This window comes from Phytophthora cinnamomi, assembly GCF_018691715.1.
Source record: "Phytophthora cinnamomi strain GKB4 chromosome Unknown Contig1, whole genome shotgun sequence".
NCBI lineage: Eukaryota > Oomycota > Peronosporomycetes > Peronosporales > Peronosporaceae > Phytophthora > Phytophthora cinnamomi.
This window is the reverse complement of record NW_027150934.1, coordinates 1,259,462-1,374,782: the sequence shown is the minus strand read 5'-3', so window position 1 is coordinate 1,374,782 and position 115,321 is coordinate 1,259,462. Positions and strand designations below refer to the sequence as shown.

At 56.7% G+C, this 115,321-nt stretch overlaps 32 protein-coding genes across 33 annotated transcripts; 17 read left to right on the top strand and 15 right to left on the bottom strand.

The window, feature by feature from the left end:
- Window positions 1-28,475: 28,475 nt before the first annotated feature.
- On the bottom strand, window positions 28,476-29,456 carry IUM83_06466 (E3 ubiquitin ligase; the record flags this gene model as incomplete). Its single annotated transcript, XM_067930677.1, has 1 exon — window positions 28,476-29,456. The coding sequence occupies one exon, from the start codon at window positions 29,454-29,456 to the stop codon at window positions 28,476-28,478; it is 981 nt and encodes a 326-aa protein (XP_067800493.1).
- A 286-nt stretch (window positions 29,457-29,742) lies between these two features.
- IUM83_06465 (calcium-translocating P-type ATPase, PMCA-type) lies at window positions 29,743-33,180 on the bottom strand (the record flags this gene model as incomplete). The annotated part of the gene is made up of 1 exon (XM_067930676.1): window positions 29,743-33,180. The coding sequence occupies one exon, from the start codon at window positions 33,178-33,180 to the stop codon at window positions 29,743-29,745; it is 3,438 nt and encodes a 1,145-aa protein (XP_067800310.1).
- Window positions 33,181-35,661: 2,481 nt separating this feature from the next.
- On the top strand, window positions 35,662-36,711 carry IUM83_06464 (dimethyladenosine transferase; the record flags this gene model as incomplete). The annotated part of the gene is made up of 1 exon (XM_067930675.1): window positions 35,662-36,711. One exon carries the CDS (start codon window positions 35,662-35,664, stop codon window positions 36,709-36,711), a length of 1,050 nt encoding a protein of 349 aa, XP_067800494.1.
- A 300-nt stretch (window positions 36,712-37,011) lies between these two features.
- IUM83_06463 (uncharacterized protein) lies at window positions 37,012-38,283 on the bottom strand (the record flags this gene model as incomplete). Its single annotated transcript, XM_067930674.1, has 1 exon — window positions 37,012-38,283. The coding sequence occupies one exon, from the start codon at window positions 38,281-38,283 to the stop codon at window positions 37,012-37,014; it is 1,272 nt and encodes a 423-aa protein (XP_067800312.1).
- A 319-nt stretch (window positions 38,284-38,602) lies between these two features.
- Window positions 38,603-39,185, top strand: IUM83_06462 (calcium-dependent protein 4; the record flags this gene model as incomplete). The annotated part of the gene is made up of 2 exons (XM_067930673.1): window positions 38,603-38,875; window positions 38,958-39,185. The coding sequence occupies 2 exons, from the start codon at window positions 38,603-38,605 to the stop codon at window positions 39,183-39,185; spliced, it is 501 nt and encodes a 166-aa protein (XP_067800311.1).
- A 98-nt stretch (window positions 39,186-39,283) lies between these two features.
- IUM83_06461 (WD repeat protein pop3) lies at window positions 39,284-40,461 on the bottom strand (the record flags this gene model as incomplete). The annotated part of the gene is made up of 2 exons (XM_067930672.1): window positions 39,284-40,243; window positions 40,360-40,461. 2 exons carry the CDS (start codon window positions 40,459-40,461, stop codon window positions 39,284-39,286), a joined length of 1,062 nt encoding a protein of 353 aa, XP_067800512.1.
- Window positions 40,462-40,599: 138 nt separating this feature from the next.
- IUM83_06460 (putative secreted RxLR effector protein) lies at window positions 40,600-41,296 on the top strand (the record flags this gene model as incomplete). Its single annotated transcript, XM_067930671.1, has 2 exons — window positions 40,600-41,055; window positions 41,147-41,296. The coding sequence occupies 2 exons, from the start codon at window positions 40,600-40,602 to the stop codon at window positions 41,294-41,296; spliced, it is 606 nt and encodes a 201-aa protein (XP_067800379.1).
- Window positions 41,297-41,451: 155 nt separating this feature from the next.
- IUM83_06459 (uncharacterized protein) lies at window positions 41,452-42,096 on the bottom strand (the record flags this gene model as incomplete). Its single annotated transcript, XM_067930670.1, has 1 exon — window positions 41,452-42,096. One exon carries the CDS (start codon window positions 42,094-42,096, stop codon window positions 41,452-41,454), a length of 645 nt encoding a protein of 214 aa, XP_067800477.1.
- A 217-nt stretch (window positions 42,097-42,313) lies between these two features.
- Window positions 42,314-43,297, top strand: IUM83_06458 (uncharacterized protein; the record flags this gene model as incomplete). The annotated part of the gene is made up of 5 exons (XM_067930669.1): window positions 42,314-42,527; window positions 42,596-42,636; window positions 42,716-42,788; window positions 42,867-42,961; window positions 43,022-43,297. The coding sequence occupies 5 exons, from the start codon at window positions 42,314-42,316 to the stop codon at window positions 43,295-43,297; spliced, it is 699 nt and encodes a 232-aa protein (XP_067800500.1).
- A 187-nt stretch (window positions 43,298-43,484) lies between these two features.
- On the top strand, window positions 43,485-44,753 carry IUM83_06457 (sorting nexin; the record flags this gene model as incomplete). The annotated part of the gene is made up of 3 exons (XM_067930668.1): window positions 43,485-43,664; window positions 43,778-44,637; window positions 44,711-44,753. 3 exons carry the CDS (start codon window positions 43,485-43,487, stop codon window positions 44,751-44,753), a joined length of 1,083 nt encoding a protein of 360 aa, XP_067800410.1.
- Window positions 44,754-45,289: 536 nt separating this feature from the next.
- Window positions 45,290-45,820, top strand: IUM83_06456 (sorting nexin; the record flags this gene model as incomplete). Its single annotated transcript, XM_067930667.1, has 1 exon — window positions 45,290-45,820. One exon carries the CDS (start codon window positions 45,290-45,292, stop codon window positions 45,818-45,820), a length of 531 nt encoding a protein of 176 aa, XP_067800395.1.
- An 82-nt stretch (window positions 45,821-45,902) lies between these two features.
- Window positions 45,903-46,619, bottom strand: IUM83_06455 (uncharacterized protein; the record flags this gene model as incomplete). Its single annotated transcript, XM_067930666.1, has 1 exon — window positions 45,903-46,619. One exon carries the CDS (start codon window positions 46,617-46,619, stop codon window positions 45,903-45,905), a length of 717 nt encoding a protein of 238 aa, XP_067800479.1.
- Window positions 46,620-47,743: 1,124 nt separating this feature from the next.
- On the top strand, window positions 47,744-51,301 carry IUM83_06454 (ATP-dependent RNA helicase; the record flags this gene model as incomplete). Its single annotated transcript, XM_067930665.1, has 3 exons — window positions 47,744-47,907; window positions 48,039-48,063; window positions 48,191-51,301. 3 exons carry the CDS (start codon window positions 47,744-47,746, stop codon window positions 51,299-51,301), a joined length of 3,300 nt encoding a protein of 1,099 aa, XP_067800480.1.
- A 362-nt stretch (window positions 51,302-51,663) lies between these two features.
- Window positions 51,664-54,636, bottom strand: IUM83_06453 (histone-fold-containing protein; the record flags this gene model as incomplete). 2 transcript variants are annotated; one of them, XM_067930663.1, is made up of 1 exon in its annotated part: window positions 51,664-54,636. In XM_067930663.1, one exon carries the CDS (start codon window positions 54,634-54,636, stop codon window positions 51,664-51,666), a length of 2,973 nt encoding a protein of 990 aa, XP_067800502.1. The 2 variants fall into 2 exon arrangements, with proteins under 2 accessions (XP_067800502.1, XP_067800503.1); XM_067930664.1 differs by having other exon boundaries at window positions 51,664-52,836.
- Window positions 54,637-54,780: 144 nt separating this feature from the next.
- IUM83_06452 (Zn-finger protein) lies at window positions 54,781-56,142 on the bottom strand (the record flags this gene model as incomplete). The annotated part of the gene is made up of 1 exon (XM_067930662.1): window positions 54,781-56,142. One exon carries the CDS (start codon window positions 56,140-56,142, stop codon window positions 54,781-54,783), a length of 1,362 nt encoding a protein of 453 aa, XP_067800404.1.
- Window positions 56,143-56,675: 533 nt separating this feature from the next.
- IUM83_06451 (Cytochrome P450) lies at window positions 56,676-58,334 on the top strand (the record flags this gene model as incomplete). The annotated part of the gene is made up of 1 exon (XM_067930661.1): window positions 56,676-58,334. The coding sequence occupies one exon, from the start codon at window positions 56,676-56,678 to the stop codon at window positions 58,332-58,334; it is 1,659 nt and encodes a 552-aa protein (XP_067800397.1).
- Window positions 58,335-58,994: 660 nt separating this feature from the next.
- Window positions 58,995-62,096, top strand: IUM83_06450 (uncharacterized protein; the record flags this gene model as incomplete). The annotated part of the gene is made up of 1 exon (XM_067930660.1): window positions 58,995-62,096. The coding sequence occupies one exon, from the start codon at window positions 58,995-58,997 to the stop codon at window positions 62,094-62,096; it is 3,102 nt and encodes a 1,033-aa protein (XP_067800481.1).
- A 216-nt stretch (window positions 62,097-62,312) lies between these two features.
- On the top strand, window positions 62,313-63,383 carry IUM83_06449 (uncharacterized protein; the record flags this gene model as incomplete). The annotated part of the gene is made up of 1 exon (XM_067930659.1): window positions 62,313-63,383. The coding sequence occupies one exon, from the start codon at window positions 62,313-62,315 to the stop codon at window positions 63,381-63,383; it is 1,071 nt and encodes a 356-aa protein (XP_067800360.1).
- A 244-nt stretch (window positions 63,384-63,627) lies between these two features.
- IUM83_06448 (Cytochrome P450) lies at window positions 63,628-64,686 on the top strand (the record flags this gene model as incomplete). The annotated part of the gene is made up of 1 exon (XM_067930658.1): window positions 63,628-64,686. The coding sequence occupies one exon, from the start codon at window positions 63,628-63,630 to the stop codon at window positions 64,684-64,686; it is 1,059 nt and encodes a 352-aa protein (XP_067800359.1).
- Window positions 64,687-66,181: 1,495 nt separating this feature from the next.
- IUM83_06447 (Hepatocyte growth factor-regulated tyrosine kinase substrate) lies at window positions 66,182-68,718 on the bottom strand (the record flags this gene model as incomplete). The annotated part of the gene is made up of 2 exons (XM_067930657.1): window positions 66,182-66,279; window positions 66,381-68,718. 2 exons carry the CDS (start codon window positions 68,716-68,718, stop codon window positions 66,182-66,184), a joined length of 2,436 nt encoding a protein of 811 aa, XP_067800362.1.
- Window positions 68,719-70,295: 1,577 nt separating this feature from the next.
- IUM83_06446 (choline transporter-like protein) lies at window positions 70,296-72,629 on the bottom strand (the record flags this gene model as incomplete). The annotated part of the gene is made up of 7 exons (XM_067930656.1): window positions 70,296-70,445; window positions 70,524-70,595; window positions 70,672-70,806; window positions 70,885-70,983; window positions 71,061-71,494; window positions 71,612-71,903; window positions 71,994-72,629. 7 exons carry the CDS (start codon window positions 72,627-72,629, stop codon window positions 70,296-70,298), a joined length of 1,818 nt encoding a protein of 605 aa, XP_067800424.1.
- Window positions 72,630-83,482: 10,853 nt separating this feature from the next.
- Window positions 83,483-84,594, top strand: IUM83_06445 (Cystathionine gamma-lyase; the record flags this gene model as incomplete). Its single annotated transcript, XM_067930655.1, has 2 exons — window positions 83,483-84,178; window positions 84,253-84,594. The coding sequence occupies 2 exons, from the start codon at window positions 83,483-83,485 to the stop codon at window positions 84,592-84,594; spliced, it is 1,038 nt and encodes a 345-aa protein (XP_067800361.1).
- Window positions 84,595-84,667: 73 nt separating this feature from the next.
- On the bottom strand, window positions 84,668-85,685 carry IUM83_06444 (Extracellular protein SEL-1; the record flags this gene model as incomplete). Its single annotated transcript, XM_067930654.1, has 2 exons — window positions 84,668-85,214; window positions 85,282-85,685. The coding sequence occupies 2 exons, from the start codon at window positions 85,683-85,685 to the stop codon at window positions 84,668-84,670; spliced, it is 951 nt and encodes a 316-aa protein (XP_067800538.1).
- A 76-nt stretch (window positions 85,686-85,761) lies between these two features.
- IUM83_06443 (uncharacterized protein) lies at window positions 85,762-87,177 on the top strand (the record flags this gene model as incomplete). Its single annotated transcript, XM_067930653.1, has 7 exons — window positions 85,762-85,841; window positions 85,912-85,984; window positions 86,066-86,179; window positions 86,250-86,432; window positions 86,649-86,888; window positions 86,954-87,086; window positions 87,164-87,177. The coding sequence occupies 7 exons, from the start codon at window positions 85,762-85,764 to the stop codon at window positions 87,175-87,177; spliced, it is 837 nt and encodes a 278-aa protein (XP_067800546.1).
- Window positions 87,178-87,596: 419 nt separating this feature from the next.
- On the top strand, window positions 87,597-88,081 carry IUM83_06442 (uncharacterized protein; the record flags this gene model as incomplete). Its single annotated transcript, XM_067930652.1, has 4 exons — window positions 87,597-87,659; window positions 87,719-87,749; window positions 87,819-87,859; window positions 87,935-88,081. 4 exons carry the CDS (start codon window positions 87,597-87,599, stop codon window positions 88,079-88,081), a joined length of 282 nt encoding a protein of 93 aa, XP_067800545.1.
- A 166-nt stretch (window positions 88,082-88,247) lies between these two features.
- On the bottom strand, window positions 88,248-89,282 carry IUM83_06441 (uncharacterized protein; the record flags this gene model as incomplete). Its single annotated transcript, XM_067930651.1, has 1 exon — window positions 88,248-89,282. One exon carries the CDS (start codon window positions 89,280-89,282, stop codon window positions 88,248-88,250), a length of 1,035 nt encoding a protein of 344 aa, XP_067800426.1.
- Window positions 89,283-89,758: 476 nt separating this feature from the next.
- IUM83_06440 (putative exonuclease) lies at window positions 89,759-92,491 on the top strand (the record flags this gene model as incomplete). Its single annotated transcript, XM_067930650.1, has 1 exon — window positions 89,759-92,491. One exon carries the CDS (start codon window positions 89,759-89,761, stop codon window positions 92,489-92,491), a length of 2,733 nt encoding a protein of 910 aa, XP_067800425.1.
- A 2,437-nt stretch (window positions 92,492-94,928) lies between these two features.
- Window positions 94,929-96,233, bottom strand: IUM83_06439 (Leo1p like protein; the record flags this gene model as incomplete). Its single annotated transcript, XM_067930649.1, has 3 exons — window positions 94,929-95,911; window positions 95,971-96,047; window positions 96,121-96,233. 3 exons carry the CDS (start codon window positions 96,231-96,233, stop codon window positions 94,929-94,931), a joined length of 1,173 nt encoding a protein of 390 aa, XP_067800396.1.
- Window positions 96,234-96,577: 344 nt separating this feature from the next.
- IUM83_06438 (dihydrolipoamide acetyltransferase) lies at window positions 96,578-97,172 on the top strand (the record flags this gene model as incomplete). The annotated part of the gene is made up of 4 exons (XM_067930648.1): window positions 96,578-96,651; window positions 96,778-96,824; window positions 96,900-96,946; window positions 97,017-97,172. 4 exons carry the CDS (start codon window positions 96,578-96,580, stop codon window positions 97,170-97,172), a joined length of 324 nt encoding a protein of 107 aa, XP_067800343.1.
- Window positions 97,173-97,396: 224 nt separating this feature from the next.
- Window positions 97,397-99,798, bottom strand: IUM83_06437 (Epidermal growth factor-like domain; the record flags this gene model as incomplete). The annotated part of the gene is made up of 2 exons (XM_067930647.1): window positions 97,397-97,882; window positions 98,152-99,798. 2 exons carry the CDS (start codon window positions 99,796-99,798, stop codon window positions 97,397-97,399), a joined length of 2,133 nt encoding a protein of 710 aa, XP_067800488.1.
- A 391-nt stretch (window positions 99,799-100,189) lies between these two features.
- On the top strand, window positions 100,190-104,067 carry IUM83_06436 (Cell division control protein 6; the record flags this gene model as incomplete). Its single annotated transcript, XM_067930646.1, has 3 exons — window positions 100,190-102,901; window positions 102,970-103,160; window positions 103,230-104,067. 3 exons carry the CDS (start codon window positions 100,190-100,192, stop codon window positions 104,065-104,067), a joined length of 3,741 nt encoding a protein of 1,246 aa, XP_067800344.1.
- A 555-nt stretch (window positions 104,068-104,622) lies between these two features.
- On the bottom strand, window positions 104,623-106,578 carry IUM83_06435 (ankyrin-like protein; the record flags this gene model as incomplete). Its single annotated transcript, XM_067930645.1, has 1 exon — window positions 104,623-106,578. The coding sequence occupies one exon, from the start codon at window positions 106,576-106,578 to the stop codon at window positions 104,623-104,625; it is 1,956 nt and encodes a 651-aa protein (XP_067800487.1).
- Between the last annotated feature and the right edge of the window lie 8,743 nt (window positions 106,579-115,321).

The window sequence follows — 115,321 nt, the reverse complement described above, 5'->3', positions numbered from 1 at the left end:
CCACGTTGTCCAGCAACGCTCTCGTCTTGGTTCACGTCCCTGAAGTTGGACCGGTTGCTACAGGAAGCCCCAATCGACGTGAAGGCAAAACTTGGTTGTAGGCACGAATGCGGCGCCGAAACTCGGCATCCGTGTACAACTGGTGCAGTCGCGGAGGCGCAGCTCGTAGTGAAGGTAGCTGCACCGCTCCCTCCAAACAACAGCCTTTTTTGGACTCTGCAGGCCATTTCCACGCGTTGCAATGAGGGCAGATCGTAGTTGGAGGCAGTCTGTGGCGCCCATTAACGATGTTGTCGCCGCTGAGCATGGAGACTCTGAAATCCTCCTGGTTTGCGAGTGCATGACCTCTGCGAAGAGTGCTGCGCCGTATACGCTCCTGTTGTCGTCGTTCCTCTCTCACCTCCTCCTCTTGAGCGTCTCGAACCGTGGCTTGATACTCCCGAAGAGCCACTCGCTCTGCTTCCGCTTCTTCTTGCGTCAGATTAGCCCGACGTTCTTCCTGGCGAACGCGTTCGCGTTCCTGGCGTTCTTCACGTTCATCTGGCGTTTCTTGCTGGCGTTGTTGGGCGTGTTGTAGACGATCGGTCTCCTGCATGATCTCCCGTTGTTGCTCGGTTTGGTTAGCTCTTCTAGCGGCCTGTAGTAAACGGCTTTGCTCGCGCGCTGTGCTTCGTTCGGCCTCTGTTAATAGAGCCCTACGTGTCCTTTGGCGTTCTGCATCTCTACGTCTTTGACGCTCGCGTTGGGATCCCGTCATGTTCGCCCTTCTAATTCGGGCTCTCTCTGTCTCGCGCGCGGCGTCGTTCTGTTTGAGACGCCGTCATTGCAGCGCGCCTCCTACGCGCTGCCTCCGCCGGGGTCGAGCCAGGAACTTGCTCCGTTGTGCTGACATCAGTTGCTACAACTGTAGAATCAACAGGCGCCGCTGCCTGGACCGGAGGTTCTTCTCTGCGGATTGGTGGAGGCCCAACAGACGTGTTTCCGGCCGCAACATGACTCTCGACAGCCGTGACAGTAGCGGCCGTGTCTGTCACGATAAGCGATTGAAATTCCTTGTTTAAGTTGTATCGTTTAGCCCTCCGACGCGCTTGGCGGCGCCTTTTAGCGGCAGGCTCCTCTGGAGCAGCCGGGGTTGCGTTGATACGCTCGTTGTCCCGCAAGGCCTGCTCGATCTCCTCGCGCGTCCATTTCCTTTTCGTTCGAGCCATTCTGGGCTGCGTACACGCAACAGAGTCACATGACGCGTTAGACATAAAGTCTAAGAACACCGTCGCCATTTCCAGGGTCCTATACACGCGCCCCGCCGCGGACACAGAAGCGCAAATAGGTGCGTCCACCTAAAGCGCCGGTCCCATACACGACCACTGGCCCGGAGATGAGGTAGGTCACCCGGCTTCGCCGAGATCTGCCCCATTTACCCCGGATTGGTATGAGATTTCCCACGCCGCTGGCGGGCGGACGTGGGCACCTCAGGGTCGCGGCTCCCAAGAGCGGTCGCTGCGGCAAGGGCACGCGCAATCCTACGTCGGCGGCGGGTGCCAGCTGCAGTCTTTCTTATCATCTTAAAATGGGTATTGCTACCCACTTTAGAGAAAGTAACGGTCAGTATAGTGGAGAGCTGCAGTACCCAAATGCCATTCTCCAAGGTAATTAAACCCGGGATGCAAGCAAGAGAGCAATGTTGCAGATTCGGGACGGCCTGCCTGGCATCTGTGCGCCAACGGGGGAGTCTCGACTACATGGCCGTGTCGTGGAACCCACTGCAACTCCCCGTGGCCCCACCGGAGTAGGCACCAGGCCGCCCTTAATCCCACACTATAATACCTCGACTGCCCTGAAGGTACCAGTTATCCCAACAGGCGGAACTCCCGAAACCGACACTTCTATTACAGTTAGGAAACTATGTAGCTAAGCGTACCTTAGTCCCTGTGCGGCGCTCGCGTCCTGTGGGGCTCGCTGCAGCGCCCGACGTCCGAGCGCTTCCTCGCTCCGCCGCGCGCGGAATTCAAAAAAGGAAATGTGAGCGCTGAGGCAAAATCGGCCAATCACAGCGCGTTATAATTATCACGCATGGCTATGTTGTAATATCGGGCAAACATAAGCCAGTCCGGAAGATGGTGAGATGCCATAGGGCAGGTTACTAATGCGCTAATGCAGGGCGGTAGGACAATGCGCTACGGCAGGCTGATGCCCCAAGGGCGGAACACGACGAACTTACAGACAAACTTACAGGATACTCGGTTAGTTGTGGTAGACTAGTTGAGCGCCGCGCTTCGCGGCGGTGGGTGTGGGTTTGGCCACAGTATGTTGCCTCCGCTTCGCCCGGCGGGCTGGTTGGTTTGCTTATACAACGCTTGACGTTGGGTATGCCTCCGCTTCGCTCCGGCGGGCGATGGTTTCGTCAAAGGGATGCATTGCTAATGTGAAACGCACTTCCAAAAAAGACATGTATTTATGTAATTATGAAGTGTGTACTGCTGAATGCCTACTCCGCCTAAGCATCTTCGAATATCTGCCTGTACACAATGTTGTCAGTGTATGCACCGTCGTCTTCCTCCAGCTCCGGATACTCGATCAAAGCCTTGAACTTGGACCTGGATGTAACTCTCGACAGCGCCACGTAGAGCTGTCCGTGGAGAAGCAGGGTGTCGCCAGATACAAACCTAGGTTCTGGACGGTTTGGCCTTGGGCTTTGTTGATGGTCATGGCGAAAGCTGGTACAACTGGAAACTGCTTGCGTCGCAAGCGGAAGGGGAACTCGCGCGCGTCCCCATCGCTGACGAAGACGATCCTTGGAATTAGAACGTTTTGGCCTATGCGCTCGCCAGTCATGATGGTAGCATGAATAACGTGGGGCTTGAGCTGGACAACCCGTAGTCGCGTTCCGTTGCAGAGGCCCAAGTCGGGGTTCAGGTTTCTCATCATCATAATTGGGGCGCCTTCCTTCAATGTAAGTTTGTGTGGAGGAATACCGTTGATAGTCACCGAATGCAACACCTCCGGCTCGAAGAAGTTTCCTTCGTTGTCGTCATCCACTGAATCCACCGATAGATACTCGCGGGCCTCCCGGAGAGTCGTTCAGAGACAGCTTGGTTGATGCGGTGCACCACGGCGTTGGTAGTCGTCAAGATGGTCCTGTTGGCGAAGTACTCGTCCGTAGCAACCTCGGGATCGTTGATGTCGGCGTACATCTTATCAATAATGTTCTTCAAACCCCGTGGAACAGCTCCAGGTGTGATTTCTTCGTCTTCAATGTCGTCTCCTTCTTCGTAGATGTTGTCGATCAGCATATCGCGCGGAATCTTCACAAAGTCCCTGCCCAGGGACCTGTTGACCTCGTGTCTACCCTCTCCCACTTGTAGGAGAAACTCCGAGAAAGCTGCGAGCTCTGCGGCGGTGCTTTCGTTACTTGCCGATTGTACACGCATGTTTTCCGTGAGATGCAGCTGCTTGAAGTGTCGCCATAGCGTAGATGACTTCAGACACGCGCCGATGGTCTCCGCTGGTGTGCCGCGCACTACCACCGGCAAAATCTGGCGGAAGTCACCGGAAAGTACAAATACTTTCCTCCAAAAGGCTCCTGGTCGTTACCCATGATGTCACGCAAAGACCTGTCCACCGCTTCGAAGGCGTGCCTGTGAGTCATTGGAGCTTCGTCCCAGATAACCAAACTGGCTCGCTCGATCAACATCTTGAGGCGCGATTGTTTGTAAATCGCACACGTCGACTTGTCGTTCAGCTTGAGAGGTATCTTGAACGTCGAATGCGCTGTGCGCCCACCCATGAGCAACAGCGAAGCAATTCCACTCGAAGCCACAGCAATCGCGATCTTCCCGGACAGTCGCACCTTCGCCAGGATATGCCGCAGCAGAGTTGACTTTCCTGTACCTCCCGGGCCGTCAATAAAGAACAGCTTGTTGCCTTGAACTGGTGCTTCGGCCGCCTGGATGATTTCGTCGTAAATAGCTCGTTGGCCGTCGTTCAGCTGGCTTTCTTGGTCCACAATGGCTTGAAGGGTAGAGTGCTGGTACCCCTCCAGTTCGCGTCGAATGAGGTTGTTCCGCAGCAGCGAATCCAGCACCAGCCGCGGGTAGTCATCCAGCTGAGGGAGGTCAAAGTCCGCCACTACGTAGCCATTGATTTGGAGCAGGTCGTTAAGGTCCTTGAGTGTGTGGAACCTGATCATGTCTTCCTTCTCCTGTCCTTCCAAGCCCCGGTATGTGTGCGCGAAGTCTTCAGAAAGAACGTCGTAGAATCGATTCCACAGAACGCGAACCTCCGAAACTTGAGAATAAACAATGATCGTCGCGAAGAGCTGGCGGAGTTGGTACGGCATCTTGAAGGCAGCGGCTTCTTCCATACACGCAATCCATTCTGCGTCGTCTTCAAGGTAGCCCAGTTTGAGTGCGGCTTGGCGGTACGACGCATACGTAACACCATCCACTGTCCGAAGCTTGGCAAAGGACTGAGGTCCCTCCGGTGACACAGCAGTACACGCATGTAGAACCGCTCCATGTCCCGAGGGGTCACATGAACCATCCGCCCAAGCGCCGCTTGGTATTGTTTGCGACGAACCCATTTCTTTGCCTTGTCATCCCATCGGAATAGCTTCGGGATGTCTTGGTACACCATGGTCTTTGCAACTTGGTTCTCCGGAGCCTCGCTCGCACACAATTCGAAGAAGCGGGTCAACATCGAGTGGCGACCGCGAGTGAGAACTCGATCCGGGTTGTCGCTCGAACGGAAGGTCACGAATTGCTCGTTCTCCAGGTGGATCGTCAGCTGTACGATGGAATGCGTCTTGCCTTGAACGGAGAAGTCGAGAAGCCGCATACATGCCTCTATCGGAGATATATACCTTGCGTTCAGGTACCGAAGAATCTCGTTGGGATCCATCCTTGCACCGTTCGACTCCCCGCCCACCGTTTCCACAGTGATTACAGCCTTGTCGGACCCCTTGTAGACGTACTTGTACAGATATTTGACCGCCGTGAGGGCCGTACAAACCTCCACGTTGATATGGCAGTTGTACTTCTGCGAAAGGTAGGGATTGTACGGGACCACCCATTGGTTAATGGTGGCGTTGTCGTACTCCCTTCCCTTGAACTTGAGTACTCCCGGTGGCCGGCGGCGACGTCTGCAGACAGGAAACCCGTTCACGTTTCCTTGGGTAACCTCTACCAACGGCTTCGGGTATCCCTTCGTGCACTTTCCGTCCTTCATGCAGGGGCTGGAGGGGTTCGCCGCGCCACATGGACCATGCATCATGCAAGTGAGGATGGTCTCGTACAGCTGGGGTTGATCTCGGCGTCCGGGAGCTCCGAAGAGCACAACTTGTCGATGATTTGTCTTGTACGCGGCTTGTCTTCGTCTGCGAGAATAATCAGAATGTGTGCGTGTGGGAGGCCCTCTTCTGGAACTCCACCACGTAGATCCTCGCCAGAACACGTCCCAGTACGCCTTCATCCAAGTCTTTCAGCATCGCCGCCAATTTCTGCTGCCAAACGCGGGCTACAATGTCCGGGCGGTCTTGTGCGCTTTGGTTTGGCTCCGGTATCTTTCCTGGATCTCGTCCCACGTAGGGTTGCACGTCATAGTAACGAAGACGTCCGGTTTCCCGTACTCCCGCACGATAGCCATGGAATCTTGGTAAGACTTGTACATGGCCCGCGGACTCCCCGAATGCGTAGCTGGTAGAACGATGCGCTTGCCGATTTGGTCCAGGAAGTGTCCCGAGCGACGCTGCGGTTCATCGGGGTGCTGGAGCGCCCCAGTTTCGCGGTTGTACTCCGTCAATAGGGCTTCGCCCTCGCGCAGAACCGCCGTGTTTTCACTTAGAAGCGCGTCTCGAACCCCGCTGTACTGATCGGCGCGAAGTTCAGCTTGATGGGATGCCACCCAACGCAGTTGCTCTTGCTCGCACTTGGCTCGTTGATCTACGCAGTACTGCTGGAATAATCGCCCACCTTGGTGCAGTACCGACTCGTCACCGACTTTCTGGAATAACCGGTAGGCTACATGCTCTCGGAGGGACATTTCACGCTTCTTTCTGCGCACCACGTTGTTCGCATACACGTCTGTGTAGGTCCAACCCAGTTCTCCATGCGGAAGAAGTAGTGGGTACTGCAACGGGTCATACACAGAGTGCGTCTCGAAGAGCCGAAGCAGCGAGTGATCTTTAGTACGCAGAAGGATGTCGCGCGGGCTGTCCAAGTTGCCATCCTCGATAAGAGTCGCCCCAACTTCCGAGACCGTTGGTAGGTTGTGGGTTCGTGGGTTTGACCTCTTCTCGTGCAGCCGGAACACCATATCAACCACCTCCTTTCCCGCCGCCTGGTCGGCGCGCAGCTTCTCCGCGAAGTTGAGATATTGTTGCGCGAACGGATTGCACTCCTCCATCATCTGCTCCATCTCCAGCAGCGTCCCGGCGTGGAGGTCAGCGAAAATACCTCGGCGACGCTCCGCTCGCTGTTGCATGTCTGGATCGACGATGTAGATCTGGGCAAACTTGGGGGGCATGGGCTCGTTTGTGAACGTATCGATACGCGGAAGTAGAGAGCCCAAGTAGTGCCCCATGGCTCCTTGAATACGATACGTGTATACACCACGTTGTCCAGCAACGCTCTCGTCTTGGTTCACGTCCCTGAAGTTGGACCGGTTGCTACAGGAAGCCCCAATCGACGTGAAGGCAAAACTTGGTTGTAGGCACGAATGCGGCGCCGAAACTCGGCATCCGTGTACAACTGGTGCAGTCGCGGAGGCGCAGCTCGTAGTGAAGGTAGCTGCACCGCTCCCTCCAAACAACAGCCTTTTTGGACTCTGCAGGCCATTTCCACGCGTTGCAATGAGGGCAGATCGTAGTTGGAGGCAGTCTGTGGCGCCCATTAACGATGTTGTCGCCGCTGAGCATGGAGACTCTGAAATCCTCCTGGTTTGCGAGTGCATGACCTCTGCGAAGAGTGCTGCGCCGTATACGCTCCTGTTGTCGTCGTTCCTCTCTCACCTCCTCCTCTTGAGCGTCTCGAACCGTGGCTTGATACTCCCGAAGAGCCACTCGCTCTGCTTCCGCTTCTTCTTGCGTCAGATTAGCCCGACGTTCTTCCTGGCGAACGCGTTCGCGTTCCTGGCGTTCTTCACGTTCATCTGGCGTTTCTTGCTGGCGTTGTTGGGCGTGTTGTAGACGATCGGTCTCCTGCATGATCTCCCGTTGTTGCTCGGTTTGGTTAGCTCTTCTAGCGGCCTGTAGTAAACGGCTTTGCTCGCGCGCTGTGCTTCGTTCGGCCTCTGTTAATAGAGCCCTACGTGTCCTTTGGCGTTCTGCATCTCTACGTCTTTGACGCTCGCGTTGGGATCCCGTCATGTTCGCCCTTCTAATTCGGGCTCTCTCTGTCTCGCGCGCGGCGTCGTTCTGTTTGAGACGCCGTCATTGCAGCGCGCCTCCTACGCGCTGCCTCCGCCGGGGTCGAGCCAGGAACTTGCTCCGTTGTGCTGACATCAGTTGCTACAACTGTAGAATCAACAGGCGCCGCTGCCTGGACCGGAGGTTCTTCTCTGCGGATTGGTGGAGGCCCAACAGACGTGTTTCCGGCCGCAACATGACTCTCGACAGCCGTGACAGTAGCGGCCGTGTCTGTCACGATAAGCGATTGAAATTCCTTGTTTAAGTTGTATCGTTTAGCCCTCCGACGCGCTTGGCGGCGCCTTTTAGCGGCAGGCTCCTCTGGAGCAGCCGGGGTTGCGTTGATACGCTCGTTGTCCCGCAAGGCCTGCTCGATCTCCTCGCGCGTCCATTTCCTTTTCGTTCGAGCCATTCTGGGCTGCGTACACGCAACAGAGTCACATGACGCGTTAGACATAAAGTCTAAGAACACCGTCGCCATTTCCAGGGTCCTATACACGCGCCCCGCCGCGGACACAGAAGCGCAAATAGGTGCGTCCACCTAAAGCGCCGGTCCCATACACGACCACTGGCCCGGAGATGGGGCAGGTCACCCCGGCTTCGCCGAGATCTGCCCCATTTACCCCGGATTGGTATGAGATTTCCACGCCGCTGGCGGGCGGACGTGGGCACCTCAGGGTCGCGGCTCCCAAGAGCGGTCGCTGCGGCAAGGGCACGCGCAATCCTACGTCGGCGGCGGGTGCCAGCTGCAGTCTTTCTTATCATCTTAAAATGGGTATTGCTACCCACTTTAGAGAAAGTAACGGTCAGTATAGTGGAGAGCTGCAGTACCCAAATGCCATTCTCCAAGGTAATTAAACCCGGGATGCAAGCAAGAGAGCAATGTTGCAGATTCGGGACGGCCTGCCTGGCATCTGTGCGCCAACGGGGAGTCTCGACTACATGGCCGTGTCGTGGAACCCACTGCAACTCCCCGTGGCCCCACCGGAGTAGGCACCAGGCCGCCCTTAATCCCACACTATAATACCTCGACTGCCCTGAAGGTACCAGTTATCCCAACAGGCGGAACTCCCGAAACCGACACTTCTATTACAGTTAGGAAACTATGTAGCTAAGCGTACCTTAGTCCCTGTGCGGCGCTCGCGTCCTGTGGGGCTCGCTGCAGCGCCCGACGTCCGAGCGCTTCCTCGCTCCGCCGCGCGCGGGAATTCAAAAAAGGAAATGTGAGCGCTGAGGCAAAATCGGCCAATCACAGCGCGTTATAATTATCACGCATGGCTATGTTGTAATATCGGGCAAACATAAGCCAGTCCGGAAGATGGTGAGATGCCATAGGGCAGGTTACTAATGCGCTAATGCAGGGCGGTAGGACAATGCGCTACGGCAGGCTGATGCCCCAAGGGCGGAACACGACGAACTTACAGACAAACTTACAGGATACTCGGTTAGTTGTGGTAGACTAGCCGAGCGCCGCCGCTTCGCGGCGGTGGGTGTGGGTTTGGCCACAGTATGCTCCGCTTCGCTCCGGCGGGCTGGTTGGTTTGCTTATACAACGCTTGACGTTGGGGTATGGGTATGCCGCCTCCGCTTCGCTCCGGCGGGCGATGGTTTCGTCAAAGGGATGCATTGCTAATGTGAAACGCACTTCCAAAAAAAGACATGTATTTATGTAATTATGAAGTGTGTACTGCTGAATGCCTACTCCGCCTAAGCATCTTCGAATATCTGCCTGTACACAATGTTGTCAGTGTATGCACCGTCGTCTTCCTCCAGCTCCGGATACTCGATCAAAGCCTTGAACTTGGACCTGGATGTAACTCTCGACAGCGCCACGTAGAGCTGTCCGTGGGAGAAGCAGGGTGTCGCCAGATACAAACCTAGGTTCTGGACGGTTTGGCCTTGGGCTTTGTTGATGGTCATGGCGAAAGCTGGTACAACTGGAAACTGCTTGCGTCGCAAGCGGAAGGGGAACTCGCGCGCGTCCCCATCGCTGACGAAGACGATCCTTGGAATTAGAACGTTTTGGCCTATGCGCTCGCCAGTCATGATGGTAGCATGAATAACGTGGGGCTTGAGCTGGACAACCCGTAGTCGCGTTCCGTTGCAGAGGCCCAAGTCGGGGTTCAGGTTTCTCATCATCATAATTGGGGCGCCTTCCTTCAATGTAAGTTTGTGTGGAGGAATACCGTTGATAGTCACCGAATGCAACACCTCCGGCTCGAAGAAGTTTCCTTCGTTGTCGTCATCCACTGAATCCACCGATAGATACTCGCGGGCCTCCCGGAGAGTCGTTCAGAGACAGCTTGGTTGATGCGGTGCACCACGGCGTTGGTAGTCGTCAAGATGGTCCTGTTGGCGAAGTACTCGTCCGTAGCAACCTCGGGATCGTTGATGTCGGCGTACATCTTATCAATAATGTTCTTCAAACCCCGTGGAACAGCTCCAGGTGTGATTTCTTCGTCTTCAATGTCGTCTCCTTCTTCGTAGATGTTGTCGATCAGCATATCGCGCGGAATCTTCACAAAGTCCCTGCCCAGGGACCTGTTGACCTCGTGTCTACCCTCTCCCACTTGTAGGAGAAACTCCGAGAAAGCTGCGAGCTCTGCGGCGGTGCTTTCGTTACTTGCCGATTGTACACGCATGTTTTCCGTGAGATGCAGCTGCTTGAAGTGTCGCCATAGCGTAGATGACTTCAGACACGCGCCGATGGTCTCCGCTGGTGTGCCGCGCACTACCACCGGCAAAATCTGGCGGAAGTCACCGGAAAGTACAAATACTTTCCTCCAAAAGGCTCCTGGTCGTTACCCATGATGTCACGCAAAGACCTGTCCACCGCTTCGAAGGCGTGCCTGTGAGTCATTGGAGCTTCGTCCCAGATAACCAAACTGGCTCGCTCGATCAACATCTTGAGGCGCGATTGTTTGTAAATCGCACACGTCGACTTGTCGTTCAGCTTGAGAGGTATCTTGAACGTCGAATGCGCTGTGCGCCCACCCATGAGCAACAGCGAAGCAATTCCACTCGAAGCCACAGCAATCGCGATCTTCCCGGACAGTCGCACCTTCGCCAGGATATGCCGCAGCAGAGTTGACTTTCCTGTACCTCCCGGGCCGTCAATAAAGAACAGCTTGTTGCCTTGAACTGGTGCTTCGGCCGCCTGGATGATTTCGTCGTAAATAGCTCGTTGGCCGTCGTTCAGCTGGCTTTCTTGGTCCACAATGGCTTGAAGGGTAGAGTGCTGGTACCCCTCCAGTTCGCGTCGAATGAGGTTGTTCCGCAGCAGCGAATCCAGCACCAGCCGCGGGTAGTCATCCAGCTGAGGGAGGTCAAAGTCCGCCACTACGTAGCCATTGATTTGGAGCAGGTCGTTAAGGTCCTTGAGTGTGTGGAACCTGATCATGTCTTCCTTCTCCTGTCCTTCCAAGCCCCGGTATGTGTGCGCGAAGTCTTCAGAAAGAACGTCGTAGAATCGATTCCACAGAACGCGAACCTCCGAAACTTGAGAATAAACAATGATCGTCGCGAAGAGCTGGCGGAGTTGGTACGGCATCTTGAAGGCAGCGGCTTCTTCCATACACGCAATCCATTCTGCGTCGTCTTCAAGGTAGCCCAGTTTGAGTGCGGCTTGGCGGTACGACGCATACGTAACACCATCCACTGTCCGAAGCTTGGCAAAGGACTGAGGTCCCTTCCGGTGACACAGCAGTACACGCATGTAGAACCGCTCCATGTCCCGAGGGGTCACATGAACCATCCGCCCAAGCGCCGCTTGGTATTGTTTGCGACGAACCCATTTCTTTGCCTTGTCATCCCATCGGAATAGCTTCGGGATGTCTTGGTACACCATGGTCTTTGCAACTTGGTTCTCCGGAGCCTCGCTCGCACACAATTCGAAGAAGCGGGTCAACATCGAGTGGCGACCGCGAGTGAGAACTCGATCCGGGTTGTCGCTCGAACGGAAGGTCACGAATTGCTCGTTCTCCAGGTGGATCGTCAGCTGTACGATGGAATGCGTCTTGCCTTGAACGGAGAAGTCGAGAAGCCGCATACATGCCTCTATCGGAGATATATACCTTGCGTTCAGGTACCGAAGAATCTCGTTGGGATCCATCCTTGCACCGTTCGACTCCCCGCCCACCGTTTCCACAGTGATTACAGCCTTGTCGGACCCCTTGTAGACGTACTTGTACAGATATTTGACCGCCGTGAGGGCCGTACAAACCTCCACGTTGATATGGCAGTTGTACTTCTGCGAAAGGTAGGGATTGTACGGGACCACCCATTGGTTAATGGTGGCGTTGTCGTACTCCCTTCCCTTGAACTTGAGTACTCCCGGTGGCCGGCGGCGACGTCTGCAGACAGGAAACCCGTTCACGTTTCCTTGGGTAACCTCTACCAACGGCTTCGGGTATCCCTTCGTGCACTTTCCGTCCTTCATGCAGGGGCTGGAGGGGTTCGCCGCGCCACATGGACCATGCATCATGCAAGTGAGGATGGTCTCGTACAGCTGGGGTTGATCTCGGCGTCCGGGAGCTCCGAAGAGCACAACTTGTCGATGATTTGTCTTGTACGCGGCTTGTCTTCGTCTGCGAGAATAATCAGAATGTGTGCGTGTGGGAGGCCCTCTTCTGGAACTCCACCACGTAGATCCTCGCCAGAACACGTCCCAGTACGCCTTCATCCAAGTCTTTCAGCATCGCCGCCAATTTCTGCTGCCAAACGCGGGCTACAATGTCCGGGCGGTCTTGTGCGCTTTGGTTTGGCTCCGGTATCTTTCCTGGATCTCGTCCCACGTAGGGTTGCACGTCATAGTAACGAAGACGTCCGGTTTCCCGTACTCCCGCACGATAGCCATGGAATCTTGGTAAGACTTGTACATGGCCCGCGGACTCCCCGAATGCGTAGCTGGTAGAACGATGCGCTTGCCGATTTGGTCCAGGAAGTGTCCCGAGCGACGCTGCGGTTCATCGGGGTGCTGGAGCGCCCCAGTTTCGCGGTTGTACTCCGTCAATAGGGCTTCGCCCTCGCGCAGAACCGCCGTGTTTTCACTTAGAAGCGCGTCTCGAACCCCGCTGTACTGATCGGCGCGAAGTTCAGCTTGATGGGATGCCACCCAACGCAGTTGCTCTTGCTCGCACTTGGCTCGTTGATCTACGCAGTACTGCTGGAATAATCGCCCACCTTGGTGCAGTACCGACTCGTCACCGACTTTCTGGAATAACCGGTAGGCTACATGCTCTCGGAGGGACATTTCACGCTTCTTTCTGCGCACCACGTTGTTCGCATACACGTCTGTGTAGGTCCAACCCAGTTCTCCATGCGGAAGAAGTAGTGGGTACTGCAACGGGTCATACACAGAGTGCGTCTCGAAGAGCCGAAGCAGCGAGTGATCTTTAGTACGCAGAAGGATGTCGCGCGGGCTGTCCAAGTTGCCATCCTCGATAAGAGTCGCCCCAACTTCCGAGACCGTTGGTAGGTTGTGGGTTCGTGGGTTTGACCTCTTCTCGTGCAGCCGGAACACCATATCAACCACCTCCTTTCCCGCCGCCTGGTCGGCGCGCAGCTTCTCCGCGAAGTTGAGATATTGTTGCGCGAACGGATTGCACTCCTCCATCATCTGCTCCATCTCCAGCAGCGTCCCGGCGTGGAGGTCAGCGAAAATACCTCGGCGACGCTCCGCTCGCTGTTGCATGTCTGGATCGACGATGTAGATCTGGGCAAACTTGGGGGCATGGGCTCGTTTGTGAACGTATCGATACGCGGAAGTAGAGAGCCCAAGTAGTGCCCCATGGCTCCTTGAATACGATACGTGTATACACCACGTTGTCCAGCAACGCTCTCGTCTTGGTTCACGTCCCTGAAGTTGGACCGGTTGCTACAGGAAGCCCCAATCGACGTGAAGGCAAAACTTGGTTGTAGGCACGAATGCGGCGCCGAAACTCGGCATCCGTGTACAACTGGTGCAGTCGCGGAGGCGCAGCTCGTAGTGAAGGTAGCTGCACCGCTCCCTCCAAACAACAGCCTTTTTGGACTCTGCAGGCCATTTCCACGCGTTGCAATGAGGGCAGATCGTAGTTGGAGGCAGTCTGTGGCGCCCATTAACGATGTTGTCGCCGCTGAGCATGGAGACTCTGAAATCCTCCTGGTTTGCGAGTGCATGACCTCTGCGAAGAGTGCTGCGCCGTATACGCTCCTGTTGTCGTCGTTCCTCTCTCACCTCCTCCTCTTGAGCGTCTCGAACCGTGGCTTGATACTCCCGAAGAGCCACTCGCTCTGCTTCCGCTTCTTCTTGCGTCAGATTAGCCCGACGTTCTTCCTGGCGAACGCGTTCGCGTTCCTGGCGTTCTTCACGTTCATCTGGCGTTTCTTGCTGGCGTTGTTGGGCGTGTTGTAGACGATCGGTCTCCTGCATGATCTCCCGTTGTTGCTCGGTTTGGTTAGCTCTTCTAGCGGCCTGTAGTAAACGGCTTTGCTCGCGCGCTGTGCTTCGTTCGGCCTCTGTTAATAGAGCCCTACGTGTCCTTTGGCGTTCTGCATCTCTACGTCTTTGACGCTCGCGTTGGGATCCCGTCATGTTCGCCCTTCTAATTCGGGCTCTCTCTGTCTCGCGCGCGGCGTCGTTCTGTTTGAGACGCCGTCATTGCAGCGCGCCTCCTACGCGCTGCCTCCGCCGGGGTCGAGCCAGGAACTTGCTCCGTTGTGCTGACATCAGTTGCTACAACTGTAGAATCAACAGGCGCCGCTGCCTGGACCGGAGGTTCTTCTCTGCGGATTGGTGGAGGCCCAACAGACGTGTTTCCGGCCGCAACATGACTCTCGACAGCCGTGACAGTAGCGGCCGTGTCTGTCACGATAAGCGATTGAAATTCCTTGTTTAAGTTGTATCGTTTAGCCCTCCGACGCGCTTGGCGGCGCCTTTTAGCGGCAGGCTCCTCTGGAGCAGCCGGGGTTGCGTTGATACGCTCGTTGTCCCGCAAGGCCTGCTCGATCTCCTCGCGCGTCCATTTCCTTTTCGTTCGAGCCATTCTGGGCTGCGTACACGCAACAGAGTCACATGACGCGTTAGACATAAAGTCTAAGAACACCGTCGCCATTTCCAGGGTCCTATACACGCGCCCCGCCGCGGACACAGAAGCGCAAATAGGTGCGTCCACCTAAAGCGCCGGTCCCATACACGACCACTGGCCCGGAGATGAGGCAGGTCACCGGCTTCGCCGAGATCTGCCCCATTTACCCCGGATTGGTATGAGATTTCCCACGCCGCTGGCGGGCGGACGTGGGCACCTCAGGGTCGCGGCTCCCAAGAGCGGTCGCTGCGGCAAGGGCACGCGCAATCCTACGTCGGCGGCGGGTGCCAGCTGCAGTCTTTCTTATCATCTTAAAATGGGTATTGCTACCCACTTTAGAGAAAGTAACGGTCAGTATAGTGGAGAGCTGCAGTACCCAAATGCCATTCTCCAAGGTAATTAAACCCGGGATGCAAGCAAGAGAGCAATGTTGCAGATTCGGGACGGCCTGCCTGGCATCTGTGCGCCAACGGGGGAGTCTCGACTACATGGCCGTGTCGTGGAACCCACTGCAACTCCCCGTGGCCCCACCGGAGTAGGCACCAGGCCGCCCTTAATCCCACACTATAATACCTCGACTGCCCTGAAGGTACCAGTTATCCCAACAGGCGGAACTCCCGAAACCGACACTTCTATTACAGTTAGGAAACTATGTAGCTAAGCGTACCTTAGTCCCTGTGCGGCGCTCGCGTCCTGTGGGGCTCGCTGCAGCGCCCGACGTCCGAGCGCTTCCTCGCTCCGCCGCGCGCGGAATTCAAAAAAGGAAATGTGAGCGCTGAGGCAAAATCGGCCAATCACAGCGCGTTATAATTATCACGCATGGCTATGTTGTAATATCGGGCAAACATAAGCCAGTCCGGAAGATGGTGAGATGCCATAGGGCAGGTTACTAATGCGCTAATGCAGGGCGGTAGGACAATGCGCTACGGCAGGCTGATGCCCCAAGGGCGGAACACGACGAACTTACAGACAAACTTACAGGATACTCGGTTAGTTGTGGTAGACTAGCCGAGCGCCGCCGCTTCGCGGCGGTGGGTGTGGGTTTGGCCACAGTAGTGTGGGCCGCCCGCCTCCGCTTCGCTCCGGCGGGCTGGTTGGTTTGCTTATACAACGCTTGACGTTGGGGTATGGGTATGCCCGCCTCCGCTTCGCTCCGGCGGGTGAACAGTTCGTCTTAACCCGTTACGCTCGCTGTGCCAGCTCGCTCCACTACTTGCCATACCGTTGCTCACAACCCGTTCCGCTCGCTGTTCCAGCTCTCGTCACTACTTGGCCTACTGTTCGTCTCAACCCGTCACGCTCGCTGTGCCAGCTCGCTCCACTACTTGCCATACCGTTCATCCCAACCCGTTACGCTCGCTGTGCCAGCTCACTCCACTACTTGACTTCCTGTTGGTCACAATCCGTTACGCTCGCTGTTACAGCTCCCTTCACTACTGTATATACCGTTTGTCCCAATCCGTTACGCTCGCCGTTACAGATCGCTCCACAACTTGTTGTACAGTTCGTCTCAACCCGTTACGCTACTGAACTTACCGTTCGTCTCGACCCGTTACGTTCGCTGTGTCAGCTCGCTTCACGACTTGGTCTACAGTTCGTCTCAACCCGTTACGCTCGCTGTGCCAGCTCGCTCCACTACTGGACTTCCTGTTGGTCGCAACCCGTTGCGCTCGCTGTGCCAGCTCGCTCCACTACTTGGCCTACTGGTCGTCTCAACCCGTTACACTCGCTGTTCCAGCTCGCTCCACTACTTGACTTCCTGTTGATCGCAACCCGTTAAGCTCGCTGTTACAGATTGCTCCACTACTGAACACACCATTCGTCCCAACCTGTTACGCTCGCTGTGCCAGCTCGCTCCACTACTTCACTTCCTGTTGGTCACAACCCGTTACGCTCGCTGTTCCAGCTCGTTCCACTACTTGGAATACCGTTCGTCGTAATCCGTTACGCTCGCTGTGCCAGCTCGCTCCACTACTCGCCATACCGTTCGTCGCAGCCCGTTACGCTCGCTGTGCCAGCTCGCTCCACTACTGAATATACCGTTCGTCGCAACCCGTTACGCTCGCTGTGCCAGCTCGCTCCACTACTGCGCGATCGCGCACGGTGCTTGAAGGTCCGCCGTGCGTGAAGGTCCGCCGTGTATGAAGGTCCACCGTGCTTGAATGTCCTGTGGGAGGTGCTTAAAGGTCCGGGTTCACCCCTGTCCAGCGCACGTCTTGTATTTCGCGTGCTGTATCGCGAAATGTGTGTGGCACCCCGAATAGCAATATATTCTAACGTAGAGGGTTTCGGCCAATCACAGAGCAGTAATAATATATTATGTATTTTGCTCACGCCCAGAAGGTCGTCCTCTATTCACTTTATAGCGCTATCGCGCACATGTACAGGTTGCTATGTCGCGCACGCAGCTCACCGTTGTCGCTGTGCGGCGCTCGCGTCCTGTGGGGCTCGCAGCGGCGCCCGACGTCCGAGCGCTTCCTCGCTCCGCCGCGCGCGGAATTCAAAAAAGGAAATGTGAGCGCTGAGGCAAAATCGGCCAATCACAGGACGAATAAAAATAACGCATGGCTATGCGTTGTAATTTCGAGCAAAGATAAGGCAGTCCGGAAGATGGTGAGATGCCATAGGGCAGGTTACTAATGCGCTAATGCAGGGCGGTAGGATGATGCTCTACGGCAGGCTGATGCCCCAAGGGCGGAATACGACGGACACCAGACAAACAGACTGGAGACTCGGTTAGTTGTAGGGGACTAGCCGATCGCCGCCGCTTCGCGGCGGTGTGTGTGTGGTTAGTCATAGGCGGTTACGCTCGCGGTTCCAGCTCGCTCCACTATTTGTCATAGCCCCCTCCGCATCGCTCCGGTGGGTTTACAGTTCGGCGCAACCCGTTACGCTACTTGGCAATCCTTTCGTCTCAACCCGTTACGCTCGCTGTGCCAGCTCGCTCCACTACTGAACATACCGTTGCTCGCAACCCGTTCCGCTCGCTGTGCCAGCTTGCTCCACTACTGAATATACCGTTCGTCCCAACCCGCTCCACTACTGAATATACCGTTCGTCACAACCCGTTACGCTCGCTGTGCCAGCTCGCGCCACTACAACGGATAGCGCTCGGTACTTGTAGGTCCTGCGGCCTTGCAGGTCCGAAGTGCTTGAAGGTCCGGCGTACTTCATCGACAATTTATCGCAACCCGTTACACTCGCTGTGCCAGTTCGCTAGGCCACTACTTACCATACCGTTCATTGCAACCCGTTGCGCTCGCTGTCCCAGCTCGCTCCACTACTTACCATACTGTTCGTCCCAACCCGTTACGCTCGCTGTGCCAGGTCGGTGCTTGAAGGTCCCGCAGGTCGCGCTTGAAGGACCATTCATCGTAACCCGTTACGCTCGCTGTGCCAGCTCGCTTCACTACTGGATATACCGTTTGTCCCAACCCGTTACGCTCGCTGTTCCAGCTCGCTCTACTACTACGCGATCGCGTTCGGTGCACGAATGTCCAACATGCTTGAAGATCCTGCGTGCTTGAAGGTCCTGTGGAAGGTGCTTGAAGGTCCGGGATCACCCCTGTCCAGCGCACGTCTTGTATTTCGCGCGCTGTATCGCGAAATGTGTGTGGCACCCCGAATAGCAATATATTCTAACAGAGAGGATTTCGGCCAATCACAGAGCAGTAATAATATATTATGTATTTAGCTCACGCCCAGAAGGTCGTCGTCTATTAACTTTATCGACTTTAGGGCGCATATACGGGTTGCTATATCGCGCACGCAGCGCACCGTCGTCGCTGTGCGGCGCTCGCGTCCTGTGGGGCTCGCAGCGGCGCCCGCCGTCCGCGCCCTGCGTCGCTCCGCCGCGCCCGAATTCGAATTCAAAACGGAAATTTTAGCGGGGTGGCAATTTCAGCCTATCACAGCACGAATAAATATAACGCAAGGCTATTTTTTAATATCGGGCATAGATTAGCCAGTCAAAAGGATGGTGGGATGCCATAGGGTAGGCTACTAATACACTGTCGCCAGGCGGGAAGGGCGCTCCCCCGACGATGCTCTACGGCAGGCTAAGCCCCCAAGATAGAGAACGGACGGACTTACAGACAAACATACAGGATACTCTGTTAGTTGTAGTAGACTAGCCGATCGCCGCCGCTTCGCGGCGGTGTGTGTGGTTAGTCATAGGCGGTTACGCTCGCGGTTCCAGCTCGCTCCACTATTTGTCATAGCCCCCTCCGCATCGCTCCGGTGGGTTTACAGTTCGGCGCAACCCGTTACGCTACTTGGCAATCCTTTCGTCTCAACCCGTTACGCTCGCTGTGCCAGCTCGCTCCACTACTGAACATACCGTTGCTCGCAACCCGTTCCGCTCGCTGTGCCAGCTTGCTCCACTACTGAATATACCGTTCGTCCCAACCCGCTCCACTACTGAATATACCGTTCGTCACAACCCGTTACGCTCGCTGTGCCAGCTCGCGCCACTACAACGGATAGCGCTCGGTACTTGTAGGTCCTGCGGCCTTGCAGGTCCGAAGTGCTTGAAGGTCCGGCGTACTTCATCGACAATTTATCGCAACCCGTTACACTCGCTGTGCCAGTTCGCTAGGCCACTACTTACCATACCGTTCATTGCAGCCCGTTGCGCTCGCTGTCCCAGCTCGCTCCACTACTTACCATACTGTTCGTCCCAACCCGTTACGCTCGCTGTGCCAGGTCGGTGCTTGAAGGTCCCGCAGGTCGCGCTTGAAGGACCATTCATCGTAACCCGTTACGCTCGCTGTGCCAGCTCGCTTCACTACTGGATATACCGTTTGTCCCAACCCGTTACGCTCGCTGTTCCAGCTCGCTCTACTACTACGCGATCGCGTTCGGTGCACGAATGTCCAACATGCTTGAAGATCCTGCGTGCTTGAAGGTCCTGTGGAAGGTGCTTGAAGGTCCGGGATCACCCCTGTCCAGCGCACGTCTTGTATTTCGCGCGCTGTATCGCGAAATGTGTGTGGCACCCCGAATAGCAATATATTCTAACAGAGAGGATTTCGGCCAATCACAGAGCAGTAATAATATATTATGTATTTAGCTCACGCCCAGAAGGTCGTCGTCTATTAACTTTATCGACTTTAGGGCGCATATACGGGTTGCTATATCGCGCACGCAGCGCACCGTCGTCGCTGTGCGGCGCTCGCGTCCTGTGGGGCTCGCAGCGGCGCCCGCCGTCCGCGCCCTGCGTCGCTCCGCCGCGCCCGAATTCGAATTCAAAAACGGAAATTTTAGCGGGGTGGCAATTTCAGCCTATCACAGCACGAATAAATATAACGCAAGGCTATTTTTGTAATATCGGGCATAGATTAGCCAGTCAAAAGGATGGTGGGATGCCATAGGGTAGGCTACTAATACACTGTCGCCAGGCGGGAAGGGCGCTCCCCCGACGATGCTCTACGGCAGGCTAAGCCCCCAAGATAGAGAACGGACGGACTTACAGACAAACATACAGGATACTCTGTTAGTTGTAGTAGATTCCCCCCAGAATCGCCGCACCTATCATATAGAATAGATTTGATGGTTTTTGTGAGTGCATCTCAGTGTTGCTTCACGCCACCAGCAGCAAGGACGTTGCAAGTCCGTCATTTCGGCTAAGCCAAGCCCGTAGAAGACGTATTATGCAACGATCTCAACCTTATTCTCCGCAGCCGTCTGCAAGAAGGCCCTTACAAGCGATATTAATTCCTGAGGACAGACAACTCGCTCAAGATTGCCCCAGTCCACGGATTCAATAGGAAGCCCAGCTACCGACGGGATTTCCCCAGCATCACCCACCCAGCGACCACCTTCCAGTTCTCGATCATCGCCAAGTCCTGAGCGAACACCACACAGGCGGCGGTCACATCAGATAGCTCAGGGTAGTGGCGCTACACCAGTTGCGACTTCGTCGTCACGAATCGCACCAATTTCCGACGGTGCACTGCCTATTCGCCTGTTGGTACCACAACGAGCCAGTGACAATGGCAGCTTACCATCAAGCCAAGGCGGGCCACCAGCCGATTGTTAGTTATACAGGCTCATTGCAACATCGATAATGATAGGAGTGCAGAACAGTATTGGGGTGTGCATGCTGTGTTGTTACCACAGCTTCTATCACGCGTTGACCCGATCGCGACATACACAAGCGTCAACTGTCGGCAGAAAAATGCCCAGCTGGAGGAGCAAGCGGACAATGAAGATCGCGATTGCTGTGGTGGCAGGTCGATTGAAGGATCGATCGATTCGCCCAAGGTCGCAAACCGGCCGACTTTTGGAAACTTTGCCGAAATCCACAATACTTCAGCACATCATAAAATCGATCTCATCATCGAACTGTACCCTACAATTCTGTAACTTATACAGAGGTTATATTACAGTATGATAATATTGTCCGTTTCCTTCATTTTGTCCGTCTAATACATGTAGGTGGCCTTAAGCTGAGTGTATGTAGGGGCTAGGGTTAAATTATTCAACGCACAAAGCTCAGTTAATCAAGGCACTCAAGTCACTCAATTCACCTTAGTAAATACAATTTATCACTCAATACCCGCCACTTAGGTCCCCACAGACACTATTCTTTAGCTGGTTGACGGTATCCTGAGTAATGCGAACGCACATGCGACGGATGTCAATTGAAGGGGGATGCACTTAGAGGGACTGTCGCCCGAATGGGTTAATGTCACGTGGCCACTTGCTGCTACGTTCCCGTCGATTTGGTTTCTAACAGCGTAACCCAGTCTTCTCGAACTTAGTAATCCAGCGCCGGACGCTGCGTTCATGACTTTCAAATATTGTCCCCGCCATTTCAGCATCCGTATCATGTATGTAGACTAAGACAACCGCCCTCTGTCGCAGATCGTCAGTGCAGGTCATCTTAAAGACAATATTCTCCGAATGGCCAGGAAAATCACCGCAAACTGAGGCGGTCGGCTTGTTCCGGAAGACTATCACCGCATCAGAACCTTTTCATTGGTCCAGTTAATCCCATGTTGCCTTAATTGCCTCTAGATTTCTCTTAATACGAGTCAGTTTACCTATCCCGGTGGCCTGTTGGTTTGTTACTCGGAGTATAAGAGTCCGATTTGGACAATCTGACTGAAAGGCACAATAGCACATACGGTATCATTGATACCGTAATAGCACGGTTCTGTTGAAAGTGTGTCGAACAGGTGCCGAACACTTCTGTATTACTACCACCGATTCAGCGTACCGTAAACCCTTACAACAACACGGGCCTTGGGGGGGGGGGGGGGCTGGTGGCACTATCTCGAAGAATCGTCATTCTGCAATTTGCTTGCTGGCCCCTAGCAAGTCCAAGCTCCAGCAAGTCCGTGCCACCGATGGGATTCAACTGTATTGCAGTCTTGCTTTCCTGACATGCGCTAATAGTGCCTCGACGTCTACAGTCTCCAAGACTATCGCGAACGGCTTTCAAGCTACCATCTTGTCGAATGCTGACAACGACAAAGATATCCCTGGTGTCAAGAGGATGCTGAGGGAAGTACCAGGCGAGGAAAATGAGGAGAGAGGAGTGCTCTCCGATCGGATATTGAATGTGAAGTTGAATCGTTGGCTTGGCAAGGGCAAATTTCCGAGTGCCGTCTTGGTGAAACTCGGGCTCAACGGGGGAGTGGGCGAGGCTCTTGTTAATAAACACTGGGACACTCTGGTCAGGTATGTGGACATGTTCAGCGCGAAGTACCCAGAGACCCAAGCGTCATTGGTCAGGACGCTCGCGGCGCACTACGGAGAAGATGTGGTGGCGAAAGCTCTCGTAACGGCGAGGGAGTCAGGTAACACGGCGCACATGGCGACGTCGTTGCAGAGGCAACAATTTGAAGGTTGGCTGAACAACAGAAAATCCGGCGACGACGTTTTTGAGCTTCTGAAAATCCGTGACATGGGGATCGGATCTATGGACAGCCGAGCGTTGGTGACGCTGAACGAGTATCTCGAGCGATTCAACGTCCAATTTCCTCGAGCGGCAAAGGACTCGTTCACGGTATTAAGGGACGGTTTCGGCGAGGCGGCTTTTGCTCGTGTGCTTGCGGACGCCAAGTTACATCCCGTGTCACGAACTATGCTCGAAAACGCCAGAAAGTACCAGAAGAAGTTGTTCACGAACTGGTTGGACAAAGCGAAGAACCGCTGCAGATACTCAGCAATTTGTTTGGTGTGAACCGCTTTGCCGATGCTAACCCTGAGGTTCAACTGGTTATCAATAACTACAACGCGTTCTACAAGCAACGCATGGCAGGACAATAGCCTTCGTGATACCTACCTATCAGGTAGTCGCTCTTGGTTCGACCAGTCGATACACTTCTGTGAATCAATACAGTAGCAATTCGCGTTGCATTCGTCTTGCAACAAATACTGGCAATATCAGTATTCCGGAATCGTCTCCGTCATGGACTGCATAGGTAGTAGCACCTTTTTACGGAAGGATTTTTAAAAGGCGTCGCCTCCAACAGAGACCATTTTTCCTATGTGGTCCAGTCGATTTGGTTTGGAAGTTTTCTAAACGGAAACAAGTTTGTGGTCCGTCGAATGACAAAATTTTCTGTCTGGTGTTTGATTTTGTATGCTTTTGATGTTTACTTGTCAGATCAACTTCCAGTTGGGGCTGCTGGGATGTCTATTACCATATATTGGGTATATATTTGATATATTTGGTACGGTGTTGAGCCTTGCTCAAGTTGCGGACGGTCGATATTAATATCAATACTTTTTTCTTTTTCACAAAGCTCTTTCTCCATGGGTCTAGATTCATCTGGCAACAACAACGCCAAACAGTAGTGCATTTGCCGTTTGACTGTACCATCCCCCTCCACAATTCGAGGGTAGTCCGGATGAAATTTGATATAATTTGATATAAACGACGATTCTACTCCAGCGCGAACTACAGTATACAGTACTTGCATCATTTTCTGCGATCCATCAATAAAACAGTTCCTAGTTCCGTCTACATGTAATAGGTACACCTTGGTGTGGATGCAGCAAACGAGATCAATGTAGTGTTCTTCCCCCGACCGAGTGTCTCTACGGACGACCTCCGACAAGGCCACAGTTGTCGTTAGCCAATGAAGATAAGTGACATCAATGCACCTCAATGCGAATTCGCATTGCGAAACGAAAGAACGAGGGTGTCCACTGTTGACAATTACCGGAGACAGGTATAATCTATCTGGTGAATGGGTACGATAACGAGCAACACGATACGGAATACAGTGAGACACAGTTCTTTGTCTATGTGGGTTGATCTGGCCACGAATAAACGTATCATCTAGAGGCTGCTTTTCGAGTTCTACTCCGCCGTACGCCGCATTATGAAGCGCCAACCAACAATTGATGCCGAGCAACGGACACGACTCGGGATTAGTATTCCACGTGAAAGATCGCTACGTCAGTTGGATGTGCCGATAGCCAGCTATTCGTCAAGAATCGGGCGACTTTAATGTCGTGCCAAAGATGATACCGGAGATCGGGAGTAGGAACACTCGGAACAGGCTGAGAAAATAAAGCAAATGCTACAAGAAGCGGGTTACTACCAGGCCATGCTTGATAAGGCGAGAAAGGAATTCAAGTAAGAACTGGATGATCGCCAGCATTTCACTGATGTTTCATCGGCAGCATGCACGGATCCGGGGTTATTCACTCAATACACAATGCGGCAATGTATTTCACGCGTTCGAGTTAGACCGACAGCACTGCTTGCTAACGCTGTCCTAGAACTGAGCTACTCGTGCGATAATAAGCAAAACAACTTGGCTCCTCATTTCTGGTACACCAACGAAATCATTTACTGTTAATGGCCCAGCAAAGTTTGTGGATCGAAGACACCTAATTTCTCTCTAGTTGGTCGTTGATATACATATATACATGTATCAAGGTAAGTGTATTTTTATAGGCTTCTTAGCGACTTCGTTCAACTCAGCCCGGCTGCCTCAACTTGCCGTTGTTGCAAAATATGTACCCCCTTTTCTACCTCGTCAATTAGCCCGCATCTCTTCTTACCACTGGTAAGTTACCAGGTTTTTAATGATAAATTACTGCAGGCAACACTGCAATAAAACCATTCTTCGCCCGGAACAGCTCTAGATTTTGCGGTGAGCGTGCGAAAAGAAGTATATGATACAGCCTAGCGCTAATACTAGATCGCTGTCACTTAAACCGGGAGGGCTGTTCGTTTGAGCTATGAATCCGATGGTTGTTAATAGAGTTGGGTGAGATGTATAATACGCAAGAGCGCTATGGTCCCCAAGCCGAAGCCCCAGGCAATCAAAGCTGTGCTTGCACGATAACATAGGGTGCAAGGAAGAGTGAGAAACCGGACACGCGTGCGTATATTGTTATCATTGAGCTCGTCATCATCGTTGGTGCTCTTTCGCGAGTAAAACGGATGTACTTTATAAGCCATTTTTGAGTCGGCGATAGATATATAACTAGGTCGTCTGCGATTTGGCTGGGAACACCTGTGTTGTGAAGTGCAGCTTGCCGTGACATGGTCGATCTCGAGTCATAAGCATTGTGGTGAATTTTGTAAACCCCTCACTTTATTCATCCCCATGCGCATGGGCACGTCATCGAAATAATATTTCGATCAAGGAGAACGACATTACTTGTCGTTGAGGCCAACTTGCTGCATTTCTCGTCAAGTAGTGAGTTGCGCTGATGGAGAAGATTAATTTATATGTATTAATATTATTAAGAAAATATAAGCTATGTGAAAGCCTACCCCAGAGGTGGCAATCTAATTCCAGCGAAAGGCAAACCTTCTCGTTCATTGTTCTGATTGCTGCATTCGGCTATTATACGCGATAGGTGGAATATCGTACTTGGCAGGGTTCCAGTCTGTTAAGTAGTTGCCGATACCTACGGGACGCCGCGCCCCTCCTCAAAGATGACTTCGCGAGGAAGCCCATGAAGTCCGTGTCGAAGTCGGCGGAATTGACGACGCAGTTGGCAGAGTTAGAACGATAGCGCGCGCTCGAACCAGAGAAGTGGGAGGCAGGTCTCGAACGGAATCGATTGCACAAGACGCTGGTGGATCGGTTCTACCTCAACGTGCGTTTGCGAGTTCTCAAGCGAATTGAAAGATCCCAAGAAAATTTTTGGAGGAGACGCCAGTTCCAGACCTGTTGTGGCTCCCTTCACACAGATTTTCGAATCCGTCACGCTTTTCAACTGAACGCTGCTTGGGTGTTCGAAGCGTTCTACTTGATTCAGAACGTCATGGCCGCCCACGAAAATCATGCGTGCCACACCTCGCTGTCTGGACGCTATACGTTCTCCCCTCCTGAAGAGGGTACCTTCAACACTAGCCTGGATAGTGTGGCACGAAGGTTGATCCAGGTTACGCGTCACGCAGTTACGATCACGCAATTAATCCGTTGGGACTGCTCCCCCCATTCTTCGGGTGTTCCCAGTATAATAATCTTTAATGGACGGAGGCGATCCGACGAGGACTGCATGTTGCCTGAACGCGGAAAAAATCCGCGAATGTCGCTCGAGTGATCAGATAAATTACTTGTCACAGGAATTATACTCGAGTACAAGTTATTTGAAATAGTAGGCTTTTTAACTTAATAAAAACTGGATGGGTCAACACACCAGCATAATTTGATACGAGCACAGGTAATTCAACATTACAGTTCCGTCAAGCGCCTATTTAACTGAACCGAACGAATCATATTCAGCAGGTATTTCGATTGGAGAATAATGGCACCTGAGTGGCATCCGCCTAAGGACTCTGGATAAAATCTAGAGAACTGCAGGCAACACTGTTTTTCGTACGATGGAGGTGTATGTGACCTTGATCCGTTGTCCGTGTGCAGGATTGCTGTCTGCAACAACGCGGGATTGTGATAGGATACCTCTGATAAGAGTATGGTTTTAGCCAAGTGACGCTAACTGAAATACCTGAGATAAATCACTGAAAGACAAGTGAGACAAGATAGACCACGACGACAGCGCACGACTTGGTACTGATAAAAGTTTAGAATGCGCCAAGTCACTACCCAACAACCGTTGAGGACATTCGAAGCTGCCAGCGTGAACCCAGAGAAGATCTCCAGGCTCACGCAAGAGCTGCCGCCCTTGCCGGTTGCTCGCGACTATAGAGTGGCGAGTTTTCTACGTGCGCGAGTGCTACGACAAATACTACGAGCTTGTGAAAGCGATGCTAGCCAACGAAAATAAGTGCGTCAGGTGGGCAAGTAATACGAGTAAATAACTACCGACTATCCTATATATAATCATATGTAGCAAGAGTTTGTGTGACAATCTTCTGATCGCACTTAATCGAGTGGTGTGCGACTTCTGGAGCTAAAGCCCTGGAAGTCCAAGGGCTCCAAGTTGGACACCATGCCTGCGCGCTGATTCGCATGCTGAAGGCCTTAGCCAGGTGCAGACAGCCAAATACGGCGTCATAGGCCAGAGGAATGTGGAGATGTATAGGTATATCGTCGGTGCTTACATAATTGAAGTAGTTGAAGCTGCCGAATTCATTTACTCCAGCAACCAGAACGCAACGAGCATGATAGATGTCATGGTCATCCCACCAGCGGACACCACGACGGATTTCACCTTGCGAATTAATATATATATTTTACAAACGCACGTTTTTTATCATAACCTCTAGCTTACGGTGTTCAAGCATGTAGCACTGGTGCCGTGGCGTGAATTAGTCCGCATTGCTTCTTGCGAATAGCAAGTTGCGATCACAGGACCTTTCCACCAGTAGGAAGTGAAAGATACTATCTAAATACCGTTGTAAGATGATGAGATACAAGATAAAACTCATAGAAGCAACCGCTGTGTCCAGCAGGCGTGCAAGATGCGTCAAAATATGGGGACAAGGCTTCCTATCAGCAACGCCACGCCAAAACCATGGAAAATAATTATTATCTGTTGTTCTCCCCCTGCTCGTCTGTTGGGCCTCCACATTCACTGCTCGCCTGTTGCAAGCACTATTTATCTGTTGCATATCGACAGAGAATCAGCACTGCATATCTGTTGACCTGAAAACCTGTTATCAAAAAGCATACCATGAGCACAATGTAGTAGATATGCAGTATATCTTATGTATATTGTCACCGTGTTCGGATGAAGTATATCATATACTTCATCCGAACATGGCAGCTAATACATTTAAGCAGTGGTCAGTGAGGACGAGGGTGGCCGTGACTAGCACATGTACGAGAATAAATATCAGGGCGTGCACAGCTCGCAAAAAGCATAGGCGCACACGCCAATACATGTTGGTAGGACGAAACTTAACAGGCTAGCCGACTCCGCACTCCCACATTTACCAGCCAACAAGCAGTGTTTCCTGGAGTCCATCTACGACTTGGTCTAGGTAAACAACGAAATAACATATGAAATTTACCAGGTAACAGGAAAGCATACCCGTTGTGCCGATGGTAACAGCTGAACAATACTAATGGCATGTGAGTAGGGGCCACAGCTACTGAACAGGCGGATAGTGGTAGAGTAACAGATAATAATTAGCAGCCAGCAGAGCCACATTCGTCATCGCTGCATAGTTCAAAAGCGCAAAGTCGAGTTGATTGACCATGTTGCCTTAATCCACTATGTTGGGTTGTTGGTCGGTTGGCGCTGTTGAGGTGTTTGGTAACTTGGAAAGTGAGCTTTGGATCGCATGTGCGGTGCAGCAACAGAGCCTTAATCGAAAATCATGGTAGCATCAGCAATGGATTAGCACCATTCAATATCGTCATTGGATTTTTATACAGAATTTCAGCAACGTCAGTGGTACTGAAGTGCACCATTGAACAAGACATCGGACTCAGAGGGCTCTCGCGGGCCCACACAAAGGTTGTGCAAATTGGAGTGACAAAAAGCTCGCCGTTCGAATCCGGCTTTGATAGGGAATGGCAATGAAATTATATGCAAACAGAAAAAATATCAGTGCAGATAACGACCAATTGCTGTGCTGTAACAGAGCCTGGTAAGTATGTGCAGTGCTTGAGCTGGCTTCATTTCTCTGTGATCTCAACAGCATGCGAGAAGTCCTCCGCGAAGTCACTCAACCACCATTGCGCAGTGTAGTTTCGCGGGCAACAGTAATTCGTGAATGCGTTGGGAGACAAGCTGGTTCTGCACACGGGGCAGTGGAACTCGAACAGCAGCCACTGGAAAATGCACTTGCGGTGGAACACGTGCTTGCACGGGAGCACAGTTCGTGTGGTGTCCTCGCCACTGCCCTCCTGAAAGCCGTACGAGTCGCTTGGACCACTAACCCCCGAGTCGCTGCTGTCCGTACCACTGTCCTCCGAATCTCGTTGCAGGTTGTCGCGACCTGAGTCCACGTCGGACAAGCAGATCATGCACTCCGGAGCCGCGTCACCACCTGAAGTACCTTGGTTATCCTCGATCTCTTCACTTTCGGCAACCTGGTAGTCATCAACGAAGACCTGAAGAACGGAGCGTCTGTCAGCGCATTCGTCCACACCCAAAACCTCAAACAGGTTGTCCAGTAGATGCTGTCGAGCATGGAGGCATTTCATCACACTGCCAGGAAGCAGAACGCTGCGAAGCAGGTGAGTTAGTACGTGCTCGAACTTTCTTCTGCGACTTGACGTCATGAGCTGAGTCGATGACATGGCCGGAAGACATTTCTTGGGGAACAACGCCGACACGATGTCGCGCAGGGTTTGGCAGGACCCGGAGCAGTTGATAGTGTGGCACGTCCACTGGTGGTCGAGTTTTGTCTTGAAGTCGAGGAATTCCGAGTACCGATAGGACACGCTCCACGATTTCTTGGACGCCGCGCTTGACGTGGTGAAGTTGTAAATAACGGCGTCCGCTTCCGCGGAGCTCGACGATGTGTTGACGAGCAGTGGCAGCTCGTGTTGTACGTGATAGCGCAGATTGTCGGTGGAAAACCACCGAATGTGGCGCTCCGAGGCGCCTGGAGTTCTTCGCGGGACTGGAAACAAATCTTCGCTAATGGGCATTGTCGCGCCAATGACACAGAATTGGCCTCGTTGGCTGCGCGGTAACTTGGGAAGTGAGCCTTCTGCCCGCTGGAACGGCAGCACCAGAATCTCTGCGAGAGCTTTCCGTACTGGGTACATGCGAAACTTCAACTAAATCCATATCATATCGGTGCCGTTGCGCTAGTCGCTGAAAACGTGCGGCTGTGAGCGCACAGCGTGACACGATGAACACTTGTAAGATTTACCTTTGTTGTGGTGTTAAATGGCCTACGAAGCTCGGCCTGGTATCCGTGTACTAGGTGGTTTAGAACTCCTCATGCCTAAGGAGCAGATTGGCGGCGCGCTCTTCGATCGATGATGCACGCAGTGCCCAGCCGATTGGCAGGGCCAGCGCTCCCATGCCGATGCAGGCGCCCCACTGTGCAGTGGTGAGTGCCGCACAATGAAAGAGCTCGCCTCCGAGCTGCACGATGGCGACTTGCAGCCCGCACTGAATGCAGAGCGCGGCGAAGCTCAGTTTGTTGTTCCAGATCTCCGTGAGGCGGAGCATCGGTGCGTCCGTCATGCCCTGACGGCAGTTGAGCTGGTTGAAGAGCTGCAGCCACACGAACGTGTTGAAGACGATTGTCAAGTGCTGCGTGGCCTTGGAGTCGTCGTCGTCACTCACGGACGCGCGGCCCGACGGCACGTTGAACCACTTGTCGCCGAGGAAGGTGAGCAGCAGCAACAGGGTGAGCTGGAGAAGTGTTTGTCCTGCAATGTGTTTGGCCATACGTGGGGACACGAGCGATCTGCTGCGGGCGTACGGCTGGCGCGCGAGCAGCTCCGAGGCCTTGGGCTCGTCCGTCGTGAGCACCAGCGATGCAAACACGTCCATGAAGAGGTTCACCCAGAGGATTTGCACCGCTGCGATAGGCGATTGACGCAGGGTGATGGCACCAATGCTGGCCACACTCAGCGCTACGGAAATGACCGTGAGCTGGAATTGCAAGAACTGCGAGATGCCGTCGAAGATGCCGCGTCCAGATACTACAGCGTTTACGACTCCGGCCAGGTCGTCGTCCATGAGAACAATGTCGGCTGCTTCCTTGGCGACGGACGTGCCGCTCTTCCCCATTGCAAAACCCACGTGAGCTGCTCGAAGCGCTGGTGCATCGTTTGTGCCATCTCCCGTCACAGCCACAAGCTGCTGAGGTAGAAGCTTCGAGGCGCGAAGCCCAGTAACCAACTTGTGCTTGTCTTGCGGTGAGCTGCGAGCTAGTACTCGCAGCGAAGGCCACACTTGATCGAAGATGTCCTGCCGCAGTTCTCCACGCGAATCCAGCACCAAAGCGCGAAAGTCCGGCCCCTCCATAACCGTGTACATATCGTCGTCTTCCTCTGAAGCCGACAAGATGCCGCATTCACGCGCGATGGAGCGCGCTGTTAGTGCACTGTCGCCGGTCACCATGCGAACCACAATTCCCGCTTTTTGGCAAGATGCCACTGCGTCACGTGTCCCGGGGCGTAGCGGGTCTGCAATGGCAACGAGGGCGAGGCACACGAGCCGCTTCTCCAGAGTCTCGGGCGATGCGGAATCCACGGTGTCACCACTCGACTTGCTGTCCCGGTAGGCAAGACACAGCGTACGATACCCACGCTTCGCGTAAGCAGCAAGCACGTTCTTCTGCAGCCATTCACGCCGGTCATTAGTAAGTGGCAGCTTCCCGCCCGAGCGAGTCTGCAAGTGCGTGCAACGTGCTAGCACAAGCTCTGGCGCGCCCTTCGTGTAAGTGCGCCACTGATCGTCTTCACCAACGATCACGGACATGCGCTTGCGATCGCTGCTGAAAGGCAGAACACGGCGAATGCTGGCGTTCTTGCGCATTTCAACGTAGTCGAACTTGCCATCGCTACAAGCCGTAGCGAAAGACAAGAGAGCACCTTCCGTCTGACTACCCAATGCCTTTCGTGGAGTATCCGCACCTTCGCCATCCTCAAGCGGGAGTAGCTCTGCGGTCGAGTTGAGCGCCACACCTTCACAAAGCGTGTGGATCATGGTATCGTTCATTGCAGCCTTAGCTGCACTTGCAGAATTGAAGTCAACTTGAGCGCTGATAGCTCCTGATGCATTGTCGAGGAGGCTCACAAAGTCGGATTCACGCTCAGGTGCAAGCCATAAGCGCGCCACACTCATCTGGTTAGCCGTGAGAGTTCCTGTCTTGTCCGCACACAGTGTTGTCGCGTTACCGACGGTCTCGCAAGCTGCTAGGTGGCGAACAAGACTGCGTCCTTGAAGCATGCGTCGCACCGCGAGGGCGAGAGCAATGGCCACCGCCAGTGGAAGGCCTTCCGGGATGGCCACCACAAGGATGGTCGTGCCCAGAATGAAGTACGACAGATAATCGCGCAGATACGCTGTTTCCCAGGACTGACGAGGCTCCTGCACGAACGTCTCGATGCTGAAGCGCGCACAGAGCACGACAAAGACGAGGGTGGCGACGATGACTCCCATTTTACCGAGCCACAAGTTGAGCGCCTCGATCTTCTGAGCCAGCGGAGTGCGTTCGCGACGTGCCGACTTCTTCTTCTTGGTCTGTGTCTTCAGCTTCAAGGGATCGCTGATCTCCTTCGCTTTGGATGCCTCCACAATATCCAGAGAGAGGTAGCTTCCGTCTTGAATGGATGCACCCGAGTGGCTCCGCTTCTTCTTAACATCAATGTCTCCTGCATTATCATCTTCGTCTTCCTCGGCGCCGCTGCCGTTAATTAGCGCCGTGATCTGACCGTATTGAGAGTACTCGCCCACACACAGCACCAGCATCTTGGCAAAGCCCTCCATCACTCTCGTACCAGAGTAAAGCTTCACCGATAGGATCTTCTCTTCAGCAGAACCTTCAGAACTTGGCAATAGCAGAGCGTCACCCTTACGCATCAGCTCGGGCTCGCCCGTAAGTGTGCTCTCGTCTACCTTGAGCTCGCGCGTGTTGAAGGCAACGCCGTCGGCGGGCACCACATCGCCAGGCTCGAGCTGCACGATGTCGCCAACCACCAATGTCCACTTGCGTACTCGAGAGTCACCGCTGTCGTCCGAACTCTCCGATTCCTGCTGGGGCTCGTCACGGCTCTCACCGAAGCGCACAACACGCACGAGCTCATTCTCGTTCACAGCGTTCAGCGCGCGGAACTGCCGCTCCTTCTGGAAGTCCCCGACCGCCGTCACCAGGGCAATAGCGAGCACGGCGATCAGCACGCAGGTGCCCTCCATCCAGTCCGTTCTCGGGTTTCCACCGACGGTCATGCCGAGAGCGACAGCCACCACTCCATCAATGACCAGAATGAGATTGGTGGTGTCCATGAAAGCCGCCTCAGCCATGAGTCGCAGCAGGCCACGTGCGGGTGGCGGCGCGACGTAGTTGGCCCCGAACCACTCGGCGCGGCGAGCCAAGTCTCCGTTCCGGTCATCGGAGCTCAGACCCTGCTCCAAGTCCACGCGCAGCCCTCGCGCGAGCCCCAGGATGCCTCCCAGCCTTTCCAACTCGGCGTGGAAGTCTTGGTCCTCACCATCCTGGAAGTCCGACGCCGCGGCGGCGCTGGCAACGGTGCCGGGAGACGATACTGAGGCCGAAGACGACGGAGAGCGCGGAGGCGGCGCCGAGCGGTCCGGCAACGCCAGCAGCCGACGTAAGTCCGTTGGTAGCAGTGGAAAGGCCCCGGAGGTGCTCGCCACGGGCGACAAGGCCAGCAGCGGTCGGTCGTCCATCGAAATTCGCAAAGGCTTGGACAGGACAGATCACTTGAGCTCCACGACACAAATCGATGAATGAGGGACTGCGAGGCCCCAAAGCTCGCGATGATTATTTGGTTTGACGGTTTATGCGGTCACCGAGCAGACAGGTGAGCGTCTAGAACTCGCAAAGCAGCATACATTCGGAACGCGCGTTCTGAAGGTGGCACCCCTGCCAGTCATCTGGGGTGATTGTCATCACAATTGCGTTATGTTCATAACGCACCATCAGATGGCGATACGGCGGCAACGACGTATTTCCACCAGTTCCGTCTCGGTTGCTGCGGCCAAGTCTGAATGTGAAGAAGACTAAAACGCTTGCCTAGAGGCCGAAGAGCTCAAGGTGAGCTCTACCCAGCATCCCACAGTCAGGTACTTGCCGTCTCTTACGATTTATAATGCGCTGCATTGTGGTACGAACATCGAGAAGCATCCCGCGTGGTGCAAATTCGTAAACACCAACCTGTAGGTAAGGGTAGCATCCACATGCTTGTGGATAAACACAAATGCAAAGATAACGAGCGCGGAGCAGCAGTTGAAGTTGTTGTCGATCACCGAAATATTTAATCAAAGGTACATTGTACCATCGAATCGGTACGCTGCATATTAAAATTAAATAAATTTATTAACAAATACAATATAATACACTATAATATAGGCCGATAATACCAATAAATTACTATTGTGAAAAGCACTCAGAATGTCTAATCGGATAGTAAGTCGGCTGATTTAGTGCCTTATTTAGAGACGGGAACCTTATTTATTTGACCCATCCCTTATTTAGAATTGGGTACCCTTAATTATAATCGGTCTTATGCAGCATCGCGTCAAAGCTATTTTAGAGTCGGAATCGATTTGGTCTCTAAATAGGCTGAAATGTCAGCTCCAACCTCGGTATTCCGAGGAAGTCCGTACAAATAAACCCACCGAGCAAGCGGCTATGCAAACACTAGCCAAGATATCAGTTAAAATAGGAGGAATCAACAGGACGAGCAGAACCAGCGTCCGTGTCGAGGACGCGGGGTTTCGCTTCGACCCAGAGGGAAGCTTTGATGAACTCTACGCGAGAGCGGAAGAGCGCATCGTAGCCGCGCTAGCTGCTTTCGATATTAGAACGTTGCGCCCTGATACTAATCTCTACGCTAAGCCAAGTCAAGGCGCCACTAGTAGTGCAGCACCACAACTCTCCATCGAAATTCTGCGGCATACATCGTGTCTCCGCTGTCTCTCTCCCTCACCACTCTGTTCTGACAAGATGGCTTTAGAGCCCAGTTCCCAACTCCTATTTAAGCTGACTTACTCAGATTAGTACCCACATTAACTTCCTATTCAGTACAAATTACCACGTATCGTTTTTGCTCACAGCCCTGATTTACAGAGCTATACGGAGTGACAAAATCACCGGTTTTCACAATATTAATAATATAATAGAAAAAGATTTGCACTATTTTGATAGTAATAAATAGACCAATGGAATATGCTGGTTCAGTTGGTTATGCCTGATTGCTACTGCATCTGTGCTTGCTGCTACAGATACTGGACACTCTAGAGAATCGACTATTTATTGGTTAAGCATCAACGAAGACGCACCTAATAGGTGTCACCCTTGACGATGGAGGGAAACGGCCTTAGCGGTTAGTAGAGCGGTCTCAGTTTCGTAGATCTAAGGACCTTATGCGTTGACCAAGGTGTCACTTGATGCTGTAGCAATTCTTGTTAGCTGAGTAGATTATAGCGCACATACGCACCTCATTCAGGAGGTATAACCCAAAGAGCCCCGTCCTGCCGATGATGCAGACCTAGGTTAGCAGAAAGAACCAGGTGCGGCTAGCTCTGTCGTCCTGCATGATCGTGGCCAGGTTTCGAATAAATACACAATACGGTATTGTCGTAGTTTGCGTACGGGTTACCCGCCCCACCGATCACTTTTCCGATGGCACTTCTCGGGTACCCGAATTTACCCGGTTCATTTTGCCGCATAAATTCGTCGGTGGTGAATTGGTTGCTAGTAGCCGACATGATCAGTTATCGCGCAACAAGAAGGCGGATATCACGCACCATAAAGCCCGAGTACAGGCGGGTGGTCAAGACACCGCCACACCTACCACCTTGTAAGACGTGCGCTTGGCTTCAAAGTAATCGCCAGCAGGGACTTGACCACCGCCTTGGGGCGCTGTCGCTCGTCTCACTTTGGTACAAGCCGCGTAGCTCTCCCTGGTATCCATGCGCCGGAGGAATCTAACTACCACGTCGCATACCTCTCGGAGAAATTGTATTTGCTAATACAATCGTTCTGTTATTAAAATAATACGGAGCCTATTAATACATATTAATACAATAATGTTATTATGATTTTTATCGTCCTAATATATTTACTATAAAACATTGTAACATGATGTGTGATATCACTATGCTATAATACTCCTGTATCTGCGTTACTATCTGCAAGCTGTGGTGATGGCGCTGACGTCGCGACTGGCGTGGCGCTTGGCGTCGCGGGGCTCTCTACGCCCGCGCTGGTCGTCCAGCGCCAACGTCTCGCGCCTGCGTGGCACGCCGCACCTGAAGCGCAAGCTGGGGCAGCACCTGCTGGTGTCTGAGGGCATCCTGGACCAGATCGTGGCGGCTTCGGAGCTCTCGGAGCTCTCCAACAGCGTCCGCGTGCTGGAGATCGGCCCGGGCACGGGCAACTTAACCTCCGCGCTGCTGCGCGTCAGCCCCAAGGTGCAGGTGCATGCGGTGGAGTTCGACCCGCGCATGGTGGAGCAACTCAAGCTCCGGTTCCCGGCCGAGATCGAGTCCGGCAGCCTCGTGCTGGAACACTCGGACTTCGAGGACTTCCGCTTCGCAGCGGAGGAGGAGACGGAGCAGCAGGACAAGAAGTTCGACGCCTGCGTGGCCAACATCCCGTACCAGTTGTCGTCGCTCGTGGTGTCCAGGCTCTCGAGCTACATGCACCGCTTCCCGACCACGTTCAAGTGCGCCGTGCTGCTGGTGCAGGAGGAGTTTGCGCTGCGTCTGTTGGCGCAGCCGGGCAACAAGAACTACAGTCGCCTGAGCGCCAACACGGCGCTGGTCGCCGATGTGACATCGGTGGTGAAGGTACCTAGGGAGCACTTTTTGCCGCCTCCAAAGGTGGACTCGAGGGTGATCAAACTCACGCCGCGGGCGGCGACGACGCCTGCGCTGCCAGCGGACGAACTGTTCTTCCAGAAGTTCGACGCGCTGTTGAGGCTGTGCTTCGAGCGCAAGAACAAGACGCTGAGAGCGCTGTTGCTCGCCAAGACGGCGAGGTCGCAGTACGTGGTGAAGGAGGGTTCACTAGCTGAAGGAGAAGATAAGCACCAAGCAGTCACGGACCGTGTCGAGGCCGCTTTGGAAGCTAGCGGACTCACGTCGAACCGTGCGGTGAAAGTTTCAGTGGGCGAGTTCATGCAGCTGATGCAGGAACTGCACGAGCGCGGCGTCGATCTGCGCCCCAGTGCAACGCGCCATTTCCGCGACTGAGCATCCAACCTAGAGAAAGCGATAGAGCAGAGCAACTTGTAACATGCAGCAGCAAGAGGCGAACAAGTCGATACAAACAAGCATTCGTGTTTTCTTCCTACAAGTTGAATCTTGCCCCACTCTTCCTCACCTCATTCTTGTACAAAAGTAAGCAGAAACGTCTTGCCGTTTCCAAACGCGCTGTGCTGTCTTCGCTCAGCGTCTCCATTTCTTCTTCACTCTCTCATCCTAGCTTTTCTACATGGTTTTACAGAAGGGAAATAATTAGGCTCGTATTCTCTCGCTCGTCGGCGCGCGCGATCAGTGGCTGCTGCCGCTCTTCTGGCGCTTGCTGAGGTGGTGGTGTGCGTGATGTCGATGATGGACGTGGGCTACACGAAGCTCTTCCGCGATGGGGGACTCTTCGTCGTCTTGCATCCCGGTCGGGCTCACTCGCTGTCGCTTGAGTAAGTTCTTGCTGCTGTGCTCACTCCGCGTTGACCCGCCACCCTTGCCACCGTTTGGTGGTGACCCGGACAGCCCTGCTGCTGATGTGCTCTTCGATAAAGTCGACGACGTCGGTTTGGACTTGCGCGTGACGACCTGCAGGAATCCGTCGCCTACTTCAGCACACAGCTTCTGTTTCTTCAAGCTCGGGAACAGCGGCTTGACGGTGCGTCCGCTGCTGCTGTCACGACTATTACCGGCGGGGTCATACTGAATTCCGAAGGCAGCTCGACGCTTGCGCGACTGGGGCGTGAGGTCTGCCAGGTTAGCGTTCGACGGGCTCCGGACCCTCAGTGGGGACTTGAACACGGCCTTGTTCTTCTCCCCAGCCGACTCGTTCTCCTCTCCGTCCGTGTCTTCAATAGCTTCCTGGTCGTCGTCATGCTCCTCGGCCGAGTCTCGCTCCGGCGTGTTGCCCGACGAAATGGACACCTGGCCGATGCGCTGGCAAAGCGACAGCGACGTCTCGTTCCCGTCCTTCTCCGACGTGGGCGACGCCATCTCGGCGGCCGGCATGGCCGCCTCCCCGGGCTTAACGGCCTCCTCTCCGTCCTTCTCCGTCTCGACTTCGTTAGTCGACGCATCCTCTGCTTCTTCTTCTTTTTCTTCTTCTTCCTCTTCTCCCTTCTCTTCTTCTTCTTCTTCTTTCTGCTCAGCCAAAATGGGTTTGCGTTCTACCTCCTCCGCCATCTGTTCTACCTTCTCCTCCTGCTGGGCCTCGTCCTGCGCCGCCCCTTCTGCCTCCCGGCTCCTCATCTTGCGCGTGAGCTCCTCGATGGCCGCGAACGAGTCCAGACCCTGGCGCTTGAGCCGCCCCAGCTCCTGCTTCACGATGAGCGCGCGCACGGCGTCGTCGTAGTTCATCTGGAACTGGCGCATGACGCCGCGCACGGCCGCGGCCTCGGGCGGCTCCGTGCTGGCCACGATGCGCCGCAGCAGCAGCTTCACGGCGTCCTCGCGCCGTGCGCCGTCCTCCAGCAGCAGCTGCAGCTCCTGCTTCACCACGCTCTGGAAGGCGCGCTGCGCCTCCAGCATGCGCGCGCTCGCGAAGCCCGCGGCCGCGCGCCGCGTCGTCGGGGCCTCCATCGCCAGCTGCAGCTCCACAAGTAGCAGGCCGCCTCGGGCGCTAAAGAGAAAATGCGGAAACGAGAAAAGAAGCGGCCGCTGATTCGCCCGAAAAGATTCATTTTACACCAATTGCACACGGATCGCGACTTTCCGCCAATTATAGAATTCCCATGCGCCTTTTCGCCCAATCGCGGCGCGGCGGTTGCGGATAATAACGACGAGGAGCTGCACGCAGCACGCGGACGCCTCTTGCTGCCCCCTCGACCGGCGACGCGGCACTTCCGAGAACGCCCCAACCGCGCTGAGTGAGTGACGACCTGACTGACTGGCAGCAGATATGGCCCGCCGCATCTCGCAGAAGCGCAACGCCAAGACGTACGAGCGGCCGGGCCTGAGCGAGGAGGAGATCGAGGAGATCCGCGAGGCCTTCAACCTCTTCGACACGGACGGCAGCGGCACCATCGACCCCAAGGAGCTCAAGGCGGCCATGCAGTCGCTGGGCTTCGAGGCCAAGAACCAGACCATCTACCAGATGATCGGCGACATCGACAAGGACGGCAGCGGCTCCATCGACTTCGAGGAGTTCCTCGACATGATGACCGCCAAGATGGTCAGTGCGCGCGCTGTCTCTCGGCGGGTTTTGGGGGTGAGTTAGGTAGTTGACTTTGTTGTGTGCTTTGTGGCGATGGCAGAGTGACAAGGACTCGAGAGAGGACATCCAGAAGGTCTTCAACCTGTTCGACGACGACCAGACGGGCAAGATCTCGCTGCGCAACCTCAAGCGCGTGGCCAAGGAGCTGGGCGAGACCATGACGGACGCCGAGCTGCTCGAGATGATCGAGCGCGCCGACACGGACCAGGACGGAGAGATCAACGCCGAGGAGTTCTACGCCATCATGACCAAGAAGACCTTCACGTAGATAACTAAGCGCAACCAACTCCATGCACAGATTCTTTCATATACTAGTAACTTGGTCTCTCCTCTCCTTGCATGCTTCGCCCGTCACCACCTCGAGGATTAGTCTGCGACGGCGTCGTTGAGCGCTACACAGATGACAGCCTTGTGGTGGCCGCTGTACTGGCGGATGGCCTCGCCCTGACTCAGGTCCCAGAGCCGAGCACTCTGGTCCGACGAGCAGGTCACCAAGTACGACGACACCGCCGAGAACGCGCAGTCCCACACCCAACGCTGGTGGCCCTGCAGCGTGTGAATGAGCCCGCTGCTGCTCGGCACAGGCGGAGCCGTCGCTCCCAGCGTCGAGCTCACGCTGGACGAGCTCAGCGGCCTCTGCGAGCTCATCGACCCGTTGCCGTGCATCTCCGGCTCGGCCGCTTCACTGTTAACGGAGGCCGCCATGACCGCCGGCAGACTCCAGACCTTGGCCGTCTTGTCCGACGAGCACGTAGCCAGGAACTTGCCGTTGGCGCTGATCCTCGTCTTGAGGATGTAGCCGTTGTGCGCCTGGATGGAGCCGTGCAGCTCGTAGTGGCCCTCAGGCTTGGGCCGGTAGAAGAAGCACTTGCCATGGTTGTTGGCCGCTACGAGCGCGCTGCCGTCGCGAACAACGTCCACCGAGCGAATGCTGCTCTCCCCTGTGTCCCCCGTGGGCGGCTCCAGCTTGGTGACCATGGCGTTGGCCGTGAGGTCGTACACGCGCACGAATCCGTTCTGGTCGCCGACGAGCAGCTCCGCCTGGTTCGGGTGCAGCACCACCGAGTTGAGCGGCACCCCGGCGTCGTAGCTGCGCTGGCAGCCCGGCGCGCGCAGGTCCCAGATCTTGACGCAGCCGTCGTCCGAGCACGAGTACATCCACTTGCCGTGGCGCTGGAAGCCCAGCGACGTGACGTTGCTGGCGTGGCCGTCGTAGCTCGTCACATGGTTCGGGTTGTTGCTGTTGATCTCGAACAGGCGGATGTGCGGGTTGCCCGCCGCCGCGATGTACTTCTTGTCGGGCGTGATCTGCAGGCAGTTCACTTGCTGCGGCAGATGCAAGGCAAAAGGTCAGTGTGTCATTGTGTCACAAGGTGTTGAGCGGCGTATTCAAGCCGTAGAACGCCCGGAATCGCGCGGTTGCAACACGAGAAGCGGCCTACCGAGTCCGGGTACTTGACCGTGCGGTTGCACGTGCCCGACGCGGCCTCCCAGAAGCGGATGGTGTGGTCGTAGCCCGCCGTCGCGAGCACCACGCCCGCCATGTCGATATCACCCACGACGCTCGCAAGAATCTGCTCTTCACTTGGCTTCACTATACCCTGTTCGTGTACCGCACACCAAAAATGACGTACCGCACCCTTCTCCACTTTATCTTCTTCCTCCTTCCGAGCCAAAGCCGCATGAAGGTGACCAAGGTGCTCGCGGCGCTGTGCGTGGCGCTGCTGGCGACCGCAGCAGGCAGCGAGGGCGTGGCAGACGAGAACAGAGACGTCTCCAGCCGCCGCCTGCGCCAGGAGTTCGCCGCCAAGCCTGGGGAGACCGGAGGAGTCCTGAAGGACTCGACCAACCCGCTGCGTCGGCGGGACCAGGCGCTCGTGTCCGCGCACCGCGTGTACGACCCGGCGTCGGGGCTGGCCTGCTCGCTGGTGGGCGACTGCGTGGCCTGCCCCCGGTCCGAGCGCGACGAAAGCTTCTGCCGCGAGACGGGGTACCGCCAGGAGCTGGACTGCCCGCGGCCGAAGGACCCGAAGGACGCGGCGCTGCTCACGAGGCCGGAGGACGAGCGCGAGACGAGGTTCAAGGCCTGCTCGCCCGGAGACACGTCGCGGCCGGGCGTCGCAGTGGTGAAGTTTGAGGTGAGGGGGGAGAGAGAGCAGAAGAGATAGGAGGAGGAGGTTGAAGTGAGTGGGGGCTGAATTGCTACAATTGTCGCTTTTGATGCTGCAGGCGCTGATGACGGTGGTGCTGGTGGTGTCGTTCGTGCTGCTACGACGCGAGAGAGGGAACCACATGAGCTCGTTCGACCTGCGGAAGGACCCGCGGCAACGCGCCGGGCTACTGGGCGGTGGCGCGTCCAGCGACAAAGGTTCCGACTGAGAGTTGCAGCCAACCACCACGAACTACGTAGTCATCAGGCTCACAGTGAAGCATGCAGTGGACGGGTGCAGTTAGACTAGATCTACCCGTCAGCGCGAGCCTCGAACTCCTAATGTTAAAAAAGATAGCAATGTATTCCTCTCTTATGGAGGGCCCTACTTCTTGGCGCGCTTGATGACGCGTGAGCCGGCGGCCAGCGCATTCTTCTTCTCGGCCTTGGTCTTCTCGCGCTCCAGCTGCTGCGCGCGCTTTTTGAAGATGCCCGAGAGCTTGGGCATGATGGGCGGCGCGTCCACGCGCTCGCCGAAACGCACTGGCGCCGCGTCCTCGAAGAAGTCCTTCTTGGTGCTGCCCGTGCTCTGGTAGTCGCGCTCGTAGCGCTCCTGCTCCGTCATCTTCTTGTCGCGCGCCTTCTCCTTCTTCTTGGCCAGGTAGGCCTTGCGCTTCTCGCTGCTGCGACGGCCCTGCTTGGCCGAGTCGTAGATGACGCGCTTGACCTCCGTGCTGATGCGCTTGTTGAAGTCGCGCATGGACTCGCCGTCGCGGATGGAGCCCACCTGCAGCTTCTGGCGCTTGTTCTTCTTGCCGTTGGCCGCGGCGCCGTCGCCGTCCACGGCCGACGAGCGCATGACGAACTGCTCCATGGCCTCGTCGCTCAGCATCTTGCGCCGGCGCTTCTTGGAGCGCTTGGACTCGGTGGGCGGCAGGTCGTACGCCTTCGCCTTCTTGCCGTTCTCGCGCTTGCCCTTGAAGAACGGGTCGCACTGCTTCAGCTTCCTCTTGGCGCTCACGCGGCCCATGCTGGCACCACCGACACACGTACGTGCGTAGCTCTTGGCGTCGATTGACACACTGACGATGATCGACTGGCGGCGCCACTTCTTCCTGTATAAGGACAGGCTCGGACGCGTAAAAGAGCTGGTTGGTGTGCGCCACCTGAAATACAACTTCAAGGTGGAGGGTGCCGTTTCGCTGGATTAGTTGCCTTTTTGGCTTGAACGGGAGAAGAAGGCGAGCATGCTGTACGCGCGCTCGATTTCCATGAACAACTCACGCCGCAAGCGTGCGAGGCTGACGGCCTCGCGGCTGCGGCGCTCGAAGTTGCTGAGCGAGGTGGCCATGCGCAAGATGAACCTGGACCCGGAGAAGACCATGCAGATGGAGCAGATCTCGGAGCAACTCTCGCACGAGGACGTCAGCTTCTTCGAGCATATCTTCCGCCAGATCGACAGTGCGTTGGTTTGCGAGCATTTTATTTTGCAGACTGTGTCGTGGAGTTCTGACTGCTGGGTGTTGCAGTTGACAACTCTGGGATCATGTTGCGATCGGAGCTTCACGACGTACGACCACAACCCACAAGTGTTTCGCGCCTTCCGGACTGTTGGCAAAATGATAACGACTGTGGTGCGTCTTTCACAGGCATTTACATTGCTGGGGATCTCCCCCAGCGACAAGGAGTTGGACGAGTACCTGCTCATTGCAGATGCAGACGGTCGACCAGCTTTGGTGCCTTGATGCAATGAAGGCAGTATACTAATCATGCTACATTTTTAATATTTCCTGCGGACAGGCAGCAAGGCCATCGACCTCCAGGAATGGGTCGTGCTCTGCGGCATGCTTGTCACGCCTCCGCACGACGAAACAGATCTCCTGGGCGCGTTCAACGTAAGTCCGGCCTCTCTTAGTTCCCCTCATTCATTAGCCAACCACTGTCACGTATCGCAGTGTCTCTTCCCCAACGAAGAGGATATCCCCGTCGTGGTCTTCCGTACCAAGATGCAGCGCATCCTCGAGAACGCGTATGCCCACCTGCCCGACAGCAACCAGCACGAGGTGAGCTGCTACGTGGACGACATCATCAGCGCGCTCGACCCGAACAACACCGAGTGCATCGAGGTGCAGGAGTGCATCCGCATTCTCAGCGCGCCCTACCGCGCCAAACCGGCGTCGCCGCGCAGCCCCACCGCCGAGGACGTGAACACCACCACCAGCGAGCACTAACCCAACCAAACGCTGATGCAATTTAACGCCCAACGTTAAATTCCTCTGTAATCAGGTTGGTGTGCATCGAAACACCAAATAGATACTATCTTTCACACACACGTATCTTACAAATCGTATGCAATAACCTAATCGCCAGCCGTCATGTTCTTCATTCTTGATTCCGCCGCGCTCTACCTGCAGAGAGATGCCCAACAGCTCGACGGCGGGGGCGCCCGCGCACGCGGAGGACCACGCGGCGGCGCTGTGGCTCGAGCTCGTGGACAGCAGCGTCGAGTGCGAGCTGTGCAACGAGCCGTACGACGACGACGGCGGCGCTAGCGGCCACATCCCGCGGCTGCTGGCGTGCGGCCACACCTACTGCCAGGTACGGTAGGTTGGTAGGTAGGGCGGTGTAACCCTGCGTACCCCTTCCCCTCGCTCTTATTTCCCTTTTGACTTCAACATGGTAACCTCAAAGCGTACCCCGTGGTTACGCAGAGCTGCCTGGACGGCTGGGCCCAGCACGGAGGCGCGTCGAGCGGCGAGCTGGCGGCCATCGAGTGCCCCACGTGCCGCCGCGTGACGCGCTTCGACGGCGCCGCCGGCGCGCGCGCGCTGCCCAAGAACTACGAGCTGGTGCGCGCGCGCCAGGAGATGGAGGCGCAGACGCAGCAGCAGATGCGGCGCCTCAAGGAGGCCTGGGCCACGCAGGTCAAGGAGAAGGAGCAGCTCGCGCGCGAGGCTGAGGAGCACGCGCGCACGGCCCAGCGCGAGAGCGTGCAGGCCTCGCAGCGCGCCAAGTTCCTGGCCAAGCAGGTGGAGATCAACGAGCAGGAGAAGAGGCGCGCGCAGGAGCTGGCGGAGGAGGCGCGCCACCGCGCGCTCGTGGCCTCCCAGCAGGCGGAGGCGCTGCAGGCGGAGACGGAGAACCTCAAGCGCCAGCTGCAGAGCGACGCCGCGCAGCTCGCGCGCGTGCAGCGCGACGCGTCCAGCGCGGCCGCCGTGGCCAAGGAGCTGCACTCCAAGGCCGAGCAGCTGCAGCAGCAGGTGGACTGCGTCCGCGCGCAGTTGTCGCTGCACGCGGGGAGGCACGACCCGAGCAAGCTCGTGGTGCTGGTCTGTGAGCCCACGACGGTGGGGTCGTGGCTGCTGCCGTACACGAGGTACGCGGTGATCAGCATTGCCAGCGACACGGCGAAGGGCGCGCAGGCCATTGACCCGTACCAAGCTGCCAAGACGTGGACGCGGTTGCGGCAAGTGGAAGAACCCAGCTCGTCGGTGAAAGTCTACCGCCGGTACAGCGATTTTGTGTGGCTGCAGCGCGAACTGCAGCGCCAGTTCCCGTTTGAGCTGGTGCCGTGTGTACCGGGCAAGCAACTCTTCTTCAACAAGGAGAAGGAGTTTGTCGGTGAGCGCATGCGTCTGCTGCAGGCGTTTTTGCGCGGTGTGCTCCGACAGCCGTTGCTGGCAGTGACGGAAGAAGTGCGTGCCTTTTTGTTGTCCACCACCGAAGAACTTGACAGTCTCCGACGCGCTACTTCGAGCTATTATGGCAGCTTGGATGGCGATGACTTGCTTTCAGTTGACGAAGACTCGCCGGATGACGAGGTGGAGTCTCGAAATTCGTCTCCCCCAGCTGCTAGCCCTCCATCCACGTCGAATGGAACGACGTTGAGCAAGCGCAGCAGCAGCTGGAGTGCGTGGGGTGCCGTGTCGGCTATCACATCGAGTGCGGCGAAGCTGGTGACCACAACCGGTACGGCCCTGACTGGAATTGGCACGAAGACCGGTACAGCAGGCCTGCCAGAAGATCCGGAGCTGGAGTTGTCGAAGAGTTTTATCGAGGCGGAAGGAGCAGACGCTGCGACGCGGGAGTGCATTGAGCGTCGACGCAAGTGCATCGATGTCGCAAGATCTTATCAGTCGACCGCTCAAAAGGGAAGTCAACTCTCTCGTGCTTCAAGGCAGCAGTCGCACCACCTTCACCGCATGTGTGAGCTATTACACGACATGAACACTCTGGACCAAGATCATGCACGCCGCCGTCGGCAACGACTTGCAGCGTCGGAAGTCGTAAGAGCTCGCGAAGACGAGGACGACGATATGGAGACGCGCGCCTTTGATGAACGAGCATCCGATGTGTTCAGCGCGATCTCGCTAAACACGAAGAACGATGCGGACTGTATGGAGTACGCGTTGCTAGAAGTCGTGCGCATGCAGACATTGGAACTAGGTGGCATCGAGGACGCATTCGCGCGAGTGCGCCGTCGTGAGGAGGCGCTCGAGGCATCAAACCCAACTGCAGGCAGTCCGACCTCGAGCGATAGTGGAGCTTCAATCTCCGCGTTGGCTTTGAAACGCGAAGAGCTGGCGACTCACAGGCGTGATTTGAACGACAAGGTGGCAAGGCTGGATCCGGGCCGTTCTCAGTTCGTGCTGGATGTGCTGCGCAAGAACTCGAGCGAAATGCACAAGCTGGCTAAAACGAAGAGAAAACTCTACCAGGCATCGCAACAGCAGCTGCTTGGCGTGGGGCGCTAAATGGACGGCGAACGAAGTGGATCGAGTTGAAGGGAGGTAAGTGTGTATAAATATATAGGGTATTTGACAGCTTGCTCGCTTGCTATATGAGCTTCTTGATTGCGGCAAACTTTTTGGTGGCAGTGTTGTTGGGGAGGTACGATGAGTATGGAGGAGCTACGTGCTTGCAGTACGTCTCCATGGATGGCAGGTCGACGTGCATGGGTCGATTCAGGTACGTCAACACTTCTTCATCTGCGTCCTCATCTTCTTCGTCTTCTTCTACAGAGCCGTCGTCGTCTGCATCATCGTTACCCGAGGGCTGGTCTTCTGGCTGAGGGTAGACCCCGTGCACCACACTTGCCACGATCTGCTGGAATCGCGCCATCTCGGCCTCCACGTGAGTCACAAGGGATTGGTACTCGGACAGCGGGGCCGTGGCGGTGCCTGCAGCCAAATCGAAGGCGCGCGAAAGACTCGACGTCATCCCCTCGCCCAACTGTACCATCTGCACGGCGGCGGCGCGCGCTGCCTTCGTCCGGGGCTCGGTGAAGCAGCGCATCCAGGCGAGCTTGGCCTGCACGAGCAGTTTTCGGAGCTGCAGCTGCAGCTTGGTCAGCCGCGCCTTGAGCTCCAGCCGCGTCTCGATGGAGAAGTACTGCGACGCATCCGCGTTAGCGCTGCCGGGAGGGCCAAGTTGGCCCCGCGCGCTGGTGGGCGGCAGGACGAGCGTCGCTCGCTGGCGTGTGGACGAGCCGCGCGCGAGCGTCGCAGCGATTGGGCCGCTCGGTTGACGTCGGAGCTGCGCCGCCGGGTCCATGGTTGGTCGTCCTGTGGCTCCTGTGCTCCGGCGAGCGCAAAGTGGCACGCGCGGTGACTGCAGTTGACCCCGCCGGACTGGTTGAAGTTGGACGGACGCAGCTCACGACGGAGTGCTTCAGTGCCAGCTCACAGAGCGCATGAGGGTTGTGTCAGACCACCACTAAGTTTAGCGCTCAACGCTGCGACCAGCTCATCTTCCGGTGTGCGTGTGGAGACAACGCGAGCGTCGCGGATTCCGATTCGAGTCGGCGAGCGGAAGCCTCGCGTGCGTGAAGTTTCTACGGCCGCGGTCGATTTGCAAGCCATCGCGCGAGCGCACGACGGCAGATTGCTTATGGGCGCTCGGGTTCCTCGAGTTGGAGAGACATGGGGCGCGACTGCGGATGGACTGCCGGCGCGCGCGCATTGAGGACGCGCGGAAGGCGCTTTCTTCCCGGCGGCCGGACGACACCAGGACAAGTCCCGCGCAGGGACCACGCGCAACCAATTTTTGCCGGACCGCTTCAAGCGCGCGAGCCCCATCGAAAGGCACGGCGCGTGTTCCGCGAACGCCGCCGCCACTGGCGCCGAGGACAACGAGGACAACGGGGCCGCCGCCATTGTCGGGTCGCACGGGACGCCTGCGCGGATCTGCCGCCTGATCTGGCTGAGAGGCTGCAGAAGGTCCACCCTGTGCTGACGCAGGCTTTACGCTCGGTTGCGGAGGCATCGTGGTCTCACACAAGCTGCAGGGCGGCGGAACTTGCGGGGATCTTTGAAGCTTTGGGGCGCGACAACAAGAACCAGCAGCAACAACGGCAACACCAGGCAACGGGGCCACGCACGGGCATGTCAGACGTTGCAGTAACGCGCAGCTAATGCTCGACGGACGCCATGTGCACTTTTGGCTCTCAGCACGTCGCTCGCGCGGTAATTGGCGGAAAATGTACTCATATAGGATAGGTGATTGGTTGAAAAGGAATTTTTGCGGTGTCGCCCCGTCGTGACGCATTTTTGGCCCATCGCTGCAGAGAGCAGGAGGCGCAGCGACGGGTCTCCTGCCCCCTGAGGGACCCGCAGCGGCCGGAACAAGCGAAAGAGCTCGAGGCGTGGCAAGTGGCAAGTGGCAAGCGCTCCCCCGGCATGGCGACCCAGTGGACGGACGCGGCCAGCTACGCCGTCTACCAGGCGGACAACACGAGCTCCGAGAGCATGTCGGACGACGCAAGCGCGGCGGAGGGCGGCGGCTCCTGCCGCTTCATCCACAACCAGTGCGAGAAGGAGCTCTTCACCAGCGAGTATTTAAGGTGCGCTTAAAGTTGCAACCTGTGTGTGTGTTTAAAGTTCCAACCTGGAAGGACGTGGTGCTAACCGGTGGCGAATGCTGTGCCTCGGTGTGTGTGTGTGTGGGTTAAAACTCGCGTTTTCCGTCGAGCAGAAGCAACAAAGCGAGTGGCCACAAGGTGAGAGAACTTTTTTAACACTACCTTAACCAGGGGGTTAGACACTCTTTAGAGACACGTCTCTATACCCGCGCGTTTAAGCTAGTGCTAACCGACCCACTACCGTTCCCCACGTTCTACCCTGCAGAATCTACGCTGCTTCCCGCACTGCTGCGGGGGACACAACCCCAAGAGCTTCTGCGGCTCCGGCCTCGTGGTCGAGTGCTTCCTGTCCAACTGTCAACTGGTGCTCGGCCGCTTCGAGGAGGTCGCCAAGCAGCAGCCAGTTAACAGCAAGACGCTTCCGTCCCCCACCATGTCCACCTCGGTGGACACCAGCCTCGGGCGCGGCAGCCTCACGGTCGGCCGCGAGTACCCGCGCCAGGAGCTGTTCGACGACGTCAAGATGCCTGACCAGCCCTTCGGCCGCTGGTTCCGCGGCACGGCCGTGCCCAACGGCGGCACCAGCAGCAGCAACGGCAACAATGGCAACAACAACAGCAACAACAACAACAACGGCAACGCCAGCACGTGCTTCCTGCTCAACGGCAACCGCCAGTCGTGGCACTACGGCTGGCAGTCGTCGCGCCTCAACTGCAAGAACCTGCACGTGTTCAAGGTCTACGTGTTCGATGCCAGCGCCAGTGGCAACGCCAACACGTTGACGTGCGTGGCGGCGCTGGCGTCGCCGGCCTTCCGGATCTCGTCCAGTCGCAAGGCGCGCAAGACCTTCCGCTCGCCGATGAACCAGGCGGCGCTGGCCAACGGGGCCGCGGTTGGTGCGACGGCGGCGGCCATGGGCATCCACTTGCAGCAGTCGGTGCTGCCCGTGGCGAGAGGACCTGGAGTGGGGTCGCCTCCGCCTCCTCAGAGCGCGAGGAGCATCGACGAACTGCTCGGTAGCGCCACGGGGAACAACACGGCGGCGGCGAATGCGGCGGCGCTGTTTGCAGCAGCGCAGCAGCAACAACAGCAACAACAGCGGCAAGCGCCAACGGGGTTTATGGCTGGACAGAGAGACCCTGCTCGACGTGAGCGCAAACGCTTGACGCGCTCGGCTTCGCTCAAGACGGACTACTTCTCGACCATCTCGTTCCCCACCATTCAACAGCAGCAGCAACTGCAACAACAGCAGTTCCAGCAACCGCAGAGACTGTCGCTTTCGTCGACCCACCCGCCGCGCTTCGAGGGTCTGCAGGAGAACCGCGCGTCGACCCCATCGCTACCGGGTGTCGGGTCGTTCCTGGGCAACCCTGCAGTACCTAGAGCACCGGGAGGCAACCGGCCGTTCCATACGCGACGCTCATCCTTGGCAGCTCTCCCCATGCCGGTGTCGAACCCGATGACCATCTCACGCCAGCAGCAGAGACCAGTTCCTGTGCTTACTCCGATTACAGGTATGATGCAGCTTCGCCTGGAGAGTCACTCACCCTACACGAGCACGCCCATTGCGAGCTCGACTCCGTCGTCGTCCAGTTCTGCAGCTACTTCGTCTCGGTCTGGACCTACTGCCAATACCACCCGCCTCACGGCCGCAGCACTGCACCAACATGCGTACGCTTCCGCCCGACCGTATCCGTATGCACGACGTGATACCTGGTCGAGTAGTTTGCAAGGCATGATTCCTGAAGGAGGCGGCATCCCCATGATGATGATGTCGCCCGGGTCCTCGCCGGACAGTTATCTGAACCGCAAGCGCAACCGCTCCACGGACTCGGATAAGGCGATCACTGCTGCTATCGAGGCCTCTGAGAAAATTCACCCCACGTTGTCACCGGTATCGTCGCCGGGCTACACACCTCCAATGGTGGCCCCTGTTCCCACAGATAGCGAGCTCTACCGTCGAGCTCGCATCCTGCAGCTTGCGTTCACGATTGTTAAGCGCATTCACCGCTTCGAAGAGGTTGCGGCGAAGCAGAAGGAGCCGACGCCCAAGGTGTATCGCCACTCGTTCGAGATGATCACTCCTCCGATGCCGACGACACCCCCGGCAGCGGCTTCGAACCAGACGCCCAGATCGCAGCGCAAGAAGTGCACGCTGGTGCAGATCCCTTTGAGCAACCCGAAATTGTTATATCTGTGTTCCAATCTCGTGACGGTGTGCACTGCGCTGGTAAGCTCTGGACTGTTGGAGGACATGCGCCAAAAAATGCACGACTGTGCCCAGGCTGGACGTGGTGCATTGGCGGCTTACGCGCAGCTTGTGGACTTGCTGAACGATGCTGTGGAGGCTCAAGTGTCGCGCCTGCCCCGCCGTATGCACAAGTCTTGGGGCGATGCTGAGTCGGCGGACGAGGGCGAGTGGGATCTGTACGAAATGCTCAAGAGCTGTGAACCCTGGCTGCTACAGGAACCCTGGTGGGTTGTGCTGGATGATGATGACCAGCAGCAAGCAGGAGACAAGGAGGAGGGCGCGCTGCGCCCGCTGCCGTACGTGAACGTGTTTGCCGACTATTACCGCGCCATTCAGGATGCGGTTCCCTCCCCGCAGGACTTGGAGGTGGCAGCCTCGCTGCGTAAGGCGGCTCTCACGGGAGCTACTGGCTTAACTGGCGAATGGAACCGTCAAGGAGAAGCGGACGAGCATCACCTGCAGCAGCCGCAGCGTGTTGCCTCTGTTCGGTCGGCGACAGCAGCTTCGTCGCTTTCGTGGCTGGCGCGGTGCATTCACGCGCACACGACTAAGACCTTCCACGTCACGGAGACGGACACGACCATGACGCTGACCTTACCCAACAGCTTGGTGTCTGCTGACGCGGTGTTCCTGCTGCAGCTGGACCAGCAGGAGCCCACCGTGGTGCTCCCCCAGGACTATTTCCCGTTTGGATGGTCTCGCAAGCGGTCGTTGATGGCGTATCGTGCGTGGCGTGTGCGCGGTATTGGCGACTCGAACGGCAGTGCAGTGGCTGTGCAGTTCATGCGCTGGCCTGATGACAATGAGATCGAAGCGGTCGAGAACGACGAAGAGGAGGAAGAACTGGACGACGATGAAGCGGAAGACTCCCCAGAAGAGCCTGAGGAGGAACCACTCGGTCGTCGTGGCCGCCAGCCGAAGCGCCTGCGCACGCGGATTACCATCTACTTCTCTGTTTTCTCGGCGAGTACTCTGCAGCTACGCACGATTGTGGAGGCAAGTCTAGCGCCTGCTGTCGCGCTGACGGGATCGCCCACGGAGGCGGACATGCTGCGCTACTTCAAGTCTCCGTCGTCGTGGGAAATGCGCTCGCAGATCTCGCAGCAGTACACGAAGAACCTGTAAATATCAGCCGGACTCGCATCGACCGGCACGCCTCCTAATTGAACCTTCGCCGACCTGACCGCGCGACACCCTCCTATCCAGCCCAGCCCAGCCACCTTCTCCCCCGTCGGCCTTCGCTTTGTGTTTGTGTGTCAGTGTGTTTTCTTCGAGAGCGGACGGGAGAGCACGAGTCTTCGCCGACTTTTATCCTGGTCATAGATAGGTAAGGTAGGTATAAGCAGGAAGGTCAGGCGCGCTCACCCTCGGCACGAATCGCAGAGGCCACCTCAGCTCAATGCAGCGAACATGAACAAACCCCAGATAGTGAGTTACTGCCAGGCAATCAAAATGTTTTCGTCTGTACTTGCTGCTCACTCAAAAACTCATTTCGTTGTCGACGTTGGGGCAGCTGAAGCTGCTGCTGGTTTTGGTGTTGTTGTAGAGGCCGCTGGCGCCGGCTTCGCTGTCGGTGTCACCACTCTCGGAGGTTGAACCACATTGGAAGCAGTTGAGGCGGCGGCAGTCGCTGCTGAAGTGCTTGCAATCGGTCTAGATGGTGTCGCGACGTTGGTTCCTGCAACAGGCCGTGCCAATGGAGACGCCGCCGGACCAATCTTCACGTAGGAATGTGGTGATCCGACAGTTCTTCCGGCCGCTGCCATCTTTGCAGCATTCGCGGCGATAGTCGCAGCGGCAGCAGCCCTAGCTTGTTCGAGTGCCTTCTGCTGAACGAGTTTCTTCCGCTCTATCTTCATGCGCGCGGCAGCATCTTGACTAGCCTTGACTTTCTCGTTGTACCCGGCCAACACCCGCGCGTACGATGTGAAGCCCAAGTTCTCCATGCTCTCCACGACGTCCTCTCCAGCAATCGACAAGCCTACGCCCTTCTTAGTTCTTCGGTTCTCCATGATCGAGCGATCGCGGGCTTCGCTGGTGAAGTACAGGAGGAACTCAGTGACGCATTCTTGCATGAAAGTCACTGCGTCGTCGCTGATGCTGATCGTGTCCTGGGAGCTTGAAGTTTCGTGGTCGTGGACGCTGTGTGACGGGGAGACGGCTGGTGTTGCAGTCTTGCTCTTGGCTTGGTCCTCACGCTTGAAGGCGACTCCAGCACTGGTGGCAGCAGCAGCATCCTCGTCGTGTACACCAGGGAGTGCTCTGTACATGATCTTGGATATGACCTTGGGAGGCAAATACATCTTGTCGTCCGAATCGGTAGTTGTTCTGGTGGCCAAGTCGAGGTCGTAAAACTTCTGCGCCACGCGAGGAGAGATCGGGGGTCCTGACGCCGTTGAAGGTTGGTACGTACTTGTCGGCATCGCGTACGAATCCGTTCGTGGCTTTTTCACGGACCCAGGGATGTCAACTTGCAATGGACGCTTGTACGTTGCTGTTAGCATCGCTGTTGTCGTTAGGTCAGTTGTTACAAAGCCCACGGCTTTTGCAGCTTCCAACTTTGCGGCATCTCGCTTCGCTTTTGCCTTCTGGTTAGTCTCGAGCTGCTTGGCGAGTAGAAGCGCCTTCACCTCTGCGTACTCGCGCTCAACTGTCGCCATGTCACGCTTCTCGGGGATCCGCACTGCTGGTGCTAGTATTGTCGCCGTTGGAGCCGCCGCAGTTGCTACTGTAGTTAATGTTGCTGTCGTAGTTGTTGCCAAAGTCGTACTTGCATTTGTGGTTGTACCAGCAGCTGAAGCAGAATTCGTAGCAGCAGGGGAAACACTAGCAACAGCAGTACTCGGAGTGCTTGGTGTAGTGGCAGAAACAGTCGAACCAGTACCAGCAGCTGGAGCAGCAGCGGTCGTAGCGGGAGTGCTGGCATTTGTGGCAGGAGTCGTGGCAGCAGAAGCTGGGGTTGTGCCGGCGGTAGCAGAGGAGGCAGTCGCGGCAGCTTTTGCGGCAGCTTGCTGTTGAGCAGCCTTGTTTTTTTCGCGTAGCAAGAACGCCCCCAGCATCTGCACAATTTTCTGCGTGACGTGCTCCGACTTGACCTGTAGATCCAGCGGCCATCGATCCTGTTGAACCAGCAGCGGCCGACGGTGAGCCAAGGAATCCCGATAGTCTCGCTGAGCAATCTGCAGCAGCTGCAGCTCTGTACAGCGGTTCAACCACTCCGTCATCTTGTCCAAAGCTTGGCGCATCTCGCAGTCGGTCCTCGCGTTGGCCACTCGGATACACCCCTTCGCTAGAGCCTCCAGATCCATGTCGAACGACGTCCTCAGCTTCCGCTTCTTCGCGTAATACGCCGCAGTCGTCGTAACTGAGGTGTACGACTTGGCTGGGCTCTTGGCCGCCGTCGACGCAGCTGGCACCGTCACCGGCGTGGCCACGGCCTTCCCGCCGCTCTTCTGCAGTTGCATCTGAAGCTGGAGCTGCGCTTGCTGCTGCTTCTGCTGCTTCTCCAGCATGTCCCTCAGTAGCTGCTGCTGTCGGATAACCTGCTGCTGCTGCGCCAGTAAACTGTCGGCGATCGACGTGGCCGTGGCCGTCGTGACGGTGTTGCCCTTGCCCGCCTGCTTCACCTGCTGCTCCTGCATCCTCATGAGCCGTAGGTGCTCCTGCTCCAGCAGCAGCTTGCTGCGTAGCCACTCCTCGTTCGAGCGCTTCTGCACTGCCTGGGCCGCCATGGCCGCTTGGCGCTGCACGTTCTGCTGCAGCCTGGCGAGCTGCTCCTGCCGGAGCTTCTGCAGGTCCTCCGACGTCTTGGCGAGCCCCGCAACGCTCGTAGACGCTGCTCCTGTGGTACCGGAAGGTGTCATAGTGATGCCCGACTGAGCTTCGAGCTGCTTCGTCATGGCCTGGTACTGCTGCACCTGCTGCTGGGCCAGGGCGAACTGCAGCCTGCGCGCCTCGTCCTGCGCCCGCAGCGCTCGGTCCATGGCCGCGCCGGCGGGCTCTGCCTCTGCACCTGTCTTGGGCGTGGGATCCACGGCGTTTCCACCGGTTTTGGCCTCTGTGGGCGTCTCGGAGGCCGCAGACGCAGCGGTATCGCTCGACCGCGTGTCTGCTGCGTCCGCAGCCGTTGCGGAGCCGGAACGGCCGCTCTGAAGCTGTTGCAAACGCTGTCTGTGCTCCTCTTTCTGCTGCTTCTGATGAGCTGAGGCTGGTCCGTTGCTCGCGACTGATGCGGCCGCTGGAGCCGCGGACGCAGAGGAGGTGGTGCTGGGGGAGGACTTGCCCGCCTTGTCGGCGACATTTTGCGGCTTCTGCTGGGAGTTGGAGGGTGGGACTGGCACGGGCGTACTCGCCTGCGTCTTGGCATCGTCAGGAGCGGTCGTGGACGACGTGGAGGGCGAGGGTTCGGCCGCTGGCGCCGCGGAAGCGGACGCTTTCCGCGCTGCCGCCGGTTGGGCCATTTTCGAAGTTTTGGTTGTGGGCGGGGATGGGGTCGAGGGTACGGTTTTGAGGGTACGGAGGTTACGCGAGGGGTATAATGAAGTCGTACTTAGTATTGCATGCGTCCACTCCAACGTCTACGAGGACACTCAAGTGTCCACCTGTCAGGTACCGGCTCTCTGGCTGCAGAAGTTCTGGTGCTGCCGCAGCGCGCGCTCCTCGTCGAACTCGCGGCTGCACGTGGCGCACTTGCGCTTGGCGGCGGCTCGGGGCTGAAGCTTCTGCCAGTGCGCGTCCAAGTCCTGCGCTGTGGGGAACGAGAGCTGGCAGATCGAGCACGTCTGCGGCTCGGCACTTGTGGTTGAAATTGCAGTCGCCTCTGTTGTCGTCGATGATGTGGAGGTTGCAGCAGATTCCTGTGCAGCTTCAGCAGTCGTAGCAGCCTCGGAGGTTGCGGCTTGCTGCTTCTCGTACCAGTCGGGCTTGATGAGCGGGTCCTTGCCGTGCTTGGCGAGCTGGTGCTGCCGTCTCGCGTCCTCTTTCTTGAACGTTCGGCCGCAGAACTCGCAGGGCAGGAGCGTCTTCTTGGGCGCGCCGGCTTCCAGCTCGTGCACCATGTGCACGTGCGTTCTCAATCCCTGCGCCGACTTGAAGCTCCTCTCGCACTGCGTGCACGCGAACTCCAGCGACAGCTCACTCTCCGCTTTGCGCTTGCGGGACTTCTTGTCGCCAGACTCCTCGGACAGCGTAGCAGTAGCAGCGACCACTGCAGGCGCCACAGCTTCACCATCCTTCTGTCGCCGGAAGATGAAGAACGTGCTGGCCTGCTTCTTCCTCTCTCCGTGCAGCGTAACCTGATGAAAAGACTTGCCGTTCTGGTGCCGCTTGCGCTCGTACACGATGCTGAACTCGCCGTCGTTGTCCACGTCGTCCACCTGGCGATGCAGCTTCAGTCCGGCGCTCAGCGCTCGCTGTAGCGCCTGCCACCGCTCCGGCTGGCCCTCCGCCAGTGTCAACAGAATCCCGTTCTCCTCGTCCTCATCCTCACTGACATTCTCCTCCAGCACGTCCAGCGCCGATGCGTAGAAGTGCGAGAGCAGGCTCTGGTGCCGCCGCACGTTCTCCTCCCCGCAGTGCGGGTGGTTGAACACGACCGAGTGGAATTTGTCCGCCGCAGCGCCAGCCGCCACGAGCGACTCGCGGATGTTGGTGGCGTCCACCCGATGCAGCACCGACGCGCCCAGTTCCTCCAGCTGGGCGCAGATGCGCTTGCTCTCCGGGTACTTGGCCACCAGCTCGTCGTAGCTGTCGTAGGACGTGGCCGTGAGCTGCAGCGACGGTGTGTCATTCCCACGATTCCGGTGCTGCCGGGCTAACGCCAATGAGTACGAGAAATTCCCGTCGCCTACAGTGAGGACCCGTCGCACTCGAGGCGCTGGCGATGGAATTAAAGACACAGCGGCCTTCCCCTCGCTGGGATCCGCGTCTGGCGCCGGCGTCGGGACGGTCTCCTCTTGCTGCGTCATTGTCAGTCGGTGACTGGGGAGGAGCGCATCGCTCTGACCGGCCAGAACCGCCTCAATAACTATGAATCAATACTGAAACGCAGTCTAATGTGAGTAGAATGATTGAAATGGGTTAATTGTCCGGATGAAAGTGGCGTACTTGTTGAACATGGCTACATGTTTCCACACACGTCACAGGTTTTTCGGATGTTGCAGTGTCCTGCAGAGCATGGCGAGCTTTGCCCACGCCGTTGTCAATCCTCGGTGCTCTCAGCCACACTGGCTGGAGTCTTATCAGGATAGAGCGGCGTCTGCAACGTCCCATTGTGCGGAACGGCGCGATGCAGAGAGAGAGATCGCACGCCTCATGCTTCGCCGTTCCAGTGGCAAGTGGATGTCACTTTGCGCCTGGGATGAAGCTTCACCGCGTCCATGCCGTTCTACTTCGAACGGCGCTGGCTGGCTTCAACTCAGCGTAACCCCCGCCGCTTGGGCGTGGCCATTCCCCGATTCGCGTCCGCCGTGGCAGATTTCACCTACGTCGTCGTTGCCGGATGATGCCGAGCAGCTTGCTCAACTCTCGCGGCCTGGTGGCCATCCCGCCGGGCCCGTTGCTGGGCAGCACGCTGGCGCTCGTGGTGTTCTGGATCATGCGCCACGGCCGGGAGCGACGACTCACCTGGACGAGCACGCCGCTGCCTCCTCGCGGGTATCGCTCGCTGCCGAGTGCGTCGACGTCTCAGTCGCCCGTTCGAGTGGGCATGACGGCGGAGCAGCCGGTTGAGGGATCGCCTGCCTTCTACGAGTGGGTGTTTGCCATGACCTCGAGGTTCCACGGCAAGCCGTGGCTGTTGCACGTCCCAGGGAGGCCTGACGTGATGGTGGTGAGCTCTCCCGGATCGTTTGAAGATATCCAACGGACGTTCGCAACGCAGTTCGACAAGGTCGACAGCGACGCTGAAGGTCTGGCACACGACGTGCATGGCGGGGCGATTGCATTCGTGTATAGTGGACAGCTACGCCCTTCCGTGAACATGCAGCGCCAACTTGCGGCGAGTGTGTTGAACTCGGCAGCTCTGCGTCAACAGGCTTCAGTGCTGGTGAAAGAGCACGTTCGATCGCTTGTAAGAGTTCTTGAGGACGCAGCGAGACTGAAGACCGACAGTGAACCGTTGGATGTGGCGAAATTGATGCGGCAGTTCGCGATGGAGGTGTTTGTCGAGCTGGGCTTCGGCCTGCAGCTCGGAGCGCTGCGTTCTCGACGCGGTGAGTCGAGCGATCTTGAGAAAGCTGTTGACGACGTTCAGAGGCGTGTGGTTGAACGGTCGAGTCGACCTGCAGTCGCGTGGAAACTCGAGCGACTGCTTGACGTCGGCAGTGAGGCAGCTTTGAGTCGCAGCGTCGACGTGGTGAGCAGAATAACGCTGGGAGCTGTCGACGCGAAGAGGAAACGGAGTCGAGGCGAAAGCGCTGGTGATAGTCCTATCGGTAGAGATCGTGTCGATATGCTCGATCTTCTTCTGGGACAGAAGTGCAGCAGCAAGAGCTCCAAGGACCCGGAGTTCCTGGCCGAGTTCGTGCTGGGTCTTGTCGTGGCTGCGAGGGATTCAATGGCCCATGCATTGACTACCTGTCTTCAGTGTCTCGCTCACCACCCCGAAGAGCAGGAAAAACTCGCGCACGAACTGAAGGAAGCAGAAGATGAAGGCAAAGACCTCCAATCGGTTGTAAATCTCGAAGCTGTAGTGAAGGAGACTCTGCGGTTGCATCCGTCCAGACCATTCATCCGACGTCGCGCCAGACTCGATACGGTGCTAAGTGACGGCACATTCGTGGCTGCTGGAACGGTGGTGGCGATGGATTTGTACAGCATGGCTCGAAGGGAGAACGTGTGGGGGCAGGGGAGTGCCCAGTTCCGTCCGCAGCGCTGGATCGACGCAGTTAGTGGAAAACTGCGCCCCACGTCCAATTACAAGTTCAACGCCTTCCTTGGGGGACCACGCGCGTGCTTGGGGGCCGACATCGCTATGGCCGAGATGAAATCGGTGCTGGCTGAGGTGATCAGTCGAATTCATTTCGATGCTGTTGAGCCCAGAATGCTTGAAAGGACTAACGGTAAGCATAAGACCATGGCGCCGGACGTGCCATACAATGGAGCAGTGAGAGTTGTGGTTCGGCTGCGCGGTCCCAGTCCCCCCGGGCAGTACAGCTAGGAAATTTAGCCCTCTCTACCTTAAAGTGAGTGGCCGATGCATGAATGCATGTTGACTTAATTTAGTAGTACAGAGGTAAACTGGAAGAAGGACCTTGTCTAAACGTTGAAACCTTGTAGTTTGTCACAGCATTCGTCCTCTAGGGTTATGCGCCTTGAACCCCGAACTTCTGCGCCAAAGCCGTTGATCCTCAGAATTCCAGTCCTGAGAAACGCCCAAAGCGCAATCGGCATTTGGTCGTCATTTGGTCGTCCACATACGCGAATTCAGTTGCCTACACTCACGGTCATCATAACCAGAATTTAGAATTTATTCGTAGAGCACCCCTCGTCCTCTCGTCTGGAGCGCAAGGATAACCCTGATGCAGCATCTTGTCTTCGAGCCTCGTCCTCCCACGAACCTTGTTGAAGGACTCATAACGTAAATCGATCCCGCTTGCGAACTCCTCCACTTTTTTACCTCGACACAATGCTGCTATGGCGACATTCATTCAGCGGTGGTGCTAGTGAGCCTGTCATTCAGCAGTCACAGCAGGAGCCCTCGGCAGTCGGCGGTGATAAAGCTCAACTCAAACCTGAGGGAACAAACAGCATCCAGCCCACATCGGTGCCATTACGGCAGCTCGTTAGTCGTCCACCACCCGTGACTGACACGAAACCAATGCTGAAGCTGAATGAACTCCCGGTGGATAGCGGTGGGCACGTGAATTGTTCGTCAACAGCGCCGTCTACAGCACTGTCCTTCTCGGAATTACTACCAAATTCAAAGGAGCCTTATGCGTTCGAGAACGATTTCGTACGTGGCAAATTGCTGTTCCTGTTGAATCCGTCGGCGAGGACAGGCGAGCCACCGTCAGATCCGGCTAAAACGTTGATCAGAAGCGAGCTGTTCGAAGGCAAGCATCGGTTATTCTGGGTGCAGCTCCAGCTCCAGTTCAAGCAGACTCCACCTGCTGGCAGCGTGCTTTACATCGGCGGTGAGGTACCACGTGCCATGAACCTAGGATTCTTCACCGGTCGAGGTTGCAATCTACTCCTCAGTATCCTCCGATCACTTGTGCGTGGGCTTCACTACAGCTTCGGAGAGTCTGACGAAAGCAAAGCTGATAGCGAAGATGCCGAGTTACCACACATCAGCTTCCCGCTCTACACGGCAGTCGACCAATTCGTCTGCACTCCAGCCGGCCAAGAACCTCCAGTGCTTGGATCGGCAGATTTAGGCGAGTCGAAAGTAGATGCAGCTCAACGGAGACGATCAGGTGCAAGTGGTTCCGCGTACGAGTTTAACACCAAGGACACATACTCGTTCCACTTCCACAGCTACTACATCGACTTCTTGCGTTGGCAAGTGACCAACGTGCCGGGTATGAAGGCGACGGACTTAAAGGTTTTCTGGGAAGATATGCCTCTCCATCTCGCCGCCTATTTCATCAGCCTGACAAGCGCAGATGCTGACGATGATCTATCTGCCACGCACTCGCGTCGAGTGAAGAAATACCAGTTCTGCTTTCAGCTGAGCCACACGCCTCGACAGCCTCCGGAACAGGTCGATGTGATGCATGAGCCTCATCGTCTATCCGCGGTGAACTTCCAGATACCAGTGGATGCTCCAGACATTTATGCGCGGCTAGAAGAGATCCAACGACAGATCACGAAGTATCAAGTGCATGTTCCAGCTTGGTTCGAGTATCTGAACTGCTCTCGAACAAACCGTGAACGTCGAGTTGGCTACGTCGTAGTCGTCCGCGAATACGTCGACGAACCACCGATTAGAGATGAGGAGGAGCCAATGGCATCACGAAAGAGCCGAAAAAAACGTAAGACGCCCAGGAGAGACAGGAAAACTAGGAACGAGCGAGTGCTGCTTCTTCCTGCATTGGCGGCGTTCGCCCCACTGTCGTTCCTAGAGCACCAGGATCACTCTCAATTGGGGAAAAAGAAGAAGTCTAGAGACTCGGTCTTCGCAACGTCGTCGATCACGGTACGGTCTCGACGAGGCAAACTCGACAAAATTGAAGGCGAGCGCGAGTTCTTGGACTACTACATCCAGCTATTGGTGACACCATTCGCAGAGGCGATCGCAGGGGACGAAAATGATAGCAGGAGTGAGTATACGAGTAGCTGCGGCAGCGACAACAGCTCCAGCGGTACTCCTCAGCCAGAACAGCTCTACGCCGCTCAACGCTCGCTGCTGGAGATGATCACTACTGCGTCATCGTTGATGTCGCTGGAAAACAACTGGCCATTTCTCTCTGCAAACACTGGCGCCCAGAGCGCCTCGACGTTCATGTTTTCATCTTCATCGATCACATCGGGAGGAAGAAACTCCGACCTAAGTGCGCCTCCTCCTCCACAACCAGGTGCTGTGCATGTTGTCCGCGTACTGAGCAGCACCCAGTGGCGACACGAGTGGCTTATGCTTGACGAGAACAACCGAATGCTGCGCTTCTCGCGATTGCTATCTAACAACAGTGCCAATAAATTCGCCATCCTGCTGGACAAAGTTGTCGGTGTTTCGACTCTCGACCCCACATTCCGTCGATGTTCATGCACAAGTACGAGCACGACAAGCGACACCACGTCGCCTTCTCCGCTCTACTGGTTGCATATCGAAAAAGTGGCACACTGCCATCACCTAGCGTTTGCCTCAGTAGAAGCCAGGCGTCCTTGGCTCGAGTTGCTCTCGCGACTCATTGAGAAAGCGAAGCGAATTCCCCGGTCCGTGCTATCTGTAAGCCCCGACACGTTTGGCGGCAAGCAGTGTGTGCTGAACGACTGCAGCTCCATGCAGCTGGCCGCGATCACTGCTTCGCAGGTCAGCACCTGCTTGTCGTCGACGGGGTGCGCGATGTGCAGACCGCTCGATCTCGTTTCAACTGCACTGAAGCAAGCTTTGAGGCTGAGCAACAACAGCCAACTCGCGTTTTCCAGGGACAACGTTGATCCTGAATATATCATTGACTTCCTCGCATTCCAGGACCAGGTCCAGTGTCTTCAGCGAGCGGACCTGGCACCTCTAGCTAGAAGTGAAGGCAACCGACTCGTGTTCTTCCTGAACCTGTACCACCTCATGGTCGTCCACGCGAGTTTGCTGGGGCTGCTGCCCAAATCCAAGACCCAGTGGGGTAAATTCTTCAATGGCGCGAGCTACCGACTTGGAGTCTCGGATAGAGACCCGACCGGCCTGTTCTTCTCCCTCGCGGAAATCGAGCACTGCGTACTACGCGCGTCCATGACGTCGCTGCGGTTTCCGTTGGCGTCGCTCGTCATCCCCCGACTCAACGACCGCAACGACCCGCGTTCGTGCCTGACACTGCGCTCGTCGGACTTCCGCATCAACTTCGCGCTTAACTGCATGACGTACTCGTGCCCAGACCGCGTCCCGATCTACGACCGCGCCAACCTCGATGCCCAGCTGGACGAGGCCACACGCCAAGTGGTGACCCGAGTGCTCCGCTACGACGAGAAGACCCGCGTCGTGTACCTGCCCACGTCCTGCGACTGGCACCGCGGCGACTTCGCCGCTGCAGCGGACGTCGAAACCAACTCGTCCCTCGACGAGCTCGACAACGCGAGTCTAGGCGTGCTGCTGCCCTACGTGAGCAAAGAGCAGGCCAAGATGCTCGAGTACGCGTGGCGACACCCGTACGGCCTCATCCAGCGCTACGAATACGTCCCCTACGACTTCCGCTTCCGTGATGCATTAACACTCGATGCCATGCCGCCTCCAGCCCCCGCAACCGCACAGGATTTATCAAACTAATAGCCGACCTACAACATACTTAAGTATTCATCACAACCTTCGGTATAGCTGACCTCTTGACCTCTTGGTTCGATACATCGATGCTCAAGACGACCCTTGCTTGTTGCTTAACAATTTGGTTGACGCTTGGACAATGTCAAGCGTCAACCACTTCAACTCCCACAAGAGTGACTGTATTTCCCTGTTTAATGACACTTTACCATTGGCCACCACATCATGGAGGACCTGAGTTCCACCGAGAGCGAGAGCTACGACGACAATGACACTGAGCTCTCCACGACGGTCCCAGCCGCGCCCATCCACGCACCTTCGCTAGAACAATCAGCGTCCTGCAACAACATCTTAGACCTGCAGATCGCGCTCGCCACCGAGCCTCCAGCGCCACTCAACCGCCCAGAGCCGGATGTCTTTGTGATTCCGCGGCGTCCTGTTGCCAGTGCAGCTGCCAGCAGCCCGGCACCACCACCGGAACAAGCCGAATTTCGGGGTCGTGCCGAGATGGACCCTTCAGTGTGTGGACACTCGCTGCGTGTTCCCCAAATAGTCCACAGCCAAGACCCGGTAGCGCGGCACAGCTGCACGTGCTGCAAACGGAACCTGGACTCCGCCAACTTCTCAAAGACGCAGCGGCAGGAGCGCAAGGCGGCGACTAGAAAGTGTCGCGACTGCATTCAAAATCCGGCTACGGGTAAAAGGAAGCAGAAGCGGGTGCGCCACCGGTCGAAGCGTGGACAAATAGGTCCAGAAGAACCTCGGCTTTGGGAGTGGAGCGATCAGGAGAGCGAGCAAGTGGCGCTGGATCAACGAACGAAGATGACGTGGCAGGAGAGGTGGGAGCAGAAGAAGAGGTTGATCGAACAGGGCCACCCACCGTCGCGGACCACGTATCCCCCGCGCGCAGCAGCGGTGAGAGCTCAAGCGGAGTGGCGCCACCCGCCACAGCCTAAAACTAGCGCTCTTGCGCAGCACCATGGAGAGCGTCAGCGCTCGCAATACACAACGCCACAGCCGACAAGGAAGCAACTTATAGGACAGAAACGGCTGCAGGAGATGGCGGGAATCGACAGCAACCTGCCACCTCCACGAACCTCGCGACCCCGTCGTGCGGCAGCGATCAGAGCGCAGGAAGAGTGGAGGCTCCGACCGCAGCCTAGTGGCAGCGCCCTCGTGACTTCTCGGTTTCAACAAGGCGAGCGAGATTATCTCCTGAATCGAGCTCGTGGTGCTTCATCTCGCTCAGGTAACCCGCAGCACCCGACCATGAGTCGTTTTGGAGGACACCGGTAGCGCAATAATACGTGTTTTCTGGATGCTTCAATCGATCGATCATTGAGGATGGAAATTGCTTGTCAATACCTTGGTTTGGTCGTCGACATCCCCTTAACCGAGATCACCATCGACGCTCAACACAGAGCCAGCACTGGACTGCAACATTCTACCCAATTACATAACGCCATATATCAGTTAAGTGTTATTAATACATCCTATCCGCATCGCTAAACCAGTCAAAAAGTTCAACGTCTCCGCTGTCATGAGCTCTGCCGCCTACGCTTCGGACGGTGGCAGCTCGACCGAGAGCGAAGACGACTCCGCGTACCTCGAGTGCGACGTCAAGTCTGAGCCTAACTCCATCAAGTCCGAGCCTGTATCTGCTGCACCTGAGCCCGTCGTCAAGTCGGAAGCTGATGTTTTCGAGTCCCACGTGACGTCGGCGGCCGATGGCGACCTCGAGATGAAACCGGAACACCCCATCCCCGACAATGCTGCAGCCTCTACGGACCAACCAGAGCAACAACCGGCCGAGTCGGATGCACCTCCGAGCTGCTCAAAGTGTGGGTACGCGTTGCTCGTCGTGCCCAAAGCTGAAATTCAGGATTCTGCCGAAACTCTGGACTGCAAGTGCTGCGGCTTAGTGCTGCCCTATTCGAGTTACTCCAGCACGCAGCGGAGTAAAGGGACCCGCAAGTGCAAAGCGTGCACGGGCAACATGGTTCCCAGGGAGAAGAACAAGAAGAAGGCCACTCGAAACTCGAACAGGGAAAGGGAACGCAAGGCAAACGCGGGCGCCGTATTCACGAACAAGGTCGGGAGGCTGAAAATGGCCCAGATGGCTCTGCAGCGCAAACGCAAAGAGGTGAGCAAGCTGAAGCTCACGAAAAGACGGGAGGAATACGAGCAGCAGCTCGACAAGGAAGAGAAGGAGCTCGGCAGGCAGATGGCGCTGCTCAAAGGCCAACGTGGAGAAGCTTTTGAGCGGCTGATGAATGACTTAAAGATTAAGAAGCCTCCGACATACGAGCAGGACAGGAAGGAGAAGGCGAAGAAACAGAAGAGGAAGCTGAGCTTGAAGCGCAAGGCGGGGGACGGCGAGGAACAGGCGAAGAAGAAGAAGACGAAGGGGCCGGTGGTGGATTCTTCCGTGTACGTTCCGCCCGCTTCAGCAGCCGATGTGACCCCAGCTCGCGTTATTCCGACACGAGCGAGAACGAGAGCGCAGACGCAAGTCGTTGAAGTGAAAGCGGAAGTGAAGACGGAAGTCAAGACTGAAGTGAAGACTGAACAGCCCAAGGTGGAGCCCAAGATGGAGTGAACGCATTATGTTTGTTTTGCTGTTAATTACTACTTCCATAGCATTAACAAAATCCCTGTGCGATCTCCCTACAACTTCGCTGCTTCTCGTAGTCGTTCTCGTTCGGTGAGTACATGTGCCACGGGCAGTCGCACAGCGTGTTCTCAACACATTCACACATCAGGAACAGCCCTATCAATGAAAGGGATTAAGGTTTCATCGCCGTATCGCGAAAGCATCTTGGCGTGAGGAAATCAATGGCCAAGCAAAATAATCCACCAGGAAGCCGCGTCAGCAAGTGCGACTGAAGCTTCGGGGTAGCCATATCTGAATCCTGACCGCGGAAGTGCAGAAGGAAAAATATCTTAACTTGAGCCCAGCGCCAGTCGCGTAGGAATTCATCTGCAATGCCTACAATCACTGGGTGCACATCTTCGCCTTCCTTCAACTGCTTTTGAGTAAAGTGCCAGACTGCCTTGCAAACTTTTCGGTGGTTGAGACTATTCAACAGAAGAACTACGGTCGACATGCCTCGCCGAACTGCAGCTTCAGTGCACGTTGATACCGTGTGCTTCAGAAATGGGCCGCGGTATCCTTTGTATCGGTAAATGTCGCGAGCTCGAATTCCAGCTTCGACTTTGGGGTGCTCACCGATCGCCATAGCATGCGATTCATCGCCTGTACCAATTGCTGCTTCCAACACGCGGAATAGATGATTCTGCATGGCATACTCCTCGACATCGATCTCATCGAGAAGACGCAAGGCCAGTTGGGTATGGCCACCACCACACGCGAGAACCAAAGAACTTCGGACCTCTTCATCGCACTGAGACCACTTAAGAATTCCTCCACCCTTCACAGCGTTCCACTTCATGAGGCACTTAACGACTTCCCAGTCAACACCATTATGGCTAGCGTAAAGCGACACATGCCGCTTGTGTAAATCGCGAGAACCAAGTACTGCTCCTTTTTTCCATCAAGATGTCGACGGCTTTGCTTGACTCCGGGTGCACCGCCGCGATGAAAAGCGGTGTTTCTCGGTCTCGGTTACGTGCTTGAGCCAGAAGAGGCTCACTTTCAAGCATTTGACGCAATGTCCCGATATCTCCAGAGCGCACACTTTCGTGAAAAGCACTGCGTAAAGCTGGCGCAAGAGTGCGCATGGGATCTACCCGCTTCCGTGCTACCGGGAAGCGGTAGCTCATCTTTGTAGTAGGTCGTGACTTTGAGACTGGTTGCCAAAAGTGTTTACACCTTTAAGATATGCGGTGCGACAGAGAATTCCTCTACATTTACTCCAACGGGATGCACGTTGCATTCGGAGTTGATTTGGTTAATAGTGTTAATCTAAGATTTTTCTTGATAGAGCTAGTCTGTTGTAGCATCCACGAATCGCTGCAGTGTCTGCATGGCGGCTTCGACAGATACGCTCTCGCATTCCTGTTGCAGTCTCAAAGCTTGTGCTTGCATAATGCTCTGTTGCTCTTGGAGATGCTCGAGTAGTTTTGTTGTGACGTTAGTGAGCTGCTGCATTTGTGCCTGATGCCCACGCAGTAGCATGAGCCCATAGAGTAGCAATCCGAGCAAGAGCCACTGAACGATTGAGCGTGGCGGCTGAATAAGCTCCATTGCGCTTGTTGAGCTGGTAGAAATAGTTTTGGTTGCGGCTGCGGGCAAATCGCTAGTTTTGAGAGGCTGAAGGGCTCGTCGAGCACCTGAAGCCCTGCGCTTGAGTACCGGGTGAATGCTGCTACCAGGCTCTGATTCGAGTTCACTGAAGCTGCCAGAAGCTGACAGTGCTCTGAGGGTTGGAGAAAGCGGGACGACCCGATTCCGTTGTGACTCCAGGAACTCGATTGCCTGTTTGGCCCACGCCTCCAGCGCTTCCTTCGATTCCGATCGTGTGGACGAGTTAATCTGTGACTTGAACCAGGTTGCTTTCAGGAAGTTAACGACCAGACCGACTTGAACGTGGCAGTAGTTGTTGCCGTCGCGAGAAAACACGTAGCGCATCTCCACCTCGAAGTAATCGCTGAACGGGATCTTGCTCATACGGTTCAACTCAGTAATAACGAAACGATCCCATTTATCTCCACCATTTGAACTCTTGTCAAGGCGAAATCGTTGTGTCCGTGTGCACCCGGCATAAGGCGGTAACCCAGGAAATGAAGTCTTCGGCGGGTGCTGAGATCGCACAATACGGTAAAGTGTGTAGTCATCCTCCTTAGAAATTTCAAAGCCTTTTCGGATTTCCTCAGCCTTCGTGATATCGTTTCGGTCAATAGCTTTCCAAGATTCAATGTCGATGTCGATATCCCGTGCCTTCTCCATGTTTGTGTGTGAAAACTCTTGACCAGGGCCGTCGTTCCACAAGAGGTCGAAGACTCGCTTGACGTCGGCCCGTAAATCGCAATCCAGAAGCACTGTCATTTTCTCGAGCAGCGGATCAGGTGGCAACGGCTCGAACGGATCTTCGTCACTTGCCGTCGATTTACCATCGTCCGTGTGAACACCTTCCTCCACAATATCGCTAAGCGGCGTCTCCGCGTTGGCATCCTCGTCCTCATCCACATCAATGAAGCCCACAGTAGAAATCGGAGACGAAGAAGACAACGGTGGGTTGCCTGTGCTGCTCGTGCTTCCAACAGAAGACACAATGTGCTCTGAGATGAGTTTGTACGAGCGACGGCGATCCAGCGCCTGCTTGCGCAGTTCCTTGGAGCTTGGCGACTTCCCGGGCCCTGCACCCTTCAACTTGCTCGCCTCCTGGTACGCGCGGATAAGCTGGTCCAACCGCAAGAAGCAGGTATCGCGTAGTCCATTGAATTCGGCCAGGAAGAAAGTCTCCTTACGTTTCGTCTTCACCTGCAGACCGTTGATGTAGTAGAACTGCGGCTTCAACAGCGACAGGATCTGCGAGTAGGACACTTTGCGCTTCTTCGAGTCCACGTAGCTCTGGAAGCACAGCCGTTTGCGCGTCAGCACCAGGTGGCCGTAGTACGGCGTAGTCTCCAGGAACAGCGCGCAGTTGAAGATGGAGACGAGGGACTCGTCGTCCGACAGCTCGAAGTCGCGCACGATCTCCTCGCTGGTCGGCGGCTGGAGGCCGCTCCATGTAACGGAGGTGCTCTTGACCTGCTTCTGGAAGTTCTGGATGCGGTGGTAGCAGCCGTCGCACACGCGTAGCTCTCCCCGCGTTAAATAGGCTTGGTACGGCACGATGATGGTCCTGGTCGTGCAGTCGGAGCAGAAGGAGCCGCCGCAGTTGCGGCAGTGGTGTCGGCCTTTGGACAGCAGCGAGCCGATGTCCTCGCGGCAGGACTCGCACGCGTACATGTTGGCGAAGGGCGGCGGCGGCAGGTTGGTGTTCATGACCACGACGCTGGCGGCCTCGAGGTCCTCTTCCACGACGCTGCCCATGGACTTCTTGGGCGTCACGGGGGCGTTGCGGAACAGCAGCTTGTCCAGCAGGTTGGCGGACGCGCCCTCGGGCTTGCTGTCGTCTCTCTCGGCCTCGCTCTCGGCCGAGTGCCTCGGGGACAGGATGGCCTTGAGCGCCACGTTGTCGCTGGGCAGGAAGATCTTGAGGTTGGTGTCGCCGCGCAGCGGGTTGTTGAGCCGCGCGTGGGCCGACGCGCGTCTGGTCAGTGACGCTGCCGAGCTGGCCGAGCCGGCGCCGCTCGAGCTCGACAGCGACGAGCAGGACGCGGCGCGCGACGCCTCCTCCAGATGGTCGTGGGTCTGTTCCAGCTGCTGCAGATGCACGGCGACGGCGTCGCTCTCTCCGGCCTCCACCGGCTCAGCTTCAGCTGCCGCTTCCTCTTCGAGGAGCTCCTCGTCGCGGGACGTGTCGGTGGCGTCCAGCTCCATCTCCTGCTCCATCTCCAGCTCCTGCTCCTGCTCCTGCTCCTCGCTCTTGCGGTGCAGCGCCGACTCGGACTTGGAGAGCAGCAGGCCGCCAGGTCGCGTCGCTGCGTCTTCCAGGAGCTGCTCGGACTGCGAGCGGCGTGTCAATGGGGACGGCTCAGACGGTGGAGTCACCGAGGTGTCCATGGGCCTGCAAATCCGCGAACTGTATCAGCTACTGCGTGGCGAAGCTTCGTGAATCAGGGATGCAGCTGCACAGCCCTGCACTGCACTGCGTTGGCTCTACGAGCGGTTGAAGACTGCGGCCGACTTAACTTGGTCGAAGTGCCGGGCGAGTAACGGACACGATCCCAAAGGGAAAGTAAGCGAGATATCAGAGGCGCTCGACGGTTGCAAAAGCCAGTGTACTGAGGAGAGTGAGGCGATGTATCTGCCAGGTGCCACTCTTCTCGCCCGCGCCATAGAGAGCAGTGAAAAGTGGTGTGGCACACAACGGTGTGTGACGGGAGACGGTGTGGTGGACATAAGATTCATAACGTAAAGTAGTAGGTGGTATGAGCAGAGTTGACTTGCATTGACTATTCGGTGTACTGAGGTAGCGCGCGCCCGACTACTGCGACACTTTGTGGTCAGATAACTACATGACACATTGTGGCGTCGAAAGAAAGCGGCGGCTCCAGCGTGCCGTAGGAACATGCCGCGTGGTACGTTCAGCTCCCCGAGCCTCTTGCAGAGCAGAGAATGCGCGCTGTGCGCGGGCATCGCGCGTTCGTTGCCGCGCGTGAAGATAAAGCGTCGTTTCGGGGGCGAATTTGAACTGGGCGGACAGAACGCATTGAATGTTTCAGTTGATAAAATGTTACAGGATTTCATCTTAAGCGGGATGGATGCTCGATAGTTAACGGTTTCAAAGCGGACTTTTTTCTGGTCGCGGCACGGCAACTATCGTTATAATGATACCGGAGAGGTATCCTAATAGACGGGAATGGGGGTGAGCTGCTCGCTGCAGACGACGATTTGCGCGGAGGAAAGACGGACGCGCAAGGATACACACGGCAACAGAGACCGTGGGGTCTTGAGGCTTGAGGCCCAAGCGGAGCCGAGCAAGCTCCTCGAGCTTGTCACAACGGGTTCGGCGCCGAGGATACAGGCTACAGCATTGCCGCCAAAGCCAAAATATCCATCGCAGTGCAGGTCCTGCACCTTCAGCAGCTTTTTGCTTTGTCAGTGCTATCGCATTGCAAGCAGCAGCAGCTGTGCTGGCGGAAGCGAGGCCAGCGTGGTTGAAGCCGAGGGCAACACGCCCGCAGGCCTGATGGGTGTGCAGCTGTGGATTGCTCGACCGGGACTCGCCTGACGCTGGAGCGTCTGCCGCTCTCACTTCGAAATTTGGCGGTAGGTGGCCAGGACCGCAGGTGCCAAGCCCTGGTGGTTGCCACTGGCCATTGCAGGCGCTCGGTGGCCGCTCAATCATCTCGGTGGAGCTCCACCACCGGTGAAGCCATGTCTTATGTAGCCATGTCAAGTTGAAGTCGCGCGCCCTTTCGTGTGGTCGCAACTACCGAAATGGTATCGGCACTCGAGTGTTTTAACACCTTTCCCTTTTAAAAAGGGAAAACACGCTAATGCACCCCAACACGAGGTTAAAAGCAGTGCGTGGAGCCTCCTTGTTCAGGCGATATATAAGCGATCAAAATGGGCAAGCGAGGGCGGCGTGAGTTTAGCCGCTCGACGCGAGATAAAATCCTGGCTAGTGCGGAGTTTTACAACACCGTTTGCCACTTCGGCCGCAGGTGGTCGTTTACCGACCGGATCAGCGGCGCCGAGGCGTGGGCCGAGTTTCCTCGCCCACCATGCAGGTTCTCGTCCAGCGTGAAGCACATAAGCAGCATGTTGATCGATGTCTCGTAGATCTGTCCTCGTGGACACATTGGACATTACTTAGATGGGTCGATATGTCCATGTTGTATGCCGAAAAGACAGCAACTCACCGTCATAAAGGCTTGCGCTACGCTGTAGGAAAACAGCACGACGACAACCAGTGGCAATACGGGCGACGGGGTCTGGTTTAGAAGAAAAAGGTAACATCACCGAATGAGAAACAGCATCCCAGTATTTCGGACTCTGCCGCCAACGTACATCCTCGAGAAGGAACCACGAGATGAGGCACGTGGTGGTGCACACGATCAGTTTGCCAAGCAGCACTGACGCGTGACCGATCCGACTAAGAGATCCGACCCGAAGCAAGTTCGACGAGATTAGCGTGTATGCCAGCTGTCCGGGTGATACAGCAATCTCGTTAGTGCAAATATGTTGAGAAATTGCCAGTAGTTCCAACAATCCAGGCTGTACCTTTCCCGAGGTATAAAAGTCCGTGCCTTGGATCGCAGTCACGTACACTGCTTCTTTGCAGATGTACTTCAGGCAATGTTTAAAGCACCAAATGCAGCACTGGTCACACGAGAACAGACAGTCAAACATTAGGCACAAACGAACGACATACTTGCAGACACAAGCTCGCAACGTACACAACAGCACTTAGCCGCAAGCTCCGTGAACGTATTAGCATCGAACTCGTTCTTGTTTTCGAGGTACAAAAAGAACGAGCGAATGTGCTCCACTGGGGCCACAGACCCCGAGCTCAGCGCTAGCGTTCCGAGATGGTACTTGATGGTCGTATTTGCTGAATAGGACACCGGGTCCGCCTCTTCAAACTCCTTCAACCCTGTGACTCTGTTTTCTGGTGAGAAATACCACAACGAGACTGCCGTAGCCGTGATCATCTCTCCAATGGACAAGAGGAAATTCACCGACCAGTACATGCCCCAAAGGTGGTAGATGAACAACCACCGCAACTTTGCGCTCACTTCAAACGACTCTGTCACCACACGGATAGAAGACGGCGACGTGGCTGAGATCGTTGCAATCCGCGTCGACGTCTCACCCGCCCCAAAAATGCACACTGTCACCAAGATCCCCCAGCAGAAGAGCAGCAGCAGCAGCACGTAGGAGATGAACGGCAGCACAAGCAGCCGCTTCAGCTGGGACAGCGCGCGTGAAGCGTGCGTGATAAACGCACCCGCAAGCAGCAACCGCGACATATTCACCACCGCGAAGAGCAAAAACAGAATCGCCGCGCAGCACATGACGACGGCACTGATCTGCAGGGAGCTCAGCATCACGGGGTCGTTCGCGTACGAAAGCGGGTCCGACGCGGCCTTCAGCAACCTGTAGCTGCTATACGCGAGCGTGGACTCGATCGCCACCGTGGACAGCAGCACGCTGATGCACCCGCAGTACCGCAGCAGCACAAGATACAACCCCGCCGTCGACAGAGACACCGCCGTCGCGATCATCAGCACCTGCCAGCACTGCGACAACACCAACAACATCAACAAATGGTTAAAACACAAAAACAATAACATAAATACTCCTATCATGCTACACAACTCCAGCCGTACATTGCCCAGGGCCCCGACGAACCGCCCCAACGTGTCTTGCAGCTGTCGGATCAGCACCTGCTCCGACTTGACCTCCGCCGGAGCGCACACGTAGGCCCACCGGTGCGTCGCGTACGTCGTGAACTGCACGTGCTGCAGCTCGCGCGTGCCGTTCCGCCCCCTCTTGCCCGACTCCAGCGGCAGCTGCACGCTCAGCACCTGTCCGTCCTCCTCGGGGCACTCGTCCACGCACACCCCAAAGTCCGGGTTGGCCTCTGCGTCCGGGAAGTACACGAAGGGCCGGTGCGCGCCGCAGGGCTGGCCCTGGAAATCCACGCCGCTCGTGATCTCCTGCGCGAAGCGGGCGCTGCTCTCGTGCGAGAAGGCGGCGATGGCCAGCGCCAGCATGCCGATCCAGTACGTGGCCAGGCAGCCCAGGAACAGCGCGTCCGTGCAGCGGCGCGCGCCCGGGCGGAAGCTGCGGCGCAGCGCCGACGCGCGACCTGTGCTGGGCGACAGCGCCGCGAACGTGCGCACGCCCGGACTGAGCAGCGGCTGGCGCTCGCCCAGCAGCTCGTCGCCCGCCACGCTGTTGTTGCCGCTGCTGCTCTGGCTGTGACTGAACTCCTCGCGCGCGCTGAGCCACGGCGACGACATGGTAGCGGAGCTCCTGGAAGTTTTCGACTGAGCGAGTGAGGTTTCATGGAATTGTATCTTTCACTTGGCGGATGTATGGGATCTGATTTGCCAGGGCTCGCCTGCTGACTCAGACAAGGGATCAGACCCTGCCGTCGATAGGGTATCGTCGATAGGGTCTGATAGGCCATCGTGTCTGCTCTAGGGTCAAAACTTACTCGAATAGCTGGTGTATTTTTTTTTACTTGTAGCGGCAGGTGAAAGTGAGGTATGCACTAGTGCAAGTTTGCGTGTTTAATAATGCTAGCTTTGTTGCGTTCTTGGGTTGCTGTGTCGATTTTTGAGCGCGATCGACATGTTGCTTTTCAGCACAGCACTTTACGGGTTGTTTGCATGTTGAGTTCAGGTTGCGGTCTAGACAATGTGACATCGCACTGTGAAGTAGTACTGGTACACGATGACTTACGTTCAGGGTTCGGTAGTAGTATCCAGAATAGTAGGGTTAGTAGACATATTTTCACTACTACTACTACTACTACTACTACTACTACTACTACTATATTACTGGGGTTGGAACAATAAGTAGTACTAATTGAATAGTTGTCCATACAAACGTGGATAGTAGTGCTATTATCACTACTAATGTACCCATACGTATGATCGTGATCTCCGCTGCTGTTAGGACCACTCATCCCTCGATTTCGTCACCAGAGTGCCATGTCAGAGACCTCTCCTTGTTCTGCGCTGTCATTAGGCATCCGTGAACTGTGTACCAAAGTCGAACAAACATTAATGTTCACAGTCGCTTCGTGCCACGATGGTAGGACGACGATAGTCAACGAACAGATGCTGTCGCACATGTACTAGTCACGTCTTCTGCAATAAAAGTAAATGCAGTCCAGTTGCTCGTGGCGGACACGACGGGACACGGTGCCTTGCGCTTGCGCCTTGGACTGCACTGCTCGCAGATGAAGACGGTTGATTTGAGCGAAATGGCGAGTTGGGCGCCATGGACAAAAAAAGCGAAAATTTCTACAACTACTCGTGCTTGACACGACCAGTACTCAGTCACACCACACAACACCGCCGCAACAGTCGCTTTTAAATGCGGTAGATATGGAAGGGCGATAAGTCGTAGGAGGTGGAGGAGGATGGCAAGGGGGAGGAGAGGTGGAGGGAGAAATAGAGATTAGGTCGTAAGTAGTTGAGTTGCACAGCTCAGCCAGAGGTTGTTATGCTTATGTCTAAACGAAATAGAGGTGCAAAACCGATGACACGTTAGTGTGCTGCGAAGTATACCGCGTGCTAACGGCATTGAGCATATCGACATGCTTCTATTACTACCACGCTGAATGAGTAAGTTTTCCACAATGTAACTGGAATTATTATTGCACCGTTTTCCAAGCCACGATGGACTAGCAAAAGCAAGTCACATATGTCCAACTTGAGCCAACGTGTCAAGATGTGGCAGTTAGATATGTTACAGACCCATCGTAGGTCAGCTAGATGCAGCTTGCCGAGTTCACTTTACTCACGCATAAGACAGTAAGTTTACCTAATACGACGAAATACACCAATAGATGAGGATGAAAACGGCCAACCATCGCATAATGCATGGCGCACAACCTATAATGTGGTGAAGTGGTTCTCGAAGAATTTGGAAATGTGATAATGAGGGATCCGGACCACGTCACAAAACCGGAAGACTGACATAGCTGGATCCAGATCCAAGCGGCGACTGTGGTATCGGGAAGTGAAGCCGAAGCCAAAACCCATAGGCGGGACGAGGGGCGAAGAGGACTCGAGGCGCCGGCGCTAACTGGCAAGTCACAACCCATCGCCAGTCATTGGACTAAACTCCCCGATCGCTGATTGGCCTAAATAGGCCGGTGACGATGACTCGTCGACGGTCCCAAGTCAAGCGCGGGCGGTTGCAGCTCGCTAAGTACGGTGCGAACCTACTGGCAAGATTCGAACCTATGAGTCATCGGCGCCTGTCCCGAATCGTCGGTGGCGTTTCAGCGGCCGTTTGAGTCGTCGGTAATGTAACGGGGTTACACGTACAAGTGGCTGCAAGCCACTTGTGAATTTAACAGATAGGTTATCTGTTAAACGTTTTGGATACTTCCTCACATTGGTGTAAGACACACCGATGGATACATTGAAGTGGACCACCACAATGAGTGGTCCACACATACTAAAGATCCTATTGGTAGAAAGCAGCATCTTTCTACCAATCAGAGACATGCATATTAGCGGGGCTCTGACAGCCAGCCGCTGCCAACCCTTTCATAGATGATAAACAGTTTTTAGCAACTTTTAGAGGAAGATCAATTTACAAACAATACAGTTCTCATTTTACCTTAAACTAGCTACTTGGAGTCTTGTCTAAAGTTAACTTATATTTGTGTACTCAAATATAATTAACCTAAGTAATTACTAAGTACTTACGCTTCCTCATACACGTTGCGCAACGTGTAAGCTAAAGTAGTGAGTCAAGTTAGACCCGCTACACCTGGTAGCACTTTGTAGTCCGTCCAACGACCGACTGCTTGACGTTCGTACGCGGTGTACGAACGCGGAGCCGAGAACCACATGAGCACGGAGGTGCCCATGGAGAGCTCCAACACGCCTGCAACGCATGTTGCACGCGCTGACTGCCTGTCTGATCCAGAGTGGGAAGCCCTCCAACGACTGTCAACAGTCATTGGAGAAGCGGCGATAGCTACAATGCTGCGTACGCTATCGCCGACGGAGCAACATGGTGTTGCTCTGGGATTCATCATGAAGGAGCAGCGTGACGCTGCTTCCTCAGTGACGGCGTCGTCAGGGACGACACCGCGTGCTCAACCATTAAAGTTGAGCGTAAGCAATTACGTGGGAAGAGAGGGCGAGCCTCTCCTCCGATGGCTTGTCGAACTCGACACAGCCATAGCGGCTCGACGCATCGTCGACCCGCTGTCGAAGGTCGCGTTCGCCATGTCCTGCCTTGGCGGACGCGCAAGGAGTTGGGCGTATGGACGCCGACTCTCCGATCCTACGTGCTTCAGCACGTACGAAGTGTTAAAGAGGAGCTCAAACAAGCGTTTGAGCCCCCGCAAACGAGTTCCGGTCGAGGGCGGAGTTCCTCGACCTTCAGCAGGGTAAGCATGACGTCCATGCTTACGCGCAGCGCGCACGATATTTGGTATCAAATATCGTGACTAACCAATTGACGAGGCGACCAAGGTCGTCACGTTCATGAAAGGGCTTAGAGATGGGCCTGTAAAGACCTATCTCTTCCGAGAGTACCCGAGTACTCTCGAAGCTGCAATCACTCTTGCCATGCAAGAAGAGTTTAGCCTGCGGCAGGCTAAACTCCATGTAAACGTACCGAGGCCGCAACCGCGCCCGGTAGCGAGGACGGGAGGTCCGGAGCCAATGGACCTCTCGAGCGCAACAACTGCTGGTTACCAGCAGCAGGGAGGTAACGTGCGATGCTTCCGTTGCGGAAGGATCGGTCACTTGCACGGGAGTGCACAGCTCCCATGCCCCTGGAGGTGGCCGTCGTGGCGATGCTAGGCATCGCCGCGGACCAACAAAAACGCGAACATCCAGTAGGCGCGGGGCGCCCTACTGGTAATGCAGTCGCGCGTGCCGACATCGGGCACGCGACACTAAGGACTGCAGCCCCAGTGAGACCAGCTCTCACTGCAAGAAACAAGATGACAGGCCGAACCTAGTCATCTTGAAGGTTTACTCGAAGAGAGCGAGTGACTCTCTTCGAGCATTGGTAGACTCAGGCGCGTCGAACAACTTTGTTCGACTACGAAGCCTGTCGAGACTTGACTTCGAGGAGGTAGATACACCTCGAAGTCTTCTGGAGGTACGACTGGCAACAGGTGCCATCGTGAAGACCGAGAAGCGCGTCGTGAACGTGCGCTTCTCGTACAAACAACGAGTGTTTGTCGAACACTTTATCGTCCTGGACCTGGACGATAAGTTCGACGTGGTAATGGGCATGCCGTGGCTTGCACGGCATGATCCGGTGATAGACTGGAAGAAGCGCACGCTCGTGCGCTTCGGACGCGATAGCGGAACAGAGAGCGATGGCCCTGTTACCGCAGCGCGCGCACCAGCAGGTGCGCGCGGCTCTCAGTCGAGACAGCGCTTTATGCTGCTGTCCCGGAGTGCCAAGAAGTGCGCGAGGGCGCGCACAAGTGAACCCACGTCGGCAATGCTGCCGACGTCGGAAGAAAAGATGTGTTGGTTCCGGGAACCAACACCCACGTTCAAGCGTGTAGGGACAGTCCCTGACCCGAAGCGGTCAGGTCGACAACGACGCGTCGGCTCCGGGAGCCGACGCACCCTCGGTCATGAGGGCTCCGCCAATGATTGGCGTCGAGGTGACGAAGGCGTGTCAACTCCGGGAGTTGACGCTGCAAACAGTGCGGACGGTTGCAAACGTACCGCACTGACGCAATTTGCATGCTGTCGTGCAGCCGGGCTGCACGACGAAGCGCATACGATCAAGCCGGGCTTGATATCGCGCGCCCGCAGACAGGGTCTGCCGGCGAAGGACATTACCGTGCAGCCGGGCTGCACGAAGGAAAATACGGTCAAGCCGGGCTTGATACCGCGCGCCCGCGGACAGGGGCCGCCGGCGAACGACTGTCCACGGCCGGGCCTGGACAAGAAGAACAACTGTGCGGAGCCGGGCTCCGCACAACAAAGACGGCGCAAGCGGAAAACGCTGCGCAAGTCTCGGTCCGGGACCGAGACGCAACAAGAGCAGTCTGCTGGGCAGACTGCGGCGGTGACGCCGAATGTCAAGACGCTAAGCGTCTTGACGCGCACCGATACTGGATTCCAGTATCGTGACATGGAACTCGCTAGTCCTCCGACGACGGCGTCGGAGTTGACTTCGCTTCCAGCCATGAGCTGGAAGCGCTTCACGCGACTTGCACGATGGACGCATCGAGCAAGTCTGCGTTCTCGAACAGCGAAAGAACGACGAGCGAGCGAAGAGCTGAGGCAGCTCTTCATGGGAAGTACCACTGAGTGAAGACACTCTCAGTGCGAAGACAAGCGAGAGCGCTTCGAGGAACAAGGTTGGGACTCGCTGAAGTCGAGTCCCTATTACGAATTGTTGAGGGAGTACAAAGACGTACTCCCGGAAGACATTCCTGCGGAGCTTCCGCAGGATAAGGGCATTCAGCACGAGATTGATCTCGTGCCGGGCACAGTACTGTGTCACGCGGCAGTGGCCACTGCCGCGAGCAAGTGAAAGCGATCGACGACTTCTTTGAAAGTCGTCGTAAAACAGGACAAGTGCGGGAATCAAAGTCCCCGCACAGTGCTCCGACGTTCTGTGTCAAGAAGCCACAGGGCGGATGGCGCATCGTTCATGCCTACAACAAGCTGAACGATGCGACGGTACCGGCGCGAACGCCGATACCACGAAAGATGTTATCATCGATTCGATGGCCGGGAGCACCGTTTACAGTGCTCTCGACTTGCGAGATAGTTTTATCAAATCCTAATGCGTGAGAGCGATATCCCTCTCGGCAGTGAGCACGCCAAGCGGCATGCTCTGGGAATGGCTAGTAATGCCACAGGGGCTTAAAATGCCCTGCGACTTTCAACAGGTGCGTGACGCACTTGTTGCGCTCGGTGCGCGACTTCGCACCGAGCTACTTCGATGTATTCATCCACAGCCGGGCTGTGGACGGGAAGACCGACGTAGAGATGCAGGGTGCATCTCCGGAAGCTTATGCGAAGCATAAGCTCTACGCGAACCTGAAGAAGTGTATCTTCGGGGCGAGCGAGATACCCGTCCTCGGGTGTCTCGTAGGGAAGAATGGTGTTCGCCCTGACCCGGAAAGGTCAGAGTGGTTAACGAATGGCCAACGCCTTCAAGTGTCAAGGAACTGAGGCAGTTCCTTGGCAGCCACGTACTTGTGCAAGTACGTGGAGGACTATACGGGCAAGATCCGCCCGCTGTCACAGCTTCTCAAGAAAGAAGCTGTGTGGAATTAGACACCCGATTGCCAAAGGCATTCGATGCAGTCAAGCGGGGCTTGACTGAGGCGCCGATCTTGGCAGTGGCTGACCAAGATCGCCCATTTCACGTAGTGTGTGACGCATCCGATTTCGCGATCGGATGCGCGTTAACAGCACGATCACGAGGACCGTGATCGTGTCGTCTACCAATCGCGTCAGCTGAAGCCAGCTGAGCGCAACTATCCGGTGCATGACAAGGAACTCCTTGCCATGAAGTATGCACTCGCAAAGTTCCGAGTGTATTTGCTTGGGAGTAGACCATTTGTGGTCTACACCGACCATGCTTCACTGCGCACCGCAGTGAAGTCGCCATTCACAAAGAATGGCGAGATGGCTCTCATTCTTTGCGGAGTATAACTTCCGGGTCGAATACAAACCCGGAAGATTGAACGTGGTGGCCGACGCGTTATCACGTCGGCCAGACTATGCAGAAGCTGTTGACGTCAATGCCATTGACGCCATGCGATCGAGCAAACCCACATCATCTCTGTTGGATGATGTGAAGGCCGCGTACGCGCACGACGCGGACGCGAAGCTCTGCTGGCCTATGGCACAGCGCCTTCTGACAAGTCCCGTCAGAAGCTGCCCAAGCACCTTCGAGCGCGTGCACCGCTTTCGTGTGCGACGGACTGCTACTACAACGCAGTCGACGACAACGCGGATCGCGTTGTCGTGCCAAATGACCATGACCTGCGACTCAGGATCATGTACGAGTATCATGATGCCCCGACTGCGGGACATCTCGGACGTGAAGACTTACGTCCTTCTCACGCGACTTCTACTGGCACCACCAGTATAAGTGGGTGCGCAAGTACATCCGTGCTTGCGAGGTATGCCAACGCGTGAAGCCTGCGCCATTCGCGCAGGCTCCACTACAATCACTACCGACTCCGTCAGTGTTGGAGATCCATGTCTTTGGACTTCATCTTTGGTCTTCCCCGGACAGCGGAGGAACACCGGTGTTGTGGTCTTTGTAGACCGTTTCAGCAAGATGGTACATCTTGCTGCGGTGCCAACAGAGGTGACCGCGAAGCAGACAGCCCGTCTGCTCGTCGACATGGTGTTCAAACACCATGGCATGCCGTCCGACATCGTGTCGGACAGAGATACCTTCACAGCGCATCTGTGGCAAGAAGTGTTTACACTTCTTGAGACCAACTTTCCATGTCGACTGCGGATCATCCGCAGACGGACGGTCAAACCGAGCGCGTGAATCGCGTGCTCGTCGATATGTTGAAGAGCTACGCTCACTCGTTCCAATACTGGAGCGAGTGCTTATCGATGGCAGAGTTTGCCATCAATAACTCAGTGCATGCCTCGACCGGGCATACACCGTTCTACGTGAATGCCATGCGGCATCCACGCCTACCGAGTTTACTCGGGTGATAGCTCCCACTTTAAGTGGGGAGGATCTACGACTGCAATACAGCAGCCGCGAAACCGCTGACACTTGCACAGTGTCAGCTGCAACAATGGACAAACCACATGAGTCTGCGCAGGGCGCGAACTCCCTATGTGGCCAACGACCACGGGTCTGCGCAGGGCGCGAACACCGCAAACCACGCAGAGGCCGGGCCTCTAGCGGAGAGCGAGCTGAATGACTTCAGCTCGGATGCAATCAGTTTCATCACCAAAGACAAGCCGTGATTCGGTTTGTCCAAGACATAGCAGCTTCTGTTGATCAGCAGAAGCTGAACGCAACAATGCGGGCAGAGGCAACACAAATGAATTTAAAGTTGGTTCATTGGTTTTGTTAGCACAAAACCTGCCTAGACATGCAGTTTCGGATTTCGGGCAAAACAGCTTGCTCCGCCTTATCGGGCCGTTCACTGTGTTGGCACGGCACGGCAACATACGCTAGACATACCGTCTAGCATGCGCCTCCATCCGACCTTTACGTCGGACGGCTGAAGCCATACCGGCAGCACGAGCCATCTGGCTCGGCTGACCCGGCCAGGAGCCGGGCAGAAGCGGAGACTTGGCCTCGGCGACGAGCAACCTCTCCTCCAGCGCGCGGACGCTGGAGCAACTTCATCTGGGTCCCCAGCTCGACCTGGATGTTCGAGGCGGTCTGCGAGACCGCCGCGACTTGAGCCTTCTGGTTCGCCAGCTCCTGTTTTAGGGCGGCGAACTCAGCGCCTAAGACGCTCGACGGTCACCCGGTCGTGGAGGCTATACAGCCAGGGCTGATCATACAGGCGTGTTCCCACCCCGCCACCGCCGATCCGTGACGCCCGCGGCTCAACCCGCTGGATTGTTGAGCGGATTGACCGTGTCCGAAAACGAACCCTCAAGGGGCTCGTTTTCGTATTCGTGGAGAGGATTTCCTCCCCATCGAGATACATGGGAGCCGCGGAACGTCTTGCTGGAGGACGTTCCGGAAATGGTGAGGGCGTACGAGGCAGTACGCTGGCACAGCGGAAGTAGAGCGAGCGCTGCGATCATCGCCAGCGCCCGAACCCTCACGTGCTAAGAACTTAGCACGGAGCTCTTCGAGACTCTCGGGCACGGAACGACGTGTACCCGTTCAGGTCGCAGTCGCTCAAGCGGACCGCGCCTGAGCACTTCGTGCACTGAAAGCCCTCGGGCACAGCGCACGGCATTTGCCTCCTCAGCAGCAACATGAAGTTGCTCCAGCTTTCCACGCTTCGAGTACGTCTCGAAGCGATCACTGCTTAATCCGATCACGGTAAGCACTCGGCCTCTTGTTGAAGTTCTCAACAAAGGCGTTCCAGCTTGACAAAGTGCCTGCCATTCGGGCACTTTGCTGCGAGGTCTTCTTGCTTTGAAACCATCGGAGCTCATGAAAGAGTCCGATGTAGTAATCGCGCCTTTGATGCGTTTCCGCATCAAAGTGCAGCTCGGCAACCACAGCGTCATCTTTGATGGCGCTGCATACAGCGGCACCTCATTCGGGTACCGAGTTCCCAAACCGGTCCGCGATCTCGGACGCGGACGGCATCCATGGATCGCGCGCTGCGAATAGCGCGCGAAACATGAGCTTTAACATCACGCTGCAGCAGCAGCGCGCAGATACTGAGCCCCAGCGAGCAGTGGGGTATCACTCTCAGTACGCGAACGCTTCGAACTCGAAGCGTCCGATTCGTCCCCGCGGGCGAACGTTCTTGGCGTGGTCGAGCGATTCGCTCGACACTGAGTCTTACGCTTTGAGGGCGAGTCCTCCTCGCCTCCATGTCTTCATCGTCGTCGTCGAAGTCGACGACGTCACCATACTTCGCCTTCTGGCGTTCGAGTAGTCGTCGATGGAGATGACTCCCCATCGACTTTGCGGACTTCTTCTGAGGCGCGCTCATCGTTGAATGAGCGCGGATTTCTCAAACGCGGAGAATTGACGAATGGTCAATTCCAAAGATTGACGTGCGGGGACGCGTCTAACTTATAAGGGGGATGGTGTAACGGGGTTACACGTACAAGTGGCTGCAAGCCACTTGTGAATTAACAGATAGGTTATCTGTTAAACGTTTGGATACTTCCTCACATTGGTGTAAGACACACCGATGGATACATTGAAGTGGACCACCACAGTGAGTGGTCCACACATACCAAAGATCCTATTGGTGAAAGCAGCATCTTTCTACCAATCAGAATTATGCATATTAGCGGGGCTCTGACAGCCAGCCGCTGCCAACCCTTTCATAGATGATAAACAGTTTTTGGCAACTTTTGGGAAGATCAATTTACAAACAATACAGTTCTCATTTTACCTTAAACTAGCTACTTGGAGTCTTGTCTAAGTTAACTTATATTTGTGTACTCAAATATAATTAACCTAAGTAATTACTAAGTACTTACGCTTCCTCATACACGTTGCGCAACGTGTAAGCTAAAGTAGTGAGTCAAGTTAGACCCGCTACAGGTAACGCCGCCACGTCGCAGAGAAAGCGCCAGAACGCATGGAGCCTCTCGAGGATATCCACGGGCCTTGCGAGGCACTAATGTCGCTGTACACGCTTGGTATGCGGTGCTGGCAGCATGCAGATGAGGACGGGGTCAAGTCCGCTTTTTCCACGCGTACTTCAAGTTCACTGAGAGCATCGCCTTCGCTGCGTGGTGTTACCGAAGCCAGGAGTTCCAGGGGTGTTGGGGATCATGTTGCAGAAGAGTGGTTTAGCGCCGTGGTCGGTGGTTACAACAAAGAGTGCTGGTACTCCTCCTCCTCTGTCGTTGATTGGATGTACTGTCTGCTCGACGGTTCTCGGTAGCCAAAAAAATCTGCTGGTAGAGTGCAGGTCGCAGAAAAGCTGGGTGCTCCGTGCCAGTCAGCATAGACTTGTGAGCTGCAGTACAGTTTCCTGTGTTTTGAAGCTTTGACAGTAGGTGGCGGGGGCTTGAAGGCACGCGTGCGCCGGTTGAACAAAGCTGGAGTCAGATTCTGAGCAGAAACGAAGTCAATCACACGTAAACGCCACTGTCGACGATTCTGGCGAGGGCGCTGGAGCTGCTGGGTCGGACACCTGGGACACCTAGCGTGAATTAGCTCTCGCTGACCGATTGCTCAACGCTCGACGGCGCTGGTTGCCGCCGCCGCCCGTTCGCCGAGCAGATCTGTAGACGTCAGAAGCACGCCATTCCAGCAGCCAATGAGATCTTTGGTGTGCGCGATGTGGCACGGCTGGGCTCGTCCACTCCGCGCCACTGACGTCAGTTTCGGATCTTGCCTCCCTGAGCGCATTCAGTCCTCCCTTTCGCCCCCTTCGCCATGAGCAGCGCCGCCTCCGGTACGTCGACGAGCACCACGGCTTCGGCACCACGGCCATCCACGAGGCCAGGCGCCCGACGAGCACACGGGCGCCGTGGCCGTGCCCATCACGCTGGCCAGCACGTTCGCGCAGGCGTCTCCGGGCGTCGTGGTTGGCCGCGGCCAGCCCAACTCGTTCGGCAAGGGCTGGGAGTACTCGCGCACGGGCAACCCGACGCGCGGCGCGCTGGAGCGCGCGCTGGCCGCGTGCGAGAAGGGCCGCTTCGCCGTGTGCTACTCGTCGGGCATGGCCGCCACGACGGCCGTGACGCACCTGCTGAAGCAGGGCGACCACGTGCTGTGCATCGACGACGTGTACGGCGGCACGCAGCGCTACTTCCGCCAGACGGTGCACCCGACGTACGGCATCGACTTCGACTTCACGGACCTGGGCGACCTGAAGAAGGTGGAGAAGCTGCTGCGCCCGGGCCAGACGAAGCTCATCTGGGTCGAGAGCCCCACCAACCCGACGCTCAAGGTCACGGACATCCGCGCCGTGGCCGCGTTCGCCAAGAAGCACGAGCTGCTGCTGGTCGTGGACAACACCTTCATGTCGCCCTACTTCCAGAACCCGCTGACGCTCGGCGCGGACATCGTGCTGCACAGCATCACCAAGTACATCAACGGCCACAGCGACGTCGTGGGCGGCGTCGTCGTCACCAACTCGGAGGACATCAACACCAAGCTGCGCTTCATCCAGAACGGCATCGGCGCCGTGCCCGCCCCGTTCGACTGGTACATGGCGCTCCGCGGCCTCAAGACGCTGCACGTGCGCATGGCCGCCCACGCCAAGAACGCCCAGGCCGTGGCCGAGTACCTGGAGGCACACCCGTCGTCGAGAAGGTGTACTACCCGGGCCTCAAGTCGCACCCGCAGCACGAGATCGCCAAGAACCAGGCGTCGGGCTTCGGCGGCATGGTCACCTTCTACGTGCGCGGCGGCCTCGAGAAGGCCCGCGCCTTCCTCGAGAACCTCGAGCTCTTCGCTGGCCGAGAGCCTTGGCGCCGTCGAGTCGCTGGCCGAGTCGCCCGCCATCATGACGCACGCCTCCGTGCCCCTGAGGTGCGTAAGGAGATCGGCATCTCCGACAACCTCATCCGTCTCTCCGTCGGCATCGAGGGCCTGCCCGACATCATCGCCGACCTGGAGCGCGCCCTGGCTGCCGAGCCCAAGGCCTCCTCCTAAACTGCTAGAATGCTAGAATACCACACCAATATACGCAGCATCATGCGTCACTAAGGAGGAGAACGTCAGCATTTTAATGACCGTCAATGGTGCCAATCTGGACGAGGATCGGAACGCCAAGCATTCGTTCGCTTGCTTGCACCTGCAGCTCAGCTTGGCTCAGCACGAACTCGATCTCGTCGGCCACAGTGCGCGCCGTCGCGCTAACACGCGTGTCCTCTTGCTGAGCTGCACGCTTGAGCCAGTAGAGCGCCTGCGAGTAGTCCACAGCGGAGCCTTGGCCGTGAACGTGCATCTGCCCCATTGCGTACATGGCCTCAGCGCTACCGAGCTCGACAGCCTCCTGGAAATACTCCCGCGCGCGCACGAAGCTTTGGTCGACGCCTCGACCCTGCATGTGCAACAGGCCAAGGTAGTACGTAGCATCGGCTACCTGGTGTTCGTGCGCTTGCTGGTACAGCTCGGCAGCCCGTCTGAAGTCCTGCGGCACGCCACGACCGTACTCGTGCATGACGCCAAGATGGAATTTCGCTTGAGCACTACCGGAGTTTGCAGCCTCCTGTAGCAGCTCCACCGCGCGACCCACGTCTTCAGTCACCCCGCGTCCTTCATTGTACATTCTGCACTGACAGTTCGTTAGCAGTACGCCACTCGATCAACACAACACAAGAGGAAGAGAATACCCACGTGGCGAGCATCCATTTCGCATCAGTATGACCGCGTGCAGCACTCTTAGCGAGCCATGAAGCACTGAGGCTGTCACTGCGGGGGACACCCTCTCCTCGACCGTACAAGACGCCCAAAGCGAATTCGGCGTCGCGATGACCACGCTCCGCAGCTCTTTCCAGCAACGTCACTGCAGCACCCACGTTTTGCTCAACGCCGTGGCCGTAGAACTTGACCATCGCCAGGAGATAGAGAGACTCGGGCTGCTCCTGCTGAACGCCATGCAGTATTGTCTGCATGGCGTTAGCATCAATGGGGGATCCACGCGGTGTTACGACCTCTTTCAGGTCGTCTCGAACGAGAGATACACCGGCGCAGATGACCAACTGCGTAGCTGCAGCCAGTACGAGGAGCACCAGCGCCATCCTCGTCACTATTGCTGGCATATCCGAAGCTGCTGTGACTGTTCAAGCCTCAGTGCCAGATTGAAGAGCCCGATCAATGGCAGCAGTCCGCGATCCCTACCGGAAAGCGTTCGATCGCTATGGGGGTGGCTCCCCGACTCTAGATGATCAGCAGTGGTAGGCTACGACCACCTCCATTCGTATTCTGCGGTGGGACTAACGCGTAATTTGGTGTTTGGCGTTGTAGGGTGCGGTTTCTCGACTTTCTTGTAGATGCGGGTTTCTTGAGCGATGAGCTGGCCCAGCGATTCAATCGAGAGGTGGGGGGGGGAAGGTGTTTTGCGAAGCGCTGATCTAAGACAATTTACGGTGAACGTTGTATTTTACCCTTGCATCATCAGCACGAAGGCCAAACTCACTCCTTCCAGCTCTTTCAACGAGACCTATGCAACTGGTCAGACTTTGCTACTGCTGCTGCCCACGTTGACGGTATTATCGACGAGCTCAAGAAAAAAGTAAGGCGAGTTGGCATGTGGACGAAAAAGAAAAGATAACCAGCAGCCTACCTAACAATGTGCTTGGCAGACTCAGTTTCTTCGTCAAGTGGTCGACACACAGCGCCAAACCGATCCGATTGATGTCAGCTTCTTGCACCCGGTCGTCAAGCAAGCGGAGATATTGAGAGGAAAGCTAGCTGAACAAGAAGAAGCCATGGGAGATGCACTCGCGTCAAAATGGGTGGAATCGAATTTCTCTGGTTCCGACAAAGTACGCGCTGAGCATGAACGTGCATGCCCATGGAAGTTCCAATACGCAAACGCTCGAAATCTGCGAGTGGAAGACCGACAGAGGGCGCGGTACCGATTGAGATTGCACCAATGCGATGAAAGCACAGATCGCGTCTTGAAGGAGACCTTCTATCCCGTCCTGCTGCAATTCCGTGAGGTGCAAGTTGGGATGGCTACACTTGACTCGCAAACGCAGAATGGTGGAGACGAAGACGACGCCAAAGACGCCGAGCTAGCCATCGTAGTGATGGTTCGGCGTCAGAGTGCCAGCGAAGAAGCTCTTGCATGGCTCGACAACTTGGTGTCAGCTTATCGGCAGCTATCACTGAGTCCATACGTCCAGCAGTATCTCGGTAGCGAAGATGTCACAGGGACGAAGCAGGAAGCTTTGGTCATGGAAGACGTCACGACCCGACACTACTTTGAGTTTGTTCAGGTAAACTTCCTGACTGGGAACCTGCCACATAACTAGAATTAACTATTGTCGTGACTGACGCACAGGGACGCAGTTTGTCTGAAATGCTCTCCGACGATGGCGTTCTGCTTGAAACTTCAACGCTATTCAAGCTATACTCGAGAACTCCTTCTCGCACTGCTCGACTTGTTCGACCAGTCAACCTACCAGCTCAATACGGTGCGTACAGATTTGTAGCTACCGAATTTGTATGTCACTCTAACATTCAATCTATTGGCCCGCATTGTACCTTTCAGCGCGTCCTCCCTGAACATGTTATGGTCTCTCACTCAGGCCGTCGACTTTTCTCGGAAAACTAGACTTTGGAGAGTACATCGATCCGTTTCAGAGGTAAGTGGCTATTTGGTTTGTATCGATGCCCATAAGGCTGTTCTTGAAAGCTCGTTTATGCGTGTAGCAACTCTCTGTCAGAGGTGATGGAGAAACGAGAGAGTGCACTCCTCCAAGACCTGTCAGTGATTCTTTTTTCAATGTTATACCCAGTCACCCTGCCTCGGAACTTGCAAGAGTTCCGCAGCAAGTACCTTGGATGCCGAGACGACAATTTTGTGTTCAAGTACCGCATTGGTAACTACAAGTCTCAACAGCGGCTGTCACAAGAGAATGAAATTTGCGTATCGTGCAACGACACATTTGCGATTGTGCTTGTAGGGGATTTCTTTCGATGAGATGTGGAGCTGCCAAGTAGTGAAAAAAGATGTGCTGGAGTGTGTCAACCGTCGCTACTCACCTGTAAGTGGTTGTAAGGCATCTGCGCTTTCTTTTTTCACTAACCAGCGCCTCGCCTTCAGATGGAGTTCCACTTTCAGGCCAAGTCAAAAGGTGAGAGCACCATCAGATTTTCGCCAATGGGTCGTTCCGGAGCTGGTGCTTTCTCCTTATCGGTGGTAGTTTGCCAAGAAAACTTTCGCCTTCTAGAGAGCAAAGCCCAGGTAAGGCATTATGTGCTCGTCACTGCCGCTTTGACTGAATACGATGCTTAATTGGCTTTGCGCGCCACTGTGCAGATCCTTATCAGTGTTTGTGCCGGAGCTGGGTCTGCTACATCCGTACCTCACGCAACCTTACGGATGCTGCTCCAGCACGAATTCTTTCAGCCTTTATCGAAGTTTGAGAGCCATCATGCCGAGCGAGAGTTACTAGAGCGGGTTTAGTGGCACCGACACGTAACATTGAGAGGCACTTGGATGATAGACAAATGACACATTTCATTTTTTGTACTGCACTTCTTTCCTCGTGCTCTAGCTTCTCCATTTTCTACTTCCACACACATAACTCCTGCACTTCGATCATGTCTTGACTAACGAAATATCCAACACCTTAGCCACCACGCGGGATCGCGGCAGCCTGAACGAGCTCGCGACCAGCGTACTGGATCATGATGGTGGTAGCCCGAGCGATCTTGGGACCGTTGCTCAGGGCCTTGACATTGCTTGTCGTGGCTGTCGCTGCCTTCGGCGTCTCCGTGATGCTCAGACCTGAATTGGACACGGCGTCTGGAACCTTAGCTGGGAGCGCCTTGGCTTCCTCGACGAAAGCAGCAGAAGACTCGGCCAGCTCGGGCACGGAAGTCACTGCGGTCTGCACGTTGTCCACCAAGTCGACCATAGCATCACGAAGTTGAGCTACTGGTGCTCGTAGGTTCTTGATCTTGCGCAGATCCAACTCGTCGTCGCCGTTCATGATCTTGATGGCGCCCTTGTCGTCCGTCGCGATACTCAACGTGCTCATGTCCTCGACTTTAGCCAGCTCCGTCATGAGCACCTTCGCAGCCTCGCTCAAGCTGGTCACGTGCGCCTGGATCATGAGCAGCTTGCGCAGTGTGAAGACAGCCACGTTCACGTCACGAACCAGCACATCGAGTTGACCGCGCTTGGTCACGAATAGCCGACCACGCTTTTCCTCATACTCACAGAGCGGCGCATTGGTAGGAGGCTTCTCCAGCGCCGTATTCAGTTGGGTGACGGCGTGTTCGGTAGTGTCGAAGGCTTCCTTCAGCTCCGTGCTGAAGCTGAGCTTCTCGTCGCGTTCCGCCGCCGTGAGCACGTGCATTTCGTCCTTGTCGTCGAATTTCCAGAGCACCAGCGCCACCCGGCCGGCCTGGTCGACCGTGAGCCGCACTTGCGTCTCACCCTGCAGCGCCGCCGCCGCCGACTTGAGGTCCTCTTCGCTCCCGGCGATGCTGTTGTGGATGTCCACGAGCTCATTGAGCGGCGCGGCCGCCGACTCGAAGAACTCGTCGAAGTCCGGGATCTTGGTCTGGCGCAGCTCGATCGGGTCCAGCTCCTTGTCCGCTGGGTCGCGCGGCGCGCTCACGTGCTTGCTGACGCCGGCGCCGGAGCAGACTTGGCCCATGGTGAGAGCAAGGTATCAGCTGGAACAGGCAGGAGCTTCTTGCGGGGCAAGAAGAAGATTGGGGACTGAGTCCGCCACGACAGTCAGAGGTGATAGCAGAGGCTTAAGACAGCGCCAAACTCTTTCCACCGCTCTGGTCACTCGCCAGCGAGTAGTGTGCATGTGTCATGGGTTCAACCGGTCCATGCTTGACGCCCCGCTGACAGCTGGCACCTTCATCCACACAGTCTTATGCCTTTGGCTGGCAGCAAGCTGGCCGTCTCCACACAGGGTTGAAACTTCGTACAGTACCAACGTAAGGTGACTCACTCCAGAGCACTCAACGGTCTTGCAGGAGCGAGTGAAGGTGAGGCAGGTGAGCAACCACTTCAACGTGGTGCAATCTTTCCCATTATGGCTACACATCGTAACCCCGTACCGTACCCCACCCCCGTACCCCCGGTTACTCGCATCATCTGCCAACCAGCACAGCATCGATGGCATCGGACGACGACTACGAAGACGGCGAGATCCTGGAGGAGGGCGAGGAGGCCGCGCAGCCCCCTGCGTCTGCTGCGTCTGCTGCGTCTGATGCGTCTGCGTCTCGCGCGTCTACTGATGTCTCCCCCGCCGCGCTGGTCGCTCTACCGGCCGCAAACGAGGCGATACTACCCACGCCAGGCTCTGCCAACCCGCGCAAGCGCCTGCACTCGTCGCTGCAGGACGCCCGGGCGCCGCTCTCAGCCTCCGCATACGACAACCGACCGCCGCTGACCCACCGCCAGCCGACGCGCTACAGCGGCAACGGCGGCAATGGCTACAACGACCGCAGACGCGACGAGCACCAGGACGAGCGCGCGTACGCCGAGGACCTGATCGTCAAGCACCCGCGGCAGCAGCCGCGCAGCCGCGTGCTGCTGGACTTCGGCGCGTGGATGGCGGCGGCCAGGAGCAGGCAGCGTCTGGACGTGGAGGAGGTGCAGAAGCTCGTGCTCAACGTGCTGCGCGGCGGCAGCCGGAAGGAGCAGGGCCGCGTCAGCCGCTTCCTGCTGCCGTCGCTGCTGCCCGAGGCGCCACTGCCCTCCAGGGTCTGCGTGGTGCTGCTGGCCAAGATGCACCCGTCGGTGCTGCAGAAGTACCGAGCCAAACTGGGCTTCTTCGACGCGTGCTCGAGCGTCCCGGTGGTGCTCACGAAGCAGGAGCTGAACCAGGTCAGGAGGGCCGAGGCGCCGCTGCCCGAGCTCATGTACAAGTTCCCGAGACCCACAGTGGACACCCACGAGCTGTCCACCGACGAGCTGTTCTACGCGCACGAGCTGACGTTCTTGATGAAGCACTCGGCGGGCTTCACGGACGAGCTGGTGTTCTTGCCGACGGGGAGGTTCACACGCAAAAGCCAACCGCTTGGAGGAACGTGGGAGCTGGACGGCGACTTGTTGCACCTAAAGTGGAGACAACGCACGACGAAAGCGGCTGGACCTGAAGAAACTCCCGTAGACCAGGATACAGTGATGATGGAGGACGAGGAAGACGACGCGTACACGTTGGATGTGTTGGTGAGTCAAGACGGTAGCATGCACGAGTTCAGGACGGATCCTGTCACGGATGAGACCTACGCCCACAAAGTACCCGAGCATTTGGCTAAGAAACGCCGCGGCGACGACAAGCCTCGCTCCATTTGGTTGTCGCTGGCGAAAGCGATCGCAGTTGACGTGCCCCGATCGGCCGATGGAGCGCTTATTCTGCAGAATAAGGCACAAGCGAACGGTTTATCGAAGCAAGAACCCCCATCGACGGATACGAATGGAAATTGCACGAAGCGTGAGGAAGAGCCCTTGAACCCGGAGGCTTTTAAGTATTATACACTCTCGCTCGAAGAGATGAAGCAGCACGGCTACCCGACCGATGTTGAGGAGGAGCAGCGCAAGCTCTTAGAGTCAACGGACGGGAACACGCGTGATCGATACGTTGGAACGAAGCCACGATCTCAACTTGCTCCTGCAGGTTCAGCTCCAGTCTCTGATGACGAAGATGATGACGAAGAAGGAGCAGCCATGGAGACGGACGAGACGTTGGCCAACGCTTCCTCGAGCAGTGACTTTATCTACGCGTTGGACTGTGAAATGTGTGAGACGGACATTGGCATGGAACTTACGCGCGTGACGGTTGTAGACATCAAGGGCGCCGTCGTATACGACCAACTTGTGAAGCCACAGAGCACTATCATCAACTACCACACAGAATTCAGCGGTATCTCCGAGGAGACTTTGCGTGACACGAAGTACATCCTGGCTGATGTACAGCGGGATTTGGTGACTCGGTTCCTCTTCCACGACACGATCCTCGTGGGTCACTCGTTAACAAGTGATCTGCGTGCTCTGCGCTTGGTTCACCCTACGATCGCGGACACGGCCATTTTGTACCCTCATCAGCGCGGGTTCCCATTCCGCACTTCTCTGAAGTACCTGACGAAGACATATCTGAAGAAGGACATCCAGATGCAGGTTCAGGCTGGACACGACTCGGCCGACGCCATCGCGTCGTTAGAGCTGTTGTTACTGAAAGTTCGTGAAGGACCTTGGTTCGGCATTCCAGAGGTAGTCTCGTCAAGTGGTGCTTTTGATTCGATCGTGGACAAAGCTTTTGCTTTGGACAAAAAGATGACCATGCTGCGCCTCCAGAGCTCTGGCAAACCAGAAGAACTGCCAGAAGCTACTGAAGGTGCTACCGACACATCAGGCGCAGAGCGAAAGCCATGGGATCTGTACGCGAGTGGCGACCTGAAGGCACAGTCACAGAGCCCCTTTCGCCATGCCCAAGCGGTGAAAGCTAAAGCTTCCGCTGCAGCGAGCTCTTCGCCGGCCCCGGGCAGTGCTATCTTGAAGGTTGAAGACTGCTCATCGGAGACACTAAAGGCCAGCCTGAAAGATGCGTTGGGTGACGCAGCCCCGCAGCCGGACCTTTGTTGGGTGGAGATCGAGCCCCCGAGTGCGAGTGCAGCGCTGTGCAACGATTTTGTAGGGAAGCACGAGGTGTGGATGGCTGGGCAGCAGGCGTACTGTGAAAAGGTGGATGCGTTCCTGCAACAACTTCGCGACGAGGTGCTGCCTAAGGGTACGCTGCTGCTAGCGCTCCCACAGGGCGATCTGAGTCTGCTGCGATATCTCGGCAATTCGCGAACGCTCCGCGGCGTGATGCCACGCCGCCGTGGGCGACGCATTCGCGCCTGAGGAGCTGCACTGCTCATGCAGGACATCGGGTGCCCGCCATCGATAGACAGCGCAATGCTAGGATACGCCTAATGAATGAAAACAATGTGCAACGCGAGGCAGCCCAGCTTGGCCACCATGGAGGTGGGCAGATGAGTTCGTTCTGAACGCCCTGGAGATGACGACGCGGCGACTTGAAGCGGCACCTGTAACGCGCTGGCTTCAGGCGTTTTCCAGTCAGGCCTGCGGTCGCGTTGTGCAGATCGCGACTCTCCTCGGATTACTAGCTCGATTGCTCGAAGCTGCTCTCCTGCGTCGTTCAAGGCACCGACCTCTACCTACATGGCGAAGATCGAGCGCAGCGCTGCCACATGAGACTCCAGGCTCTGGCAAGGCGAAGCACGTTCGAGATGAAGCTCCAAGTGAACACGAAGGCGCGGACGATGATGAGAACCAGCTCGACGTGGCAGCTTTGGTGTTAGAAGACGAGACTGCCATCGACAACCAGCAGGACGACGACTATGACTCGGACTTCGCGTTGGACGTTGAAGCCGTGTTGGAGCTAGCCGACGCCAAAGGAGTGAGTCCTTTGCTGATCACCGCGCAAGAAGGGCTCACCGAAATGACCAAGCGGTTGCTGGAGAGGAACATACCGGTCAACTGGAGGCGCGAGGACGGGACCTCGGCTTTGAAGCTTGCAGTTCTTCATGGTCACTATGCCGTTGTGCACGCGCTGCTGGACGGAGGCGCGGCGGTCAACCTGTCTGACATTGCAGGACGAACGGCACTTATGATTGCTGCCCAGGAAGGACGCCCCGATATCGTTAGCTTGCTGCTAAACCGGAAGGCAAGTGTTAACTACCGAAGCTGCACAGGCGCTACAGCTCTGCGTTTAGCCTGCGAGAACGGCGAGATGGCTGTTGTGCGCGACCTCCTGTATAGTGACGCATCGGTGGATTTGGCCGACGATGAAGGCTGCACCCCCCTCATGGTTGCCGCTAGAGAGGACGACGTTAAGCTCGCTCAATTGCTGATAAATTGGAGGGCGAACGTGAACAGAGCGTGCCTCAATGGAGACACGGCGCTAACGTTGGCCTGTGATAAGGGACACCTCGACGTGATGCGAGCTCTTCTTGCCGCTGGAGCTGACGTAGATGTGTGGAACGCAATCGCTTGGACTCCTCTAATGAGGGCGGCTCAAAAGGGTCGTGTCGAGGTTGTCCAGGTGATGCTGGACGAACTCGTGAACATCCATAGACAACCGACCGACCCATTCTCACGCCCAAGTGGAAATGCTCATGGCGGGGAGCTGGAAGCGTACATCCAGCTCCAACACCAACGGGAGGCAGCAATTAACAGGCGAGGCCCCAACAAGGCGACAGCGCTGTGGATAGCTGCCGAGCACGGACAGAATGAAGTCGTACGGGTTTTGTTGAATGCTGGGGCGAGTGTCGATATCGGAGATGCTGTAGGGAATACTCCATTGATAATCGCCGCTCAAGAAGGGCATCTGGATATCGTTGAGCTGCTGTTGGAGCGCAGGGTAGATATTGACAAGCAACGAGCCGACGGAGCCACAGCGCTAGAAGTCTCTGCCAAGGCTGGGCATTTGAGGTTGTCCAAGCTCTCTTGAGTAGAGGAGCATCGGTTGGTCAAGACGACAACGAAGGTTGGACTCCGCTTATTCGAGCTGCGCAGGGTGGCCATATTGAAATCGTTCGGCTGTTACTGGACTATGGCGCGTCCATCAACAGCCAAGACCACAACGGAGGCACAGCTCTGAGGATTGCTGCGTTGAACAATCATTTGGAGGTGGTGAAGCTACTCCTGGGCTGCGGTGCTGCGACTGATTTACCTGACAATACCGGCTGGACTCCACTCCTTGCTGCCGTTTTCAAAGACAATCTCGAGATCGTTCAGCTACTATTGCGCCGGAGCGCGAATGTTGAAGCTCAAGTCCACAACGAAGCTACAGCTCTAATCGTGGCAGCCGAGTATGGCTACGATCGTATTGTGCGTGCACTCCTCACTGCTGGGGCATGTGTCGACGCTATAGATGACGAAGGGTGGACTGCATTGATGTGCGCTGCTCATGAAGGCCGCGCTGATATTGTGCAAGTACTGCTTGATGCAAGAGCGCAAGTCGATATTCACAACTTGGGCGGGTTTTCTGCATTGGTCATTGCAGTGGGGCACCGCCGTCTAGAAGTAGTCCGTCTCCTCGTTGAACATGGGGCGGACATTCAATGGCATGACTACGCGTCCGGCTCAACATTGCTCTCAGTGGCGTACGGGAGCGGTTGTGCGGAAATCGTCCGGTATATCCAGCAGCGGAACCACCTACGCCGAAGCTGACCTTGACGTTTAAGAAGAGATAGACGTGAAGGATGGTAGATTGAGGATAACTAGTTTGACTGGAATGCCTATCTTGTGCGGTTGTCGGTATTCTAGTTGTAGCTTACTCCGAGTCCTCTTCATCCACGGTGCGCCGCTTCTTGTGGCTGCGGATGACCATCTCTTCTTCTTCCTCTTCGTCCTCGCCCTCGTCGACGCCAGCGTCGTTGTCACTTTCTGATCTTTCAGCGTCGCGCTCACGCTCGAGTTCGCGCTGGCGCTGGCTGCTGCGGTACTCATCGAAGCCGCCACCAGGTACCGGGCGGCGAGCGCCTTGTTTCCGGTGCGCTTGCGAGCTTTTGCGCTTGCCGAATTGCTCCTTGATAGCACCCACGTGCTCGTCGTCATCGTAGTCCATGGCGTCGTAGCCCTCCTCGAGGAACTGCGCATCCATACGCGAAGAGCGCTCGCGGTCGTACTCGTAGCCCTGGCGCGCCTTCTTACGATTCTGCAGGCGCAACTTCTCGTCCGTGATCTTAACACGCTGCTCCTGCTCTCGCTCGCCGTCCAGCTCGGAAATGTACTCCTTAAGCTTCTGCACACTCTTGTTGTGCTTGGCGCGCATGGACATGGTCAGACTCTTGTGCGACTTACTGGCCGTCGTCATGGGGCGGATCGTGAACTTCTCCTTAAGACGCGCGTGGGCCTCCAGCACGCTCTCCTGGCCGGGGACCACATCGTCACTGTCCTGGAAGTGCGGGCTGTCACTGGCCATCTCGTTCACGAACAGGAACGAATTAGCGAGCTTCTGGCGGGACAGCGTCAGGGCCTCCTTGCCCACGAACATCGAGAACGTGCCGTCCTCCCACTGCACCAGCTTGGCGTTGGATTCCCGCAGCGGGAGCTTCGTCTTCTCGTCCAGCAGCACTCGACCGGTAGCGTTGTCGCGCTTGTAGCGCCAGCGCACGTAGTTGCGGTACAGCGTCTCGTCGGACGGGTTCTCCATCTCGGCCCTGATGGCCTCCTTGGTGTAGGGCTCCGGCACCAGGCGCAGGATGTTTGGCATCTTGCTGATGAAGTACTTGGCCGTCTTGGGGCTCGCGGGGTCTTGGGCAGCCACATCTTGTCCGAGTAGCCGTTGTCCCCGTCGGCGCCTCCCACAGCACCACGGTCCCCCGTGTCGTCACCGAAGAGGTCCTCATTGCTGCGGCCGCCGTCGCGCGCGGGCGATTCCTTGACACCCCTAATTAGTCATAACACCCACCGTTAATACCAATCTACAGGGAGGTTAAGTATGACCAGCAGCGCTTCCGTACGAGGCCTTGAACTCCTCCTCCTCCGAGTCGTAGTCCGAGCCGAAGAGGTCCTCCATCTCCTTGTCCTTCTCGCTGGGGCTCTCCTTCTTGGGGACGCCACCCCTTCTTGTCATCTTCCTCCGTGTTGTCATCGTCGTCGCTGTCGTCGCTGAAGAGCTTGTCCGGGTCCGCCGGCTTGCTGCTCTTGGCGGCGCCGCCCTCCGACTTGAGCGAGGGCCCGCCCAGGTCGAACTCGTCCTCGCTGCTGCTGCTGCTGCCCGACTGGGCCTCCGGGGAAGACGCCATGGCCCTCGCTGCCTGCACTCGGTCTTTAGCTGTGAGGGCTGCGTTGCGTCGGACGCGCCCATTGGCGGAAAATCGTCCACACTATCCATTAAGATTATCCTATCAAACGGAATTATATGAAGCAACATGGGGAGGAAGAGGGCGCCATTATTGAGGACCAGCGGTGGCGACCATGGAGCAGATCATGCAGATGCAGGACGACATCCACAAGCTCAAGAAGCTCATGGACTCGGTCTTCGAGAAGATGTACGTGCTGCGCTCCCTCTGCGCTTTCCCTCGGTGTCGTTTGCATCGCCGGAGGACGAGTAGAAGGCCTGCAATTACGAGATTGATACATGCCACTGACCTGTTGCTCGTTGTTGCTGTCGGCAGCGAGAACCAGTCGGAGCAGCGGCCCTACGACACCGCGGACGCCTACGGTGAGAGCGCAGCGTCTTGGCGTCGAGTGCGTTAAAGAGACTGACCTGTGCACTGCGTTGCGGGCGCTTTGGCAGCGGACAAGGACCGGATCGTCGAGATGCTCAACCGCCTGAGCTCCAGGGTGCGTGCCCGGCCTGGCTGGCTGGAGAGCTCTATGGGTTGCTTACAAGCCGCTGTGTGGAGAGCTGCAGATGGCGGACGCGGACATGTCGAACCTCACGGCGACGCCGACCAAGGACGCCACGCCCGAGGACATCGCGGAGCTCAAGCAGACCATCAACCGCATCGAGGCGGAGCGCCAGAACATCAACCGCCGTGCAGGCGCGTCGCTCAAGGGAGTGCTGTAATATATTCATTCAACGGGGGCAGCAGCGCTGCTGCGCTCGTGCTATTCACAGCGATGCCAGTGAGTCTCGCGGCGCTTTGCTACCTGCTAGCGAGCTGCTTGCTGCCCTACTAATCTCAAATGTTTCCTGAATCTAGCACACTTGATCGATTATCTCCATGCTCTCCGTCGTCTACCCAGGTTCATTTCCGTGCGCCCGATACGACCGGACGCGGTATCCTGAGCTTACTCGTTGAAGTCGAACTCGTGCGAGTTGGCCCAGATGTCGTTGGTGATCGCCTTCACGTCCTCCTTCGGGACACCGCCGTTCACTGCCCGCTTCGGAGACTGAGCCGACTCGGGCGGCGGTGACGCCAGCTTGGGACGCTTCGTTGGCGGCTCCGCGTAATTGTGATTCACGATAGCAGGATGCGTAGCAGCGATCTTGTCGAGCTCGTCCCGCTCTATCTCCTCTACAATCTCCTCCCACAGCCCTGTCGTCTTCAGATAAATCTCCAGGGCGGAAGTGCTTTCGAAGCGGTCTTCACCCGATACTGCTGTCTTCGGGTTGGCGCTTGGCTTGAAGTAGTCGTACTCAAATCGACCAGGTCGGTAATACCAACCACGGCCGATGAGCTTCTTCAGAACTGTACCAAACTTAACCTTGGGTAGTCTGGACATCCTCTCCTCAGCCTCAGCAGCCTCAGCAGCCCTGGCAGCCTCGACTTCAGCCTGGTATAAAGTTTGTGCAGGAGGAGGAGTAGCTGTCCTTTGGGAGCGGCCTTCTTGACTTTCTTCGGCTTTGCCTTCGGCTTCGGGGCAGCGGGGCAGGCGCAGCTTGTCCTAGAACTGGAGCACTGTATGTCGCCAGGTTTCTCTTTCTTGCTGCTTGCTGCTCCAGTCGCTGGTGGTGTCGCTCCAACGCCTTTTCACGTTCTTCATTAACTACTTGATCGTGCTCTTCGGAGCTCATCCTCAATGCGCTGCCATGTGCCGCTCACCTTGAGGAAGTTCTCTAAACTCGCCTGGGACTGGAAGTAATTGATATCTTCATGCTTCGTCGCTTCCGTGTATGTTGGCGCAAAGTAGTCGTACTCAAACGTTCCGCACCTGTGGTGCCAGCCTTCATCTTGCAGCTTCGCATACACGATTCCGAAGGAGCATCGGAATTCGGGGGGAGTGAAGTTGAATTCATCCGCTTTGCTGACGTCCGATGCTGTGTCAGACACACCCTTCTTCCTCTTCTTCTTCGTGGCTGGCTTCTTCGCACCAGCTTTACCTCCCTTCGCCTTCTTGGATGACAAGCTCTTTAGCTTTGACGCAGACGACGCAAGTTTGCGCTTCACGCTGGTGGTTGTCGAGCTGGGCGACGCACGCTGAGTAGGCGTTATGAACTTGGAGTTCATGCTTGAGTTCGAGGCAGTCCGCTTCACAGGCTTCACCGCGGGCGACGGGGTCTTGAACAAGGACGTCTTGACCTTCTTCGGAGCAGGCGCAGGTGTCGGCTGCACCACGCGTGGCGCAAAGGCGATGACCTGGTGTCCCTCCGCCGAGTCACCCAGCTCGATATCGCCGACCTCGACCGCCAGACATTTCAGCACGGCGCGCTTCTTGGTCTGGAAGATCGTCTCGTTCGGCAGGAAGCTCTCGAACTTCGTGTTAGGCTTGACGTACCACGTCTCGGGGCCGCACATCATGGTGAACCAGCCGAACTCCTTCTGAGCGATGGGCCAGAGCAGGTCCCAGAGCTCCTGGTCCTCGCTGTCCTCCTTCTTCTCACCGGCGATCTGGATGAACTTCCAGCACGCCTTGATCTTGGAGTCGAACACGTTGATGTTGGGCTTGAAGTTGAAGAACTGCACGCCCGGCATGGCGCAGAAGAGCGTGTTGTGGCCCTGGGCGATCTGCCAGCCGCCGGTCTCCACCAGCTTCGCCACCACGGGGAACACCCTCGTGAACTTGCCCTCCGCGCCCTTGGCTCGGAACTCCTCGGGCGTGTCGTCCTGTGCGTCCACTTCCTTCTCCTCCTTCTTCTCCTCCTCCTCCACCAGTCTGTCCACCAGCGGCGTCGGCGCCACGGGAGGCCTCGGGGCCTTCACAGGCGACGCGCGGGCCTTGGCAGGCGAGCGAGCCTTGAGCGGCGACGAGCGCGGCTTGGCCGGCGAGCGGGCCTTCACGGGCGACGAGCGCGGCTTGGCCGGCGAGCGGATCTTCACGGGGGACGAACGGGCCTTGACGGGCGTCGCACGAGGCTTCACAGGCGACGCACGGGCCTTGACGGGCGACGCACGAGACTTGACGGGCGACGCACGGGCCTTGGCGGGCGACGCACGAGACTTGACGGGCGATCGGGCGGCCGCCGCGGGGCTCATAGGCGGCTGCGGCACCGACACAGGCAGCGGCGCTTCCGGCTCTGGCTGCTTCGCCTCTTCATCGGCGGGCGCCAGCAGCTGCGTGCAGGGGAAGTCCATGTCCTCGTCGGGCTCGTCCTCGGAGCTGCTGTCGCTGGAGCTGCCGCTGCTGCTGCTGCTCGGGTTGTCCTCACGCTTCTCCTCCTGCGCCGCCTCAGCGCCGGCCTCCTCGTGCGCAAACGGCGGTGCTGCCGGCTCGGCGCGGAAGCCGCCGATCAGCAGGTCCAGCGCGTCCATGGCAGCTCAGAAGTGCGGGCTCTTGACGCGCTTGGCTCGGAGCCCTCAGACGTGTTTTCAGGCGGGACGTGCGCTACGGAATTGCTATTGTTAACAGACACCCAGTCTTTCCGGGACGTCGTCTTCATACGAGCTGTCACTGTCCGTCCCTGAAACAACTGTGCGCTCCTCCTTCATTGGCCAAAACGTTTTGGCGCGAAAGCCGCGTATACTATACCTTGGATATTCAAACGCACATCCGGCCGCGTATACTCCGGTTTTCCCGCCAAAGGTTCAAAAGCTCCTGGCCGCGCTCGAGCCATTCCGCAATTACAAGGGCGAGCCCTCCGAGCCTCAAGCCTCGAGCCTCGAGCCTCGAGCCTAGCAGCTACAGCAGCTACCGATCGCCCCCATGGCGCCTTCCCACGACGCGCGCGCCGCGCTGTGCTGTTGCTGCGCAGCATGCCCGTCTGGTGGCCCGCCTGCGTGTACAAGAGCTACTCGGGCGCCGTGGCGCACACGCACGACGTGGGCGCTGCGCAACGCCAAGCCGGCGCTGGACGACGAGGACCGCGTGCTGTACTTCTTCGGCGTGGGCCCTCGCGCCTGCCACGTGGGCGCGGCCGGCTCGGCGCCCAACCTGCAGCTGTGCGTGGCGCACGAGGACGACCTGGCGCTGGCCGCCTGGGCCGCGGCCGACGACTTCCCCGCGCTCTGCGCGCAGCTCCAGGTGCCCGCGGACGTGGCCGCGCGTGCGCAGAGCAACGCCTGCTTCCGCCGCGCCTGCGACGAGGCCGAGACGTTCGCGCGCGACGTGCAGACGGACGAGCAGGCCGGCGAGCTGTTCGTGACGCTGCTGACCATGGCCAAGAAGGCCCACAGGACGGGCCGGGCCGAGGTGGCCCGCGAGCTCGTCGCGTCGCCCTCCACGACGCCCGTCAAGGCCCAGAAGCCCTCGCAGGAGGACAGGAGGAGGCGCGACGTGGCCAGGCTGCTCAAGACGCCCGAGATGACGGCCATGGTGGCCAAGTGCTGGCAGCAGATGCTCGAGGCGGGCTGGGAGACCATGACCCAGGGCGACGGCCAGGTGCTGTACAAGATGCCGGGCACCAGCTTCTTCGACTTCGTGCCCAACGTCAACCTCTTCGACTCGCTCGAGAAGGCCTGCGCGGGCTTCCTGACCGAGTGGGTCAAGGCGGCGGCCGACGAGGCCAACGGCAGCAAGGACTTCTCCGAGATGACCGAGTTCATCTGGCCCATGGCGGCCGCCAGCGGCTGGGAGAGCATGGCCACCACGACCGAGACCCTGTACAAGAAGAAGGACATGCCCTTCGACCAGTGGGTGCCCAACGTCACCATCTTCCGCTCCAAGGCCCAGGCTGTGGCCAAATACCTGCAAGAGTGCGGCCTGATCAGCTCGGCTTCCGAGGGAGAAGACACAGCCGACACGGTGCAGGACGCCGATGTCGAGATGGAGGAACACGAGCTGTCCGAGGCTGAGGCGGAGGAGCCTCAAGAGTCCGAGTCGGAGAGCGAAGAGCTGAGTCAAGTTGTCGACGAAGAGTCCGGCGAAGACGAGAGCGACGACGAGGAAGACAACCAGAGTGAGGAGGAAGTGGAGGTCCCCGTGAAGAAAGCACCTGCTAAGAAGAGTGCGCCTGCTAAGAAGAGTGCTCCTGCTAAGAAGCCCGCTGCTCCCTCCAGCAAGTCTGCACCGAAGCCGCAACCCTCGAAGGCTGTCACCAAGGCGCCTTCTAAGCAATCCAAACCGGTCGTAAAGCAGATGCAGACAAGCAAGCCGAAGCTGGTCATCCCTCCTTTCAAGATGGCCTTCGGCAAGATTGAGAATGAGCTGAAGAATCGCGGATGGTACTGGAAAAACGGGGGTCTTCAGTGGAACTACTACCAGCCGTACTGCAAGACAAAAGACGCAAAGTCTTTAAAGCCCAACGAGGACTACTTCCGAGGCCGCGAGGAACTCGAAGTGTACCTCGAAGAAAGTGGTCTGTACTCGCACATCCGCGTAAAGCTGGAGGAAGAGCACATTAGGTATTACATGGGCGATAGCGACAGTGAAGGTGAGGAAGACAGCGTCCGCAATACCCAACCGGCTAAGGCCAATGCTCGTTCGCGGCCCACCCCGAAGCCGCAGTCGAAGAAGTCCGCACCGAAGAAGGTTACAGCGAAGAAGGTGGAGCCGCCTCGTTCTAAGTCTGTGAGTCGGTTCCGCCGTGCTCGCTCCAAGTCGAAGGCTCGTGGTGCTTCGGGCCTGTCGTCTCAAACCACTCTCGCCGAGGTGAAGTTTGGCGAGATTTGGCGTGTTCTTTCGGAGGAGGACGGCTGGCACTACCGCTGGGGCAGTATCGAGTGTGACTACTTCAAACCCCACTGCGATACCATCAAGGATGGTGTGGCAGGAACGGACTACTTCCAGGGCAAGACCTTGCTGATCGAATATCTGCAGACCAGTGGCATCTGGGATAAGACGGCAGCTCGTGTGAGATCTCAGGCCGCCATGGACTCGAGCGACGAAGATTTGGACGACAGCGACGTTGACACAGCTACCCCTGTCCAAAAGCGAAAGCGCGAGGAGAAAACCCCTGCCCCGCGGCAAGGAAACAAGAAGTACAAAGACGCTTCGCTCTTCCGAACCCCGACTGAGAAGCGATCGACTAACGTGTACTACATCAGCTCTGATGATGAAGACATGGGTGACACCATTTCCCCCGATGCTGCTGGAGTCAAGGGAAAAGAGAATGTGAGCAATGGAAACGGGCGTCAGCCTCTACGCAACCTTGCCAACAGCTTCACGCCTTCGCCGAATGTTGCGAGGAAGGAGAAACCGGTCCAGCGTGTTGAACGCACCGACAATGACGTAACGATGGAGCCTGCAAAGGAGGACTCGCCACACTCGATGCTGTTGGGTGCGATTCAGAAGCTGACATCGGCTTACATCCCTGCCAACTTCCGTCACCGCGAGAAGGAGTTCGGTGAAATTCGTGCTTTCTTCCGTGATTGCTTCGAAGAGAAGGAGAAGACCAGTATGTACATCTCCGGCGCACCGGGGTGTGGCAAGACAGCGCTGCTGAAGTCTTCGGAAGCCGACATCAATGAGCTCTACCGGGTAAGCGTCGCATCACGTTCTTACTTAACAAAGTCGTGTGAACGAACTTACTCACTTTGTTTGTGTAGGAATGCTGCCCCGACCAAGCCGATAAAGAACCCGTCCGTGCCCACATCAACGCGATGGCTCTTGCCGACGCATCCACTCTCTTCACCAAGCTTGCCAAGACTTTCACGAAAAAGTCCTTTTCAAGTGAAAACGAAGCTTTTGAGGCCATTGAGCGGGCAACGAACCGCCAACTCAAGAGCTCTCGGACTATGTACGCTACTATTTGTTTTGATGCTAGCTAGATATTTGAGTGTGGTTATTGACGAAATGTGTTGAGCAGGATCCTGATCTTGGACGAGATTGATATTCTCTTGAAGAACAACGGCATCGAAAACGACCTGTGTCGGCTTTTCGAGCTGGCACACCGGGCTTCTCACAGTTTCATTCTTGTTGGCATTGCTAACCAAGTGGACTTCACAGAGCGGCACCTGCCGTTGCTCCAGCAGCGGTTGCCGGATTGCTCGCCGCGCGTTGTCATCTTTGAGCCGTACAAGCACCAGACCATCGAGCAGATTCTGATTGATCGCCTCGGCGGATCGACGGAGGCGCCGAAGATGGTCAGCGTGCACGGCATCTCCTTCCTCGCTCGCAAAATCGCGTCGACCACCGGCGACATCAGACTCGCGGTGGACACGTGCCGTCGTGTTCTGCAGCACAAGCTAGAGCAAGCGGACAAGGAGAACTCCGAAAACCCGTTGGACGATAAGGAGTTGGCGCGCCCGCTGCCTCTCACCGACACGCTGCGTATCATCAAGCATGCCTTGGAGTCCAAGAGTGCGATGGCGATCCGGTCGCTGCCGCGCAACCTGCAGATGATTCTCTTCGCCTCAACTCGGCTGCTTATCGTGACGGCCAACCGGGCGGCCGCTAACGGAAGCGAGGCCACGCCGCTCCTCAGCGCGGACGAGCTGTACTCGTGCTACTGTGAGGTGAGCAAGGACGCGGGCGTCTTCAAGCCGCTGGCGGAGCGCGACTTCAGGACAGCGCTGGACACGCTAGGAGAAGAGGGCCTCATCGCGGAAGCGGAGCTGCGGAAGCAGCTCGTCAAGCTGCAGTTCAGCACCAGTGAGCTTCTGCACAGCTTCCGCAAGGACCCGTTCTTCTCGCGGCTCGTATAAGCGCTCAGCGTCCGTGGTAGATGTCGTGGACAGCCACGTCCTCGCTGGGGTATTTACAAAGACCTGATGTTAAAGTTGCCTCGTAATATACTAAGCTTTGCTCGTTGAAGTGTTCAATGAAGATGCTTCCAACTTGTGAATCCCAACGCCTGTCCATGATTCAGCGGTACGAGTTGGAGACATGCAGATTCATGGATCCCTCCAGCTCGCATGAGCAGCGGCAGGATACAGCTCACATGACTCTACACTGCATCCGGATCCACATCGTTGTTCGTCATGGCTTCACTTCGATTGACGTTGATGGTGGTGGTGCCGAAGGTGAAGTTGACCACAATGCATTGTCGAGACGAGGGTAATAATCAAAATTGTGGTAAATTAGTGGATCTACATATCTAGTATCGATACACGGCCTTCTTCGTTGAGCGGCCTGCCGGGGAATAATATACTGCGGGTGGTTCCGGCTTGGTTGCTTGTTGCTTGGAAGCCTGATTCATAACTTGACGCACGCGGCTGCCCCTCACGCTGCGTTCGCGTGGGGGAAGATGCCCGTCTGCCTTAGTTGTTCAGCACGGAGCGCAGCCAGTGCTTGAGCGATGTGTGCGTGTTGGACTTGGCGATGAAAATGCGTTCGCTGCTCTTGCTGCTCTTCCGCTGCGAGCCGTTGCCGGACGATGACCACGAGCGGCTCCGCGAAATCTGCGCCGCCGAACCGGGCGAGTTCGACGACGACGACGCGAACGATTCACTGCCAGCGACCGCCATCTTCTGCTCCGATGTGCTCGACGTCAGCACGGGCTGCGTGCTCGCGTTGCGCGACAGCAGCAGCTTCACGGTCTGGAATTGGCTCATGCGGCTGGCCTTGAGAAGCGGCGACTCGTTGCCCACCGTCATGGCGTCCACGTTAGCTCCGTGGTCCAGCAGGCAGGCGGCCACCGCCGTGTTGCCACGCTGAGACGCGAGGTGAAGTGCCGTGCAGCGATCGTGGGTCACGTCGTCCACAGGCACCTTACCGACCTCGAGCAGCAGCTCCACGCAGGCCAGTTGGTTCTCCTGGGCCGCAATGTGCAGCGGCGTCTCGCCACTTGGGCCGACAGCCGTGCACTTGGCGCCCTTCTCCAATAGAGTCTGCACCACGACCTCTTGGCCGCGAGCACAGGCCAAGTAGAGCGGCGGGATGCCGCTGCCGTCCTGTGCACGCACGTCGGCGCCCATCTTGATCAGCAGTAGCACCGTCTTGGCACTGCCGTTCTTCACTGCCGCATGCAGCAGCGAACTCTGTGAGGTCTTGTCGCGCGCATCCAGCAGTAGTCGGGTCTCGTACGTCTTGGCCAGGCACTTCAACAGTCGGTAGTCGGGCAGGTTCACGGCGTCGAACGCGCACTTCACGACGCTCTGTCTGGAGGTGGCATTCTTGCCGTCGCCCAGCAGCACACGGATCAGCTCGGTGTGTTCGGCCGCCGCTGCTGAGCACGCCTTCTGCAGCGTGGAGCTAGATATCAACGGGACGTACGTGCGCTCATTCGCCTCTGCCCCCTTCTTGTGGAAAAGCTGGTGCACCGGGCTGGCCTTCTTCTTCGCGTCTGCGTTCGCGAAGCCTACCAACGTGCGGACCACATCCTCGTGGCCGCGACTAGCTGCCACCACCAGCGCTTCCTCGTCAATGCGCGCGCCGTACTGCATGAGCATCTCCAAGATGTCCGTCTTGCGGTTCTTGCAGGCGATGCCCAGACAAGTCCGCTGTCTCCGCTTGCGCGTCAGCATCGGGTCCACGCTGCGTCTCCTGTGGTTGCGGATGTGGCTCGACAGCGTCTGCTTCGCGCCGGGCGTGGCGCTGCCGGCTCCGTTCGGGTCCGCGTGGCGCTTGAGCAGCAGCTTGACAATGCGGGCGTCGCCCGTTTCGCAGGCCACTTCCAGCGGCGTGCGGCCGCACGCGCAGCTCGAGTTGACGAGCTTGATCAGGTCCGCGCCGAAGTAGAAGCTGAGCAGGTGCTTGAGCGCCTGCAGCTCCCGTCTCCTGCAGGCCGCGTGGATCGGGGACGGCATGTCCTTGACGTCGCCCGAGGGCTGGAGGCTCTGGCAGCTGCACTGGCCGCGGGGGCTGGCCGCGACGCCCTGCTCGAGCTCCTGCTCGGGCTCGGTCTGCAGGAACGAGACCTTCTTCTTCTTCTTGGCCTTGTCCTTGGTGGCGTCGCTGCTCTCGCTGCTGGCCGCGCTGCGCTCGAGGCCCAGCGCGGCGGGCGGGAGGCTGGCCGACGTGGCCCGCGTGCGCAGGATGGAGCTCGGGCTCGCGTGGCGCGGCGGCGACTCGAGCGTCACGGGCTCGGGCGCCGTGCGGAAGGCCTGGCGCAGCTCGATGGTCTGGTGCTCGAAGTCCACGCAGTGGCGCTGGCGCGAGAGCTCGGCGCGCCGCGGGGCGTTGAGCACGCTGGCGGCCGACTCGAAGTCGCGCTTGGGCCGCAGCTTCGACTGCGCGGCCTCGAGGTCGTCGCAGGACACGAGCTGGAGCTGCATGAACTGACTGACTATACTGCAAGTGGCGGAGGCTGCTGCTGTATTGGGACACAGCACACGCAGACGAGAGCGTGCGACTCGGAGCTGCGGCCTGGGAAATTGCGAAGTGCGAAGCCGCTGAAGCTTACGCCAGCGCCGCACTGTTGTATCGGGCGGGAGGTCGGATTTTTTTTGGCGTTTGGTTTCAGTATGCGGTCTGGACTCGGCCGAGAACGCGCATGTGCGCAGAGAGTGCGGCCTGCAGGCGCTGAAGCTGAAGTGTGTTTGAAGGAGGGAGAGAGGCTCGACTCGCAGCTTGAAAGGCGGCTACGACACTCGTACTCGTACTCGAGCGCGCAGGTTGCCGCGACGGCGAGCCTCGAGGCACTATTAGCGTCCATTGTTACCAGCAGCAGCGCGTGTATCTTGGCGCTCGCGCAGTGCACAGCCCGGGCGCGGATCACCTTTATTTTGGAAAGGGGATCCGCCACGCTGACCACCGCACACTGGGCTTCACTATGGCGCCCACGCCTGTCTACCGTGGCCAGTTGCCGCGTGAATCCGCCACCGCAACGGAGCGAGCGGTGCCAGTCGATACGGCCACACGGCCCGCTGTGGCCATTATCGAGGCCGCCACCGCCAGCACAGCCGCTGCTAAGCTACTACAGTCGTCGATGCGGAGGGCTCGACTCGACTTGCAAGTTGCAGTGGCCTCGGTGCCGCATAGATAGGCTGGGCGGACTGGCGCCGGGGCTCGGGCCCCGCTGGCCTCACTGCAGAGAGCGCTGCTGCTGTGGGCGTTTTAGGCCGGGCCGGCTGTTGCTGCAGGGTATGTGCTGCTGAACTGCCCCAACTGGCAGTGCCATGCAGGCTGCTCGGCAGTTTGCGTGCAAGTGGCCGAGCGGTGCCGGCCGGCGCGAAGTCGGAGAAAGCGGGAGGATAGGCCTCTTGTCGCTCCGCGCCGCGCTCTCGGTCACCGCAGTAGGCTGCAGGCAGGCTTGGGCTTGTCCGTCGTGCTCTCTCGCGAACACGAACGGGGATGCCGCGACTTCAAGCTGTCGACGAGCGGAGGATGGATGGCCTTCTTGGGCTCCGATATGCAGAAAACCTGCTGCCGCTGATTTTTTCAGGGGCGAACGGAAGGATGCCACCGCGTAGGGAGGAGTATATGACTGCACCGCGCGTCGCGAGCGAGCGGTCCAGCGGGGCCGAGGACAGTCGCAGCAGCAACTGCGCAGTGCCGAGATGAAGCAAGCGCGGCGGCCGGTGGCGACATCGCCAATATCTGAAAGGATGACACCCCGAGCGCGGCCGGTTCAGCGTGTGTGCGTGCTGGGTAGCGGCAGAATATGCGAGGCGCAGATGCTAGGTGCGCTGCCAGCTACGCCGTCGAAGCGCGAGGGCTCTTGCAGCCGCGATAAATCATCCGCGACCGTGCCTGCCGCAGCCTGACGGGGACCCTCCTTGCCGACTTCCTCCTGACTCAAGACACCCGCTTGTCCGGGGTGGCGGCCAGAGCGCAGCAGCGACGAAGCGCTCGTCGTTCCAGCTGGACCGGGACGCCGCTCCACTCTGCGGGTCATTGCCTGCATCTCGACCGTTGTTCGCTCGCTCGCTTAGACGCCGACAGGGTCGCGGCCGCGCTTCACGATTCGTGGAGCGGGCCTAATCTCGTTACGGTGAGGCTTCGCCAAGGCTGAAGCAGCCATCTCATGTCGGTCTTGCGCTCACGGGTTAGTCGAGCCGGCGCCCGTCTGATCTATCCACTGCCCCCGGGTCTTGTCGCGCCACTGCGTTCAGGGCTCGGTGCTCGATCGCGCTGGCCCGCACTCGCTACATCAGCGCTCGCCCCGACGGCAGACGCTCCACGTTGACGGACATGGCGGCCGTGATCGTGTCCCAGCTCAGACCAGCCTCGTACAGACCCCGCAGGCTCTGCACTGCAGACTGCAGAGCGCTCGCCGGCGAGGCGGAGCCTGGCGAGCCGGTCACTGGCCGGAGCCGCCCGCGCCTGATCGGGCGCAGAGCGTGGCACCGGAGCCATTAGCTACCTGCACCGGGGCGCGGTGCAGAGAGGGTGTCGTATCGACAATCCAGCCCGACCGCCATGTACGGCAGGCTGCGTGGTCATCGCGTCGCACTCGATCGGCGGGCCGACGCCGTGGGCATCGCATCGATGCGCTTGGAGACGTCGCTGGACGCTCTGTTGGTCAAGAATGGCTTGCGACGCCGCCCTGCAATAGAAACAGGATCCTGACTCTATTTTGGCATGAACCACTGAACTTATGTATTATTAATAATAGCCATGTGCTTCATAAGCCACTTCAACCAGGTCCAATGCACAAAAATGGGCAGCACCTACAGTACTGTAGTTTATTTAGCCTTTATTGGGCGCCGTCCAAAACCCATATAAAACCGTTTGATCAGTTTAAACGGTAATTTATTTAAATTACCGAAGCGTTAAATGCCCCCGGTTGCTGTTACACGACCTTTGGGTATGTCACTAGTTTAATCACGTTGCTGCTTAACCCTTTCGTCACGAGGGTCACGAAATTCGTGACCCTCTTACCTAAACTATACTATACAAGTTATAGTTATTTTCATGTAAAAGGGCGTAATAAGCGCCCTTTTAGTAAATCACTGTACTTAGGCAAATGGACGATGTCTTGAACAATCCTAACGGAGCTGTGATATAGACAGCCAGAGCGCTAATAGGGCGCACTCTGCACCCTTTTAAAAATTGACTGTACTTTCAGAGGCATTTTTTTATTGGATTGATTTTTTCATTATCGTGCGACTAGTAAAACTGTGTAGGTACCACGTACCAGCGTCGATATTTACGGGGTAAGATAAATATCTTCTTTTGTAGCTGGTTCCCGTAACTGCGCTCGTGCTTGACCCTTCGGTAACATCTTCGCAAAAACCCTCGAGTTCGAGTCGTCCGTCGTCGTTGCGCTTGCGGTCGGCGTCGCACCTGCCCAAAATTACGACGATCAGGCGTGCCTGCTGCGCCGCAACATCTCTGCTAGCTCACCGCACCTGGATAAGTACAACTTGGAGAAGAGCAGTGAGAAGTAAGAAGTTGCGGAGACGATATTGGCCAAGCCAAGCTGAAATTGGCGAGAGTGAGAAGGTTATCACGCGTGCGTTTGAGACAGCCCGGGCACTGATTCCTTTTATGGTTTTCATTGACGAATTCCAGTCACTCGTCTGTAATCGGTCGCCTCCAACCCAAGTACGACCTCACGACGTCAAACCTATCGACTGAGCATCTGTAGCGTTAGCTTTTCCCAAGACCGCACCATGCCACTTTAGTAATGTCGTGTATTTCGGTCTGCCCAACGCCAGTGAGCGAGATAAACTGGATACCCCGCGCAATGAAATACCGTGGGTCAAGAGGCCGACTTTGCTAAGCCTGTGGAGGCGCTGATTCGGCGTCGTTGATCGCGTTGTACAAGTCTAATAATCGTAATCCTGGCCATAAACGGATACCACCCAGCTCCCCAGTGGACGAACAGGTGAGAAACCTTGACTGCACATACAGTGGTGCACCGCGTATTCGACAGGACGGACCTTATATACACTGCCAGGTCCATTACCTTTGGTGGGGGAAACAAAGAGTGGACAAATCGCAATAAGACAAGACTGGACTTGTTGTACTGATTTAAAGGAACAAAATGAATAGAAATCGTGCTCTTGTAACGGGGTTACACGTACAAGTGGCTGCAAGCCACTTGTGAATTTAACAGATAGGTTATCTGTTAAAAGTTTTGGATACTTCCTCACCTTGGTGTAAGACACACCAATGGATACATTGAAGTGGGCCACCACAATGAGTGGTCCACACATACCCAAAGATCCTATTGGTAGAAAGCAGCATCTTTCTACCAATCAGAGACATGCATATTAGCGGGGCTCTGACAGCCAGCCACTGCCAACCCCTTTCATAGATGATAAACAGTTTTTAGCAGATTTTAGAGGAAGATCAATTTACAAACAATACAGTTCTCATTTTACCTAATCTAAGTCACTTGGAATCCTATCTTACTTAACTCATATTTGTGTATTCAAATATAATTAACCTAAGTAATTACTAAATACTTACGCTTCCTCGTACACGTTGCGCAACGTGTAAGCTAAAGTAGTGAGTCAAGTTAGACCCACTACACCTGGTAGCACTTTGTAGTCCGTCCAACGATCGACTGCTTGACGTTCGTACGCGGTGTACGAACGCGGAGCCGAGAACCACATGAGCACGGAGGTGCCCATGGAGAGCTCCAATACGCCTGCAACGCATGTTGCACGCGCAGACTGCCCCCACCTGTCTGACCCAGACTGGGAAGCCCTCCAACGACTGTCAACAGTCATTGGAGAAGCGGCGATAGCTACAATGCTGCGTACGCTATCGCCGACGGAGCAACATGGTGTTGCTCTGGGGTTCATCATGAAGGAGCAGCGTGACGCTGCTTCCTCAGTGACGGCGTCGTCAGGGACGATACCGCGTGCTCAACCATTAAAGTTGAGCGTAAGCAATTACGTGGGAAGAGAGGGCGAGCCTCTCCTCCGATGGCTTGTCGAACTCGACACAGCCATAGCGGCTCGACGCATCGTCGACCCGCTGTCGAAGTCCTGCCTTGGCGGACGCGCAAGAAGTTGGGTGTATGGACGCCGACTCTCCGATCCTACGTGCTTCAGCACGTACGAAGTGTTCAAAGAGGAGCTCAAACAAGCGTTTGAGCCCCCGCAAAACGAGTTCCGGTCGAGGGCGGAGTTCCTCGACCTTCAGCAGGGTAAGCATGACGTCCATGCTTACGCGCAGCGCGCACGATATTTGGTATCAAATATCGTGACTAACCCGATTGATGAGGCGACCAAGGTCGACACGTTCATGAAAGGACTTAGAGATGGGCCCGTGAAGACCTATCTCTTCCGAGAGTACCCGAGTCTCTCGAAGCTGCAATTACCCTTGCCATGCAAGAAGAGTTTAGCCTTCGGCAGGCTAAACTCCATGTAAACGTACCGAGGCCGCAAACGCGCCCGGTAGCGAGGACGGGAGGTCCGGAGCCAATGGACCTCTCGAATGCAACAACTGCTGGTTACCAGCAGCAGGGAGGTAACGTGCGATGCTTCCGTTGAGGAAGGATCGGTCACTTTGCACGGGAGTGCACAGCTCCCATGCCCCCCTGGAGGTGGCCGTCGTGGCGATGCTAGGCATCACCGCGGACCAACAAAAAACGCGAGCATCCAGTAGGCGCGGGGCGTCCTACTGGTAATGCAGTCACGCGTGCCGACATCGGGCACGCGACACTGAGGACTGCAGCCCCCAGTGAGACTAACTCTCGCTGCAAGAAACAAGATGACAGGCCGAACCTAGTCATCTTGAAGGTTTACTCGAAGAGAGCGAGTGACTCTCTTCGAGCTTTGGCGGATTCAGGCGCGTCGAACAACTTTGTTCGACTACGAAGCCTGCCGAGACTTGACTTCGAGGAGGTAGATACACCTCGAAGTCTTCTGGAGGTACGACTGGCAACAGGTGCCATCGTAAAGACCGAGAAGCGCGTCGTGAACGTGCGCTTCTCGTACAAAGAACGAGTGTTTGTCGAACACTTTATCGTCCTGGACCTGGACGATAAGTTCGACGTGGTAATGGGCATGCCGTGCAAGCCACGGCATGATCCGGTGATAGACTGGAAGAAGCGCACGAGCGTGTGCTTCGGCCGCGACAGCGGAACAGAGAGCGATGGCCCTGTTACCGCAGCGCACGCACCAGCAGGTGCACGCGGCTCACCAGTCGAGACAGCGCTTAACGCTGCTGTCCCGGAGTGCCCAAGGAGTGCGCGAGGGCGCGCACAGTGAGAACCCGCGTCGGCAATGCTGCCGACGTCGGAAGAAAAGATGTGTTGGTTCCGGGAACCAACACCCACGTTCAAGCGTGTAGGATAGTCCCTGACCCGAAGAGGTCAGGTCGACAACGACGCGTCGGCTCCGGGAGCCGACGCACCCTCGGTCATGAGGGGCTCCGCCAATGAATGGCGTCAAGGTGACGAAGGCGTGTCAACTCCGGGAGTTGACGCTGCAAACAGTGCGGACGGTTGCAAACGTACCGCACTGACGCAATTTGCATGCTGTCGTGCAGCCGGGCTGCACGACGAAGCGCCATGCGATCAAGCCGGGCTTGATATCGCGCGCCCGCATACAGGGTCTGCCGGCGAAGGGACACATTACCGTGCAGCCGGGCTGCACGAAGGAACATGCGGTCAAGCTGGGCTTGATACCGCGCGCCCGCGGACAGGGTCCGCCGGCGAACAACTGTCCACGGCCGGGCCTGGACCAGCAGAACAACTGTGCGGAGCCCGGCTCTGCACAACAAGAAGACGGCGCAAGTGGAGAACGCTGCGCAAGTCTCGGTCCGGGACCGAGACGCAACAAGAACAGTCTGCTGGGCTGACTGAGGCGGTGGCGCCGGACGTCGAGACGCTAAGCGTCTTGACGCGCACCGATACTGGATTCCAGTATCAGGAAAAGGAACTCGCTAATCCTCCGACGAGGGCGTCGGAGTTGACTTCGCTTCCAGCCATGAGCTGGAAGCGCTTCACGCGCGACTTGCACGATGGACGCATTGAGCAAGTCTTCGTTCTTTCGGACAGCGAAAGAACGGAGAGCGAGAGCGAAGAGCTGAGGCAGCTCTTCATGGGAAGTACCACTGAGAGTAAATACACTCTCAGTGCGAAGACAAAGCGAGAGCGCTTCGAAGAACAAGGTTGTGACTCGTTAAAGTCGAGTCCCTATTACGAACTATTGAGGGAGTACAAAGACGTACTCCCGGAAGAAATTCCTGCGGAGCTTCCGCAGGATAAGGGTATTCAGCACGAGATTGATATCGTGCCGGGCACGAAGTACTGTGTCACGCGGCAGTGGCCACTGCCGCGAGAGCAAGTAAAAGCAATCGACGACTTCTTTGAAAGTCGTCGCAAAGCAGGACAAGTGCGGGAATCAAAGTCCCCGCAAAGTGCTCCGACGTTCTGTGTCAAAAAGCCACAGGGCGGATGGCGCATCGTTCATGCGTATAACAAGCTGAACGATGCGACGGTACCGGCGCAGACGCCGATACCGCGAAAAGATGTTATCATCGATTCGATGGCCAGGAGCACCGTTTACAGTGCTCTCGACTTGCGAGATGGATTCTATCAAATCCTAATGCGTGAGAGCGATATCCCTCTCACGGCAGTGAGCACGCCAAGCGGCATGCTCTGGGAATGGCTAGTAATGCCACAGGGGCTTAAGAACGCCCCTGCGACTTTCAACAGGTGCGTGACGCACTTGTTGCGCTCGGTGCGCGATTTCGCACCGAGCTACTTCGATGATGTATTCATCCACAGCCAGGCTGTGGACGGGAAGACCGACGTAGAGATGCACAGGGTGCATCTCCGGAAGCTACTTGAGCGTATACGAAAACATAAGCTCTACGCGAACCTGAAGAAGTATATCTTCGGGGCGAGCGAGATACCCGTCCTCGGGTGTCTCGTAGGGAAAAATGGCGTTCGCCCTGACCCGGAAAAGGTCAGAGTGATAAATGAATGGCCAACGCCTTCAAGTGTCAAGGAACTGAGGCAGTTCCTTGGCTTGGCCACGTACTTGTGCAAGTACGTGGAGGATTACGCGGGCAAGATCCGCCCGCTGTCACAGCTTCTTAAGAAGGAAGCTGTGTGGAATTGGACAACCGATTGCCAAAAGGCATTCGATGCAGTCATGCGGGCTTGACTGAGGCGCCGATCTTGGCAGTGGCTGACCAGGATCGCCCATTTCACGTAGTGTGTGACGCATCCGATGTCGCGATCGGATGCGCGTTGATGCAGCACGATCACGAGGGCCGTGATCGTGTCGTCTACTACCAATCGCGTTAGCTGAAGCCAGCTGAGCGCAACTATCCGGTGCATGACAAGGAACTCCTTGCCATGAAGTACGCACTCGCAAAGTTCCGAGTGTATTTGCTTGGAAGTAGACCATTTGTGGTCTACACCGACCATGCATCACTGCGCACTGCAGTGAAGTCGCCACACATATCACAAAGAATGGCGAGATGGCTCTCATTCTTTGCGGAGTATAATTTCCGGGTCGAATACAAACCCGGAAGATTGAATGTGGTGGCCGACGCGTTATCACGTCGGCCGGACTACGCGGAAGCTGCTGACGTCAATGCCATTGACGCCATGCGATCGAGCAAACCCACATCGTCTCTGTTGGACGATGAGAAGGCCGCGTACGCGCACGACGCGGACGCGAAACTCTTGCTGGCCTATGGCACAGCGCTTTCTGGCAAGTTCCGTCAGAAGCTGTCCAAGCATCTTCGTGCACGTGCACACCGATATCGGGTGCACGACGGACTGCTACTTTACAATGCAGTCGACGACAACGCGGATCGCGTTGTCGTGCCGAATGACCATGACCTGCGACTCAGGATCATGTACGAATATCATGATGCCCCGACTGCGGGACATCTCGGACGTGAGAAGACATACGTCCTTCTCACGCGCGACTTCTACTGGCACCACCAGTATAAGTGGGTGCGCAAGTACATCCGTGCTTGCGAGGTATGCCAACGCGTGAAGCCTGCACCGTTTGCGCAGGCTCCATTACAATCACTACCGACTCCGTCGGAGTGTTGGAAGTCCATGTCTTTGGACTTCATCTTTGGTCTTCCCCCGGATAGCGGAGGGAACACCGGTGTTGTGGTCTTTGTAGACCGTTTCAGCAAGATGGTACA